This window comes from Meriones unguiculatus, chromosome 14 (assembly GCF_030254825.1).
Source record: "Meriones unguiculatus strain TT.TT164.6M chromosome 14, Bangor_MerUng_6.1, whole genome shotgun sequence".
NCBI lineage: Eukaryota > Metazoa > Chordata > Mammalia > Rodentia > Muridae > Meriones > Meriones unguiculatus.
In genome coordinates, this window is record NC_083361.1 from 5,333,329 (window position 1) to 5,459,686 (window position 126,358).

A 126,358-nucleotide genomic window follows, 5' to 3' on the forward strand; every position below is an offset into this window, starting at 1 on the left:
GGTTCACTGTTTTATCTCCTCGCGTGAATACGGACTGTTGTTTTCCCGGGTCGACGGAGGGCAGCCCGGCTGTGTGTGTATGCCTCTGCTTGAACCTGCCCGTCTGTTTTCGTCTGTGTGGGCATGGGTGGGGTGAACCGGGGTGTGTTATTAGAAGAGCCTAAAGTGGGCTGTACACCTGTAATGCCAGGGGCGCTGAGGCGGGAAGATCAAGAGTTCCAGGCTAAACCCTGCTGAGAGAAGGCTTAGTGGTTAAAAACACTGGCTGCTCTTCCAGAAGACCTGGGTTCGGTTCCCAGCACCCACGCAGTCTGTAACTCCAGTTTCAGGGGATCCACCGTCCTCTTCTGGCCTCAGGAACCGGGCACATATGTGGTGCACAGACATACATGCAGGCAAAACACCCACACACGTAAAATAATAAAGCTTAAAACAGAACAAGAAGAGACTACAGTAGTAAGCAGGTAGGAGGGGCTGAGAAAGGACATAGGGTTTTATTCCTGCTGCTGGCTGCCCCTGGGCCAGGGGAGAGGAAGGCCAATATACAGCACAACCTCTGGACCCCTTCACTGATGGAAAACACCAGGAGACACCTCCAAGCACATTTGCCTCTTTGCATTTTTAAGTTAAACATAAATATTCTTAGCCCAAGAATCCCCCTTATCTCCTTTATTCTCATCCCATCCTCACTCCTTGGATTCAGTTCTTTCTGTGTCTTTAATGAAGGAATCAAGATAGAGGCCATTTTGGGTTTCCAGAGAATGGACAGCCATATTGGCTATACTAGTATTGGCCAAAGTTCCCCTCCTTTGGCAAGCTGGGACGGAGTGGGGGTGGGGGAATGATTTCTCTCATCTTGATTTGCTTTACCCTATCATTATTTTTGATGCACATGGTCATTTTCAAATATCTTCTCTACTGGCCCTCCATCCATGTCCCTAATTCCCATCACCTCCTGACGTTGTCCCCTTGCAAAGTGTTTGGTGACCATCTTGAATGTCTTTCTCACGGGAGAATAAGCAGGGGCAGTGGCCACATTGCTCCCACTTGGAGACTCCCCTTTGGCTGAGCTATGCATCAATGGTCCCGACGACTGAAATGCTCTTCCCCTCCTTTGGTGTTCGGTTTTGGAGGCGTAGGTCATCAACGTGTTCTGCTTCCTTAGAAATCTGGGAAACACCCTCTATGGCAGGTTGAAGGTCCTGAGACCCTTCAGTTGGAGAGACGTCTTCACACATGAGTCTGGAGGCGCTGGTGGCCGGGAGGAGACAAGGTAGCATAGGGGAAGGGCGGAGTCCCAGAGCTCAAATCTGGGGGTCCGAAGGATGTGGGTTTCACGTAGCTGGTGAACGCACGCGGGTGGGGTGTGGTGAGGTAACCTGCCCGTGCTCGGTACAGTCTGCAGGGGGGTACTAAGTCCAGGTGTGGCTTGAAGTCATAGTAAGTAGGAGTCCCTGGAAGTCCAGCCGGAGTGGGCGGGGGCAGGAAGAGCCCTCCTCCCGGAGCTTCCCCAAGGCTAAGGCTCACACTGACCCCTCGAACCTTGTAGTAGCCGTTGGTTGGATCCTAAGGAATCAATGAGACTTTGGTGAGGAATGTGAGGGTACAGGAAGGCAAGGGTCATGGGGGCAGAGACACGCTGAGCTACGGCAGGACCTAGAGAGAGGCACAAAGGCAGAAGGAGCAGAAGCAGAGACTCCCAGACAGAGAGAGCTAGGTATATAGACCAGCAGAGATGGAGTCTGTGAGTATGTATGTGCTGGCTTCCTAAGCAAGCAAGGTCTGGCTGAAGGCGAGAGGAAGGGAGTCTGGGGAGGGGGTGAAGGTAGAGGAGGAAGGGTGGGTTTCAGGACAGGAGGAATGCACGATCAAGTATAGACAAGGCTTTAACTGGGGCTAGGAACGTCAGTAGAGCATGCTCAAGGCCCACGATTTGATTCCCAGCACTACATAAAGTCAGTGTTTGGCACATGCCTTTAATCCCAGAACTCCGGAGGATAATGGGGGTTCAAGGTCATCCTTGGCTACATCCTCAGTTTGAGGCCAGCCTGGGACATGTGAGAAAGAACAGTCTGTCTCAAAGAACAGTCAGGGAGGGGGCTTTAGAATTCAAGCTTGGGCCAGAATCAGTGTGTCTACCCTAAGATAGAACTCCAGGGGCTCAGGGGTTAAGAGTACTGTCTGCTCTTCCAAATGGGCCCAGGTTCAATTCCCAGCACCCACATGGCGGCTCACAACTGTCTGTAATGCCAATTCCAAGGGATCTGACACCTTCACACTAACACACATAGGATAAAATTAAATGAGTTATTATTTTTTATTTATTATCTATACAACGTTCTATCTGCATGTACACCTGCATGACAGAAGAGGGCACCAGATCTCACTGTAGATGGTTGTGAGCCACCATGTGGTTGCTGGGAATTGAACTCAGGACCTTTGGAAGAGCAGCCAGTGCTCTTAACCTCTGAGCCATCTCTCCAGCTAAATGAATTATTCTTAAAAAGATAGAATTCCAAAGCAGGGATGTCTCTGGGGAATGTGAGGCTAGGGTGGGGCCTAGTGGGAGGAAGACACCTAGCTGGAAGAGAGCAGCCAAATAAAGCTGAGGAGCTGGCCCAGGAGTTGAAAGTGGAGTTAAAGGAAGGTCTTTTTTATTTTTTTTTTGGGTGGGTGGGTTCAAGACAGGGTTTCTTCATTAGGGTTAGGGTAAGGGTTGGGATTAGGGTTAGGACAGCCTTGGCTGTCCTGGAGCTCACTCTGTTGACATATGTGGCCGTCAGAGAACAGAGAGGGAGTTGGTTCTCTCCTTCTATCTCGTCAGTCTCTGGGACTGAACTCAAGGGTCAAAAGGTTTGGCAAGTTCCTTTACCTGATGATCCTCCCTTGTTTGCACTTTTCCTTCCTTCCTTTCTCTCTTGGTTTGATTTTGTGAGACAGGGTTTTTCTGAGTAACAACCCCTGGCTATCCTGGAACCCACTCTGTAGACCAGCCTGGCTTTGAGCTCACGGAGCTCCTCCTGCCTCTGCCTCCCACGTGCTGGGATTAAAGGCGTGTGCCACCACACACAAAGGTAGGCCTTAAGGTGAGAGAATCAAAAGGAGACAGAAGCAAGGAAGGAGCCAAATGTGGTGTCCAGGTCTGAAGTTCTACAGGAGAAAGAAATGTGCTGAGTCAAAGCCAGTGAGAGACCCTGTCACCATAAAGATTTTTGTTGTTGTTGTTTTTAATTTAAGTGGGGAGAGCTACAGGCTCAGCGGCTGAGAGGGAGCTCCTTCCCCAATACTCACCTTTGCCTCCAGAGCCTCTTTTTCATCAAGAACCGAGTCACTGTGGTCTGTGTGCACAATGGGACCCTGAAGCAGGAGAAAGAATGACATGACAGGAAGAGATCAGAAGACTGTCCTGGGCTGGAGAGATGACTCAGAGGTTAAGAGCACTGAGTGCTCTTCCAGAGGTCCTGAGTTCAATTCCCGGCAACCACGTTGTGGCTCATAAACCATCTATAATGAAATATGGTGCCCTCTTCTGGTGTGCAGGTGTACATGCAGGCGGAGTTATGTATACATAAATAAATCTTAAAAAATAAATAAATAAGAAATAAAACTTAAAAAAAAAAAAGATTGTCCTATCTCACATAGGATCCTGACAGCTTTCACAGCCATCCTTTGGAGCCCAGGCTGAAGGAGAGGGCTGAGGCTAGACTTAGAGCAATAAATAAGGCTGTGAGGACATATTGAGCAGAAAGGATAACTGGGGGAGGGGGGCGTATCTGCAGTCTGAGGGTACTGCGGGTCCAGAGTCATTATGTTCAAGAGCGGGGCAAACTGGGTGTAACGGCACGCGCCCCTAATCTCAGCACTCAGGAGGCAGAGGTAGGAGGATCACTGCTTTGAAGGCCAGCTTGGTCTACATACACAGTTCCAGGGCAGTCAGGGCTACACAGAGAAACCCTGTCTTGGAAAACAAAACAGCAAAAAGGCTAGGGCCATACTTGAGGTTGAGGGCGGGTTGGACTGGTTATTCTGTGGGTCTGGAAGCACAGCGGAATGTGGGGACCCAGTATCTTACCCGTTCCTCACTGCTGCCTGTCTCTTCCTCGGGGCCATGTGAACTGGAGCCTTCGCTGCTTCCTGGGATGCGGACCAAGTTCTTTTGCTTAGAGAAAGAGCCTGGGATGTTGAGAGGCAGAGGTAGGGGGCAGGTGAGGTCACAGTTGGTTTAGGCCAATACTGGGGAACAGAGCTGACTGGGCAAAGTGAGCTAGGAAGGCTGGGGAACTCCAGCCTGAGGGAGATGGAACAGAGGTGGGGTGACTCGAGGGAACTGAGGTAGGGCTCGGGAAGGAACTGGAACCTGTGCAGCCTTAGAGAACCAGGAAAGGAGCCAGGTCCCTAGGCTGGCAGTCCATGGGTTGGGCTGGGTGTGGCGGAGGACGGAGAGGAGGGGTGCTGAAGATGAGGCATTCAAGGCACGGATACTTGCCATGGCGGCAGCAGCAGAGGACCGCTCCGGTGATGAGCATGAGGAGGGAGGTGGCTGCAGAAGCCGCTCCGGCCACGATCCGAACGGTGGGCAGTAAGTCTGTAAGGAGCGGGTAAGGTGTCTTGAGGGGACTGATCTGAAGATGGGGTAGCAGGGAAACACGGGCTCAGGGCTCGCGTTTGGGGTCCCTGGGTTCAAAGGACTGCCAGGTTTGAGATCTCTCCAGATTTGTAGCATGCTCTGATTGGTGTCTGAGGACCCCTGGATTTGGGGATTCACGGTTTGAGAGTGTGTGAATTTAACATCCCTTGGCAGGCCTCTCCTGCAAACACAGCACTTGGGGTAATGAGGGAGGACTGCCAGGAGTTCAAGAGCATCCTAGTCTATCTGAGACCCTGTCTCAGAAAAACGAAAACAAAACTCCAAAATAAACAAACAGACTGGGCTGGCAAGATGGCCCAGTGGGTAAAGGCACTTACTACCAAGCCTAATGGCCTGGGCTTGATCCTGGGACCCACATAACGGAAAGAAAGAACTGACTCCCACATAGTGGCAGGAACATGCCCATACACAAACAAACAAACAAACAAATAAATGGTAACAGGCACCCCCTTTAGGAATGCTTAGAACGCGAGAGTCCTTTATTTCACGATTTCCCGTGTTCGTAGCTGCCTAGTATTTTCCACTTAGGGTTCTGTATTACATTTTAAATGTTACTGTATGTGCGTGTGTGCGTGTGCGTGTGTGTGTGCATGCTATGGTGTATGTCCGTATGTGGGGGAGCGCACTATAGTGAAAGCATGAACGGAGGTCAGAGAACAATCTTGGGTATGGGTTCTTCCCTACCACGGGGTTCCGGGGGCTGAACTGTGTCATCCGGCTGGGTGCTAAGTGCCTTTACTACTGCTGAGCCATCTCGCTGACCTAGTTTTGAGATTCGCTAGGTTTGGGCACTCTCTGCATTTTCAGCCTTATCGTTTGGCAGCTTCCATCTTGGGGACCACGGTGTTGGTGGGGTTTGGAATCCCCAGGGTCCGGGGTCCGGGGTCTTCGGGTCAATAACTCACCTCTACGGACCAGGTGGATCTGGGCTCGTCCCTCACCTAGCCGGTTCCGGGCGCTGCAGTTGAAGCCCCTGGTGAAGTCGGACTCCTGGGTTCCAGAAATGTGTAGCACGGAAATAAGGCCCGGGCCCTGTCCCCCCTCCACTTCCGGGGCTGGGAAGGCCTCTACCAGGAACCTGCCTAGTGAGCCTGCCTCCAGGAAGCCTTCATCCCAAGACCAGACCTAAGGGGGTGGGGGGAAGAGGGGAGATTAACTTAGCAGCCTAAGGGAGAGCAGAGGGGCTGGTGATGACGTCAGTCCGGTGTGGGACAGCACGGACTGTGTAGCTGGTGTGTCATGGCGGCATGTCCTTACCACGGAGTCCGGGGCAGGGGAGGCGAACACCACACACTGGAGGCGGGCAGGGCCCCTCAGGAAGGCTGGAGCAGGGTGCGGGGCCGTCACCACGGGGGGAGCTGCAATGGAAACTGTGCAGCGTTAGGCGGAGGCTTCAACCTCTCCCAGACCAGTTCTGAATAAAGTGAGGTCAGGGCCGGTGGTCACCGTGGTCTCTACCCTCCCCTCCGCCACCCCCACCCCCAACCCCAGCTACATCACTCCACCAGCTGGAACAGGAGGTCCAGCTCGGCTTCTCTCACCGTTCACCGTCAGCCGGGCCTGCGCGGTGCCGCCTCCCAGACCCGAGCGCCTCGGCTCGGCCCTGCACACGTAGTCGCCCGCATCCTCCAGCGCCACGGACGGAAGGCGCAGCGTGGGCCCGGAGCTCAGCACCTGGCACAGGGAAGGGGCATCAGAGGCTCCTCCGGGAGGGAGTCCGGCCCACTTCCGGCCGCCGTCACGGATGGGGCTTCACCTGAGAGCCCCCGAGGCGCGTCCAGGTTACCCGTGGGAGCGGGTTCCCGCGCCACGCGCAGCTGAAGGACGCGTCCTTCCCCACGTCCACCGACACCGGTTTAGGTTTTGCCTGCAGCACAGGTCCGTCTGGGGGAGGGTGGAGTGGGGTGGAGTGAGCCCCGGAGCCAGGACGAGCTTCTCCGAAACCCTAGACGGCTCAGGTTGGACGTGTCCCCGCCCCCGCCCCGCCCCCGCTCAGATCTCCGCCAGACCCAGACGGCAGGATGCAGACCCGCCCCAGCCCCGCCTCCCGGCAGGCCACGCCCACCAAGCCACACCCCCGCGCGCGGCCACGCCCCTGCTCACACAGCACTTCCAGCGCGGTGCTGCGGTTGGCGCTCCCCACCGCGTTGCTGACCTCGCAGGACACCGGCTCCGTCAGGAACGTGGCGTCGGCCACGACCTCCAGCCTCGGCCCGCGTGCCCCGAGCACCGCGGAGCCCCCCTTCGCCCACCTGCGGGGACAGGGACGGCACTCCCGTCGTCCCAGCTCTCCTCCAGCCCCCGTCCCCGCTGCAGACCAGGGGCCTGGCTCTTCACCTGTAGCCGGTGACCGGAGGCTGCGCCGTGGCGCGACACAGGAAGGTCACCATCTCTCCCTCCTGCACGGTCTGGGGCTCAGCAGACAGGGTCACCTCTGGGGGATCTGTGAGGACAAGGTGGGACTTATCTCCCCTCTGAGGCTGGGTTTTCAGGTCCCAGGCCCCACGGTTCCCCTCTTCCGCTTGGGGCGGACCCCTGAGGTCAGGCCCACCCTGGCCTCTCCAAACCCAGGCCCCACGGTTCCCCTCTTCCGCTTGGGGCGGACCCCGGAGGTCAGGCCCACCCCGGCCTCTCCAGGCCCGACTGCACTCACACTGCAGGCTCAGTGTGACAGCCGTGTCCCTCCCTGTGGGCAGGGCCTGGCTGCGGGCTCTGCAGATCAAGGTGGCTCCATCGTCGTGACTGGAAGGGGTCAGGAATAAGGTGTTCTCCACTATCCCGGTGGTCTTGTCCTTCAGCGTGGTCTAGAAGTGATACACAACAATTCGTTCTTTTTTTATTTTGATTTTTTGGTCAGAGGCTAGCCTTGAACTCATGAACCCACCTGCCTTAGCCTCCCAACTGCTGGGGTTATAGGTGTGCGTCACCCTACCCCACATACCTATGTAGTGCTTACTGTGTGCTGGGCACTTTTAGACACTCACGCGTTTTATTTAATTCTCTGTATTATCCTGTGACGTAATGCTACTGTTTTTCCCATCGTGCAGATAAGGAAACTGAGGGACCGAGAGGTCAAAGGTCATATGCAAAAGCAAGAAATTAGCAAAGGATTGGGCCGGGAAGTCTGGCTCTTGACCTGAATGGATGCCACCCCCCCCAGATGAGCCTGCTGGGGGAGTGTAGACCGACCTGGCGGAAGGTGGTCCCATCCAGCCGGATCCCATCTCGGAACCACAGCAGCTCAGGGGCGGGTCGGCCATCCCCCCGACTCCGGCAGGTCAGATTCCCCGGAACTCCAGCGACCAGAGACACAGAGGGCCCGCCCAGGACCAGGGGGGGTTCTGGGGGAACTGCAGTGGGAGATCTGGGGGTCATGATTGAATCCTGGAAGCAGAGCCTCTGGGCCTCTCAGCTCCACCCCACCCCTCCCCGGGGTCCCTAGAGTCTGCTGCTCCCAGCCGGTCCTGACTGCCCCACTCCGGCCCCCAGCACAAACTGGGGGGGCGGTCCTCACCCATCACGTGCAGTTGGGCTGGTCGGGATCGGAGACCTGCTTGGGAAGCCTGGCACTCATAGGAAGCTTGGTCCTCCATCTCCACGGGCTTGATGTGGAGATCGTGCTGGCCACTGGCAGCGTTCCCCGATATCCAGTATCGGGACCACCCTGGAGGTAGCAGAGATCATGCATGACTCTGTGCGCCTGGCTTCAGGTCTTCCAGGCACCCCACGCCAGGGAGCGTGGGGGAGGGGAGGAGGGGGCTGAAGAGCCGCACACTCCTCGCTGAAACGCCATTAAAAGCGTGTACTGGGGCAGGGTTTGGTGGTGGCACACGCCTTTAATCCCAGCATACAGGAGCACGAGGCAGGCAGATCTCTGAGTGTGAGGCCAGCCTGGTCTACACAGGGAGTTGAGGCTGGCCAGGGGTACACAGTGAGAGCCAAACCAAAACAACGACAGAGGGGGAAGAAAGTGTGTGCTGGGTCCAGAGAGGCTCTAAGCCTCCTGCCAGTTTATAGTCGCCACAGATTTGGAAGTGAGAAAAAATCAAAAGGGAGCACAAGGAAACAATTCTCGTTAAAGTTAGGTTGGGCTAGGTGGTGCAGGCCTGTGATCCCAGCACTCAGGAGGCAGAGGCAGGAGGATCTCTGTGAGTGCAAGGCCAGCCTGTGGGCTAAGTGTCTCGAAAAACAACACCAAAAGAGTACCGGTCACCTACCAGAGAGGAAACTAAAAGGGGGCGGGGCTTCTGGGGAGCTCACATTAACCTTCGCATTAATTACACGACTCTATAATTATTGGCAAAGTGTCCATGCGTTTATGTCATGATAATCCCCAAACACAAGGAATCACCTCTCTTCAGAAACAGTTATTTTAGCCCGGTGACGGTGGCCCACGCCTTTAATCCTAGCAGAAAGATCTCTGTGAGTTCGAGGCCAGCCTGGTCTACAGAGAGATTTCCAGGCTAGCCAGAGCTACAGAGAAAAACCCTATCTCGAAAAACAAAACTCCACCACCACCACCAAAACCCCACTTATTTTAAAACTCCAGATTCCCAAATACTCTCGGGAGCCCCTCAGTCTCCAAAACTGAAACCGCCGTATGCAGCGCCACCCCCCTCACCCCCCCCCCCGCAGCCCCGGGACCCCGGAGCGGGGCCCAGCTCACCTGGAAGGTCTCTTTCGCCCCCTAGGGCCAGCCCATCCTTGGTCCACTGCACCAGCCCCCTGTATGCGCCCAGAGTGCAGGGCAGCCTGGCTTCCTCCCCCAGCAGCACCACCATGTCCTCGGGCTGTTGCAGGAAATGGGGCGATGGGCCTAGGTGAAGAGGGACAGTACAGCTGACCCAGGGGGCCCAGACTCCAGAACCCTCCTTCCTCAGAAGCCCCGGCTTCCAGAGTTCTCTCTCTCTCCCCGCCCTCCGGGGGTACCTGCACGTCCCCTGAAGCAGCAGAGGAAAACGAGGAGGGCGGCGGCCAGCATCCCGAGCGTGTGCACCCCAAGACCCCGCAGACTTAGGGTTACACTGGTCCCCCTCCAACTTCTTCCTCGATAGCACGCCTCTCACCACGCGGACCTGGAACCGCTCTCTGCGCTCCACTCTTCCCTCCAGGCTGGGAGAGTCTCCGTCTGGCCTAGAGTCCCCGAAACGTGGCTCCTCCGCAGCCTCCGTGCCGCTCCCGGGTGGCAACCCCGGGTCTGCGAGGGACCCGCGGGGAGGGCGGGATCCTATTGGCGCCGCCCCCTGGAGACCCGCCCTCTTCCCATTGAGAAACTGCCGCGGCTCGCCCGCGGACGGCGAGGGGCGCCCCTCCTTATCGGGGGTCTGGGAGCCGGCACATCTGAGTCCAGGGAGGGGGCTTGCTCGAGTTGGCCACCTGCGCCCTGCTGAGGCTGAAGGGGGGGCGGGGACGAGGAGGAGACAGGAGAGTGGAAGAAACTTGCTCATCCCGGGCCCAGGAGGGACTTAGCTGAGTGGAAACCGAGCTATAAATGGGAACCCCTGGGGGCTCGCCGGCTTCCGAGCCCTGGGGAGGCGGGGCCCGGGCTCGCTCCCGGGAGCCTGCGGGTCGGGGAGAGGACACCCAGGTGCTGGAGGACCGCTCGGGAGCCCTGAGAAAAGAGAGGTTCAGCTGCCCGTTTCCCAAAATACCTCCCTGCCGCCTTGTCATCGCTTGCAAGCCATAACATACCCTAAGATCCAGGAATCCACCCCCACCCCCAAAGTTTCTGCTTTCCCAGGACCCCGCAGTACCCACCCGTCCCCTCTCCCCACCCAGCGGCCCCGGGCCCATCCGAGTGGTTGCCGGGCGACGGCTGGGAGACGGCAGTGCCCTGGCTCCGGCAGGCCGGGAGGCTGGGAAGCGCACAGCTTGTCCTGACAGCTCCCGTGCAGCCCAGCTGGGGCGTTCCCACGCTGCGCAGCTGGCAGAGCAGGTGGGAGGGACCCTGAGCCTACAGACGGGGCTTGGGGGGCTGGGACCCCCGGCCTGACAGTCCCGGGCCTATCGTGACCAAGCGGCACCCAAGGCTCGGCCTGGTCCTTCTAAACGTCAGAGGGTTAGACGTGCAGGGAGGGGCTGGTTCAGACCTCTGCTGGCTTAGAAGCCCTGCAGCCTTCAGAATGGTGCAGCTGGGCCAAGTTCGGAATATCTGGTCTTTAAGTCTTAAAGCTACCGGATTTGACAGGCAATCTCATTCTCACTCACCCCCACTGGCTAGGGAGGATTGGAAAACCAACAGATTGGACATCTGTGCTGAGTCTTCCAGAAGTGTTGAGGGATTGCGGGCTGGCCGGCTGGAAAAGATTCCTGGGGGCCCCCACACCTAGACCTGAACTCCCGGCTTCTGTGCTGTGAAACAGGACAGGCTTGAGCCCAGGGCTCCTGGGTCCTGGGGAGGAAGTCGGGTGAAGAGGCTGTTTTTCCAGACACCTGACACAGCTTCCCTTTCCTGGCCCTCTGGGGCTCCCGGCATGGAAAAACGGAGAGCTTGGGGCCCCCGGAGCATTCAGAGAAGGAACACAGTAAGGCTGAGTTAATTAAAGGTTCCAGCTCTGCACTTTGACCCCCGGGGATACCATCTGGTGAAGGCCCCCTGACACAGCCTTCCCGGTTAGGTCTGTACGCTCGCAATCCGTTTCCCCAGAGGTGGTGATGGGGTCAGAGAAGGGAATGTGGGGGGGGGGAGTGCAGGGGGCGCATCCTTGTAGACAGCTGTGGGGGAGGGGCTCAGGCCAGATGCCCAGATTGCCTCTGGGAGCAACGGCAGCGGTGGGGTGGAGGCTTCTAGGGGGTATGGGGCTAAATCGAACAGTTGCAATTCCTGAAGGAGATGAGCAGACAGCAGGGGCCTGTCCCCCGGCGAATGCATCTGTGCACCCAGGCTGGGGCAGGCCAGCCAGCATATGCTTCTAAGGTCCAAGGATCAGAATCAGGCCTCGGAGCCAGGGGAACCGAGCGAGGAAGGCACAGGGGCAGGCCGACTGAGAGCGAGCATATAACGAGTTCCTGTTGCTGAGTGACAGCGGAGGAGGACAGCGACAGTGACAGAAATGAGAAGGGGAGGGGGAGGAGGAGGTGGGAGACGGAATCGAAGATGAGGGGAAGAATGAAAAGATAAATCATCCTGGCTAGAGACGCAGAGAGAGAGAGGAGAGATGGCGGAGTTCAGGAAAACAGGAGGCCTCTCACCCGGCCTCGGGCTTCGGGTGTTGTGGTTTCCAGAGGCCCGTGCCCTCTGTTTACCTGTGTCTGAGCTCACCAGGTTTGCACACACTGAGGCCTGTGGACACGGTCCTTCCTGACTGTCCCGGTGCTCTCTGCGCACGCAGCCAGACACTCCAGATGCGTTCACAGGTGGAAATCCACTCTCGCCCCCCGGAACGAGAACACTCTCACACCCACATGCACACAAGTGGCGTCCCTCTCTCCCACACTCCCCTGGTTTAAAACCACACCTTTGCACCTTCGCCTGCAGAGGTGCCTGATGCCACCGAGGGAGGGATGGGACTTGCCACTGTCTGGGCTACAAAGAGCATGGGTGACACCGTGTGTGTGTGTGTGTGTGTGTGTGTGTGTGTGTGTATGCATGTGTGTGTGTGTGTGTGTGTGAGCATGAATGTGTGTGCATGTGTGTGTGAGCATGAATGTGTGTGTGTGCGTGTGTGCGTGTGTGTGTGTCTGTGTGTGTGGTGCCCTCCCATCCACACAGGTCCTGCTCTGGGCTCCATCCGAGCTGGGAGATGGCCCCAGTCAGAAATGCTCTCCCAGGACCTCGGGGTCACCCGGGCTGGGGAGGCACCAGAGAATGTCCCTGGCATGTGCTGACAGGGGATTTCATTGCTCGGCTGGGCAGACTCGAGAAGGACTTGAGGGAAACAGCAGTGTGAGCACACACTGGGCCCAAGAACTGGGTCCATGCTTTGGCTGATGGCTTCCCAGGTTCATGAACCTGCTGGGCCCCGAGCAGCTGGTCCTCTTTGAGTGCCGAGTGGGTGAAAGGGGGTGGTAGATAAGACAGAGGAACAGAGAGAAGAAAGAGAGAAAAAGTGTGCGTTTTTGAGCACTTGGGATTGGAACTCAGAAAGAACCTTTAACAGGGGGTGGGGAAGACAGAAAAAAAAAAAAAAAGACTCCCAGACAGAACGACTGGGACAGTCAGAGACAATGCTAGCAGTCTAGGAAGAGAAGAAAGGAAGGATGGATAAGTCAGAAAAAGAGAGCTCAAAAGAAAAGCAGGAGACACACAGAGACGCAGGGAAGACAGCAGCAAACCAAGGGCTGGTGATGGACGCTAAGGCAGCCACCGCCCGCCGTCCTGGGATCACCCCAACTCCCGGAACTTCCTGCTTGATTCCCCTGCTGCTCCTGGGGACGCTGACGGCAGGTGAGTGGAACGCCGGCCCCGAAGTGCCACACGGCCCTCACATGCCACCTTTGTCTCCTACTGTCCATCTCCTTGTGTCCCCAGGCCTGGCCCCATCACCAGTCCCTACCTCCGCTCCCCGAGGCTTCTGGGATCTGTCTGAAAACCTGACGGCCGTGGAAGGGACAACAGTTAGGCTGAGGTGTGGGGTCAGGGCCCCCGGCAGTGTGGTGCAGTGGGCTAAGGACGGGCTGCTGCTGGGCCCCAACCCTAGGATCCCAGGTTTCCCAAGGTACAGCATGGAAGGAGATCCTGCCAAAGGTGAGCGAGCAGGGCCTGGGCCCCGGGCCACCAGCGGAGGCCGAGGTACTGACCTTGGGGGCGCCATCTCCAGGTGAATTCCACCTGCTCATCGAAGCCTGCGACCTCAGTGACGACGCGGAGTATGAATGTCAAGTCAGCCGCTCGGCCGTGGGGCCTGCCTTCGTGTCTCCCAAAGTAATCCTCTCCATCCTGGGTACGGCCGAGCGTCTCCCCTCCGGGACCAGTCTGCGCCCCAGCCCTCTTCCTCAGACCCGGGAGCCCGAGCTCCCGAGCCCCCAGCCCTTCGCTTCCAAGACCAGCAGTGGTTTACTGGCTCTGGCCTTTCTCGCCAGTTCCCCCCAGGGTGGTTCGGTTGACCCCGGAGGCAGGAAGCACGGTTACCTGGGTAGCTGGTCAGGAGTACGCGGTCACCTGTGTGTCTGGGGACGCCAAACCAGCACCTGACATCGCCTTCTTCCAGAGTGAGTGTGGGGGGACCGGTAGGGACGGCCCAGAACTGCTGGCCGAGTGTCTTCCCTGGGTACCACTCGGGGCAACGAGGCCAACGTGGGATGTGCTGGGTGAGAAAGGGCCTGTGGGGAGACAGCCGGGAGACTGCAGGGCGGCTGGTCTGGGGTAGGGAGAGGGCGTCAGCACGCAGGTGAGCTGCGGGTGCCAGCGGCAGTGCGGGAGGTCAAAGCCGCAGCTGCGGGAGAGAGGAGGAAGGAGAGGCCCACGCCGCCGCCCCCCCCGACAACCCTAGAACTTCACAGGACCCCGAAAGTGGGAGGACAGGACTGGAACCCCAGCTTCCTGTCCCCCAGAGCCAGTGAGGAGGGGGTGCCGTGCTCACCCAGGGCGTCCGGGGCGCGCTCCTGGGTCTGCCTCAGAGAAAATGCAGCTTTCTTCTGCCCCAAGGTGGACGAGCTGTATCCGACGTGTCCTCTACGGAGAACGAGGGGTCCGAGGAGAAGCTCTTCACCACAGAGGCCGAAGCCAGGTGCGCAAGCTGGGGGCCCTCCCTGTGCCCTGACCTCCAGGGGCCCCCGAAAGTGTTTCAGAACCTGATAACACAAGTGTGGGTTCTGAGTTGTAGGAATGCCTGGACCCAGCCCTTTCCCCCAACTCTCAGAACTCCCCGGCGGCACCCCCAGTTTGTAGGTATGAAGGGAAAAGATTTAGGCCAGATGAGGACCTTAGGCACCCCGGTTCTCACTGTTGAACCTTCAAATCTCTCCCCTGGGATTCCAAATCTTAGGATCATTCAGCATGGGGCTTGGGATACCACCTCTTCATCCTGGCCCCCCAAGTTTCAGATGACGACTCTGACTCCAGAAACCTCTGTTCCCCCATACCAGGGTGACCCCGCAGAGCTCGGATAACGGGCAGTTACTGGTCTGTGAGGGGTCCAGCCCGGCTTTGGACACTCCCATCAAGGCTTCATTCACCATGAATGTTCTGTGTAAGTGGGGGGGGGGGGTTGTGGGAGTGGAGGATTTGGGAGCACTGGGAGATTCAAGAATGGCAGAAAGTTCAGGCATCCGTCACCAGCCCTGGTGTTGTGTGCCTTTAACCCCACATCTGGGAGGCGGGGGCAGAACAGTAAGGCCAGCCGGGGCTGCTGAGGCCTGGGCTACGGAGCTCCGCACCGGAATCCAGTGTAGGGTGTGCATGGGCCCAGATCTCAAACCCAGCCCTGGAAACAAAAAGCAAACATTCCAGGGAAATTTGAGATTTGAGGAGGAGGAGGAGGAGGCTAATGTGTGTGCATTCATGCCTGAGTGCATGCGCACACACCAACTGGAGAAGTCAGAGGACATCTTTCAGGAGTTAGGTTTTTCCTTCTGTCACGTAGGACTTGAAGGCAGGTTGTTGGGCCTGTGGGCAAGTACCCTCACCTCCCGAGCCACCTCCCATCCCCACACAAGGAGATTTAAAGCAGGTCATGGGGCCCGGAAAGAACAGGAGGGATTCCCAGGTTCCCTGAGTGCGCTGTGTTCTCCAGTCCCCCCGGGCCCTCCTGTCATCGATTGGCCGGGCCTGGAGGAGGGGCACGTCCGGGCAGGGGAGAGCGTGGAGGTGCCCTGTACGGCCCGAGGCGGAAACCCACCCGCCACGCTGCAGTGGCTGAAGGTGAGGGTCGAGGCTGACGTGGGCAGCGGGGACCAGGAGCCAGCGTGGCGGTAACAAGGCTTGCTTTCGTGTCCAGGACGGCAAGCCAGTGTCCACAGCTTGGGGCACAGAGCACGCGCAGGCGGTGGCGCGCAGCGTGCTGGTGATGGCCGTGCGGCCTGAGGACCACGGAGCTCGGCTCAGCTGCCAGTCCTACAACAGCGTGTCAGGGACCCAGGAACGGAGCATCACGCTGCAGGTCACCTGTGCGTCCCGCTCCTTCCCTCTCCGTCCACACCCAGGCAGCCCTCCGAGCCTTCACGCCAGGCCTGATGGCACAGACCTCACCGTCGGCCCCCTACCCCCACCTGCCCGGGTTAAAGACCCCCAGCTGGACTCCCAGCTCTCCTGATTCGTCTGTCCTTCAGTCCCCCCCAGCGCCGTGACCATCCTGGGCTCTGTGTCACAGTCTGAGAACAAGAACGCGACCCTCTGCTGCCTCACCAAGTCCAGCCGCCCACGGGTCCTGCTGCGGTGGTGGCTGGGGGGACGGCAGCTGTTGCCCACGGATGAGACAGTCATGGATGTGAGGATGTGGGTGGGGATGGCTTGACGGCCCCGGAGGCCCTGGGCCCCGAGGAGCGCGGACCGAGGCCCCAGTTCCTGGGTGTGAAGGGGGGAAACGCGCGTGTCCCTGCTGGGGTCCGCCGGGCTCAGGCCATGGGGTCTGAAGCCCGCTCCCCCCCAGGGCCTGCATGGCGGCTACATCTCCATGTCCAATCTGACACTCTTGATGAGGAGGGAGGACAACGGCCTGTCCCTCACCTGCGAGGCCTTCAGCGAGGCCTTCAGCAAGGAGACCTTCAAGAGGTCGCTCACCCTGAATGTGAAATGTGAGTCCTCCTCGAGCCCAGAGAGGACTCACAGGCCTCGCCCTGAGGCCCCAGCCCAGACGAAAACGTCCCTCTTTCCCCGGCTCTCACCAGACCCTGCCCAGAAGCTGTGGATTGAGGGACCCCCAGAGGGCCAGGACCTCCGGGCTGGGACTCGGGTGAGGCTGGTGTGCCTGGCCATTGGAGGCAACCCAGACCCCTCTCTCACCTGGTTTAAGGTAACAGCCCCTTCCTTTCTCCCTCCTTTCCTTCCTCCTGTCTTTTTTTTTCTATTTATCTGCTCGTGTGTGCGTGTGCGCGTGCGTGTGTACACGAAAGTGAGCGACAGCAAGCACACACACTTTACTGAATGAGCCACCTTCTCAGCCCCTATTTTCTCTCCTAAAACAAAATATTACGCAATCCAGGCTGGCCTTGAATTTTTTTTTTTTCCAGACAGGGTCTCACTATGTAAACCAGGCTGGCCTCAAGCTCACAGAGATCTGGCTGCCTCTGCCTGGATTAAACCCTGACCAGCCCTTTGATCCTCTTGTCCCCTCCACACCCCTGAACGTGGAGAAACCTGTATTTCTTTGCAAACTTTTAGAGATTCTGAAAAGATACAAATGCCATGAGAAATAATGAAACCCTAGGAGAGTTCAGGAAAGTCTGGAAAAATAATTCCAGGATTAAAAAAAAGGAACTTTAGATCAAGATAGGAAATTCTAGAGATAAAGCATTCACATTAAAATTAATGTTAAGGGAAAAAAAAGAAGCTAAGGAGGGAAGGAAAAGAGACAGATGGAGAGAGACAAAAAGAGAGAGAGAGAGAGGCATAGCTGAGGGATAATATCGGAATTAGGGAAAAGGTCAGAGAAACGTAGGGAAAGTGGACAGGTTTTGAAACTTTTAGGTTTTATTTTTTTAATTTTAATGTGTATTTTATTCTGTCTGTAAACCACATTCATGCCTGGTGCCTTGAGGAGGTCAGAAGAGGGCACCAGATCCCCTAGAGTTACAGACGGTTGTGAGCCGCCATGTGGGGCTTGGGAAGCGAACCCGGGTCCTCTGGTGGAGCAGCCAGCCCTCTTGACCGCTGAGCCATCTCTCCAGCTGAAGAGCAGACATTTTAAGAAACACAGCTGGCGGGGAGAGGTGGCTCGCTTGTCATCCCACCCCTTGGGAGGTGAAGGCAGGGGGACCAGGCCTCCAAAGCCATCCCCGGCTACAGAAAGGACTCGCTTTGAGGTCAACTCTGGTTACATGAGATCCTGCGGAGGCCAAGAAGAGAGCAAGAATCCCATCGGGGTCTGGGAATTTCAAGGGAGTTTCCTGGCACACAGCGTTCTGTAAACATCCCAGCTCTGGGTTGTGGGTGTGTGGTGCGCGCAGCTGGCAGAGAGGGTTGGTGAGGTCAGCGTGTGTGTGCGTGTGTGTGTGTGTGTGTGTGTCCGTCCGCGCGAGCATACGGGGTCCCAACACTCCCAAGGCAGGCAGGAGAGGCTGGAGCCGGGGTCCCCCATCCCGGCCCCTGCCCCGCTCCTGCGGGCACCGCCGCTGAGCGCGCCCGTCTGTGCGCGCAGGACTCGCGCACGGTGAGCGAGCCCCGGCCGCCGCAGCAGCCCCGGCGAGTGCAGCTGGGCAGCGTGGAGAAGTCGGGCAGCACCTTCTCCCGCGAGCTGGTGCTCATCGCAGGCCCCTCGGACAACCGGGCCAAGTTCTCGTGCAGGGCGGGTCAGCTGAGCGCGTCCACGCAGCTGGTGGTGCAGTGTGAGCGCGCGGGCCCGCGGCTGGGGGCGGGGGCGGGGCGGAGAGGGAGGGGCCTGGACCCCGAACCCGGCCGCCCAGGCTCCCGACCCGTGACCCTCTGCCCCGCCCAGTCCCCCCCACCAACCTGACCATCCTGGCCAACTCGTCGGCGCTGCGCCCGGGCGACGCCTTGAACTTGACCTGCGTGAGCGTCAGCAGCAACCCCCCGGTCAACTTGTCTTGGGACAAGGAGGGAGAGAGGTGGGTGTCCAGGAGGCCCACCGCGTCCACGTGCCCTCCGCCTCCCAGGCTGCCCCCTCCGTGCCCTCAGCTCCCCGGCAAGGGTTCGGTTCCCAGCCCCGGCCCTCCCTTCCCAGGCTGGAGGACGTGGCCGCGGGCCCCCTGAGCGCGCCCTTCAAAGGCTCCGCCGCGGCCACGAGTGTTTTCCTTCGGGTGTCGTCCCGGGACCACGGCCAGCGGGTCACCTGCCGGGCCCACAGCACGGCGCTCCGCGAGACAGTGAGCTCCTTCTACCGCCTGCACGTGCTGTGTAAGCGCCCTCTCCCCCCTACCCCTGCAGACCCCCGGGCCTCGCCTTGACCTCTCTCCAGAGTTCATCACCTTCCCAGCTTTCACCCTGACCCCGCGGCAGCTCCAGCCCACCTTCAGCTTGGCTTCTCCGTTTTTAAATTTTGTTTGTTTGTGTGGTTTGTTTTTTTTCGAGACAGGGTTTCTCTGTGTAGGTAGCTCTGGCTGTCCTGGACTCGCTCTGTAGACCAGGCTGGCCTCGAACTCACAGAGCTCCGCCTAACTCTGCCTCCCCGAATGCTGGGGTTAAAGGTGTGCGCCACCTTGCTCCGCTTCGACTTTTAAATTTTAGAAGTTTTGAATGTCTTTCTACGTCCTGGCTGGCCTGGAACTCTCTCTGTGGAGTCGGAAGGCCAGGGACTTGCACCAATCCTCCTGCCTCAGGCTCTGCGTATCGCTAACTCGGTTTTTTTGGACAGTGCTTGACGGTGGACCTCGGGCCCGCCCAGAACTTCAGACAGACTGGCCTGTCTCTGTCTCCCGTGTGCCACGGCCCGCTTGGGTTTTTTCCTTTTTTAATTACCTTGGATTGTTGTGTGTGTGTGCTCCCTCAGGCCTGTGTGTGTGTGCTCCCTCAGGTGAGCGGGGGAGGTCGGCAGCTTAAGGGCCCCAGGTTTCAGCTTCCACGCAGAGCTCAGCTCTGACAGTCTCCCTGCCCCCCACCGGAGCCCAGCCTCGGCCCTAAGCCGAGCCCTTGAACTCGGGCCTTCCCCCTCTGGGAGCCCAGCCTCACCGACGCGCTTGACTTAAGACCCCCCGGAGTTCCTGGGGGAGCAGGTGCTGGCGGTGACGGCGGTGGAGCAGGGCCAGGCGCTGCTGCCCGTGTCGGTGTCGGCCAACCCCGCGCCGGAGGCCTTCAACTGGACCTTCCGAGGCTACCGCCTCAGCCCAGGTGGGGTGCGGGGGCCTGGGGGGCGCGGGGCGGTGGGCTGAGCCGGCCTTCGGGGGGATGCGGGGGGCTGGGGGGCGTGCGCATGCAGGGGGGTGCTGAGCCGGCCTTCGGGGGGATGCGGGGGGCCGGGGGGGGCGCGCGCATGCGGAGGAGATGCGGGGGCCGGGGGGCGTGTGCATGCAGGGGGGGCTGATCCGGCCTTCGGGGGGATGCGGGGGCCGCGGGGGCGTGTGCATGCAGGGCGGGCTGAGCCGGCCTTCGGGGCCCCTCACCCCGCCGTCCGCAGGGGGCGGGCCCCGGCATCGCATCCTGCCCGGGGGGGCCCTGCAGCTGTGGAACGTGACCCGGGCGGACGACGGCGTCTACCAGCTGCACTGCCAGAACTCCGAGGGCACCGCCGAGGCGCTGCTGAAGCTCCACGTGCACTGTGAGGCCCCCCCCCCGGAAGCCGGGGAGACCCGAGGACACGCCCGCTCGAGGGGTCGCCCACCTGGGGCCTCCTGGTGGAGAAGCCCCAGAACCACCCGCCCCACGGCTCTCCCTCCTGGGAAGCCCTTGCTTGGCCGGCCAGGGAGACCCCGAGTGGGATCTGCACAGAAAGGGACCCCTCGCCTCGGGAGCGCGCACGCGCGCGCGCACACACACACACACACACACACACACCAGGCGCCAATCACAGAGGCCCACACCAAGGGTGGAAATCGGCTGAGAATTCCCCCCATAAAGGGCAGGCCGTACCCCCTTCCCGCACCCCTCCCTCTGGAGCCTCCCCTCCCCCGCAGGCCCCGTCAGGGCCTGGGCGCCTTCTCCAAGCCCCCGTCTCCCACTAGATGCCCCCACCATCCGTGCGCTCCGGGACCCTACCGAGGTGAATGTGGGGGGTTCCGTGGACATCGTTTGCACCGTGGACGCCAACCCCATCCTCCCGGAGATGTTCAGCTGGGAGAGGCTGGTGAGCGCCAGGAGTGAGTGGATCACGTGTGCGCGTGCGGGCAAGGCCGCGCGACTCTAAGCTCAGGGCGCTTGCAGGAACCGATTTTATGGAATGGCAGGTGAATGGATGAGTGTGTGTGTGTGTGTGTGTGTGTGTGTGCGCGCGCGCAGAGTATCTGATGTGCGGCCCTGTGAAAAGGTCCTTTGACCCTCCTCACAGTGGTCGTGACCCGCAGGCTGAGAACCACTGGTGACGTAACCCACGCTAGCCTCTAGCGTGCTCTTGGTTTGCTGGTTTGTTTTGTTTTGTTGTTTTTCGAGACAGGCTTTCTCTGCGCAACCCTGGCTTTCCCCGGCTCACTTCGCAGAGCAGGCTGGCTTTGAACTCACCTGCCTCTGCCTCCCACAGGGCTGGGATTACAGGGGTGTGCCGCCCATGGCTGGCTCAGGCATGCTCCTGAGGGGTGCTGGGATGACAGGCCTGTGTTATCATCAGAGCACACGATATTCGAGGCGCAGTCTTGCCGTGTAGCCTAGGTTGGCCGGAACTGGCTCTGCAGCCCAGGCTGGCTCTGAACTCGGGCTCCTCTTGCCTCTTCCTCTCAAGTGTGTGTGTGTGAACAGTTATGCAGTCTGGTCAGCTTGCCTTTTAGTGCTTGAGTCTGGGTCCAGGGCTTTGGGCGTGCTAGGCAAGGGCGGGCTTTACCAGTGCGCTGCAGATGGATAGACAGATGTCTGCAGATGGCTAGACAGTGGGTTGTGGCTGGAGGCGCTAAGGGGGACAGTTTGAGGGAGGCTCTGAGGACAGACTGTGGACAAGCTCCTTGGTCTTGGGGTGCCAGGGGGAAGAGGAGGAGGATCTGAGCCTGGACGACGTGGAGATGGTAGCCAAGGGACCCACGGGCCGGCTGCGGATTCACCAGGCCAAGCTGGCGCAGGCCGGTGCTTACCAGTGCGTGGTGGACAACGGGGTGGCTCCCGCGGCCAGGGGGCTGGTCCGGCTTGTTGTCAGATGTGGGTAACTTCAGGGTGCACCTGTGGCCCACCCGTCTCGCCTGCTTCCTTCCTCCCCACCCTGACCTTCACTCTGTCCTAGTTGCTCCCCAGATGGATCACCCCACGCCCCTCACGAAGGTGGCTGCCGCTGGGGACAGCACCAGCTCAGCCACGCTCCACTGCCGTGCCCGGGGGGTCCCCAATATCGACTTCGTTTGGACCAAAAATGGGGTCCCCCTGGACCTCCAGGACCCCAGGTGAAGCTTCATGGGGCCGGGCGTCACCCCAGCTCTGTTCACGCAGCCCCGGTTCTCCGTTCTGAGCTCCGCCGCGCCCCCTCTCCAGGTACACGGAGCACAGGTACCACCAGGGCGTGGTCCACAGCAGCCTCTTGACCATCACGAACGTGTCCGCAGCCCAGGACTACGCCCTCTTCACATGCACGGCCAGCAATGCCCTCGGTTCGGACCACACCAACATCCAGCTCGTCAGCATCAGTACGACGGGAGCTCTGGGAGGATGGGGGGGTTGGCGAGAACCGGGAAGTGTTTCTGGTGTCTGAGAGGTGTTCGAGAATGGGAAGGGAGTTTTGTTTTGGCTGGACAAGGTCTTGTTCTATAACCCAGGTTGACCTCAAACTTGCTGTGTAGCCCAGGCTAACCTCAGACTTTCTGTGTAGCCAAACCTGCCTCACAATGGTGATTCTTCTGCCTTCATCTCCTAAGGGCTGGGTGACGGTGGAGTCTTGCCAGTTTGGTTATTGGGGGGTTGCAGGATGTCAGATCCAGGGCTTTGTGTTCGTTGGGTAAATTCCCATCACTGAGCTTAGCTTGGGGATACAGCCCTGTCCCTTCTAACGACTGTGTGGAGATGTGAGATTCGGGGATACAGCCCTGTCCCTTCTAACGACTGTGAGGAGATGTGAGATTTGTACCTCAGAGGCTGCACTTCAGCCTCACACTGGTTGACAAGACCGAGTCTCATGTCGCTCCTGCCAGGAGTGAGGTCGTTTCCATCAGAAGCACGTGGCTGGAGAGTGTGGTTGGGAAGGTTATTCAGGATGTAATTGCCAAAGACGTAGGTTAAGTAAAAAGGTGAGGTGGCACACACGCGTGCGTGTGCGTGCGCGCGCGCGCGTGTGTGTGTGTGTGTGTGTGTGTGTGTGTGTTGCAGATTCATTTACTCACAAAACTCATCTGTGGCTTCTAAATCAGCACTTTGTTACATTTGTTCTTAGGGCTGGCCTGGAGCTCACTATGTAGCCAAGGCTATACTCACATTCACAGAGACCCGCTGTCTCTGCTTTGCCTGTGCTTGGCTTAATGTGTGCCACCACGGCCCACACTCACGGTCATGTGGTCATGAAAACCGTGTACCGGGAAGATGGAATGTGAGTTGATTAGTGGGCGTGGCTGATTGATGGGATCCCAATGGCCTTCTGCATGAACAAGCACCCATGGGAGCAAGACATCCACACATAAAGTAAAAAGTAAATGTTTAAAAGAGAGAACGTTATGATACGCCTTAAGGAAGAATTATCTTTGTTGAGGAAACTTTGCTGAAGGGCAGGTCTGAGCAAAGGCCGTCTCGCTCGCTCTGTACCTGATTCTGACCTTGAACTCCTGGTCCTCCTGCCTCCTCCGGAGGCACTGGGATTGCAGGCGTGTGCCGCCATGCTGGTAAACGACGTGGCTTGTTTAAAAACCAATACAAACAATAAAAATGTATGGGAAGAACCAGTCTAGGGGTGCATACCTGTAACCTCAGCAGCTAAGGCCAGAGGCCCGAGACACTCCAGGCTCACCTGAGGCCTACCTGGAGACCCTTGTCTGTAGGTAGACAGACAGGCAGGTAAACGTTTTAAGAATCAGTTGGGCCACAGCGAGAGAGTTCAGAGCTTAACGCTGTTCGTTGTCAAGGCCGGGGACCCCAGCTCCCTCCCCGGAACCGTCATGCTGAATAGAAAGAACCCCCTCAACTTGTACTCCAACCAACCGCCCCAAAACACATGCACACCCAAAAATAAGTAAGTGAAATAGAATAACAACAACAAAATTGTTTGTAGCTGGGTGTCATGGCGTGCATCTTTGATCCCATCACCAGGGAGACAGAGGCAGGCGGAGCTCAGTGAGTTCCCGGCCAGCCAGGCTACAGAGAGAGCGAGAGACCCTGCCTCAAACGAACAAAAAAATGTTAGAAGAAAATTGAGCATTGCCCTCAACCTGTGGATCACCGAAAGCAGCACTTGGGCTTTTCAGATTCGGTGTTCAAAGCGAACTTAAAAAAAGTTTTTTTTTTCATTGTTTCATTTATTTGTTCATTTTCATGTCGTGTGTATGAGTGAATGTGTGCTGGGCATACGTGCATGTGTGCCAGGCACCCGCAGAGTCACAGGTGGTCGTGGGCTGCATGTAGGTACTAGGAATTGAACCCCGGTCCTCTGGAAGAGCAGCAGGTGCTCTTAGCCACCGAGGTAAGCTTACTGCGCATGGCAACTAGGGATAAAAAGGACGGACCCCGTCGTTCCCTGGAGACCCCGGAGGGAAACTGCTAAACTCCTTTTGTATGCCCTGACGACTCCCTCCCTCCTCTCCCCAGGCCGGCCTGACCCCCCACTGGGGCTGAAGGTCGTGAGCGTGACCCCTCACTCGGTGGGGCTGGAGTGGAAGCCGGGCTTCGACGGGGGGCTGCCTCAGAGGTTCCAGATCAGGTGGGGCCTCCGCCGAGGCAGGCCGGGTGGGGGCCAGGCGGGGCAGACCACGTGGAGGGACGCTTGGCCCCACGGACTGGTCTCCCCACGCAGGTACGAGGCCCTGGAGACGCCGGGGTTCTTCTACGTGGACGTCCTCCCAGCCCAGGCCACCGCCTTCACTCTGGCCGGGCTTCAGCCGTCTACGCGCTACAGGATCTGGCTGCTGGCCAGCAATGCCCTGGGGGACAGCGGCTTGACTGCGAAGGGGATCCACGTTTCCGTCACTACCCGAGGTGGGAAGAGGCAGGGTTTGGTTGTTGCTGTCGTTTCTGGGGTTGGTTGTTTTCTTCTTGATGTTTTGGGGGGGTCTGTTTGTCTGCTTGCTTTGGACAGCTTTTGGGATGGTATAGCAAAGTAGATGCTGTCATTTCTGCCACTTACAGATGAATGAAGTCAGGCCCAGAGAAGTTAAGCAACTTAACCAAAGTCGCCCAGCCAGGAGGAGCTGGAGACAAGCCTTGAACTCAGGCAGATACACGCTAGGGACTAGCTCTTACTCACAGATCTGTGATGACCAGGAAATGAGAAAATAGGGGTATTTCTGTTTTGGCTTTTGAGAAAGTGGCTGACTGTGGACCTCTGGCCAGCTCAGAGCTCACTGTGTAGACCAGGCTGGCCCAGAACTCAGAGACCCACCCTCAGTTGCCTCCTGGCTGGTGGGATTAAAGGTGTGTACCCCCACAGGCAGCCATAATTCTGAGTGAAAATAAAAACTTGAAAAAGAAATGAGACTCTAGCTGCGTCAGTGTGTAGGAGGCAGTTAAGAACATAAATAGTTTATATTAGATTGAATGATAAAAACAGAAAGGGAGAACAGTGAGATGGCTCCGTGGGTGAAGGGGCTTGCGGCCAAATCTGACGGCGGAAGTTCAGTCCCCAGGACCCATATCATGGAAGGAGAGACCTGACTCCAGGAACTTGTGTCCTCTCGCCTCCGCGGCTCCCACCCACACAGAATCAATGAGTGGGTGAGTGTGACAAGGCCACAGCTGCACCTTGCAGGGCATTCCATTTCCGTCCTGCAAAACTGCCAGGAGAATAATCGGCCAAACTCTAATCACAGGCTTTCTGGCTATGTAGTCAGTTCCAGGCTCCCCAGGGTACATAGGGAGACACTGTCTCAAAAACAAAAAGCCAAACAAACAAAAGCACCTCCCAAAAAACCCGATTAAGAGGAGAAAGAGGAAGAGGGGGCTGGAGAGATAGTTAAGAAGTTGAGAGCACTGGCTGCTCCTTCATAGAACTAGGGTTCGGTTCCCAGCACCCACATGGTGCTCACAACAGTCCGTAACTCTGGTTGCAAGGGATCCAGGGCCTGGGGAGCACAAGACTTGTGTGTGGTGTATAGACATACATGGAAACAAAACAGAGAGAGAGGGAGAGAGCACAACTTCATAGTGCCAGAAATGAAGAGGTACCATGACCTCTGGCTTCACAGACACAAAGAGGACTCTAAGGGAATATTAAAGATGATCTAGGACACCACACACTAACTATGAAGATGCAGACAAATTATTTGAAGATGATCCATGACATTAGGGATATAGCTCATATGGCTCAGGGGTAGAGCCCCTGCCTAGAATCTCCCAGTGAGGGGCTGGGGTGTGGCTCAGTGGTAGAGCCCCTGCCTAGAATCTCCCAGTGAGGGGCTGGGGTGTGGCTCAGTGGTAGAGCCCCTGCCTAGAATCCCCCAGTGAGGGTCAGGGGTGTGGCTCAGGGGTAGAGCCCCTGCCTAGGATTCCCCAGTGAGGGGCTGGGAGCATGGCTGCACAGTGGAGCTCTTGTCTCAAAGCAAGAGGCCCATGGCCCCAGCACCACAAGAAACTGACCAGTGAGCACACTGAGATCCAACTGGCCCAGGAGTTAGCCAATTGTGGCTTGATTTATAGAAGCCTGAAGTTTACCTACCGAGTTTTGTAGCCTTAAGCAAAATATTTCCGTTTTCAATAAGGGGGTGGTTTGTTTTGTTGTTGTTGTTGTTCTGTTCTGCCTTTTTGTTTTTGATTATTGAGGCAGGATCTCAGTCTGCAACCCAGGTGGCCTGGAAATGCACTTGTGAGTGCTGGGATTTCTGGTGTGCTCCACCATCCCAGCTAGAATAGGCCTGGGTTTCTGAAAGAGGGCTCCTCTCAGATCGTTGTGAGGATTAAGGAAGGAGGCGTGTCTGGTGTTCTCTTCCGACAGTGCAAAATTATGGCCTAAATGTAAAGGAAATGTCCCGTGCTGTTTCCGCTTCCATAGCCTAGGGGCGCCTCCTGTTCTGCCTTCCTCTGGTGGCAGATTCCTTCTGCATGAAATCTCAGGGTCCTTTCCCATCCTTGCAGCCTCCATTCCGTCCTCCCCACCCCCTGCTGTCGCCCAAGGTAGGCTCCACCTCCCTTGCTCTAATTTTCTAATTTGTATCTCTGGTATGGAACTCCAACAGAGAAAAATATCTTTAAACTGTTCTTTTAAATTTATTTTTTTCTTTTTAAAGACATTTCTGCTTTTTATTTTTAAAATATTATTTTTCTTTTCTTTTTATGTTTGTTTTTGTTTTTCAAGGTTTTTCTGTGTAATCTTGGCTGTCCTGGAACTCACTCTGTAGACAAAGCCAGCCTCTTCCTCCCTGAGTGCTGGGATTGAAAATGTGTACAACCATGCCCAGCTCACTGTCCCATTTCTTAATTAAAATAGAATAACATCATTTGCTCCTCTCTTCCAACCAAATAGTCTCTTTCCTTTATTCATTATTGCTTCTTACATAATCTCTATATAAATACATCTGAATTCTTTTAAGTGTTTTTATATTTATGTGTTTATTGTGCATCCATCACATACACAGCAAACGTGCCTCAGCGTGACCATGGAGGTCAAAGGACAGCTTGCAGGAGCCAGTTCTGTCCCTCCACCACCAACCCCAAGGATTGAACTCAGGTCATCAGGCTTAGGGAAAGGGCCTTCACCCCCTGGGCCATCTCCCCCACTCCGGCATCTTTTTCATTAACTCAACAAATTGGTAGTTTGCGTTAAAGGAACATAAACACTATAAAACACTAATTAATAATCCACTGTTATTTTTGGCACAGAACTGCTGTAATACATTGTCGTCTTTAAAATGTCGCTAAGCGAGCTGGGGCCTGGACTCCGGGGTTAAGAGCGCTTGTCGCTCTCGCGGAAGGTGTAGGTTTGGTTCCAGCACCCACACAGTGACCCACAGCCATCGGGGAGTCACCAGCACGCATCCTGGGAGTCATCCCGGCACGCACGGCGCACACATGCACGTGGGCACGACACGGATACACGGAAAAAACAAATCTTAAAAAAGATAAAGAGATAAAACGTCCCCAAGAAGCCACGTGCGGTCCCCATGATCTTTAAACCAGCTAAGGCGCTTGAGTCCTTAGGGCTTATCCGGTTCCTGGGATTAACGTTAATCTCCTTCTCCCGCAGGCCTGGACCAGGCTCCTGAAGACACAGACCACCAGCTGCCCACAGAGCGGCCTCCTGGCAAGTGCTCCTTCCCCGGGCCCTCCCCGAGGTCACAGCCAACCCTGCCTGTGCCCTTCCACTCTTCCTCTTTCCTAAACTGCTCTCTCTCTCTCTCTCTCTCTCATTGTTGCAGCTCTGGGGCTCAAACCCAGGGCTCTGCTTGTGGGTGCCACGTAAGCACTCTGCCCCTGAGGGTCACTCCCAGCCCCACTTCTTTTCGCTGTGTTTTTTCAGACAGGGTCTTGCTATGAATTTGTAGTAATCTTACCTCACAGCCTGCCGAGTGCTGGATTCCCACGTGTGAGCCGCCATGCCTGGGGTAGTCGCTTTGTTCAATGCTGTGTGTTCACATGCACCTCTCTGTGTGTGTGTGTGTGTGTGTGTGCGAGAGAGAGCATGTCCACGCATGTACATGTGTGTGTGTGAGTGTGTGTGTACTCTTGCAGAGGCCCAAGGATGACATTACATGTCCTCTGTCACTCTCTGCTTGGTCCCCTGAGACATGGTCTGTCAGTGAATCTAGAGATCTCTGCTTTTTTTTTTTTAAGGTTTAATAATGATTATTCACTTGTTTGAATATGTGTGTGTGAATGGCAGGTGTGGGGGTCCCCACAAAGGGCAGAAAAGGCCCTTGGATCCGCTGGAACTGGGGTCACAGGCAGCTGTGAGGCTTGCGATGTGGGTGCTAGGAACCAAACTCGGGTCCGCTGGGCTCTCCCTCCAGTCTCTTTCCGCTTGATTTTTGGCGAGGCTGAGCTGCTAGCAGACCCCAGAGAGCCTCCTGCCTCCGTCCTCACACACACACACACACCATAGCCAGTTTTTCACGTGGCTGCTGAAGCTCCAGATCAGGCCTTCCTGCTTGCACAGGAATATGGCTCTTACTCCTGAGCCATATTCCCAGCCCGACTTAACTCTTAAAAGAATTGCTAGCTAGGGCATGCCCATCCTGCCTGCACTCCGGAGGCTGAGGCAGGAGGATCACAAGTTTGCCACAGGCATTATTTCCCGTGATTCTGTGCGTCGGCGGGGACAGTTCTAGGCTGCTTTCCGCCATCTCTATGGTCCGCTGACCACTGGACCGGGTCTGGTCTCAGATGGCTTCCTCCGCACCTGTGAGTCGGTCACCTGGCTCACGGTGGGACAATGGAGGTGCCTATCCGGGTAGGGTGCTGGCACGGAGGCAGCCACGGGGTCCAGGGACAGCAGGAAAGCGGAGCTCCCCTCCCCCACTGTAAACAGACAGCGTGCCCCAGCATGGAGCCGTGGGGAGGGTGATTCTCAGTCATAGCCCGGCCTCGGGGAGACGGAAGGCTTCCCGCCTGCCCTTGGGTGGGAAGGAGGAGCAAACATGAGGACCCGGGTTCAGATCTCCAGGGACCTCATAAGAGCCTGGGGCCTGGGAGAGGGACAGGGAGACCTCAAACGCTAGCTGGCTGGCCTGTCCAGTGGAAGCAGTGGCCCAGGCCACTGGCATGCAGGTGTGCAGGCAGTCAGAGCGCTCACATACGTAAAGTCAGTAAGTAAATCTCTTAAGAAAAGTACATCTTTAGGGTGAGAGAGACTGCTCAGCAGTTAGGAGCTGGAGAGATGGCTCTGTGCTTGAGAGCCCTGGGGGCCTGGATCCGATTCCCAGCACCCTTACGGTGCATTTACACAAGGCAGAGGGCAATAGAGGAAGACAGGCCTGGGTGCACCTCTGGGCTTGGAGGAGAGCTGTGCTGGGCCAGCGCGCAGCTTTCCTCATCCCTGAACCCGATGGAAGCAGGAAGGAGGTGTCGGTGTCCCGTGGCGGGAGGACGGGAAACCCAGGGGAGGGTGGCCCTGCTCAGGCCAGCTTTCTCTTTCCCCAGCCCGGGGTGGGGGATGGCGCCGCCCACCCTGCAGGCGGGCCTTCCCCTCAGCCCACCCATCCTGCCGGGCTCCCGGGTGGTTCGGGCGCAGGCCGGTTGGCACTGGCGGCCAGCAGGGTTCCCCGCCCCCGGGCCTTGGGGTTCACCCGGGCACCCCCCGCCCCTCGGGCCTTGGGGTTCACCCGGGCACCTCCGCCCCCTGCCCGCCCCCGGGCCTTGGGGTTCACCCGGGCACCCCCCGCCCCTCGGGCCTTGGGGTTCACCCGGGCACCCCCGCCCCCTGCCCGCCCCCGGGCCTTGGGGTTCACCCGGGCACCCCCGCCCCCAGGACCCCCGCGGGCGCCCCTGCTGCCCGTGCTTTTCGCCGTCGGCGCCCTGCTGCTGCTCTGCGCGGCCTCCTGCGCCGGGGCGCTCCTCCGGCGGAGAAGACTGAGGCGGCTCGCCGAGGGTGAGGGCGTCTTCCCGAGAGCGGGGACCCCAGGCCGCCGCGGGGACAGCCTGCCGGGCCCGGGGAGGTCGCCTGACGGCCCTTCTGTCCCTCCCAGAGGCCTCGGAGAAGGAGGAGGAGGAGGCGGGGTAAGCGAGCCGCAGGGGCTCGGGCGGGGCGGGCGGCCGCGCCCGGCGCTCACCGCCCCCATCCCCGAAGGTCGCAGGACCCGCGGGCCTGGAACGACTACGAGGAGAGTCGGCGCAGCGGGGAGCGGGACACGAGCTCCACGGTGAGCCCGGCCAGCCCCGGCCGCGGGCAGTCGCCGAGGCCCCCGGGACCCCCCCAGGCATGGCGAATGAGCGTGTCTATCTGTGGGTGTGTCTGTGGGTGTCCGCGACAGGTGAGCACAGCAGACGGGGAGCCGCGGTACCGCTCCAGGAGGGACTTCAGCCCCCGGCTGTCGCCAACGCCGGAAGAGCTGTCCTATGGCCGCGGTGAGTCTCGCCCAGCCAGGACTCCCACCTCCGGCAGCCCCGACGTCTGGGCCTCAGATAGCCTTTGCGCCCAAGCTGCGCCAGGCACTTTTTTTATTCCTGTCACCGAAATACCCCAGAGGACAGCTTGAGGGCCCGGATTCCCATCGCCTCCCTTCAGGGGGTTCTGCCCCTGCCTGCCTGGCCCCGTGTGTGACAGAGAGGGGCTGCTCCCTGCATGGTGGACAGGAGGGGGAGAGGGAGCCAGGCAGGAACGGGACCAGAGGCAAGACGCCCCTCCCAGGACATACCCTGTGACCTATGCTATCCGCTAAGCACCCCCTCTACCCCCCACCCCCCCCTACCGAGCGCTCCAGAACCTCCCAGAGTATTCCCCACTAGCAGTGGATGGAAACCCACCCTAGACCCCTTTGGGGAGAGGCTGGCCCATCCCACCCCCAATGTCCACCAACGCCAGGCTTCCTAGATGGCGCAGAGGAGGACGCGGCCTTCCCCGGACACCTGTATGATGAGGTGGAGAGAGCCTACGGCCCGCCTGGGGTCTGGGGACCCGTCTACGATGAGGTGCAAACGGTGAGGAGGGTCTTAGCGCCGGGTTTGGAACCTCCTGCTGTGTGCCTCGGTCAGGATAAGCCCCGGTGACGGACACCCAGTCTCGGTGCAGCGGCAGGAAGGACCACCGAGGCACAGAGGCCAGCGAGGAGGAGGGAGGAGGGGAGTTCAAAGCCAGCCTGGACTGCACAGTGAGACTCTGTCTCCGGCGGGCCAACAAAGGGAGCCGTGCGGGTGGAGTCCTTCTAAACTAGAACCCGGGTCTTCCCCTGGTACCCCTGTGTCCTGTGCCAGCCCGCCCACTGCCAGGGCCAGCAGGCACAAGTCAGGAGGGAATGGGTTTCCTCGGCTAATTAGCCCCACCACCACACCGGTTAGGCCGACAGGGAGAAGGAGGTTCCAAAAGCTGGCGTGTTTCTTGTCACACGTGTGTCATGATAAGCACGCTTGCCGACCTCCCTGTGAATGCCAGGACGATTCTGTGGGACTTCCCTTCTTCCGCTTTAGTGTGTGCCTTCACCGGCGGAGCCATCTTGCTGGTCCCAGAGAGAATGTTTTTGGCCCACTCTGCCGAAAAGTTACGTGCTAAAATTGCCGCGGGGCACAACCGGGCCGAAGAAGGTTTCTCCCTAAACATCTCCCCGCAGACCCAGACCTCCACCCTGTCAGAAAGAGCGAGTCTCTTCCCAGTGGTCCCCAGCGCACAGTGCAGGGATACGCTGGCCCCACCTTCAGCCGCAATCATGGCGTAGAACCGACCACGGAGACGGGGTAGAATATACCATTCGGTTTGGGGGTTTCTGAGACTGGACTCAGAGTTGCTATGTCGGTGAGGATGTCTGAACCCCTGATAGTCCCGTCTCCACCTCCCAGTGGTGGTTGGTGTCCATCCACGGGGTCAGAGATTACAGGCCGGCACTATCCAATAGACAGGAGCGGGGCAGAGAACTCAGAACGAAGCGAGGACGGTGGCCGGGCAGGTGACTGACAGGCAGGCCCTTTGACCTCTCACCCGCCCACTTCATCATGCCAAGGGAGATAACACACGTGCGCAACGTTCAAACTGAGTACGGTGGCCCCCGCTTGTCTTCCACGCATGCAGGAGGAGAGTTCAAGGGCAGCCTGGGCTACACGGCCAGGCTCCGTCTCAAAAGTGAAAAATAGAAAATCCGACCCGCCCTGGGCCTGACCAGCCTCTCTGGTGACCATGTTAGCCGGAAACGCCAGGCCCTGATTCCACCGTCCCACCCCGTGACCAGCCGCCGGAGCGCTGTCCGTGGTGCTGGACCGCGAGCTCCCTGGAAAACGCTGGCCGAATCTGCGAGGTGTCTCTGCGCAGGGTCCCGAGAGCGAGCACTTTGGGCATTTCGGGACATATGGCCTTCCCCTAAACTATTCCTCGCTGGCAGTGGGCAGAAGCAGTCACAGCGCATGAGCTCGCGAGGCTACGTCCCAGAGAGACTTCATATTTGGTGTTGCAAGTCGAAGTCTAGGCGATTTTTAATGCAGCACGAATACTATCCCTCTCCGGTTTTTCCCTAACATTTTAAAATCACCAACCCTTCTGTGGCTCTCGGTAACGCTGAAGCAGATGAGCGACTGTATTTGCTTCATGGGCCCATGCCGGGCCACGGTTTGCGGAAGGAAACATCCATTTTCTCCCGGTCCAACCACAGAGCAACCTCCGAAAGGGGCCACTGTGGACGATCTTGGCCCTCTCATCCATTTGAAATTAATTAATTGTGTGCTTCCGTGCCCGGGCCACAGAGTCTGTGCTGGGGTGAGGCTTCAGGGGACAGACAGCCCGGAAAGATTAGTTCTCTCCTCCCGCCGCGTGAGTCCTGGGGTTGGAGGCAGGTTGGCAGGCTTGGTGGCAAGGGTCATGACTTCCCGAACCATCCCACAGTCACCCCTAAGTCTCAGTATGCAGCCCAGGCTGCTGGACCGGCAATCCCCCTGCCTCAGCTTCAGAGTGCTGGGATCACAGTTGTGTATCGCCACACCAGACCGTCTCCATTTTGATAGGGAAATGTGTTGGGAGCCATGGACAGACAGAGTTGAGGCTGGCACCTTACAGATGCCACAGCTGACGCCATGAGGTGGCTTTATTGTTTGTTTGTAGAGACAGGTCTTTCTCACTAATGGTAATCCTCCTGCCTCAGATTTAAAAATACTGAGATTACAGGTTTAGGCCACCACATCTGGCCCTCTGCTATTATTATTATACTATGTTGTTGTTATTATGGTTTTTTGAGATAGGGTTTCTCTGTGTAGCCTTGGCTGTCCTTGGCTCACTCTGTAGACCAGGCTGGCCCTGAACTCACAGAGATCCGCCTGCCTCCGCCTCCCTGAGCGCTAGGATTACAGGCGTGTGCCACTGCGCCCAGCTTATTACTTTATTATTGTTGTTATTAGGTATAGTTATTTTGCCTGTGTGTTATCTATCTATATATTTATCTTTTGTCTCACTATGTTGAGGCCAGGTAAGCTTTTAACTCAAATTCCAAAATCCTCCTGCCTCGGACTGCCGGGTGCTAAGATTATCATCATAGGCCACCACACCCAGCTTCAACTCTTAATTACAGAGCAGTCCTCACTGGCGTAGAAGAGGGAGTAATTATAGGGTGCCGTCATCACGAACTCCTGTCTGCTCATTCCCCAACCTCAGCCCTCACCCCTCCTCGACTTCTCTCAAACTGCACTTTCAGACAACAGACAGAGTTTTGTGGGTTTTTTGTTTGTTTTTTTTTTTTTTTTTTTTTTTGAGGTGAGGTTTGTTCTTGTTAGGCAGCCCTGGCTAGCCTAGAAGTCGCTGTGTACCCCGGGCTTTCCTCAAACTCAAGGCAAGAGCCCCAGAGCACTTGAATTACTGTGAGCCACAGGGACTGTTTGTGTGTGATGGCTCTTTGGTTCTGTTTTGCTTTCAACAACCCGGGGAATTACACGTAAGGCCTTGTGCATGGCAGGCCGGTGTGCTGACTCACCAGGCCCGAGGCTTTTTTGCTCTTTGGGACGCTCCTAAGTGGTGTGTGTGCGTGTGCGTGTGCGTGTGCATGTGTGTGAATGTGCTTGCGTGTGCATCCGAGCTGGAGCGACGCCCCTCGGGACACCTCTGTGGCTCTGACTCCACTCCCTGCCTGTAGGAGCCCTATGACCTTCGCTGGCCAGAGGTCGAGTACGAAGCTCCGTGGGCACTGTATGACGAGGTGGCAGCGGACCTGGGCGCGGCGGAACAGCGCTCTCTGCCCTTTGAGCTGAGGGGGCATCTGGTGTGAGACTCGCCGGGACACGCCCTTCCTACGGTCGTGGTGCATGTTGCTCCACTGACCCTCGCCTCCCCTTCCTGCTGAGCCGCTTCAGCGAGCAGCGAGTGACACCAGCACACGGGCTTTTTCGGGAGAAGACGTGAGGGGATGTGTGCGAGTGACAAGAAGACTCTGCGACGAGCGAGACTCCTTTTATAGGAATGAAACTTCTACAGAAAAAAAAAATTAAAAAAAAAAAAAAGCCGTTTGGAAAAGACACCTGAACAATGAAAATCCATTTTAGGGCTCGCTGTGCTTTCCAAAAGTGAAATTTTTAGAAGTAGGGAGACCTATTAAAATCCTGCCCGTGCTCAGTGGGAGCGTGCGTGCATGCTTTGGCAGGTGTGAGGTTCTGGGCTGCAGGTTGCACACACACACACACACACATATGTATGGAGCTGGCATGGCGTCCCACCCCTGTCATTTCAGCTGTGCAGCAGGCTGAGCCAGAAGAGGCACAAGTTCAAAGCCAGCCTGGGCCACTAAAAACACAGGGGCCGGAGAGACGGCTCAGGGGTTAAGAGCTCTGACTGCAGCTACTGCTCTTGCAGAGGACCTGAGTTCGGTTCCCAGCACCTCCATCAGGTGACTCCCAGTCACCTGTACCTTCAGCTCTAGGGAATCTGATGTTTTCTTCTGACCTCCACGAGCGCCTGCACTCACGTGTACACACCCACCACATACATACACACACACACACACACACACACACACACACAGAAATAAATCCAACCTGCATGGCAGCCCACACCTTTAATCTTAGCACTTGAGAAGCAGAGGCAGAGGTTATAAGGTTGAGGCTAACTATTTAGTGAGTTCCAAGCTACATAGAGAAACCCTGACTCAAAACAAAAATTATTTTAAAACCTTCAAAATTAAAAGAGGGGAGACTGTGGAGGTAACTCAATGGCGGGGCACCTGCGTAGAACCCCTCAGTGAGGGGCTGGGGTGTAGCTCAGTGATAGAGCCCCTACCTAGAATCCCCCAGTGAGGGGCTGGGGTGTGGCTCAGTGGTGGAGCCCCTGCCTAGAATCCCCCAGTGAGGGGCTGGGGTGTGGCTCAGTGATAGAGCCCCTACCTAGAATCCCCCAGTGAGGGGCTGGGGTGTGGCTCAGTGGTGGAGCCCCTGCCTAGAATCCCCCAGTGAGGGGCTGGGGTGTGGCTCAAGGGTACAGCTCTTACGAATAAGGCCCTGAATACAATCTCCAACATAGTAAAACAAAAACCTCAGTTCATTTTGAGTTCAGTTAAGTCTGAAATACATACTAATAAGCAAAACTAGAGCCCGCTGTCATGTCTTGGCTGTTTTTGTTTTATTCTCCACAGTCTGTGAAATGTGTAAACCGACGCTCGAACAGGAGCAGGTTCTGGCGTAAGAATGTAGATGTGACGGAATGAACACCTGTGAGTTCATTGGTGGGCAGAGCTTAGGGGGCACATACTGAGGGGACAGGGCAGCTTCAGTTTCCTTTCAAAACAAAAAGGTGCACATTCGTAGAGACGGAAAAGGAGGAGATCAAACTCACGTGGGCAGTGGAGGAACCGTGAGTAATGCAGGAGAAAAAGTGTTGATGCATTGACGAGCAGAGCGTGCTGTGCGTCGGCCTCGGGGGCCGTGGCATTCTAGATTCCCACTTTGGAATAAAAACTTTACTGCGATGTGTGTGCATGTGTGTGTGTCCCGTGCTTGACAGGGCATGCCACCATTCACATGTGTGGTGACAGGTGATTTTTTGTGAGACAGGGTCTCACTGTGTAGATCTTGCCGACCTTGGACTCACGACCCTGCTTCTGCCTCCCCAATGCTGGAGTTACAGGCGTGTGCTGCTAGGCCTGGCATGCTTTCCTTTATTAAAAATGTACATCGATTGGTTAATTTGTTTGCTTGTTTTGTGTAAGTTGTGGTGAGAGGAGAACTCCTTTTTAAAAAGATTTGTTTTTAGTTTTAAATTGTGTGTGGTGTCTGTGTGTCTACCGTGTGTGTGCAGGGCCTGTGGAGGCCAGAAGAGGGCGTCGGGTGCCCTGAAGCTGGAGTCACGGACAGTTGTGAGCCACCGTGGGAAATGGGAGCTGAATTCAGATCCTCCGCAAAAGCAGCCAGTGTTCTTAGCCTCTGAGCCATCTCCCCAGCCCTCAGAGGGCGGCGGGTGAGAGTCGGTTATTTCCCTCGGCCTATGGAGCTTGGCAGGAAGTCCCTAACCCCTAGCCCGTTTTGCTGTCCCAGGGTTCATGTCCTCTCTCTCCAAAACCTACTACGAACCAACAGTAATCCAAAACATTTTGGTGCTGGCACGACAAAAATATACAATATTCCTCTATTTTATTCCAAAATACTGCATGGACTAGAATAGAAATCCAAGACAGAAGCCCTCATACATGCGGCCAGACATTTAAAAACATTTACTTTTAGTTTACACATGTGACTGTTTGGCCCGCACACGTGTACGTGTGCTTTTGTGTGCTTTTTGACAAAGGAGCAAAGGCTGCTTGATGTGGGGTGACACTCTTCAGCGCCTGACCCGGGGAAACGGGATCCCACATGGGGAAGAAGGGTGAGGGACGGTCCTCTTCATGGATGTTACAGTATGTTCACCTTGGCCGTCTTGTGGGACTCCCTAACGGCGGAGCAGTGGCTGTCCCTGACTCTCCTGCCTGTTTGGGCACCCGTTTCCTCACAGTGACTTGCCTGGTCCGGCCTCCGTACAGAGGGCGGCGTCTCCCTCAGCCTCGGGCACCAGGGCTGGTTCTGTCCACGCGAAGCCTGTTCTGAGGAGAAACGGATGCCGGTGTGTGGGGGGTGGGGTGGGGGGGGAGGAGCATGGGCAGAGGGAAGCAGTGGGGAGGCACTGGGGGAGAAGAGTGAGGGGAAACTGGTCAGGACGGTTCTCCCGTCGCAGTCTCGCTGGTACTGAGTTGCAGGCACGTGACTCCGCGTGTCTGGGCATCTTTTGTTTGTTTCCTGACAGGCTCTCATTATGTAGCCCCGGCTGCCCTGGGACTCACTCCGTAGACCAACCGGGCTGACCTCGAACTCACGGAGATCCACCTGCCTCTGCCCCCCGAGTGCTGGGTTCCAGGCGTGCGCCACTACGCCGGGCTACGATAGCGTTTTAGGGGAGGGGTATCCAACGAGCTAAATAGCACAAATGGGTTTGGCCGGGATGGGCTCGTGGGCCTCTTGGTGAGCAAGCGATGTGCGTGCATTTCCCTGAGTCTCCACTAGGGGGAGGTGCTAGACCTGCTCTGGCCTGTCCGTGGGCGTCTGGAAAGGTCCCCCTGGCTGGGATCCGGTCAGCACCCGGTGGGAGGGCTCTGGCAACCTGACCTCCCCACAAAGCTTTGTTCAGGAGCGTGGTCCCAGCCCCTGGGAGACAGGGCAAGGAAATCGTGAGTTCCAGACCGACCTGGACTAGATAGAAAGTTACAGGCCGGCTCTCCAGCGACTCTGATTTACGTGTGTGTGTTTATGTATGTGTGTGTTTATGTATGTGTGTGATGATCCTCCTGCTCCCTCCTCCTCCGTGAGGGATTACAGGTGTGAGCCACCTCACCCGGCTCTTGAGAACACTCAAGGTCCTCCAGACCTTGCTTTCATGACTGCAGGCTGTCGCTCTAGACAGTTGTGAGCCGCCGTGTGGTTGCTGGGGATTGAACCCAGGACCTCTCGAAGAGCAGCCGGTGCTCTGAACCTCTGAGCCGTCTCTCCAGCCCGAGCATCTCTTGGGCAGGGTGTGTCCCATGCCTGCAACCACTTGGGAGGCTGTGCCGAGACAGGAGAATTGCTGTGACTTCAAAGCCAGCCTGGGGGTGAGAGTCCAGTGTGTTTGTTTGTTTGTTTGTTTCACTCTTCCGAGTTAGTTTCACTCCTAACTCAGCAGTTGGGAGCCCTGGCAGCTTTCCCAGAGGACCCTTGCTTCATTCCCAGCGTTCATGCTGAATGGCACAGACCTGCCCGGCACCCCAGCTGTCGGTGGACCTGCGGCCTCTCAGTGGGCGCCTGCACTTGTATGCCCAGACGGACGTGCATGCGTGAAGTTAAAATAGTAAAAAAAAATCTTAAAAATACTGTAGGGGCTGGAGAGATGGCTCAGTGGTTAAGAGCAGTGGCTGCTCTTCCACTGGACCAGGGTTCAATTCTCAGCACCCACGTGGCAGCTCACAACTGTCTGTAACTCCAGTTCCAGGGGATCGGACGCCTTCACGCAGACATGCGGGCAGAGCAGACACCGATGCACATAAAATGAAAAATAAAGATAAACAAATCATTTAAAATGGATTTTAAAGACTGCTCCGAGGGCGGGCATGTCATTGGAAAGGGTTTTGCAGGGCAAACCTAACGACCTGGCAGGTAAAAAATAAATAAATAGAAACAGCCGAGGGCTGGAGAGACGGCTTGACTGGCTGCCCTCGCAGAGCTTTGAAATTAGGTTCCCAGCGCCCACGCGGCAGCTCGCGACCTTAGGCGGCGTCTGGTGCCCTCTCCTGGCCATTGCGGGGACTGCATGAGTTTGGACCTGCGGGCGACACACGGGTTTATTACAAAATAAGGGGTAAATCCTAAAGAAAAACAAAGACGTGGTGGCGAACCAAGAGCTCGCTCTTTCCGTGGCCGCAGAAGAGCCCACTGCCCGTGTCCCCGTGCGGACACCTCGTTGAGGTCATGCAGTCCCGTTTGGTGGACATTTGGGTGGTTTTCATCTGGGGCTGGGCCATGACGTCACCCCCCCATGTCCACGTTCAAGTTCTGCTCGATACCTGTTCCCCGCGGGCGACAGGGCTGTGAGCTGCGTGCGGTGGCCCTGCCCTGCCCCTGCCTGCAGATGTAGCGATGGCCACGGGAGAGGCGAGGCTGCTGGCCGGGGCTCGCGGCCCCGCCGCTTTCCCAGCCCCGCAAGCTGGGCTCCTGAGGTCTGCTGCACCGTCGGGCTGGAGGTTACTGGGGGCTGTCACTGGGGGGGGGGTTATTCTGCCCTCTGTCCCCAACCATTAATTATTAACCGCCCCACCCCCACCCCCCACCCCAAGCGCCTGCCATCCTAAACATCTGCCCGGTTAATCAGTCACCGCCCCCACCCCCACCCACCCCCCAAAGCTGGGCAAGGGGCATTTGCTGCGCGCGCTGTCCGCCTGGTCCCTTCCCCCGGGTGCGGCGGCGACCGGAGGCTGACCATGGTCTGGACCCGTGTGCGGCTCTGCGGCCCCTCCGGCCCCTCGGCCGGCGGCTGGCGGCCCCTGCGCTTCGACGGCGGGGCCTTCCGCCTCAAGGGGACGGCGGAGCTGGCGCGCGCCTGGCTGGTGCTCCGCCTGTGCGCCTGGCCCCCCGCGGTGGCCCACGGGCTGGCGGTGAGCAGCAGGGCGCGGGGCCTGCCCGGGGTGGCCCCAACCCGGCTCTGAGCCCTCCCCCGCTGCCCCCCAGCTCCAGGCCTGGTCTCGGAGGGTCCTGGGCTCCCGGCTCTCGGGCGCGCTCCTCCGAGCCTCCGTCTACGGGCAGTTCGTGGCCGGGGAGACGGCCGAGGAGGTGGAGGGCTGCGTCCGGCAGCTGCGGGCCCTGGGGCTCCAGCCCCTGCTGGCGGTGCCCACCGAGGAGGAGCCAGAGTCCGCTGCCAAGAGCAGGTGAGCAGAGGGAGGGAGCGAGCGAGCCGGGGTCCCGGGGAGGAGGGGCGATGGCAGGGAGGAGGCTCCCGGGCCGGGGAGGCTGACCTCGCTGGCCGCGCAGCGAAGCCTGGTACGAGGGCAACCTCCGCGCCATGCTGCGCTGCGTGGACCTGTCTCGAGCCCTCGCGGACGCCCCCGGCCCCGCCAGGAACAGCCTCATGCAGCTAAAGGTGACGGCGCTGGCCAGCACCCAGCTTTGTGTAAGTGACAGGCGGGACGGGGGTGGGGACCCAGAGGTGGCCGCGCCCCCACACCCTCCGCCCCAGGGTACCCTCACGGTGCCAGCCGCCGCCCCATTTCAGAAGGATCTATCGGCTTGGATCCAGAGGCCAGGAGGTTCCTCGGAGCTGAGCCCCGAGGGGCTGGCGGAAGCCATGGACTCGGGCCGGGTAAGGACGAGGGTGGCCTGGATAAATGTGGGTCTCCTGAGGGCCTAGGGGCGGGCGAGGGGGCGAGGAGCTTCCCGGAGCAGGCATCCAGGCAGCAGCACGGTCTCCACAGAGGACAGGACTTGAGTCTCACCTCAGTCGCTGAGCACCGCCCTGAATGCCTGTAATCCCAGCTCTTGGGAAGCTGAGGCAGGAGGATGACGCCACTGAGGTCAGCCTGGGCCGTTCAGTGAGGCTTACCTCAAAAAACACACAGGCCGGAGAGAGGGCTCGTGGGTAGTGGGGAGAGGGGCTGCAGACCCCCTTACTTCTCCCGGCTGTTTGGGAGCGGAGCTGTTTCTCTCCCTCTGTCTCGGAGCCACCACAGCATTGTCTCTGGCCTCGCCAAACTGTCACTGGCCACACCCCAGGCCACACCTTTTCCTGGGCTCTCACATTTATACCCCCAGAGCCCTGGACCACGCCCCGTCTGGGCCACAGCAGCTGTGAAAGGCCGCGCCCGCCCAGGATGAGATAAATATCAGCTGTGATGAGCCCAGCTGAAATCCCACACTTGGGGTTAAAAGGGAAACGCGCTTACATAAGTGGGCTTTCAAGGAAGCCAAAGCTTCCCTCGCGTTCCCGCCCCCGCGTCCCCAACCCTGCTACACCGGCATGTGCTGCTGCGAAAATAAGTTTTGGTTTTGGTGTTTGTTTGTTTGTTTGCTAGTCAGCAGCTACACTAGTCTAAGCCTCCTGCATGGGATTTTCCTTCCCCTCTGTGTGCCTGTGTTTTGAAACAGGCTCTTCCGGCGTAGCCTAGGCTGGCCTAGAACTTGCAATCTGCCTTCTCGGCCTTCCCAGTGCTGGCGTGACAAATGCTGGCCACCAGGCCTAGCCCTTTATTCGTTTATTCTTCATGCGCTCATTCTTCTGTCCGTTCATTCATTCCTTAGTATTGTTCTAAAGCCCTGTTTCTGCGTGCGTGTGCGTGTGTGTGTGTGTGTGTGTGTGTGGCCTCAGGCCCGCCACACGAGGTGGCATCTCCGGGTGGCAGCAGCGGGCGGGAGCTGTCTGCGCGTCCTCCCGTCGCTGCGCTGAAATCCTCTGACAAACGCGACATGAGGGAGCACGGCTGACGCGCTGTGAGGACGCCCATCGCCGGGGGAGGGGACGTCAGGGCCGCAGGGACGGGACGCCGCGATCCGGGACCCGCACCCAGAAGCACGCGCCACCTGCCGCGGTGGCCACACGGGGTCGGCAGAGCCCCGGAAGCTGCCGGCTCCCCCGGGCGCGGGTCCCCCGTCGAGCGGCCGCTCTGCCGGACCCTTCCCCGACGCCTCAGGCGCAGACCCCGTGGGGTGGGTGGCGAGGCCAGCAGCGCCGCCTGGAGGCTGCCTCGGGCTGGGGCTGGCCCGGTAGAGCGTCCTAATCGGTTAAACTAGTTTTGCCTCCTGAATAAAAAGCGAATGTTTAGTGAAAACTGCCAGCCGAGCCAGGCTGACGGTAAACACCCAGAGACGTGGGGGGGGGGGAGGGAGCTAAAGGCCGTCCTTGGCCACACAGTGAATTCTAGGTGAGCCTGGGGCGCGTGCCCCAGGTAGACGGAGGCAGAGATAGCCCTTGAGCCTGAGGACACACACACAGTAGGACCACACAGCTCCCTTTCCGTACGTGGAGCCTTCCTGTCGCTCCAGGACTCCCCATCAGCCTGGGGGGTGAGTTTTGGTTGGGTTTGATCTTGTCTTTTCCTTTTAGGGCTGGATCTCAGATAGCCCAGGCTGGCCTCTCGCTCACTTCGTAGCCCAGGGTAGCCTTTCGTTCCCAGCCTTCCCGCCTCCCCTTCCTAAATGATAACGCTACAGGTATACACTACCACGCCTGGCTTGTGTGGTGGTTTTACTTATTTTTGGAGACCCCCTCTGCGGCCCCGGCTTTCTCCTTCCCTTTTTTCTTCCCTCCTTTTTTTATTCTACTACATCTTTATTGATGTAGCATGTGCGTGCGTGCGAGTGTGCGTGCCTGTGTGCGCTGCCCGGTATACGTCCACAGCTTGGAGTGGAGGTCAGAGAACAATTTTGAGGACTCAGCGTCTCCGGCCCCCTCGTGGGTCCTGGGACTTGAACTCGGGTCTTCAGCCTTAGCAGCAGCTGCGTTCAGCCGCGGATCCATCTCGCTGGCCCCTTTCTTTCTCTATAGACAGACTAGCCCAGGCTGCCTCCACCTCCCAAACTGTGAGATTACAGGCATGCTTTCCCAGGAATCCTGATTTCCCACACACTGGTCACACACACACACACAGACACGAGCACACACACACACCCTTTCCTGGCGGGAGAGCGGAGGAGCCAGCAGTGCTGAGCACACTCCCTGATACCCCCTAGGGCGTCCAGCTCCCCTGCCTCAGCGCCGAACAGAACCGGCACCTGCAGGCCTCCCTCCGCCGCTTGCACCGCGTGGCGCAGGTAAGGCGTGCGTGGCCCGGCTCCCCGCCCCGCTGGACCCCGCCCCGCTGGACGCCGCTGTCCCCGACCTCGGTCCCCTCCCCCGCAGCATGCCCGGGCGCAGCACGTGAGGCTCCTGGTGGACGCGGAGTACACGTTCATCAACCCCGCGCTGTCCCTGCTGGCGGCCGCCCTGGCCGCGCGCTGGAACCGCCCCGGGGAGGGCGGGCCCTGGGTGTGGAACACCTACCAGGCCTACCTGAAGGTGAGCCCTGCGCTCTACGGGGCCGTGGGTGGGGCCCGGCACCCCATCCTCCTGAGGCTGCCTATGCGCCCCCCCCCGCAGGACACCCACAAACGGCTGGAGTGGGACGCTGAGGCCGCACACAAGGCTGGCCTGGCCTTTGGGGTGAAGTTGGTGCGCGGAGCCTATCTGGACAAGGAGCGGGCTGTGGCCCAGCTCCAAGGGACGGAGGACTACACTCAGCCTGACTACGAGGCCACTAGCAGAAGGTAGGGAGAGGCCAAGAGGCCGTGGGAGAAACCGCTGGGGGATTCTAGGCAGGGGCTCTGCCCCTGAGCCACACCCCAGCCCCCTCACTGGGGAATTCTAGGCAGGGGCTCTGCCACTGAGCCACACCCCAGCCCCTCACTGGGGGATTCTAGGCAGGGGCTCTGCCCCTGAGCCACACCCCAGCCCCTCACTGGGGGATTCTAGGCAGGGGCTCTACCACTGAGCCACACCCCAGCCCCCTCACTGGGGGATTCTAGGCAGGGGCTCTGCCACTGAGCCGCACCCCAGCCTTGTATTTAAAAGACTCTTGCTAATCTCCCAGAGAGACCTTGAACTCACTCTATAGCACAGCGAGGCTTTGAACTTGCAATCCTCCTGCCTCGTCGTCCAGAGTAGCTGGAATGACATGCTCATCACCTTCCATGGAGTGCTGAGGCAAACATTTTGTGTGTGTCCCCATGTCCACCGCCCCTGCAAGGCTCAGGACACTTTTGTTTCCCATCGGAACATCGACCTCCTCCTCCGTCCTTCCCGGCCCCCTCCACAGCCACCCTCAGCTTAGCTGCTTTCCTCTGCAGTCATCACCCCTGAGGCTACGTCCCTGCTGTGGACACTTGGGCTGTCACTAATCATGTTCTGTGCACGTATTCCTTACTCTTCTCACCGCTGTGACAAGAGCTCTGACAGAAGCCAGTTAAGGAGGAAGCGGTTTGTCTGTCTCATGGTTTGAGGTGTGACAGCGTGGGCATGAGGTGAATCTCACGCATGGCCACGCTGAGTCCTCAGTCAGGAAGCAGAGGGACCTGGGTGTTGTCGGCGCATCCTGCCTCCCCCATCGAGGCTTTGTTGGTTGATAGGTTTTCCTTCTCCGTGTAGCCCTGGCTGTCCTGGAACTCACCCTGTAGACCAGGCTGGCCTTGAACTCACAGAGATCCACCTGCCTCTGCCTCCTGAGTGCTACGTTTGAGGCCAGCCTGGTCTACAAAGCGAGTTCAGTTCAGCCAAGGCTACACACAGAAAGCCTGTCTCAAGAAAATAAGACAAAATCCATCCATGCTGCAGAGACTAACCCTGGGTAAATGTCATCTCGGGCATGGACGAGGCAGCCGTCGGGTCAGAGACCATTCAGTCCTGGCCTTTAGAAGCACGTTTGTCATCCTTGTCCGTGAGAGGCTGAGGCAGGAGGACCATGAATTCAAGGGCCTGGGCTACCCAGTGAGACTGAGTGTCTGAAAACAGAAGAGAGAGACGGCTCTGAGGAGCTGGTGCCATAGCTGAAGCAAGGACAGGCATCCCGTCCGGGGGCTTGGTCCTCATCCCCTCCATGAGCTGAGCGGAGCCCTCCTTCAGTTACAGCCGCTGTCTGGAGCTGATGCTGCGCCGGGTGTCCCGCCACGGCCCCCTGTGCCACCTCATGGTGGCTTCCCACAATGAGGAGTCCATTGGCCAGGCGACTAAGCGGTATGAAGTTAAGGGCGGGAGACCGGGGCCCTGAGAGGCCCTGCCCCTTTCCTGTGCCTGCAGGACGGTGATGGGAAGGGGGTGGAGAATGAGGGACAGGAAGAGGAGGCCCGAGGGGAGGTCGTGACAAATATTTAACCCCACCCTGCATGATGACACACACCTGCTACACAGTCCCCGGAAGGCTGAGGCAGGAGAATCAAAAAGTTGATGCCAACTTGGGTTACCTAGTAAGAATCTTCTATGCCTTTGTGTGACAGGGCATTCTCCCTTATTTACCGAGACACAGGGGAGACTGGGAGATTCCAGGGAGTGGCTGACGCTCAACAGAACTGATGGAGTTATTGACTGATTGATTTGATCTGATTTTCATGTGTGTGTGTGTGTGTGTGTGTGTGTGTGTGTGTGTGCACCCATGAATGCAAGTGCCAGGGGAAGCCAGAAGAGGGTGTCAGATCTGGAACCAGACTTATAGACAGTTGTGAACTGCCGGGTGGGTGCTGGGAGTCGAACCCACGTCCTCTGGAAGAGCAGTCGGTGCTTTTAACCACTGAGCCGTGTCTCCAGCCCTGCAGTGGTTGTTTACCGCTGGGTCTGAGGATAGAGTAATTTCTCAGAATCATCTGTGGAAAACTTGTTCTAGGACGAATCTCCATGGAAACCACGATCTTCAGATGCTCAAGTTCCCCCTGTCAGATGCTGCGATATTTTAATGTTTGCATGTGGCCCCTGGACCTCTTCCTGTGGGCTTGGTGTCATGAAGCTTATGTATACCGCCTAGAGTGATCCGTGTAAACGCTGCATAACTAGTTACACTGTCAGGGGGAGACCGTGCAGGTTTTGAGCACAGACTGGCCCACCCTGGCGTTTGCTCCCAGGTGGAAGCTGTGGGTGAGGGACTGTGGCTCCAGCTGCCCACCCGTACTTGAACTCTTGGGTGGGGAATGGCTGACTTGCTCTCCAGATCCAGCCGCTGTCTGGACTGATGATGTGCCTCCTTCCGCAGCATGTGGGAGCTGGGCATCCCTCCGGAGGGGCCTGTCTGTTTTGGACAACTTCTGGGCATGTGTGACCACGTCTCCCTGGCCCTAGGTAGGGGAATGGCCCGTCCCTCCGTTTCCACCCCCCCCCAGCCTCCCATCCCCTCCCAGCCGGATCCCTCCCGCTGTCCCCAGCCACCATCCAGCTCCACTCCCTCAGGAAAGCCGCTCATCCTCCAGTTCCCTCCTGACAGATCAGTGGTCCAGTGCCCGCGGCCCCTGCAGGGCCGTGCCTTGTGTCTTCTTTCCTGGTCTGTGCCAGCTCTTGTTTAAGGCGCCATGCGGCCCGTCCTGACTGCTGTCCCTGGGGCGGTACAGCAGACTCCTTGCCTTCGGGGGGCACTAAGGGTGACAAAAGCTTTATGGCTGGGAAGATGCCCAGCGGGTAAAGTGCCTAGCGTGTAAATCTCCAGAACCCGGGCGAAAGCCAGACAGCGCTGAGGATGTCTGTCATCCTAGACCGCCTGTGGGGTGGGAGGCAGAGGCTCCAGAAGCCTGCAGGCCACCTCGTCCAGTTTCAGGCAGTCAAGGAGGCCCCTCTCACAACACAACCTAGCAGCGATGACTTCCAGCTTGTTCTTGACCTAACACGTTCTCTAGGGGTGTGGAGGGGTGTGGGGGCGGGCGTCCCATGGACTCTCCCCAGAAGGTGTGCTTTTTCTGAGTTCTAGTTTAATGTGGGCCGGGGCCCCAATAACTCCCGGCCCAGTCAGGCTCCCAGCTCCACAGAACCTCATAACATGCTAGGATATCCAACAGCAATTCCTCCTTCCCGGACAGGCTGGCTTCCCGTGTCTGCGCTTTCACTTTCTTAAGTCCTGAACTAGTAGACCCTTGCTCTCAACTGAGGTGTTTGTAGCCAGGCGTGGTGGGGCACACCCTTAATCCCGGCACTTGGGGGGCAGAGGCAGGTGGATCTCTGTGAGTTTGAGGCCAGCCTGGTCTCCAAAGCGAGTCCAGGATGGCCAAGGCTATACAGAGAAACCCTATTTCAAGAAAAGATAGGTAGATCGATAGATATCAGTCGCATAACAACCAGTCAGAAAGGAGGAAGGGAGGGTGAACAGAGGGAGAAGAGGAAAAGCATTTGTTTTAATTGCTTGCTGTAGAGTGTTTTTTTAGTAATGAATTATATCTCAGACACCCACTCTGCCATCCTCTGCGCAGAGGAGTTAACTGTTGTTGCCAATTCCCAGGAACAGCTCTCTCCCTGAGCCCACGCACGCCCAATGCTCTCCCCAACAGGGCAGGCTGGATATATGGTCTATAAGTCTATTCCCTATGGCTGCCTGGAGGAGGTGATCCCCTACCTGATCCGGAGAGCTCAGGAGAACCGGAGTGTGCTTCAGGGTGCCCGCAGAGAACAGGCTCTGCTCAGCCAGGAGCTGTGGCGGAGGCTGCTGGGAAGGAAGGCCTGAGGGTCCCTCTGCCGGCGCCACCGGGGGCCGTGTGCTCAATAAAGGTCCGAGACCCTGGCCCTGTCTGCGCTTCTCTGAAGCTGCCTCCCTGTGGAAGGGCTGCTCCTGCCTCCACCACCAGAGCTTGGGTAGCATGCCCGAAAGTCAGGAGCTGGTTAGTCCTAGGTGGTGACACACTCCTCTCATCCCAGCACACTGGAGGCTGGGGCAGGGGGACCATGAGTTCCAAGCCAGCCTGGGCTACACACTGAGGAGGAGGAGAGAGAGAGAGAGAGAGAGAATGAATGAATGAATGAATGGGTCTTTCGAAGGTCCTCTATCCTTCAAGGAGCTTGGTCAGGGATCTATTCAAGAATTCTTCCCATCTCAGAGGATCGAAATAAATCACACAGCTGAAGAGCAGAACCTGATGACTTAAGACAAAAGGCTTGGCCAAGGCCACATGCCCAGGATGGGTGGATAAACATTGCTCCTTCAGTTAATAAACATTGATGGGCAGGCTGGCAGGATGCCTCTGTCGGTAAAATGTCCGGTGCACAAACATGAGGAGCTGAGTTTACTCTCCAGCACCCATATAAACTCCAAGCATGGTGGCATAGGCCGAGACAGGCAGATCCTGGTCAGCCAACCCAGCCCAATTGGTGAGCCACAGGTCCCCAGTGAGAGGGGCTGTCTCAGAAAGATGTGGCACTCGGAAGCACAGGCAGGAGTATTACAGGTTCAAGGCTAGCCTGGACTACAAAGTAAGACTCTATCTCAACAAAACAAAACGAAATAAAACCAAGAGCTGAGAACATAGATCATTGGCAGAACATCAGCCTAGAGTCCCCCAGTGAGGGGCTGGGGTGTGGCTCAGTGATAGAGCAGGGGATGGAGGATGGGTATGGCTCAATGGTAGAGTTTGTGCTTAACATATACAAGAACTTGAATTCCATCTCCAGCACTGAAAGTAATCATCAACGTTACAAAGATGGAAAGGAGCCAGATGGTGGTGTACAGCTTTAATCCCAGCACTTGGGAGGCAGAGGCAGGTGGATCCCCGAGTTCAAGGCCAGCCTGGTCTACAGAGTGAGTTCCAGCACAGCCAGGGCTACACAGAGAAACCCTGTCTTGAGTACCAAGCCACACCACATTAAAAAAACGCACAGAAAAAAAAGGTTCAGATGAAGGAGCGAGGAGACAAGGACAGGGGTGCATAGGGACCGATGGTGCAGCCTCCAGACTTTGTCTGTGCTCCAGAGACAACAAGGAATCATGGGAGCGACCGGCAGAGGAGGGTGGGGCCAAGGAGGGCAACGGAACCAGGCAGTGATCTCCTGTGTCAAACGATAGGAGTGACCCCAAGCCGCAGCAGTGAACAGGTTAGGTCACGCTGCTAAGTACAGACACAGTTCGAGACAGCCTTCTACAAGCAATGGAGCCAGCCCTGACTAGAGGAGGCCAAACCGCCCTCCTGAACGCCAAGGGCATCAGGCTTTCATTGACTTCTCTGGGCAGGGGGAGGAGGAAACGTCTCGTAACTGTCCGTCAGCCACGGTTTTTGTCTCCAAAGAGTAAGGATCCCAGCAGTTGGAAGGTGGAGACAGAAGGAGTGAGAGCCCGGAGTCACAGTGATTGTGAAGGGAGTTATGGTTTTGGGAGACCTTCTCCCCTCCCCCACCCTCCCTCTTTATCTTACACACACACACACACACACACACAGGTGATCTGGTAGATTAAAGCATGGGCAGCTCTGCCCAGGAGCCTCTGAATTACAGCCGGGAGCTGCTTGCATGGACAGGACAGGGCAGGAAGGTTTTCAGGAAGACGCAGAGACCGGATGACAGAAACAGGCGCCCACCCCGATGGGCCCACCTCATCCTGTGTGACAGTGTTGAATGCCCAGCTGTCAAAGAACAGACCTGCATGCAGCGCTGAGTAGGTAGCAGCCTTCAAAGGTTGACGGTGGGAGGGTCAGGGTCAGGCGGGACATAAGGGCAGGGGTGTCAAGCCCCCCCCCACCTCCATCATCTCTCGGTTATCTCCAGCCCCCATGAGAGAGTCCGTGTTTGCTGAGTGTGCCTAAAATCCCAGCACTGGGAACTGAGACTAGAGGTTGCAAATTCAAGGCCAGCCCACACTACATAGTAAGAAATTATCTCAAGCAAGGGGCGGGGCGGCCTTTGGGGTGGGCAAGAGCAGCCTACAAACATTTTGGGGAGTGTTGTTTGGTTTGTTTACTGAGACGGGGTTATTCTTTGTAGACTAAGCTGGACTTGAGCTCCTGGCAATCTTACTTGCCTCCAATTCCTGAGTTCTGGGAAGAAATGAGCCGGCAACACTTGGCTCACGTTTCTGCAAAGTGACCTAGGCAATTGTTGCCATGAGCCCAGGTCAAGGGCGTTACACCCGACGGAGTTGTAGGCTGTGTTGGTCTAGGGGGCTCCTACTTTGTAAATATCCTTGCGTTCTGCCGCAGCTGTTGAGAGGAACAGGGCGGGAGGCAGGCAGTAACGAGCGCATCATGGTTAAGGCGGCGTCAGGATAAGAATTCATCTGCCCTCAGGCTCGTTGCTGGGGTCCCTACCTGTTTCAGAGACTAGAGAAGCTAGGAAAGGGTGGAGACTGGGTGGAGAGGAGCGGGGCGTAGGGAATGGGCCAGGAGGAAGGGCTGGGGAGGTAGCAGGGGCCCAGGAGAAAGCAGAGTGTGCGGATCCTGAGGCGAGGGCCGGGGCGGGGCCATGATGGTCCAGGACACGTCTAAAGGGCGGCGTCCTAAAGGGCCCTCAGCTATGCGGTGCAGGGAATTGACTGCAAACAGCCGAGAGATGGCTGAGCGCGGGAAGACGAGAGGAGCCGAGAGGGTGCGTCTGGGAGTCGGGGAGATGGCTGAGCTGTTAGCGCTGGCTGCTTTTCCAGAGGGCCCCGCGCCTTAGCACCTCACGGTGGGTCACGAGCCCCTTTAACTCCAGTTCCAGGGGCTCCTGTCCCCTCTTGGGGCACCGTGGGCATTAGAAGCCCGTGCGGTGGATGTACGTACATACACACGGCAAAATTCATACACATAAAATAAGAGACTCGAGCCACCCCAAGTCCTGGAGCGGGCAGGCAGGAGCGAGAGCTAGCTGGAACCTCTTGGATCAACGTCTCTGTTCTCTCCTGCGACGGGATGGGGGTGAGGGAGCGTTACTTTTTAGGGTGGGCTACTGCGCAAGTGCAGGAAGCCGCAGGCCTACTTGCCCCTAGGATTCCAGCGAGGCCTGCCATAGCTGTACCACGGTCACGTGACAGTCACGCTTGCGCCCAACGGTAGGTACCGAGCCGTCAGGGCCAGACTCCAGTTCCGGAACTATTTGGAGCTTTCAGGACCCCACACCCACTTCATCCCCACTTCCAGCCCCAGCCCAGCTCCCCTTTCACTCAGACCCCATCTCCATTCTGGGAACCCAAGACCTCCCCAGCCCACAGGCCGCGCTAGCCCCTTCGTACCCCCAGAACCCTACCCAGCTTTGGATTCTGCCCGCAGCTCTCGAGTTTCCCTGGAATGCCCACCCCTGTCCTAAAATTCCCGCTGTCGCCGCTGTCGCCTCTGACCCCTCTCTTGGGCTCCCGGCCCAGCCCACCAGACATCTTCTTCCCCGTCAGACCTTCCCGGGTGGCCTCAACCGGACTGCTCCCCACTCTGAGCTGGCCCTGTTGCCCTTCACCTGCGCCCTGCCCTCGGGAGGCTGCAAGCCCGCCGCACATGCGTTCGCGGGCCGCACGCTTCCCGGTGGAGCTGGGCTTCGTGAGGGATCCAGATGCCCAGGTGGGCCGTCTGCATCGCCTCGCTATGGCTGGAGGCCCGTGCTGGGGCCTGGCCAGGCTCCTGCGTGGAGGTGAGCCTCCGCTGCCGGGATGGTGTGGGGCAAGAGCCAGCAGCGGAGGGACGGCTTCAGTTGGCCGGCCCGTAACTGGGTGCCAGGGTGCTGTATGGTTCCACTCCTGCTGGGCGCCAACGTCTGTGGTCAGAGACAGGATATGAAGGGGAGTCTGGCCTCTGCTGGGAACAAAACGTATGCGGTAGGAAGTGTCTTCACAGGGTGTCTCACGCTGGAAGCCGTTCTGCAGAAAGCAGGGGGAGGAACCTCTTGGGCTGGGCTGGGCGAAGGTCCTAGGGTCTAAGAGAACTGGGTCTGTAGGTGAGTAGCTGACTACAGGGAGCTGAGGCTGAAGGGTACTGGACCCAGACAATGAAGAGCCTGAGACGGCGGGCGAGCCTAGCTGGGTTTGGTTGTGTTCAATGAGAAATCAGTGGGTCCGGAAGTCGGACGTGCACACTGCGATGAGCAGGCGACAGTTTCACAAGCTGACTCTGTGTCTGGACACTGTCTAAATTTGCTTACCAGCCGAGAAGGCTTGCTGAGGTTTAATGTCTTTGTCAGCTGAACAGAGAAAGCATCCAGCATGAAGCACGTGTCATCCCGTTCCTCAGGAAGCTGAGGCTGGAGGGTGAAGAGTTTGGGAGAAGCCTGTGTTAATGAGACCCTGTCTCAAAAAATGTTTTTTGTTTTTTCCCCTTATTTTTAAAAATTAAGTCTGTCTGGGCCTGGTGGCACATGCCTTTAATCCAGCACTCAGGAGGCAGAGGCAGGCTGATCTCCATGAGTTCAAGTCCGGCCTAAAGGGTACACAGAGAAACCCTGTCTTGAAAAACAAAACAAAACAAATAAGCAAAAAAAAAAAAAAGAATTAAATGTTTTTGCACTAAGCATCATGCTTGCTGTTGAAGTTTATAATCATAATTAGTAATTCCTATCTAAATTTTCTGAGGTTTTTTCTCCCTAGTTATACACAGGTATTACATTACATCGACATATATATATATATATATATATATATATATATATGTTAAAATGTGATTTTTCCCACTGGTGCTAGGGATAGAACCCAGTGCCTTATTTGTGCCAGGCAAGCATTCTACCACTGAGCCACACCCCAGCCCCTCACTGGGGGATTCTAGGCAGGGGCTCTACCACTGAGCCACACCCCAGCCCCTCACTGGGGGATTCTAGGCAGGAGCTCTAACACTGAGCTGTACAGGACAGAGCTTTTGTCCTTTAATCCACTAAAGTCCATTACATTGATAGGTTTTCTTACATTGAATCACACCCGCTTTCTGGGGATAGGTCGGGTTTCCTTAGGTTTTTGCCTGTGTCATCATATGTGGAATTCACTTACAGTTTTCTGGTTCTGGAAACTGTCGTCTAGTTTTGGAATTAAGGTCAGGCTGGCCTCATAAAACCAGCCTTGCCCTCTTAGCGTACTGTTTGTTTTGGAACAGCTTGTTTGGGATGATGTAATCCTGGCAAAGATCTGTGTTTTGGGAAGATGCCTTTAGGGTACAGGTTGAGAGTGCAAAACCAGTTAAGCTGTCATTGCAGAATTTGTCGGGGTCTGTGAGTAAGACGTAAGGCAGAGAATGGTGCTGAGAGGTTCTGGAGAACCACAATTCCCCCCCGGGCTGACACCTCTGCTCTGGGGAGGATGAATATTTTCACGGCAGACGGGTTCTAGCTCCATGGAGCTTCTAGTGTGTTGAGGTACTAGTTCTTCGAGGACACAGAAATGGATTCTGGGATCAGGGCATAGGTGTCCCGCCGTGGAGGCCATGGCTAGGACAGAACCAGGGGCAATGGCAGGATGACGAAGAAGGAGGTGGAGCAGGCACCAAGCCAAAGAGAGACAGGGGAGGCCAGAGCTGACCAGCATTTGCCTAGGGGCGGGGATGTCACTCGGCTGCGAGAGCGTTTGTTTATAATGTGCAGTGTCCGTACCTACACCAGTCATGGGGGCGTAGACCTGAGGCCAGCCTCGGGTGCATATTGAGCTCCACGCGAGCTGCGGGTTGCCTAGTGGCTGGAAAGACAAGCTGGGGACCCGGAGCGGACACAGTCTTAAGCTTTCTGTCCCTCAGTTGTCCAGATAGACGGTGAGAACTCCGCCGGGCAGACGGCGCTCTTCCTGTCCGCGCTCCTGGGCCACGCTTCTGCCGTGCGCCTCCTGCTGACCTTTGGCGCCAACCCCAACCAGTGAGTGGACAGCCCCCAGCACCCCAGCCCTCCCAGGGCGCAGGTACCCCTGTCCCCTGAGTTAAAGCTCATCTCTGTTGTCACTGTGGCGCCTCCCAGGGCTCCCAGGCACTTCTTCCTCCACGCGTCCCGCTTTTCAGGTCGCCTCCCGTCCGCCCCGCCCCCGCCCCGCTCCCTTCGGTGCCTGCCTCCTCCCTGGTCGACCATCCGGCCCTCGCCCCTCCTCCTGTCCTAGCCGCTGCCTCGACGGCAGCACACCCGTGCACGCGGCTGCCTCCTCCGGCCGAGGGTTGGTGCTGTGGCTCCTGCTGCAGGCAGGAGGCGACCTGCGTCTGCGGGACCAGCAGGGTCGCACCCCTCGAGACTGGGCTGAGCGGGGTGATAGCACGCAGAGCTGGGAGGTGAGCGGGGGCGCCCCAGGAGCGCGCGGCAGAGGCGTGGGGGGTGGAGAGGGGAGCAGTGCCCCGAGCGCGGGGGATGGGGTGGGCGGGCGGAGGCGTGGGGGTGGGGTTGGGGAGGGGAGCGGCGCCCGGAGCTCGGCGGAGGCCTGGGGCCAGCCTGTGACCCCGTCTGACCCCGTGCCCCACCCAGGTGCTGGAGCTGTTGCAGTGGTGCCGTTCCCACATGTCAGCATTGGTGCAGAGCGGGGAGTTGGCGCCCACTGTGTCCCTGAGTCAGCTGCAGGCTGGCTCTGGGCACAGCCTGTGTGGCCCGCTACCCTCGCTGAGGCTGGTGCAGGCAGACAGGTAACAGCCCACGCCCTCGCGCCTCCAGGGCCAGCACACCCAGTGACCTCATACTTACCCTCAGCCTGCCCTCTGTCCCAGGGCGCTGAGGCAAGGGCAGCTCAGGAGATCCCCCAAAACCCCCGCGTTGGGGTTCGGCCAGGTAAGAGGGAGAGGACGGGAGGGCAGGAATGACCCCACCCCCACGCATCCTGTCGGTGTTGAAGCCCTGCTGTCTTCCCTCCCTCAGCTGAGCTGCCTCCAGCCCCCGGCACTGGTAATGGGCATCCCGCTGGCAGACCCCAAGGAGCTAGCGCCAACCCAGGGTGAGCCTGACCGTACCTACGAGAGCAGTTCTCATACCCTCATGGCCAAGTGAGAGCCTGTTCTGTGCCCCCAGAGAGCCCCTGCCTCCCACTTCCCTCACCAGGAAACCCTGCCCGTGCACTCACCTGCTGCCTGTTCCCCAGCCTCCTGTGGAAGGGCCACCCCGTTACCGTCCGGCAGCTGAAGACCTCCGAAGCCCACCCTGATGTGCTGTTGGCTGACCTTCAGCACTGCAGGTTAGCAGTCCCAGCTGACCTCCGACGCCAGCAGGCCCTAATCCAGGGGCTGTGGCCCTAGCCAGAGCTGTAATGAGGCTTCGGCTCTGTGCTAGCACCCAGCCCAAAGCCTTCCAGCGACGGCGACCCCCCTTCTCCCTGTCGAGCAGTACCCAGATCTGTGTGGGAGAGGCCGAAGGGGTGGCAGGGACCTTAGGCCGGTACGGGCCAGGCTGGCTCCGCCACAGCTGGGCTGTGATGGGGTCTCAGTGTCAGCTGCTGAGGCAGTCCTCCCCTGGCCCGTGGCGGGTGGCAGCCCGGCTCAGCCCTCGCCCTGTGCAGTTGGGACAGGCTGTGAAGGGTCTGCTCTGTCCCCTCCCAGCACCCTGCACCACCCCGGGCTGCTGCTGCTGATGGCACTGAGCCCCTCGGAGGACCTGTCCAGACTGAGCCTGCTCTTTGAGCCCGTGCGCCTGGGCTCCCTGTATCTCCTGCTGCACTCTCCAGGAGCCGATGAGGAAGGGCCCCGAGCCCTGCCAGGCCTGCCGCCCTGCACGCTGCTGCTACAGGTGTTGGAGGCCCTGTTGTTTCTGCAGTCCCGCTGCTGGGCCCATGGTGGCCTCAGTTCCCATGCTGTGCAGCTCGTGCGGCCAGGCCTGGCCAAGGTGAGCCACCTGGAGCACGGGCGGCCGCTGCACCGGCCCAGGCCGCAGCCCAGGTGAGCGTCTGTCCCCATGTCTGCCCTGTGTCCCTCCCCGCAGGCACTACCTCACTAGACCTTTTGGCCTCCTCAGGCTGCAACAGGACTCCCCCAAGAGAGACCCAAGCCCAGGGCTCCCCCCGCCCCCCGAGCTGTACCCATGGCTACCGCTGGAGCTGATCCATGGCGACGTGCCAGCCACGACCTCAGACCTCTACAGCTTCTGCATCCTGGCCCAGGAGGTCTTCACTGGTCAGTGACCCTCCCTGTGCTTACGCCTAGCCCCAGAAACACCCCACTAGTGTGGCTCTCCTCATGGCGCTTCTTCACAGGAGAGCTGCCCTGGGCTGGGGGAGAGGGGCCTGAGGTGAAGGCTAAGCTGGAGGCAGGTGAGAGCCCAGGCCTGGACCCCTCGCTGCCAGCCCCCTACCAGGCCTTGGTTCAAGCTGGGCTGGGCCTAGAGCCCGCCGACCGCTGGGGAAGCCTGCAGAGCACTCGGTACCTGTTGCGAAAGGCCGTGGCCCAGGTACAGGAAGGGCAGAGTGGCGTGGGTACTTCTGGAAGCCTGGGCAGGGCCCAGCGCACTACGTCCCGCCTTCTTGCCACAGGACTCAGCACCCAAGGCCAGCTCTCCAGTCCAGTGGACAACGCTGTCTCCTGTAACCCTGGGCAACCTGCCAGGTTAGAGGGCAAGGGTGATGGCGGGCCACTGTGATGGTGTGCGTCACATTCCAACCATCTGTCTGTACCCCCAGAGCACCTGTACTGTGAGGGGGCTCCCAGGGCCAAGGCCAGGTCCAGGCTCGTGCTCCCTTCCCCAGGCCCTTCCCAGGTAGGAAACAGGACGGTCTGGGGGACCAAGGGAGGTGTGGGGACCCAGACAGCCACGTCAGTTCCTTGCCATTGTTTTCTGCAGGCTCTGGAGACTCCTGGGACCACAGGTCACAGTAGGGCCCAGTGGAGTGCAGCCTGGGACTCGAGCAGTAGCTTGACCCTCAGCAGCGGCAGCAGCCCCAGCTCCAGTCTTCATGTAGGCCCCAGGCCCAGCGCACACTGCTGCCCGGAGCCCACCTCAACAGTATGGATCCCCCTGGCCCACTGCTAACCTGTGACCCTTCCAGGAGTCTCCCAGCTCCCTCTCCCCTGAGCTGTGCTTCCCTGAGCGGCCCTGCTCCCCCCAAGGCCCTGCCCTGCACACCAGCCTTCTGGAGTCAGCTTCCCTGCTGGGGACCAGAGCCGGAGGGTCTAAGCTCTGCCAGGTAGCTGGCACACAGGGCTGCTGTTCTGGACCCCAGCCCTGGGAGTCCACCCCTGCATGCTGACCAACAAAGAGGCCTCAGGGCCCAGGGAGCTGCTGCCAGGGAAGGCCATGAGTAGAGTACCCAAGAGTCCCAGGCTCTGCGCCTCTGGGGCAGCTGGTGGCAGCGCCAACCTTTTCTCCTGCAGAAGCCTGACAGTGAGGACAGAGAGCCGAGGGAAGGGAGCCTCTTCTCCGGCCTACAGGAGTGAGCTAACAGGCTGTGCATAGTGGGAGGCCCGGGCCCCTCGTCCCTGAGCTAAGCTCAGGCCTGTCTCTGCCCTCCTGCTGCCCAGGATGGATCTGCTGGAGGAGATCATGGCAGAGCTGCAGAATAAATGCCACCTGGAAGACACGTGCAGGCTGAGCCCTGCTCTTAGCCCAGACGCCTCGGGTGCCCACAGCTCTCCCTGCAGACTTTACCCTGGGAGCCCCCCGGACTGACCCCAACCCTCAGTATTTGCCTCAAAGCAGAGAAAGTGGTAAAGTCCCCGTTTGTCTCTTCATCATTCACTGGCCAGATTTCTGCCATCTTTATTCACTGACGTTGCAGGTGGTTTAGTGGGGGCGTGGAGAGAGGTGGGCCGGAGCTCTCTCCCCAGCCCTGTGCACAGAGCAGGACAGGCTGGAGGCTCCTGGAGGGAGGACACGGCATCTGCCTCGTCCCCAGCTCCAATTTGTGCAAGGGCCCAGGAGGGAGATGGGGTTGGTCACACGCTATGATCCAGGGTAGGGACACAATGATTTTGGGGTAAGGGACCCACATCAGAGCAAGTTACAAAGTTAGAAACTTGGGGTGGGGTGGCGAGCTCAGGAAAATACAAAACAAGGGATTGCCTTGGCCCAGCATCCAGTGTGGTGGAAGGGTTCTTTCCTGGTCCTAGCTCAGCAGTAACTTCGGGTCTGTCCTTCTGAATGCAGGGACCAGCTGGGGGTGGGGTAAGGAGGAGGGGGACCAGCCCCCTCCCCTCTGTGTCCTCCATTTCTGTACAAGGATCCTCGGAGCTCGGCCCCCCGCCCATAGGCTGGTGGAGCCGCCCTGTAGAGCAGGAGGGGCTCAGGAGAGCCCCAGGGTCCAGGCACCCGATGGGGGGTACGGGGACCCCAAGGAGCCCGCTGCTTCTGTGGGAGGCGGGGAACAGGGGGTCCGGGATCTGACCGGCTTCGGGGGTGGGCGGGAGGAGAGGAGGAGGAAGAGGAGGCAGGTGAAGGGCCCCTGGGCCCCAGGGCTAGGTTGACGTAGAGGGGCTCAGGCCGGGTAGGGCGCCGGGGAAGGTGCTGAGAAACTGAGTGGCTGAGGTGGTCGGGCGGAAAGCAGGAGGAGGGCGCTGGGTAGCTGAGCAGGAAGTCGGGGGACCTGTGCAGTGGTGGCGACTGGCCGAGCATGCCATATGAGGCATTGAGCCTGTCGGGAGGCATGGAGCGAAAGGGACTCCAGGGCCGGCTGGGACCGGAGTAGGAGGTCCCCTCCCCGGTCCCGATCTCATAGTACAGATTCTCCCCCCTGTCCAGTGCTGAGGGGGTACCCAGCGAGTTCCTCCAGACGGGGGCTGGAGAGCTGGGGGGGAAGGACGGGGCCCCCAGGGAGTACAAGCCTTGTTTGGGGACCCCGAGGAAGGGGGGCAGACACTCTCGGGGGGTTGAGAAGAAGCTGGGGTTGGAGCCCTGTGAGGGGGCAGAACACGGGGACTGGGCTGCCATCTCCGAAGCATCCCTGTAAGGCCCGCTTGCCCTGAGCTGGGCACTGACCTGGGAAGGGCCTCTGGGGCCCCTCCTTGAGGTCCCCAGGGGCCGCTGGCTTCTCACCAGGCTCCCATCGCTTTGTTGCCTTGGGAGGTAAGCTGGAGGGCCTGAAGCCCAGGCGCCTGGGTGGGCTAAGGAGGGAGGGTGTGGCCCACTCCCTGAAGTCCCCACAGGCTCTCCACCCACCTCCAGGGACAATGAGCGTCGGAAGGGCGAGTGGGGAGCAGGCGGGGTGCCCCCCTGCTCTTGTTGGCTCTGTTGCTCTGCCACCTGCTGAGCCCGCTCAGCCAAGGCCAGGGCCATGAGGCGGGCTGGGTTCTTGGGGGGTGGGGGTGGAGCCCCACCAGGGCGCAGCAGAGACAGGGGTGGCGGCAGTAACGGTGAGTCCATGCCAGGACCTACAACACAGAGAGGACCCGGAAGGGATTCGGCTGGGTCCTGGGGCAGCTTGGGGAGGGGGTGTGAGCGGGGTCTACTGAGCAAGACTCACTGTGCTGGCCGGGAGCTCCCCGAGGACCCGTTGCTGCCAGCTTGCTGCTGATCTCCTGCTGGCAGGTGTCACTTAGCTGGGCCTCAGCTCCACGCAGCAGCAAGGGGATGAGATGGGGGCGCAGGCCTGGGTTAGGGCTCAGAGCCGGTGTTGGGGTGACTGAGGCAGGTGTCCCTCCAGCGCCCAGCAGCTCCAGGACAGCTGGCGGCACTGACACAGCCAGGGGCTCTGAGATGTCCAGGGCCGTGGGTGAAGCGGGGTTGGCGGGTCCATGGGGTAACAGGGGCTGCGGGGTTGCCCGAGGTGGGAAGGCCGAGGCAGAGGCTGGAGGGGCAGGGCTGGCAGGAGGGGCAGGGTCCCCGGGGGTGGGGCTGCTGCAGCGGAAGGTAAGGGGATCAAAGTCGAGTCCTCGGAGCCCTTCCAGGCAGCGGGGTGGACTGAAGTCCAGCTCATCGCCATCGTCTAGCCAGGCTGAGGTGCGGTGTGAGGGGGACCCAGACAGTGGCCCCAGGCCAGCTGCTGAGGACTCTGAGGAGGAGGACGAGGAGGACGAGGAGGACGAGGAGGAGGACAGGCTCTCGCAGGAGCCGGCCGGTGCTGGGCCCACGGGGAAGGCATCGCTGCTGGAGTGGGGCCGTCTCAGCCGGTGCAGCCTCTGGAGGCCTGTTGGGATGGGGGGGTCAGTGTCACACACAGCTTGGCAGGAACAGTGAAACGAAGCAGAGCTCCCTGGAGGCTGCCCAGCCCGGCTGAGAAAGAGCCGTTCTGACCACAGGGGGAGGGCAAGGTTCTGAACTGGTCCAGACCAGAGCAGGCGTGGGGTCTGGTGACTGCATGACCTATGAGGCATGAGAGGGCATCACTCGGGGTGCGTGGCGTCTAGACGGAACAACCGCCTTAGGAGACCACTGACTGTTCTGATCCTGCCAGGCTGTGGGCGGATCCTCCAGAACAGCTGTGAGTGTGCTGAGATTGCTGACAAGAACCACCAGATCCACCGGGGTGGAGGAATGCTGAGCGTGCGCACACAAGTGCACGCACACACGAGACAGAGAGAGAGGGTGGTCTATAGTTATGCGGTGACTGGACATGGAACAATCCTCTCACTTCTCATATTGCCCACAAATGCTTCAAAGCGATGGACCTGAGCAACAGGGAACTCGCACAGGCCTTTGTGCCCTCACAGTGAGGAACGATGGCTGTGCAGAGGATGCCTCTGGTCAGGGGCAGCGCAGGGAGGGCAAGGCACTCCAGGAACGTGTGGGGGCTCTTTTAATTGCCTCCAGGGAGTGTGTACTATTATATTATTTAAATATTTTCAAAAGGAGTGACTAAACATGACCCTGTTTGCACCAGTGAATGCTGTGTGTACTACCAGTAGAAATTTGTATCTAATTGCACCTAAAATTTTCCTAGCTTACACCTAAAGCCTTGGTTTTAAAAGCTTAAATCCCACCAGGGAGTGGTGGCGGCACACGCCTTTAATCTCAGCATTCTGGAGGCAGAGGCAATTGGATCTCTGAGTCTGAGGTCAGCCTGGTCTACACAGGGCCTTCCAGGACAGCCAGGGCTACATAGATTTTAAGTCCCTTGTTGGATCTGGTGACACACATATAACCTCAGTTCCCAGGCCCAAGGCAGAGTTGTGGGGTCAGCCTGGGCTATACTGCAAGTTCCAGGCCGGCCAGAGCAACACAGCAAGACCTCGTCTCAAAGCAATAACAACCCCCCCAAACCCCAAGGCCCTCTCCCCAATCTGAAGCGCAGCATTTAGAGGTGAAGCCGGAGCCTCAGTCCCCCCTGGCTCAGCGTGGGCACACATGGGGTCCACTCTGCGCTCACCAGCCCCGCTGGCCTGTGACGACAGAGACTCTTCGCTTTTGGCAGATCGCAGTGTGACAGTGTCAGGTCTGCTGCCTGTGGGGAGGTGAAGAGAAGTCACCCGCCTCTCCAGCACCATAGCCACCCCCACCCTCTCCACCCCCCAGCAAGGCCTAGTCTCTGACCTGAAGGCTGTGGGGGGGCTCGGCTGCCCCCCAGCCAGGGCAGCGGCTTCTTCCGGGGTATGCTTGGGCCCCGCCCCAGGGCGAAGAACGTCTTCCAGCTGCTCCCCCCTGGTTTGCGCGGTTTCTCCCCCCTCTCTCTTTTCCTTCTGGAGTTTGGGTGAGAGAGAATCGGCAGTCTGAGGAACCAGGGCCTCCAGGCTAATCGTCCCCTCAGCAGCCCCTCATTCCTACCTTTCCACGGGTGAGGCTGGGGTCTTGGGAGTTGTGGGCTCCATAGGTGTTCCGAGGCGGCCCTGGGTTCGGGCCTGGGCTTCTTCCAGCGTCAGCAGGCGAGTGGATGGGCTGCTTCCCGCAAGGGACTTGGGTCTGGGAAGGAGGCAGCCGCCTGGAGAGGTCAGAAAGGGAACAAAACTGTAAGCGTTGAGCCATTGGAGAAGACAGGCAAAGCCAAGCGCCACAGCCCAAGCCCCGGCCCCGCAGCGTGCCCACCCGGGCTGGCAAGGCAGGGACCGGTGTAGGTCAGGCGGGAATGGGGGGCAGCAGGCAGTAAGAAGGAGGGGTGAGGCAGAACGAGCTGATGAGGAGGCAGCTCCCAGCAGCCAGCAAGGGCAGTGGCTCTGGTCAGTTACCTCGGGCCAGAGGACCCTCCGACGAGCAGACTCCTGACTGGGCTGGGGTCCGGGGCAGGGCAGGGAGTCTGGGCAGGGCCAGGGTGGGGTCAAGTCTGGGGACCTCCCACCTCCTCCCAGGTGCACCCAAGGCCCCACGCGCCCCCAGGAGCTATAAGGGGTGAAGGAAGAACCGCGTCCTGGCCAAGAAGTGGGGATCCCGGGCGTAGGAGCTGAAATGAGAAGGAGGGGGCGCGGGCAGGGATGGGCCGGGGTGGGGTCCTCAAGGAGCTGGGGGGGAGGTCTAGTCAGTGGGGTAGGGCCAGGAGCCCTCCTGCCCTCCCACTGCAGCCCCGACACTGAGGGCGGTAGCAGGACGTGAGGGCCCGGGCTGGGCATACCTGCAGGGTCCAGGCCCGCAGAGGTGAAGGTGTCACTGAACAGGACCTCCACGTGGGTGAGCAGGAACTCCACCACCACCGACTGCACCCGGACCTCTCGGAAGGCGGCCGCCCCACCAAGCCCCACTGACTCCAGCTCCGTGGACCTGGAGGTGGGGGGTGAGGCGTATACCTTGAGCCTGGCTGGCAGTGGAGGGCGCCAGGGGAAGAGGCCGCTCTCTATCCCACCTATCTCTGACCTTAAAGTGATAACTGGTATAAGAGGCTCTCCGCCTTCCCCCCTTTCCACCTCCAAGCCACTCAAGCGGCTCTGAGCGACCACCGAGGCTGTCATGGACCCCTCCTTCCCTCACATCCACAGCGACTCTCAAGTGTACCTGGGCCTCTGAAAACCTACCCAAATCCTCACACACCCCCGTTTGTGCCCCCATCCTGCTTGGTATAATTTGGTAAAGTATCCCCTAAATGCCCATGGAGTAAAGATTTGGTCCCCAAGTTGGGGGCTTAGGAGGTGGGGCCTGGTGGGAGAGGTCTTTATGTCGCCGGATGCTTGCTCATGGGGTCCGCCGCACCCCCAGCCCTTCCTGAGCTGTGCAGTTTTATTCTGCCATAACCCCCCACCATGTTACCTTGTCACAAGCTCAGAGCAATGGATCAGCTGACTGTGGACAGAAATCTCTGAAACTGTGCTCCAAACAAATCCTTCCTCTGTGCGAGCTAACTGCTATGGCATTGTGCTGTGGTTACAGAAAGCTAGCTGGCATACTAGCCCAGTCTCCATTCCTCCCATGTGGATGTCATAGTAGCCCCTTCATGCTGTGCTGTCCCCAACAGTCTGTTCTCAGAGAACCGGGCCCCTGAATCAGTCAGACTGTCCAGCCTAGAGACCTGCATCCGCTAACCCACAGTAAGTCTCCGCTGACTTATCAGGCTGCTCTCCTGTAGTCTGTGGCTGCGTCTCTGGGCCCTTGCTCGTTCGCTGAGCTGCAGCCCAGCAGGCCGCCCTGGGGTCCCTGCAATCACCAGGCCTGTTTGCCTCAGGCTTGCACTCTGCTCCTTCTGCAGGTCTGATTCTCCCCAGAGGCTCACGTGGGACCCACGCAGGTCTTTTCTGAACGGATCCACCCCATCGAGGGAAGCTCACCGTAGCAGGTTGGGTGCCCAGACGATGGCCAGGTTGCGGGCATGCATGCTGGTGTTGGCGCTGTGTCTTGCCATGCGGGCCAGGTGCCTCAGCAGGTACTCCAGGGTCCTGGGGGCAGAGCAGTGGCACACGACTGCTTGCCTTCCGCTCTCTGCCCCCCCCCCGTCGCCCTTCTTGACCCTGCCCTTTACCTGTAGTGTGGTGGAGGCAGCTGCTGGATGACGTCATGCACGCGCACCAAGCGTTCCTCCTCTCCGGGCACGGACATGGCCTCCTGCCACGGTGGACAGGCATGCTAGTGCTGGGCACATACAGCTGCGCCCCGGCTGCCCAGCCAGGAAGTTAGTTCCCTTACTCACACTGAACTTCCCGTAGAGCTGGTAGGTGAGCAAGGGGTTGGGCAGTTCCCGGAAGTAGAGCTTGCAGAGCGAGGACACACTATGGATGTCTTGGAGGAAGGCGGGACCAGAGAGCTCCGGGATCCTCTCACTATCAAACTCGTGCCTGAGAATTACAGGTCGGGGAGGGGGGTTGCTAACCTGGCCATAGGCCATGCTCTCCACCCCTACCCCTACCCACAGTCCCACAGATGGATACAACCATCCTCCCTAAGCCCGCGCAGGGGTCCAGAGGGAGAACCTCACTGAATCTCCAATGACCCTGCAGGGCAAAGACAAGGGAGCCACACTGAGGCTCAGGGGCAAGATGCCTCACCTGCAGTTACCTGAGGGTGACTCCAGAGTCTACCTACGCCCCTGCCATAACCCCTGCCATGCCATTCTCTGGGCTTTAGGCAGCCACCGTGGAAGTGAAGTGCTCACTGCTTCTCGGGGTGTCTGTTGCTCCCAGGTAAAAGCTCTCCCCCTCTACAATTCCACTCAACTCACCTGCCCTCACCTTTCCTGCTCTTGCCCTGCAGTCTCTGTTGTCCCCTATCTTGTCCCATTTCTTCCCACCTTTATGTCTCCTTGGTTCAGAACCTTCTGGTGGTTCCCTTAAGTAAAGTCCACATCCTAAGCCATCAAAATGGCCCTGTCAGGGAGCTGGGTGTGGCTCACTGATAGAGCACCAGTGAAGGAAGGGCGTGGGGCATGGTCAGCAGTTGCGCCCGATGAGCTGGCACGGCACGTATCTCCTGCACTAAGGTGCAAGGAGCCCCGCCCGCCCGCGCTGCCTGCTCAGCCTCAGTGCTGACTGTCCGCCGCTTTGCCTTTGCATGGTTGCTACCTCTACAAGGACACTTTTGATAGGACACCCCTCTCTCTCCTCCTTCCCGCGAGGTCTCCTCCTTCCCTGGATACTCAAGAATACAAATTCGCCATCCTGCTTTTCCTTTTTGGTGGTGATGGTGGTTTGTTTTGTTTGTTTGTTTTTTGAGAACGTCTCTTACACAGCTTAGTCTGGCCCAGAACTCCCTATGTAGTCAAATATGGCCTTGAATCCCTGATCCTCCTGCCTCTACCTCCCAAGTGCTTGGATTACTAGTATGGCAACTATTCCTTGCTCTCTCTGTCCATTTCTATCCTCATTAGCCCAAATCTAATTTTGTGCGCTTCACCCGGTAGCTTCAGCCATCTTCTCGTTTGTCCCTAGGGCCTGAGGTGTGTCATTCGCTGTGGACCCCCAGCCCCAGTTAGTCTTGGCATGTGGTGGGGTCCCTGGAACTGACCCTCTGAGGACGCCACGCTTACTCTGGCCCTCCAGCCTTAGCTGGCTGTGGCCTCCTCGAGGGAGCCTCCAGGCACCACTGCATCGTGCCTTCCTAACTGTCCACAGATGTGAGCCCAGCATGTAGCACAGGCTGGGACAGAATGTGCTAATAAATTCAGGCTGAGGGCACGCACCGAAGCCTCTGGATGTTGGAGGACACGCCGGAGAGCCGGTAGATTCCATCCACGACACCGTGGGCCTCGATGAACTCAGAGCAGCAGCGCAGCACCTGGGGCACTGGGAGGAGGGAGCAGGGTCAGGGCCAGAGCTGCGCCTGCCTGAGGCAGCATGGGCGTGGAGGTCCCAGGCCTCACCATCCTGGCCTGAGTTGCTGAGGTGCTCTCCAAGGTCACAACCAAATACCCTCTGCCGCAGGATTCCCCGTTGGCGCAGCCGCTGGCGGGAGGGGCGAGAGCGCATGAAGGTGCGGAGGAGGCCCGCCAGCTTCCCCCTCGGCCGGGGCACCGCTGCGGGGGCAAAGGCAGACCACTCAGACACAGGGGTGCCAGGGCCCGGGGGCGGGGCAGAGACCTGATCCCTTGTTTCCGTTACCTGAGGTCAGAGAAGGAATGCCCTGGGGAGCTGGGATGCCGCACAGGGGACTGTCAGCATCTGTGGGTGCACAATGGCAGAAGGAGCAGGTGGTAGGCAGAGGGTGAGAGGGGCGCCCAGCCTCCCCGAGACTTACCCGCCTTCAGGCCGGGCCCCGGCCTCTCCGTGAAGAGTTCCACACACTCGCTGGGGAAGAAACCAACCTGAGGAAGGATCCCAGTTAGTAGCTGGGCAGAGTGCCATAGTGGGCATAGGGCCCTACCTCGCGGGCTCAGCAAACCCGGCTCACCTGGAAGCCCCGCTTGCCCCGCCACCAGCTCCGATCCTCTGTGGGCGGCATGTCGATCACTGAGACGATGTCTCCCACCTGGGAGTGGGAGGAGGGGCTTCAGCGGAGGCAGGAGAAGCGGGGAGCGCGGGGAGGGTCCACGCCTGCCAAGCCTCACCTCAAAGGACAGCTCATCTGGCGCCTGGGCAGTGTACCGCTTGACCACGTGGGCAGCAGCCACGGCAGGGACGTTGAGGGAGGCTTCCTCGCTGAGGAGCAGGCGCCGGCCGTGGTTGTCCAGCTGAGACGGAGGTAAAGGGGGGGTCAGAAGGGACTAGCAAAGTCAGACCAGTCTCCTGTCCGGAGAGGCCACCGCCTGTCCCTAAGAGCCTCTGTCACTCCAAACTAGTGTCCAAACACTAGATTCTTATTTCCTCTTGAAAAGGCTGGAGAGTTGGCTTAGTAGTTAAGAGCACCTGCTAGAAGATTCTGTCCCAGCACCCACATGCAGCTCCCACTATCTGAAAGTCTAGTTTCAGGGGATCTGATGCTCTCATCCAGCCGCTGCAGGCATGTATGTGGATGCACAGAAAAAACACACATACACACAAAATAAAAAGGTGTGACGCCAACGAAGTAACAGCGACAGCAAGAAAAAAAGATGTCTCTTCCTTCTCCTCCTCCTCTTCCCCACCCCTGGCTTGTCCCAAGATTCTCCTGTCCCCCATCCCCAAAGACACCTACACTTTGATCCTTCTTAGCAGAAGATACACATGAATTTTACCCAAATTCATTGAGTTTAAGCCACTGTCAGCCAGATGCACTGTCAATTACAAGCAGCACGTTTCTAACCAGTATACCTGTAAACCTCTATAGTCACACAGCTATACACGCACGCACACACACGCACACACACACCCACGTACCTTTCCCTTGCAGGCATGCACCCACACAGACACCAAAATACCAATGCCCCCTCCCCTCTGCCTTCCTTCTTTTCTGTGCCCACACACTCCTAGGCTGCTTCTTGTGCCTCAGACACCTCTCATTAGATCCCAGCTCCCGGTTCCCCACATCACACCCACCTCCATCCACGTGAGCACAGGCCCACAGTTGAGGTTACTATCCACCAGTCCTGACAGGGTCTCCAGGTACTGCAGCAACAGTGGTACCAGCATCTGGAAGCAAATTGCCAAGGAGAGCTCCTGTGAATAGATAAAGACAGAGCCTCCCCCACTCTCCCAGAGTGCCAAGCTCATCTCTCAGCAAGGCTGAGGTTCAACCTGGATGCCTGGGCATGGCTCAGCTCCTAAGCTCTGCAATGTTAATCATGCTGAGCTGAGCTCTGGAGTGAAACTCATGCTGACCTGTGACCCCCCTTGGACTTTCCCATGATCCCCAACTAAAGGGACCCTCTAACATCCTGTTATATTTTTAAGGCTGTCTGACATTCTGGCTTGGAACTCTGACTGCAGCCTTCCACATGCTGAGATTACAGGCTTATCCCTGCACGCTGCCCCGACTAGAGAGATGGCTCCTGCCTATTTTCCTGCCTTGCTGATGATATACCTTGAGGCAAGCAGGTTACCTGGGCAGCCCTGGCGCCCTCTGGGGGTGGAGGGAGCTCCGGGAGGCAGGAAAATCTCCGGTCAAATATACACCGGTGGAGGTGGGCATCCAGGGAGCGGAAATCATCGTAGCTTCGCAGAACTGGCCAGGAGCGGCCCTGTGGGGGCAGGCAGGACAGAGGGAACAGAGCCCATTATTCAGAGCTGAGGGCTACAGTAGCTAGTAGATGAGAGGCGGGGGCAGCCTCACCTGACAGGTCACCTGTACCCCAAACACCAGCTCATTTTCTCCAGAGAGGCTGGGGCCTTCGCGCTCTGGAGACAGCAGGAGCTGCAAGGGAAGCACAAACCAAAGGGAGGCCTTTAGTTTTGTCCCAGACCTAACTTTTCTTGGCTGGGACTATCTGTGTTCCCCTCTTGGACCTCCAGAAGGACAGAGCCTGGCGGTGTCACTGTCTGGGTACAGACAGCATCTGTCCTGTCACAGAGCAGATGCTTAACACACCTTCTGTGGAAGAATAAACAGTAGAATAAATGATGAATGAGAGACCAGCCCTCCCAGTCTGCTCGGGCCTCGGATGGATTCCTGCTAGTGTCTGCTCAAATGTGCAGGTAGCCAGAGCTCAGGGATGAGCTTCAGGGCACAGTGGCTGCTAGCCATTCACCCCCACACACACACCTAGACAAACGTTTCCATACCTGAATGTGGCCAAAGTCAACATTCTCATAGTGGAAATGGGCACAGTCAGCCAGCCGGGGGAAGGGGCCTCGAGGAGCTGAGAGCCTGCAAGACAGGCAAAGGGTCGCCCACAGCTCTCTCCTGGAGCTTCCTCCCCGCTAAGCTAAGCTAAGCTAAGCCCCTGGCATCCTCTCACCTCTTCCCAGACTTTCCCTTTGCACCAGGCCCTCCAGGAGGGGGGACGGGCTGCACTGAGCCCTCTCCTGGGCCATCCAGACTGTCAGTGCTGCGGGCCTGTGGAGCAGAGACAAGAATCAGAGGCCCCCAGAGATGGAGCAGGAACAACGAGAGCATTGTTATCTGCCAGCTTGGGCCTGGAGCCTGGAGGCTCTACACACTGTCCTGCTGCGTGGGGTAAAAGGGTAGGTCAACAGGACGGGAGTGCTGGGCTGTGGACCAGCCTGCTTCTTCCTGTGTGGTCTGGGATAAGGGACTGGAGGTGCGGGGACCAAGGGTGAGGAGGCAACAGGGACGGGAGCATGCTGGCCCTGTCTGTGCATGTTTAAGATCCTACTATAGCAGGTGCAGTGCAGTCACCTGCCGCTAACTAGACCTCCCAGGCCACACCTCAGTCTCCTGTTCCCGATCTCTCCCCTCCTGCCAGAACGGTTTTCACAAAGAACGAAAGTGCTTCTCCATAGATCCTGCTTCAGTGACTCCCATGCAGCCCAGAAGAGGTCAGAATTCCCAGGTCCGAGTGCCAAGCTTCCTTGAGGTGGGTTCCATTTGCCCCTCCAGACCTGTCTCTCCCCTGATGCCCCATTCACAGAGCTCAGAACTTTTCAGAAGACAAGTGTCACCTGGTTTTCCCTTCTGAGCCTTTGCCTCAAGCATGGTCCCCCCCACCCTGTCACTAGGTTCTTTCCTCCTCATCTCCAGTGCTCGCCTCGTGTGTGCTCCTCCAGGAGGCCTCCTCTGTCCGCTCAGGCTGTTGCAGACATTTGTCTCCATCCCCTGGGCTTCCTCCTTCCCAGGCTACACAGCCTTCTGCCTCACTCTGAGATGCCTCTTGGTGAGCAACTCGCCTCTCCCATTGGACTCCAACCTCCCCTGAAGTAGGGTCCCAGGCTGAGACCCCCCCAGCATGCCCAGCAGACTTGGGCAGAGTGGAAGATTGCTCTCTGGGTCCATGTCATGCAGTGCCAGTCCTTTTGCGTAGCATAGACTGGACAGCTCTGATAGATAAATTAACCAGCTGCCAGATGGGGATTCAGGGATTTGCTGGGCTGGGCTTTCCCCTCCTCCGTGTCCCTGCAACCCCGAGTTCATCCCTGGGTCTCACCCTCAGAGTCTGTCCCCTGCCAGCCCATGAAGCTCCCCAAGGCAGGATGGGGTCTGACTGTTTCTGTGCCTGGAGCATGGGGCCTGCACAGAGGAGGCCTCAGTGAATGTGGGAATGAATGGATGAATGAGCGGGAGCAGTAGGGTGGGAGAGGAAGGCGTGGAGGAGGGGAGATGAAGACAAGGAGACGGGGAAGCCCCAAGGCTCGGGCTTCGGAATGGAGGCGCGAGGCTGGCCTCTGGGGTAGAGTGAGGATGGGGGAAGGCGGGAGAGGCTGAGATAAAGGTTCTGATCGATGTGGGTGGGAGGATTGAGAGCGGGTGGCGTGGGCTGAAAATGAAGGAGAAGAAAAGGGTCAGGCAAGGGATGGAGTGGGATGGGGGTGGGGCTCGGGGATGAGAAAGGGGCTGTTGGGAGCAGGAGGTGGTGGTCGGGAGGGTGATGGGCGGGGGGCGCTGAGATGCTGAGGAGGGCGCTGAGATGGGAGCTGGTTTCCAGGGAGCCTCGGCAGACGCCGGCCGGCAGGGGTGGGGTGCCCTCGTGGGGCGCGGGTCCTCCCCTGAACCAGCCCCCTTCTCTCAAGTCCGGGTCCTCCGCCACTGTCACCCCTTTTTCAGGGCCCGGAGGTGGCGGGGGGGAGGGGAGAGGGGGAAGGATGCATGCTGAGGGGGCGGGGTCGAGGCCCCGGCTGCCACCCAGGACACCTCCGGACCGAGGTGGAGACCGGAGGGGACCGCGACGGAGGGTGAGGGGCGGCGCGCGGGCCGCGGGCTCGGGCGGGGCCGGGGGCGGGGCGCGCAGGGCGGGGCCGCGCGGACAGACTGGCACGCGGACAGACAGACTGATGGCCCCGAGGGCCCCTCACCACCATGGTCGCGGTAGCCTCCTCAGACCCCGGCGGCTCTCGAGCCCTCGTCCGTAGTCCTCGCCGCCACCGCCGCCGCCATGGTGACACAAAGGGGAGGGCGTGAGGCGCGCGCGGGCGGCCGCAGGCCCCGCCCCTAACGGCTACCGGGGGGCTCTGGCGCGCTCCCTGAGAGGGGCGGGCCGGCGGGCAGGCGGAGGCGCTCCTCATTGGCTCCGATTTGGCCTGAGCGGCACGCCCCGCCCACGAGGCGTCTGCCTATTGGCTGGGAGTGCGGCTCCGCCTCCGGGCCCTGCCCCTCCGGCCCCGCCCCCCGAAGTTTGACAGCGCCACGCCCACGCGCTCGGCATTGGCCGTCAGCGCCCTCCGGAGACGCAGCCCGGTAGTCTTTATGCTCCGCCGCCGCCGCCGCCGCCGCCTCTCCCCCGGAGCCGACGGCCTTTTTCCCTAGTCCGCGCTCCGCGGTCATTCCTCGGACGTGCTCCGCGGCCTTCGCCTACGGCCATGCCTCAAGCGGCCTTGTCGAAGCGCGGTCCCTGCAGTCCCCAAGGCTGTCAGTCCTGGTCCCGGCCCCACCCACAGGCTTTTTTTTGATCTAGCACACCCTGCTTGGGTTCCCACCCTAGGCTCTGGGCGACTCGGCCTCACCCCATCCACTGGACATTTTCCCTTGTTTCCCCATATTCGCTTATTTCAGGCCTTCGACTTTTTTTTTTTTTTTTTTTCCTGGCCGAAGCTTCCATAAGGAATGCTAGAACATTTTCTCGGAAAGCGAGGTACAGTCTTTTCTTTTTTTCAAACGAGCGATAGAGCAGTGCCCAGAAAGCATTGCAGTCACACCCTTTCCGGAAGGATGCTTTCACTGATCTGGACCCTGAACAGGACCCTGGTCTCGGGAGCACGCCCCTGGTCCTGGCGTTTAAAGGCTGTGATCATTTAATTCAGGGAGACACCAATAATCAAAACAAGAAAAAAAGATACAGTCTTCCCACGCTAAAAGGCTAATATGAACTGGGTACAGTGGTTCCGGCTTGTAATCTCAGCACTGGGAAAGTGGGTGCGGGGAGGACCGTGAATTTGAGGCCATCGGAATAGGAAGACTGTCTCAGAATATCAAAGAGGGAAGGGAGGAAGGAGATGGTAGAGAAGAAAGAGAAAGAAACCTACTTATAATCTTAGAGCTGAGCAGGACTATTAACCGGGAATGTGAGGCCACCTTGAGCTGGGTAATGTCTCAGAATTAGGGGCCGGAGAGATGGCTCAGCAGTTAGGAGCACTGACTGCTCTTCCAGAGGACTCCGGTTTCCATCCCCAACTGCCAGCACCCACATGACTGTTCACTAACTCCAGTTCCAAGTGATCTGACGCTCTTCTGACTTCTGTGGACATCAGGCACACACATGGAACACCAACATATGTGCAGGCAAAACACCTGTGTGCATTAATAAGTAAAAAATTTAAAACCACCGAATCAACAAGCTGATGGAAGAAAATGAATAAACTAAATACAAATCTCCAGTGCGCCGGAGAAAAGCTAGTTTGGGGTTGTGAAATACGGGAAAGGAATGATGGACTTAGGGGCAGGGAATCAATTCCTTTTTTTATTTTTTTATGTGCATTGGTGTTTTGCCTGCATGTATGCCTAGGGGAGGGTGTCAAGTACCCTGGGACTGGAGTTACAGTTATGAGCTGCCTTGTGGATGCTGGGAATCGAACAAGGGTCTTCTGGAAGAGAGGCCGGTGCTCTTAACCACCGAGCCAGTTCTCCAGCCCCGTTACTTTCTGTTTTGCTTTTTTCAAGACGGGGTTTCTCTGGGTAGCCTTGGCTGTTCTGAAACTCACTAAGTAGATCAGGCTGGCCTCAAACTCACAGAGATACACCTGCCTCTGTCCCCGAAGTGCTGGGACTAAAGGTGTGCGCCACCAACCCCTGGCTCTGTTAGTTACATATATTTACTTTTCCAGTGCTAAGGGATGGGATCCAGGGCCTTTCGCATGATAGGAATGTGCTCTACTACTGAGCCATCCCACAGCCCGTTAGTTTTTTGACTGATTGAATTTGTTAGCCTCAGTCCTATTACAGTGATTTCCCACCCCACGCTCCTCTGCCTTATATATGCCCTCTTCCATTAGCCCCTGTGGCAGCATTCTCTGACACTCCACTCATGCCTGACTCTTGTCAGTTTACAGAACTGACAGCTATAGCCAACAGGGAGAAATGGAAATGGCACTTTGTGATTTCCAAGGCTATGTGGTAAATGGCAGCACCGGTTCCTTTCTGTCCCCTAGAACTTACAACTGAGAGGCCTCATCTGGAAAAACCGCTGGACTGAAAGCTTTCAGGCCTAACATTTGACAGCCCTGACTGAGCTCGTTTTTTTCCATTTTCTCAGCCCTGATGCTGGACTGCAAGTAAGTTTCAGAGGATTCTACAAAGCTGCCAATTAATCCTTCAATCTCCCCAGACATCACTGAGTGGAAGCTGACTGTGCCCTGTATGCTGACTTAGAGAATCCACGGCGTAATGAGTGTTTGATGCTACTCAACTTTGGGGGCAGCTAGTTACCCAGCCGTCCTGTCAAGCGGGTAATCCCCACCTGTCTCAACTGAAGTCTCACACAGCCTCCTAGTCCCCATTCTCACCTTGATCAGGATGTTATAAACAGCTTTCATTGTGCCTTGTGTCTAAACAGCGACTTTAAAAGGCTGAAAACACAATTTACCTTGTTTCTGACATAGACAACTCCCTCATAGAAACCCACCCCATTGCTCTTCATAAACACACATATGGAAACCAACCCTGAATCCTTAAACCCAGCACTCAGGAAGCAGAGGCTCTTCCTGCTCTGTGAATTCAAGGCCAGCCTGGTCTACAAAGCTATACCAGGGCAGCCAAGGCTACACAGAGAATCCCTGACTCCAAGAGGAAAAAAAAAACAAAAACCTTGAAAAATCTTTCAACATACATTTTTGTTTTGAGGGAGTTTCACTGTGTGCCCTTGGCTGGCCTGCATTTCTAGATGTAGATCAGGTTGTTTTTGAAACCACCCGCCTCTGCTGGGATTATGGGCGTGTGTGACCGTGCCCAGCTAGCAAACATCTCCTTAACTAGAATTCAGTGAGTTTTTCTTCTGAGTAAGCCACCGCTGCCGTGAGAGAATGCCCTCCGTGGCTCGGATGTTCGAACACTTGGCCTCTAGTTGTTGGAACTACTTGGGAACAACTGGGTGCGATCTTGGAGGAGGAGGTGTGGCTGGGGGCAGGCTTTGAGGTTTCAAAGGACTCCCATTTCCAGCGTCTGTCTCTACCTTGTGGTGGTGTGACCTCTCAGCACTGCCCCAGTGCCAGGCCTGCCTCTGTGCTCCCCGCCAGGACAGTCAGGGACTCCAACTCTCTGAAACTGTAAGCCCAAAATAAATATCTTCTCTTGTAAGTTGCCTTGATCATGGTGTCCGATGGCAGCAATAGAAAGGTAAACAACCACATACAACAGAACTCACCACCTCACTGAGCTCAGCAGGTGCACCCCCGTGTGCCACCCCCGGCATACCGACCAACATTTTGTTTTCGACACAGGGTCTCACTATGACCCCAAAGTCAAGATCCTCCTGCCTCAGACTCGTGGGATCACAGATGCTTGCCACCATGTCCACCAATCAGATTTCAGAGCATAAAGCATCTCTGAGAAAGCAGGAAAAAAAAAAAAGAAAGAAAATGAAAGGCCAGCACTTTTCTAACTGAGGCTGCATGTCTTCAGTTGTATTCAATGTGTTGAAGGAGTCAGTTTCAAAGAGAAGAGACAGGCTGTCTCCCTGGGTGGCCAGTGTGTTGGAGAGTGAACAGATGTGCTTATAGTAATGACAAACTCTCAGAGGTACGGGGAGGAGGTAGCCTGGACTGGGGAGAGGGGAGGGGAAAGGAGTCGGGTCTGCCAGGTGGCCATGTGTGAGAAGGGAGGGCAGTCAGAAGGCTTTGGGCCTGAGCAGGGAGAACGTGGCTGAAGAAAGTGAAGAGGGGGGAATGAACTTGGGGAAGCTCCAGTAACCTGTGGGGAATCAAGACATCTCTTAGACCTGTGGATGGAAATGGCAGCCGGAAGGAGAGATGCTGGCGCAAAGGGCGCAAAGGGAGATGCACCGTTGTCCAACACGGCTGCCTAGGAGCCCGTGACAGCGCCTTTGTCTCCGTCTGAGACATAAAAAGGCACTTCTGAGTTACATGAGCCAGGTTCCATGTTACCTAGACCCATGGGCTTACTTAAACCACACACACAAGCTCGGAAAAGAAATTGTTTCTGTCGTTAGGGAAGGGTTACACTTCCATATCAGGACAATCAGCCTTTTTACAACAATCCTTTTCTAAAGATTAACAGTAAATGTTAATTGGAGACGTGGGGGTGGGGGTGTGTGCAAGCGCGAGCGTGACCCAGAACTCATGTTTGGAGCTCAGGGAATCAGATACTGGTCCTTGCCTCCTTCCCTGTCTGAGACCCAGTCTCCACAGGCCAGCTACCTTTATGAGGGTTCTGGGATCTGAACTCGGGTCTTCACACTTGCAAGTGCTTCGCCCACTGAGCCATCTCCCCAGCGAAGGAAGAACAGAACTTTTACAGTTCAAAGTCGTCTGGCCTCAAGGGAGGCTCCTTCCCTCCTCAACCGCATTCTCGGGGACCTGGAAGGTGACGTGGCTGGGGAAGAGGAAGATGCTGGGTCCTCAGTGTGATCCAAGAGGAGGGATAACTGGGTCTCCACTTTCCTAGAGAAAGGCCGGAGAGGTGGAGGCTGGAGTATGTGCTCCCATTAAGAAGCTGGGGCAGAGGCAGGTGGATCTCTGTGAGCTCCAGGCCAGCCTGATCTACAAAGCAAGTCCAGGACAGCCAAGGCTACACAGAGAAACCCTGTCTCAGGGAAAAACAAAAGAAAACTCTGGGGCTATGGATGGGGTTAAGGAAAGGGGCTTGGAAGAGACAGGCACCCATCAGGGGTGTCATAGGACTCAGGGGCCCAGTATGGTAGATCCTGGTGATGGAGAGCTGTCACCTTTTCTGCTTCCGGAGCTCTGCCCTCTGAGCTCTTAGAACCCGCAACACAGGGTCTTCCTGAAACTCGCTGCCGTCGGAGTCTGGGGAGTAAAAGGCTGAGCTCCAGAAGGCGGACAGAGTCTGGGACCACCACCACGACACTCGAGTGACCCGGAATCCCCCTTACCTTCCGCAGCCTGCAGAAGTCCGGCGGCCTGGGAGAGCAAGTCCTCAGAGGGGGCGTGGCCTGAGGCTGGTGTGGCCAAGGTCCCCGCGTCACCGGCTCCCATTTCGGGCACAGAGGTCTTGAAATCGGGTGACTGGACCTCCGACAGTGTGGGTGCCTTTGGGGTTGTAGCCGGCTGTGGATCCCCAGCTGAAAGGGTGGCTTGACTTCTCCAAAGCACCGAACTGTCCGGGGAGGACGCGGCCAGGGCTGTGTGGGACTCCGTCTTGCACTCACGCTGAGACTCGGATGGAGGGGGCGGAACTCGGGCTTGGGGGAGTGTGGCCCGGACTTTGCGAGATCCTGCCTCAGGTGGAGGCGGGCTCTCACGGCGAGGGGGCGTGTCCTCCAAGCTGTCGGGGAACAGTCTAGCTGTCACTACCTGGCCCAGGGCGCCCCTGAGCTGGGAACTCTGAGCCTCCAAAGCTGCAGTGTCCGGCCCAGTGGTCTCCCGGCGCGACGAAGCGCTGGCCCTCCGTGGCTTGGGGCGCGGCTTGTTGGGCTGGGCAGGGCTATTCGGCTCAGGGGTGGTTGGCCCCTTAGGGGTGTCAGGTAGTGGCAGGGTGGAAGCTGGGGCAGCGGGGGTGGAAGCCCAGGGAGGTGGTGTGGGGGCTGGAGGCTCTGGAGCGGAGACCTGCGGAGCAGGTGTGGCGGCTGGGACAGTTGGAATGGAGGTCGGTGGTGCTGGGAAGGGGGCCAGGGGAGCGAGGGGGGAGGCTAGTATTGGGGTAGGAACCATCCCGAGCGGTACCCAGGGATTGGCTTGTGGGGCCCAGAGAAACCCTGGGGGGCTGGGGGCCCAGATGTGTGGAGAGGGTGCAGAAAGAGGGGAAGGCCTCTCCACACAGGCCGCTGGGGCAGGAGGCTGGGCCATGCTGCTCCATAGTGAAACACTGTTAGGCTGGGTCCCCTGGGAACCTGGATTCATGACAGGGACAGGAAGAGTCTGTAGACAGAAAGAGGTATCTGAGACAGGAAGGAAGAGGGGAAAGGTCCTCTGTCACCTTCCGCTGTCCCTTATCACTGTCAGGCTCTCTCCTCCAACTTACCTGAGTGCTGATGGCTGGGGTCCTGGGCAACACCCAGGTCCCATCACCCTCGCCTCCTCGAGCCTGCTCCAGCTTCTGAGCCTGCTCCAGCTTCTGAGCCCGCTCCAGCTTCCGCCGCTGCCGCCATTGGTACAGAATGTCTTCCTCAGGCTTTAGGGTTGCCTGGGAGGAGGCTGGGTGGGGAGCAGGGATGCTGGCCTGGGATGGTGCTGGGGCTGCTGCGGAGGAAGTGGAAAGGGCTGAGGAGAGAGCTCGGGGTGATGCCTGCTGGCCTGTGCCAGAGGGCGGAAACCACCCGACTCCTTTCCCAAGTGGGACGCAGCGTTGGGGCTTTCCTCTCCTGTGGTTTTGCTTTGTAGCCTGGGCTGGATTTAAACCGGCAATCCTCCTGACCCAGCCTGCGCTTACAAACAAGTATACCCAGTTTATGATTCTACTTGTATTTTCCTTCCGTGAGTCTTTTGGTCACTTCTCTCCCCTCTGCTGGTCCGGCTCTGGTCCAGGTGCTGAGAGCAGCCACTGGACGCCATTAACACCCAGAAGACAATGCACCCGCCATGCTCTGAAGTCTTCTGACAGCCAGGCCTCACCAGGCCGCCATGGCCTAAGGGACTGCCCCTTGCCAACGTCTCCCACCTGTGCCACACTGCTCTGTCTCTGGCCCTTGCCTTGTCTCTCTGTGTATCTCTGGAACTCACTATGTACCAGGGTGACCTCCAACTCACAGGCCCACTGTCTACCTTCCAAGTGCTCAGATGAAAGGTGTGTCCTTGCCATAATCACAGCACAGGGAGGCAGAGGCAGGCAGATTTCTGAGTTGGAGGCCAGCCTGGGTGACACAGAGAAACCCTGTCTCAACCCCACAAAAAAGGCACACTGTCTGGGGCCTGTTTCCCTCTGGCCTCTAGTCTTACATGGCCTATGCTGGCCTCAAACACTGTACGCAGCTGAGACTGACTCTGGTCTTCCTGCTGGGGCTGCAGCACTCCCCACCAGTTTATACGCAGTATAGACGCGGGTAGAGACCTGGGTTTACATGCAGTACAGACGTGGCTTTGACTGGAACACACTGAGGTTTAGCAGAGCCTCGTGACACTTCCATATACTTAGCTACAAAAAAGCTCCGTCTGATTCACTGTGATACAAACTGTGATGTGCACAGCGAGACCCTCCTGAAACCCCGCTGCTGGGGAGGCCGAGGCAGGGCTACTGAGAATTCACGGCCAGCATGAACTACACATTAGTTTCAGCACAGCAAGACCCTGGTCCAAAGAAACAAAACTAAAACCAATAAAGTATGACCACTTCCTCTAATCTGTGCTAAGCTTTTGGTTTTGTTTACATTCATAATGGCAGGGAGTATGGTGGGCCTGTCACATCCCTGATGGCTACTTTCGACAGACATATAGGAAGGGGCTCCCAGGTACTCAAGGACTCATTTCATCCTCACAATCCCTGTGAACGAGGGATCCAGTTATCGTTCCTGGTTCTCAGTTAGAGAAACATGGAAGTCACACAGCTAGTAAGTAGACAAGATGGGATTTGAACCTGGCTACCATCATGCCTTACCTCCCGGCACAGGTTCTTTGGGACTAGAACCCTTGATGGAGTCCGGATTGAAGGTCACAGAGCAGGGAGAGAGGCCATCAGAGCTGACGGGAAAGAAGCTGCTAGCATCGCTGGGACTGAGGGAGGAGGAGGAGAGGGAGGCCTTGCTGTGGGGAGAATAGACCAGTGAGGCGAGCAGTGAGGGTCGCGGGGGGCAGGGGGCAGGGGAGGGGGAGGACGCACGAGGGCTATCACCTGCGCTTGAGCAGCTTGGTCGCTCTGCTTTGTAGGCTCAGTGTCTCCAGGTCCAGCAAAGACGAGTTCCATGAGTTCAGGCTCTGCAGTGAAGGGACCAGAAGCTAGTCTGTGCCACAGGCTGGGAAGCCAGGGGCTCTCTACACAAGGCCTGGGGACCCATATTCCACCTGCGGCAGGGAAGGCTATAGTCTGCTTCTCCACCTGGGGAAGACAGGCTCTCTTTCCTGCTTTGGCTTTTGAGATAGGACCTTACTTTGGAACCCAGGCTGGCCTTGAACTCCCCATTCTGCTACCTCAGCCACCCCAGGATTGATGACTTTGTGGGTAAAGCGCGCTCTGTACAGGTCTATGACCTGAGTTTCATCCCTAGAATCTACACAGGAATGAAAGAAGAGAAGCAAACCTGAAAGTTGTCCTCTGACCCATACACACACAGACGGGGGGGGGGGGGACAGACAGACACACAGGCACACAGACAGACACACAGGCACACACCAGATTTAAATTTTAAAAGGAAAAGGTTGAACCTGTCTTCTTGACCAGACCAGGTTAATCCAAACATTCTATCAAACAGTTCAGTGACTGACTTGAGAGTGACTGAGACAGAGATTGGGGCTGCAGAGATGGCTCAGCCATGAGCATAACCGGCTCTTGCAAAGGATCTATAATCAACTCCAGGCATCCACATGGCGGCTGACAAATGTCTGTAACTCAGCTGCAGGGATCTCACACCCTTTTCTAACCTCCACAAGCACCAGGCACACAAGCGTTGCACGGACAAACATGCAGGCAGAACGTTACACACATAAAACAACTTAATTAAAACAAAAAAGGAGAGAGAGAGAGAGGGGAAGGAAGTCGGTCCAATCTCCAGTCCTACTTTCCACTGCAATAGCTGAGTAACACGGCATCAAAAGCCGCTGGCAGCCATTTTGGTTATTATAAGGAGAAAGCGTGCGAAGACTGAGCCCAGTAAACAGAAAGAGAGCCGCGAGCTGGGCTCCTCCCAACACCGTGCAAACATACGGATCTGGCTCAGGTTCTGAATGCTCAGAGTACACTTCACACCACTATTTTGAAGGTTATGGATTCTTTAGGAGGAGGTGGGGCCGGGCAGGCCACTAGGCTCTTGAAGAACACCTAGCCCTGGTCCCAGCCTGCACTCGCTGCTTCCTGGTCTGACAGCACAACGACCCCTCCCACCGCACACTCCTGTCACGCTGCGCGGACACCCTGACACTGTCAGGTGTTTCGGTCATGGCAACATGGACGTAATGAAGACACAGGCACATCTACTTTCTTAGAGTTCAACATTGTGCTTAACCAGCAAATCCTCTTGTTAAATCTTATTCTGGTATTATTTTCTTGAGGTACGATAACATAAAACCCAGAGCAGCCTCAAACTCTGGTGACTTTAAACTTCTGATCTGGGCTGGAGAGATGTCTCAGAGGCTAAGAGCACAGGCTGCTCTTCCAGAGGTCCTGAGTTCAATCCCCAGCAACCACATGATGACTCACAAGCATCTATAATGAGATCTGGTGCCCTCTTCTGGGGGTGTTACATGCAGGCAGAACACTGTATGATGAATAAATAAATCTTAAAAATGCACAAACACACACACACACACACACACACACACACACACAACTTCTGATCCTCCTGCCTTCACCTCCTGAGTTGACAGCTGTGTGTCACCACGCCTGCTTTCTGTGGCACTGGAGATCAAGTTCAGGGCTTCCTCAAGGGAGCCACATCTTTTTTGTTTATGATTGTTTAAGACGATCATTGTCTCTAATTCTGTCCCAGGGCTGGTACTGTCAGTTTGCACACGAGACAAGACAATAATGTCACCTGCTTTGCTTTCTCAAGAGGAGCTGAAGCCAGAGATGAAGTGGACATCCCAGTGGGAGGCGGACCTGTCACTGCAGCTCTTCCTTTAGGTCCACCGGGTCCTGCTGGGAAACCTTGGCTGAATCACAGGGGCGGGAAGAGCGGCAGGCCCTGGGCGGGAAACACTGCAGGTACCTGCCGCAAGGTAACTGCTGAAGTCCGACGACTTGGGCTGTAGCCACCAAAAGTCGGCTGGGGTTGGGCCTGCGGGCTGGCGCTCCTCTCGGCTCGTGGGCTGAGCTTGGCGGAACCTGTTTATGTACCTGTGAGTGTCAGGGGATGAGAGGCAGATGGAGTGAGGGGGTCACTGAGGATCATGCATTACGGGGAATCCAGGCGCCACGGCCCTCTATCACACACATGAAGTCGCCTGGTCCTAAAAGAGTGCTGTGTAAACAGCTCTGTTTCTGATGGTTATTATGGGATGCCTTCTTCCCCTTTTCCCCTCAAGAAGCTCTGGTACTCACTTGGCCACCACTGAGTCCCCGCTATCAATTAAGGTGGGTGGTGGAGAGGTACTTTGTCCCCCGGTGGTACTGAGCGGGGACTGGGTCCCTGAGCTGGATGGCCAGGACTCCTCAGACAGCTCAGGGGAACCGGCTGCCGTGGCCTTGGGAGCTTGTGGCCTTTGAGACCTGGATGAACCCGGGATTTAAATTGGGAGAAAACACAAGAAGAAACGGTCAGGCCAGAAAGGTGATCCCGTCGGGAAGGAACACACATCTCAGCAGCTGGAAACAGGAACCATGCCCCAGTTACCTAAGTGGGGCTGCGGTCCAGGTCAGGGGCCAGAGGGGAAAGCCACCAGCAGCAGGGTGTGGTTTGTTACTCTCTCGCCCCTGTTCTCTCGTGCCTGCCTTCCCTCCAGGGGCCACTTACTGCTATCAGTCTGAGGCAAGGAACTTCCCCTGGAGTGCCCTCACCTTGTCGCTCCAGTTCTAGATTCTCGATGGCCAACTGGGTTGTCCATCCTGGGGAACATTTCCAAAGGGGTTGTCTTGGGGAGTGAAGACTGGCAAGCTATGAAAGAAGCAGAGCACAGTAAGAGGAGGACAGAAGCCGACAATTCCCGTGGATTAAGGGAAGAAATGGTCTACAATTCCCATGAATCATCACTTCACAGGCAAGCTAATGCTAGTAGAGGCGTGATTCCCACAAGCTTTTAAGAGAGACTTAGAGGAAGCAAGGAACCGGCAACTGGTAGTTCTCAACTCTGGATCCAGCCTAGGAGGAGCGTCTATTATTATTTTTGAGACAGGGTTTCACTCTCTAGCCATGGTTAGCCTTGCACTTGAGGTAATCCTCCTGCCTCAACCTCCTGAGTGCTGGGATTACGGAAGCTTTAAAAGAGGACTTTTTAAATTACAGACTCAATGTCACAGGTATAATGTTCACCTGTAATCCTAGCACTCAAGAGGCTGAGGCAGGAGGATCAAAGGTTCCAGACCAGAGGCTGGAGAGATGGCTCAGTGAGCACAAACATGAAGACCTGAGTTCAAATCCACAAAAGCCATGTAAAGCCAGATGTGGTCACAGGGGTCTACAATCCGAGCACTTGTACACTGAGGTGGAGGTGGACACAGGAGAGCCCCCCAAAAGCTCGAAGGCCAGCTAGCCTCTAACACTCCAAGGAGAGCATCAAAGCCATCCCTGCCTCAGCGCGGTGGGAGATGAGGGCGCCTGAGGTTGTCTGACTTCTACATGGCGCGCCCACGCTCACACACAGAAACACGTGCACTCACACACAAAGGCTATAAGAGAGATCGTGTCTCAGAACAAGGACATGTCCGAGCTTCACGGTTCTCACTCCAGGCTAACAGAACCAGAATGTAAGGAAACGGGTGAAACGCTGCATCTTCTCCACACTATCCAGGCAATTAAAAAAAAAGATTTACTGAGAACTGAACCCGGGGCCTCTGGAAAACCAGCCACTGCTCCCAACGGCTGGGCCCTTTCCCCAGCTCCATGCAGGCAAAGTCCCAGTCTGTTGTACTGTTCTTCATTTTTTTTTAACTGACACTTGTTACTTGTACACGTTTATGCGGTACAGTATGGTATTTCAATGTATGTATACAATGTGTAATGATCAAATCAGGGTACTTAATTTCCATCTCTAAACATTTTTTCATGAAGCCCATTTCATGGAGCTCTAACTAAGACCACGACTGAAAAACAAGTAATTTAGCCTGGCATGGTGGCGCATGCCTTTAATCCCAGACTCAGGAGGCAAAAGCAGGAGTTCAAGGACAGCCTTGTCCACAGAGCGAGTTTCAAGGCTGTCAAGGCTACACAGTAAACCTGAAAAACAACAACAACAAAAGGAATTAAAAACAAAACACACAAATAAAAAAGGGAGAACGAAAACAAAAGAGAAATAGACAAAAATAAAAACAGTAACAAAACAGCCACGACCAAACCATACAAGGTACGTTTCCGGTTAAACCTGTTAAGGGGAGGGGGAGGCGCGGCCCCCAGCGAAGATCGAGTAGCTGGACTACAATCCCCATGATTCACCGCTCTGCTCCTAGGTGAGAAACTCCAGAAACAACACCCATGGGTGTCTGGGACAGTCTGGAAATTAACGACTCAACTTCCAAGTTTCTTTTAGGCTCCCTTAGGCCCACCCAGAGGGAGCAAAAGACCTGAGATCCCAGAGACGCTGCAGCGCCCAAGCTGCGTAGTATCTTGGGAATTGTAGTTCCTGCGCGGTTGGGCCGGGGACCCCAGGCTCCGGTCGACATGTGCCGCCTTCCCTAGGCTCCCTGTGGTCTCCGAGAGAGGGACCAACCTCACCTGCACTCCTTCCGCAGCGGGGGTGCCCGCTGGGCTCCTTCGGGGGGCCAGCCGCGCCCCGACCCTCCTCCCTCGGCAACGCTGCCAGCCCCGCCCCCTTCCGGGCGTGCGACCAATGATAGACTAGAAAAGTGACTGGAAAGCGGCCGGGGGGCGTTCCCGCGCGGCTGGCGGCCGCGCTGCTGAGAGCGCGGGTTTGATTGGGGGCGGGGGGCGCGCAGCGGTGATTGGCAAGACCGTGCACCAATAGGAAGGACCGGAGGCGGGGCTGAGGCTTGGAAGCGCGCTGCGAGTCCCGGCTTTTTCCCAGTCCTCTCTAACCGCCAGAATAGCTGCTGAGGACCCGCTCCAAGCCCGACCACGGTTACGGGGCTGCTCGGGGGCGTCCGCGTCCACTTCCACTGCCATTCCTCTAGCAGTTGAGCCGGCAAACCCATCCTGATGGTCCCCTTAACCACTTTCCTCTTGCTGCTGAGCAGCTGATAGCACTCCTTGCCAGGCCCGGGCTCCTGGCCCAGGTAGTGGGATCAAAACGAGCTATTTCGGGCCCCGGCGCGCAGTCCCCGCGGGCCAACGTGGAGTGTTCCGGCTCACGCCCCCTGGCCACCGAGCACCCGAGGCTGAGTCAGAGGCACAGAATTAGGCCCGACCTACCCTGGGGCAGGGTCTGGTCAGTGTCCTCCTGACAGCCTGGCGTGGGGGCGGCGTTCTCCAGGAATCTTCTACCGAGGCTGGTGCGTCATCCCCAGAGCTGCCAGCCGGGCCGAGATGGATTAAGAGGACTGGACCCTTTTTGGTGGACTTCTCGGGGCCCAGGGTCCCAACTGCCACAGCGATTGGCCACGCCTCTAAGGGTCTGCCTCCCAGACCCTTAGTGTCCCTGCTGGAAAAGGAGAAGGGCTTAATGACAGTTCCCCGGTGTCCTTTCCCAGGCATCCAACGGGCGTTCAGTAACTGGCCAAGTCATTATTGAAGTTTCTAAATAAGGCTTACTAATGGCCGAGCCTGGCCTCAATCCCAGTGTCCCCGAGAGGCCCTCGGGGGCGGCACGGGGCGCAGTATAAATCGGAGCCTGCGTGCGCTTGGGCACTGCGGGACCCAGGGTAGCCGCGGAGGAGCAGGATGGAGATCCCGGTGCCCGTGCATCCTTCCTGGCTGCGCCGCGCCTCAGCGCCTTTACCGGGTTTTTCCACTCCGGGACGTCTCTTTGACCAGCGTTTCGGCGAGGGACTGCTCGAGGCCGAGTTGGCGTCCCTGTGCCCCGCTGCGATCGCCCCCTACTATCTGCGTGCCCCCAGTGTGGCGCTGCCCACAGCCCAGGTGCCAGGCCAGGGGAGAGGGACAACCCAACCACAACAAGACTGGGGGTCTGGGTCACCCTGGGGCGGAGGCGGGGATGCCTGTTGATTTTGAGCTGAAGGGACGATGTGCCCCCTCAGTGGGCCACTGGGAGTGCCCTGAGTGTGTGGCTCGAGGTCGGTTACTGTCCCTTGTGGGTGGGGCGTGGGGTCACCCCCGCCCGGAGCCTGATGGCTGGAGGAGACCGTTGACGGGGGAATCTGGGGGAAAGGACAGTGAGTCCTGACGGGCTGGAATGCTGCTCTAGCTGTGGGCGGCGCTGCCAAGTCTCCTAGGCGGGTCCCGTGGCTTGATGAAGGGGGTCTTGGGCGCTCTAGAGCGGGGGAAGGGTACCTGTAAAGGTAGAGGGGAGGTCCCGTGCGTGACCTGTGAACTCTGGAGACGGGGGAGAGGCACCTTGTTTGTTAGCAGGGCGGAGACCTGGCGGCTGCGGGGCAGAGGGCTCGGGGTGGTTCAGGGTTCACCCGTGGATGTGGGCCCAGTGTCTACAAGCGGAGGGAGGGGACCAGTTACTGTGTGTGTGAGGAGGTCGAGGTTCTGGAGTTTCCGTAAGCTCCGTGGGGTAGTGGGTGCTTGGTCCCAGCAGCGAAGCCCCTCCTGACGGAAGCCCCGCGCCCTGCGTGCGCAGGTGCCCACAGACCCCGGGCATTTCTCCGTGCTGCTGGACGTCAAGCACTTCTCGCCGGAGGAAATCTCCGTCAAGGTGGTCGGCGACCACGTGGAGGTCCACGCTCGGCACGAGGAACGCCCGGTGGGTGTGCAGGCCGGTGGGGCGGCGGGGGCGGGCGGCGGCGGGGCGGGGGGATGCTCAAGCCCCTCTCCCCTCCCCGCCCCAGGATGAACATGGATTCATTGCTCGCGAGTTCCACCGCCGCTACCGCCTGCCTCCCGCTGTGGACCCTGCTGCGGTGACCTCCGCGCTGTCTCCCGAGGGTGTCCTGTCCATCCAGGCCGCACCAGCCTCGGCCCAGGCCCCGCTTCCGTCACCGACTGCTGCCAAGTAGGGGTCCGGGAGGTACAGGCCGCACCTGGGAGGCCTCTTCAGGCTACCTTTTAAAAGCCGATCTGACTCCGTCGCCCAGCCAGATGTCCCGATCGCTGTCAAGACAGTCCTCCCAACCACGTCTAGATGTCCTCCCCTGGGAGGGACCTCTCCACCCAAAACCCTACTGCGCCTTAGAAACCCAGACACCCACTTAGCCCCGCCCACAGCCCTCGGGCCCCGCCACGAGACCTCTGTAGTGAGAACACAACCCCACTGTCACCCTCAGCCTGCACTCAGGCTGTACTTCTAACTTTAGAACACCCCAGTGTGTCACCAGACAGTGTGGTAAGCGCTCCCTGATTCCAGGCCTGTCACCCAATTCACCGCAGTGACCATTGGGCTAGCCAGTCTGGGGGCCAGCAGTGATTCCACATCAGAACACTACCGCCTGGTCCACCAGACCAGATCCTGTTCTATAACCTGACACTCCTCTGCCCCGGGCACCTAAATTCTTGAATCCTGTTCTGACCTCCAATCCTTGGGATACCTATTCCTGACCAACCATGACCCCCAAACTCAAATTGTACAGACACCCCAACTTCCCCGGATGTGCTAGGCGATGCCCCAGAGCCCCTGAGCTCCTTTATCCCGGCTCCCCATTGGCAGCCAGCTCTCCCTACAGCCACCTCCACATCTCAGTCACATCTTCATTCCCAACACTGTCCCTGTCACCACAGGCCTTCCTACCGCCAGTCCCCAATAAATGCGCTAGAGATTTGTCGGTTGCCTTCTGTGTGGGCCGGGAAGGACGGGCTGGCCAGTGTGGTGGGGGCAGGTTTATTGGGGAGGGGACTGGGACCATCACTGCCGATCATACATCTCCCGCAGGATCTTCATGCTCTCTGAGTAGCGGAGCTGGTTCCGATGAGACGCCTCTTTCCACCTCTGGCGAATGCGTTTCCAGCGTTGCATGTTCCGATAGATGAGCGTGGAGGGCGAAGGCTCGGGCTCAGAGGGCTCATCTTCGGGGGTGCCCTGGGTCTCAGGCTGCAGTGGGGACGGAATTCGTGATCTGCAGCCCTCTCCGAGGGGTCCAGGGGCTGTGGGCGGAGGCAGCTTGTACACATCGCGACTCTTGCTGTTGACGACCTCTGAACCCTGGGGAGACAAAGCCCCAGATGAGGCCCGGGAGTTAGAGCAGAGGGTTGAAAGTACATGCCATCCCCCACCTCTCCCAGTGACAGACGCGAGGGGTCTACCTGGACACCTGTACTTCGAGGAGTCACAGCAGAGGGACACACCTAGACAGCTAGAGGATGTCTTCCTGTTCTAGGGGCTGTGTCTTCTCATCAGCCTGAGAACCCTGTTCTACCCTTGCCAAGTCCAGGGAATTCCATCTACATCTGTCAGCCCAAGGGGGAAGGGGGCGAGATGCCTGCCTCAGGGAATTGTCCAGGGGTGCTATGTCTATTCTTATCTTGACAGTCCCGGAGAACTCAAGTCATATGTCTGTCCCAGGGATCCCTGCTGTCTACCCTTTCAGGCCAGCTGAGTTCCAAACCCCCATTACCCTCCACCCAGCCCACAGGAAGGCCCCATCTGGCAGCCAGCCACATCTGTTCGCACTAAAGATGCCTGTTCAGCCCTTTGTTGGAACCCCTGTTCCCGAGGAAGCCAGACCCACCCAGCCTAGGGACCTCTATCCATCCTCCTCACTTACGAGCACACAGCTGTGTCCTACCTGACCCTACCTATATTCATCAAGGGGACCTGGAGGTCACCGCTAACGGGGAGTTTCTGAGCCTATCCACCTGCTGCTCTCTGACCCGACACTCATCCCACCTCTTCATCCTCAGGCAGAGGGGGCAGCGGCGAGCTGGGTGACCGCTCCCGCCCTCGCACTGCGGGGCTGTTGCGCATCCAGGCACGGCAGATGGGATACAGTGGTGTGTTCTCGCTGAACTGGGCCAAGTCCACACTCCGGTCGAACAGCTTGATCACATATGTGTCTGGGTGGGGAGGTGGGAGATAAGTGAGCCCCTGTGTGCCACGCCCACCCGCCCTCTCGGTCCCCGGCCTACTCACTGGATCTCTGAGGCCCCCCCTCAGCCAGCCCATCGTCCATCTCCCGCCTCTTCTTCCTCCGCTGGTGGGGGAAGCGGGCAGATGGCCTGTGTGGGGAAGGTGAGTGTCAGCCCGGAGTTAAGGACTGGGAGCCTGTTAGTGGGCTGGGGCCCCAGGCACCTCACCTTTTGCCAGTGGCAGCAATGGCGCAGTCCCTGCAGGGAGAGACAAGGTGTCAGCAGGCTGAGCCTTTACTAATCATCAGTAACAGAGCACTGCCTACCATGGGCCCTGAGGTTCAGTCCTTAGCACTGAAAACAAGCAGAAACGGACACCCGGGAGGTTACGGTACCTCGAGCCTCTTATCCCAACACTCCTACGGTGTTAGCCCTTAGGCCACAGGTATCTTTGCCCAGATAGCACGGTTAGGACTTAGGGGAACGGAGGTCCCCGCCCCAGGCTCTCGGGTCTAAATCTCATCAACACCGCTTACTTGTTGTGTGTATCGGAGGGGGTTTTCCCAGCTTCCTCATCCAGGCGTTCCCTGGGAGCAAAAAAAGCGCAATTGGCTTAAGGTACCGAGGGCCCGGAGTGTCTCGATACTTAGTCTTCCCAAGGAACACTTTTCTCCCCAGGTTAGCTTCTAGCCTCCCAGCCAGGTCCCCCAACAATCAGAGGCCATCCAAACACAATTCCCACCCTCGTGGTTCCCCAGGCTGGACCCTCCCCACCTGTCCATGTGACTCTTCTCCAGCAGACACTGAAGAACAGCATCCAGCTGGTTCCGGGCTTTGGCCATCTCCATCTCTGAGGGAGAAGGTAGGAATCAGCTCCGTGTGCACATCCCACACCCACAGGCGCCTGGACCCGCCAGGGATGTTCCCTTCCCGTCCCGGTCTCAGTTCACTTGGCTTCCCGAGTGTCTGTCGCCATGTTCCTTCTCCACCTGGCCCTTTCCTCCCACTCAGCTCCTAGCCTCGGTCTCCTTTTCTGATCACGTTCCACAAAATGGACAAGAGGGCCTTCCAAAAAGAAAGCCAAGGCTAGCTGGGAAGAGTGGCACATTTCTGTTATCTCAGTACGCTGGAGCCTGAGGCAGGAGGATCAAGAGGTCAGGGCCAACGTCAGCTATATGAGATCCTGTCTCAAACAATAAGCAAGCAAAACAAAGAAAAAAACAAAAACGGTCAACCAGCATAGTTTTGATCTTCCCCAGCACAGAACACTCCAGGAGTCCACAATCCTGGCCCCCAAAATGGGGTCTGTACTCAGCCTGGTCTTTCCAAGCCTACCCTTGTTCTACCCGCATAGCTGTGAGGCTCCCTTCACTTTTCACTTTTTATTTTAATATAGCCCTAGGCTGGCCTCGGCTAAACAGACCAAACTGGTCTTAAATTCAGGGGCCTGTCTTTGTCTTGCGTGTACAGGGATTAAAGAAATTGCCAGCACCAAAAGCCCCTTCCACTAGCCACTAAAGTTTTGTTATTGAATGGTTTTTGGTTTGTTTGTTTGTTGTTTTTAATGCACCTTTACCAACTCACTCCTTGTTCAAAAGCCTCTCCAGACTACCCATTTCCCTCAAAGGAAAAGTCAAAAGCCCCTTCCTGGACCCACAGATGGGAGGACCCGCCCTCCTCCCATCGCCTCTTTGCTCACTGGCCAGCCACGCTCCCTTGTCTGCTGCTCCTTTTGTCTCCCCACATTGCCATTTCCTTGTATATTTTCCCCATCGTGATGCTTCCCAGAAAGGCCCCGAAATCCCAGGATCCGGTTACTGTCCTGTCTTATCATCTGTGACTACAGGGCCTACCTACCCTTCCTGGGTCTGGAGATGGAATCCCGGAGGCAAATGCATGCTAGGCAAACAATCTACCACTGGATTCACTGCAGCTTCAGCCCCTATCTTGTTTTATGTGACATTTACCCCACTTAGCACCTCGCACCATCATCTACTACTGATCACCCTTTTCAGGGCTCTGGACTCCCTCCAAATTGCCCTTTACCTGAGCCTCAGTTTTCTCATCTATCACCCTACACCATAAGGTTATTGGAATACAGCGATTACTGAGGATTGATTCCCTGTACTTCAGGGTCACACAACTGCTGACTCACGACCACTGTCAGAAATGGGGAAACAGGTAGAAAGAGAAAAGGACCCTTCTTAGAGTGAGGGGTTCCGGACCCCGACGTTTCACCACATCGTGGCCAGAACCACCACCCTTCAATCTCAAGGCCACTTGGAACACAGCCCGGATGGATTGAAGGTGGCCACGCTCCGTGTGACTGTCAGATGGGCTGCAGAGAGATGTAGCATAGCCCGCTCTTTCAAGATGAAGCCCTGTCCTTCGGAGTCCTGGATCCCCAGTCCTCACCTGATTTCTCCACTTTTACCTTTACCGGGAACATGATTTGGGTCCAGGTCTGATTTCCTGGATCAGAAAAACTTAGAGGAGGCGGAGTTCACAAGCCAAGGCGGGAAGGAAAAGGTCAAAGGTAAGTCTGGGCACCACTGGTCCTCCGGCCTGAGCACTGTCCAGTCGCGACAGCCTTGGCCGCCACTTCCCCTCTTTCCCTTCTGTGGGCGGGCCCCTTTGGCAGTCGCTCTTCCCCACTAGATAATGAAAACGTCAGTTTCCCTGGCTGGCCAATTGACAGCCTCTACTCTTGGCTCCAGCCTTAAGTTCCACCTTCCTGGTTCCGGAAACAAACCAACGACAAGCCAGGCACCTGAAGGGGGCGGGGCGGTAATACAAACTTCCGAGGCTCAAGATGGTAGCCCGCCTGCGCTGCGCAGGGCACTACGGGAAACAAGGGCTCCAGCGCTGCAAGGCTTCCTGGGATTTGTAGTGTTATGTTTTAATATCACCAACATACCCATTTCCAGCGTCACTGAGGTTTCCTAGGAAGAAGGCCGACCTGGAGAAGGACTAGCTCCTTTCTCACAGAGGGCTCGCATGGTGTCGACTGCCTGCTGCTGTCTTTTTGAGTAAAAGCTCCCTTATTTAAGTTTTAAGAGGGCTGGGTATTCATTCAGACATTGAGGGCACTGCAATGAACAAGACAACAATCTTTGCCCCGATGTGGCTTATTTCATAGAGAACAGAAGGCAGTCAACACGCAAGCCAGAAATTCTAAATGAAATGTAATAGGAACAAAAAAAAAAAATGTCTTAAAATACTCACAGGGAACATCAAGGTGAGGACTGAGATTTTTGTTCTGTTGGGGGGGGGGGGGGGAGTCAGGGTTTCTTTGTGTAAACTTGGATGTTCTGGACTAGGTTTGTAGACCAGACTGTCCTCGAACTCAGAGATCCATCAGCCTCTGCCTCCCTGAATGTTGGGATAATAGGCACATGCCCAGTCGGGACACTGAGATTTTATTATATCATTATTTGTGTATTTATTGCCTCACTCTGGCTCGGCCTAGCCTGAAACTATGTATGTGACCCGAGCTGGCTCTGACCTCTCTGAAGTCCTCCTGCCTCAGCTTCCCAAGTATGTGATCAACAGCACCACTACCACAACCTGCTGCTGGGTGTTATTTATTGAGGGGGCACAGCTGTAGAGGTTAGACTACCACTAACAGGACTCGGGGATCAACCCGGATCAGGATTGGCAGCAAGTGCCCCCACCCAGTGAGTCATCGCCCCAGACCCTCTGCTGAGACTGTATTTTATTGTTTTGAAACACGCCCTGGCTGGCCTGGGACTCACAGAAATTTACCTGCCTCTGCTTCCCAAGTGCTGGGGTTACTGAAGGGAGCTACCAGAATCATGACTCTTTAAACAGGACGATCAAGACGAAGGAGAGATGGCTCAGTGGTTAAGGAGACCCACACGGTGACTCACACCCATCTGGAACTGCAGTTCCAGGGGGACAAACGCCCTCTTCTAGTCTCCACGGGCACCTGCATTAAAATATGCGCGCATGCCCGAGCGCTCACACACACACACACACCACAGAAATAAACAAACCAAGGATAAAAACAGGAAAGTCAAGGGCGTTCCTAAGAACGCTCTTGGATATTTCTCTTGCAGAAAACACCTCCTTCACAGTGAGAATGTCTCGGCTCAAATGAAGTCTTCCGCGGCAGAGACTACTAAGACCTAGAACAAGAAAGCGAGTATCTCCAACCTAGCACCTTTCTAAGGTTAGTGAAGTGCACGGCCAGGAAACCACACACCTCCAGTTAAGAAAAGCATATTTTTAAAGTCGCTGGGAGCATCATCCCTCTCTTTTCCATCTGGAAGACAGGGTCCCTACGCAGGAAGGTTCTTACTTCAAAGAAATACAAGTCAATGAAATAAAACTTCATACAAGGCGTGAGGCGCTAAGCCTAACACACAAGATATTCCGTAAGTGCATTTGATTGCTGGTGATCGTTTTATGCTTCTACCTCCAAAAGATCCCAAGAACTCAATATTTAAAGTTAGGGTCCTTTATTGGGGCAGATGGGAAATGGGAAACAGTCTTCGGGATCTGAGAAAAAGCTTAGAGTGGAGAAGCACATCTTGGGAGAAAGAACAGATCACCAGCTTGTGCAGCTAGGGAGTGCCCAGAGGGATCGTGAAGGACAGGTAGTCCCCAAGAGCACCCCAGCGGGGCCGGTAGATCTGGAAGATGGTGATCCAGGTGGTGAGAACAATCACCCAGAAGAGGAAGCCCACTGCTGAGCGCCACACATCTATAATGAAGAACGAGAACGGGAGAGTTGGCCTCCCCCAGGCCACCCCCTTTATCTTCGTCACAGATCTCCCAGAGTCCTGGAGCCTCCATCAGTCCCTCCCAACCACCCGCTGGCCTTTTTTTTTTTTTTTTTTGGCTGGCTCCCTAGAACTCACAGCCTTTGATTTGGCTTTGCTCTGTGTAGGCTGGGGCGAGGAAGGCCTCTCTGAAGAACCAGAAAATGTTGACCAACCAAAGAAAAGGCAGGAACGCAAATCCACCTTGGGAAAAAAAAAAATACCCAAACTTAGTCAAATGGCAATGGGGACCTTTCCTAATCCCCACCTTGGAAGGCTCATTTGGACGGTCCTCTCCCTAGTTCAACTGGAGATCTCCGGGGCCTGAGGGGTCCTGGCTCTCATCTACGGATCCAGGAATCCGATTCCTCGGCTATCTCCTTTTCGGGACCTAGGCGTTCATTCTTCCTTCGCCGATCACTGCAAGTCAGACCGAGGCCTCTCTCCTCGCGGATCAGGGTCTACGTTATCCCCAGGCTCACGGACGCAGCCCCAGGCGTGCTCTCGCCTCGGGCGCTCCAGCCCAGCGGCCCTCCACCGGCCTGACACCCCAGGGGGATCGGCCTTACCGAGGTAGTACTTCCGGCACAGGTTCAGCTTCTCCTCATTGGACACGCGCTCCAGATTCATAGCTGCGCTGGAGCGTGGTGGTCCTCGGGGTCGACGGCGGCAAGAAGTTCACGAGCAACCACGCCCCTGCTGCGACAAATCAGATCAAGGCGGGTTGGCACCAGGAAGGAGCAGGCGGCTGGAGCCAGGAAGTTCCTTGTCTAGTTAGGCTACACCAGACAGCTCCGACTCACCGACGGACTCGCTCGCTGCTGCCTGGAACTCCTCTGCGGGGGGATACGCCTCAGGTTTCTGTGGGGTTCGTCGCCTCGTTTCCCCCCCCCCGCCCCAACTCAGGCTTCGTTGTGCGCAAGCGCCGTCGAGACACTTGCACAGGATGGTCGGGACTGGGCGAACCGGCCTCCAACACGCGTGCGCAGTCGGGCTGCAGACAGTGACGAACTACACTTCCCAACGCTCCCGAGCAACGGAAGTGATGCAGGGAGCAGGCGCGTTGGAGTGTTCGGGTAAAAATGGCTGAATATTTAGCTTCGATATTCGGGACTGAGAAGGACAAGTGAGACTGGTGAAGGGAGTGGCCTGCCGGGGAGCCGGGGCACTTGGGTGCTTAGGGGCTGGGCGGACAGGGCGGTGTTCGTGGGATGCCCGGGCTGCGCGGCCCTCGGTTTACCTCTGTCTTTGCACCTCTTCCAGGGTTAACTGCTCTTTTTACTTTAAGATTGGGGCCTGCCGGCACGGGGACCGGTGCTCCCGACTTCACAACAAACCGACTTTCAGCCAGGTGAGACCCAGATTCACGCCTCCCCGAGCTGCCCGTCAACCCGGGGTCCCGCCTCTTCCGGATTCCGAAGGCCAATCCTACCCCTCTTTGCTTCCCGACCTGGCCCTCTGGGTAGACCCCACTTCCCAGGGACTGGGCCACGCCTCCCTCGGCCACAGGCCACGCCCCCGGGCTGCCCAGGTTGCTTCTCAGGAGCCAGTGTCCGATCCACCGCGCCCGTTCACGCCTCAGCCCCCAGCCTCACCCCTACGGTGCCTGCCGCTCCGCCTTCTGAGCGCAGGCCTCTCTTGAATTTTGTTCAGACCATAGTCCTGCTCAACTTGTACCGGAATCCACAGAACACAGCCCAAACCGCAGACGGATCCCACTGTGAGTAAGAAACCCGATAGTTCGGGGGCTGGGCAGACAGCCCCCGGCGGTTTACGCCCTCCTTTTCACCCTGCATGCCTCCTCCAGGTCACGTGAGCGACGTGGAGGTGCAGGAACACTACGATAACTTCTTTGAGGTGAGGGTTGCTAGGGTGGCTGGGTTTTTCCGTGCGCCGGGCCTTAGCTGAGCCTTTCCGCATCCCCCTCAGGAGGTGTTCACGGAGCTGCAGGAAAAGTATGGCGAGATTGAAGAGATGAACGTGTGCGACAACCTTGGGGACCACCTCGTGGGCAACGTCTATGTTAAGGTGCCTGTTGCCCCCTGCCTAGCGCCTGGTGGCCACCGCCGAAACCTCCCAGCCTGAGGATTATCGCTAGGGCCAGCCTCAGAGCTGATCGGCCCCCCGAAGACCTTGAATTCCACAGCCCACGGTCACCCACTTTCCCCTCAGTTCCGGCGGGAGGAGGATGCAGAGCGGGCCGTGAATGAACTCAATAACCGCTGGTTCAACGGGCAGGCCGTGCACGCCGAGCTGTCTCCCGTCACGGACTTCCGAGAGTCATGCTGCCGGCAGTATGAGATGGGGTAAGGGAGGCTTCAAAGTGGGTTAGGCGTGGGGAGTTCCAGGTGCTTTGGTGGGGGGGTGTCAGTGATGATGGCCTGTCTGTCTGTCTGTCTTTAGGGAATGTACCCGAGGTGGCTTCTGCAACTTTATGCACTTACGGCCCATATCCCGGAACTTGCGACGGCAGCTCTACGGACGAGGACCCCGGCATAGGTATCTCAGGCCCAGCCTGCGTGTTTTCCTAAGATGAACCTGGTTCTGACTTGTGGCCATACCACCCTAAGGCTCTTGTGCCCAAAATACAGTTTTGAGCCCTGCCTGGACAAGTGTTTTGGCCTCAGTTCCCAAAACAGTTTGAATCCCAAACCCAAGACCAGCCAGAGTACCAGTCCTAAAATGACATTAACAATGATCGCATCCCTGAGACAAGCCTGGGAAAATCTCCACATCACTCCTGACTCTTCCTCCCATCTCTGTCCACTCCTCTTCCCACTTCCCAGGTCACCCCCGAGGTCCCATACAGGCCACCGTCCCCGAGAAAGGAACAGACGTCGTTCCCCAGACCACCGGCACGGTCGCTTCTGAGGCTGGTGCCCTGTTCTTCACCCAGGGACACGGATGGCCCCGTCCAGCATCCCTTCCCAGGCCCCCTTCGCTTTCCTGCTCCATCACCCCCCAGGCTTCAGAGCTTCAGAATGTGATCGGTTTGGCACGGGAACCTCCTCCTCCTCTGCCCGTCCCTCCTCCAATAAAGCTTATGAAGTTTGTGTGACGGAGGTCTGTGGTTTCCCTCCACCCCCACATCTGAGAAAAGGCTCTGCAGAGGAACGTGGAGCCAGCTGAGAAGGAGGCTTGGCGTCTGGGTCTGCACTGGTGAGTGGGGACTGCTTTTGTATCCGGAACCTCAAGGTCCATTCTAGGCTCCTTTAGGGATAGGTGCCTGTTTGTGGTAGGCTGGAGGATTCCTAACAGATGGGATTAGAAAAAGAGGGGACGAGAGGTGGCTTGGTACTGGTGAGTCTGCTACAGGTTAGGCCTGCTCACTGAAGCCCACACCTCACCACCGAGGTGAAAGGTCTAACGTCTAGCCCTTGCAAACCCTTCATCAGAACTTACTACCTTCCAGGTACTGTAGTGTAGTTTGTTGATTCTAATTGTTTTTGAAGCAGGGCTTCTCTGTGTAGCCCTGGCTGGCCTGGAACTCTCTATGTAGACCATGCTAGCCTCAAACTCACAGAGATCCTCCTGCCTCCCCAAGGTGTGCACACTACACCTGTTGTGACCTTTAAAGTAAACTCTCCCCGCCTCCCAACACACACACTGACTTCACCGGGCCAGACAGGTTCTGTTACCCTGTCTCAGAGACCAGTATGAGGACACGATAATCTGCCGAGCCACATCACATCAAGTTCTCTTCGCACCTTGTGGGCTTGGAGCTGGGGACAGGGTACACCAGCTCCCAAAAAGGTCCAGGAATTAATTCTGTGCCCACATCTGCCCCTTCCTTCTGCCTTGAATTCCTGGAGTGTGCTGCGGAAGTGGCGGGGGTCGAGTCGAGTGGCCACAGCCCTCGGGGTGCAGGCTCTGCCGAGCTGGGGCCCAGCTGGCCTTTCTGGACAGTGGTGGCGGCAGAGCTGCTTCTGAGGCTGCTTCACTGGAAGGCCCTCCCTTCTGCGGCCGCCTCGAGCACTGGCAAGAGGGGCTGCAGCAGCTGCCTGCAACGCTTCGGGCCTCCTGTGTGTCCTGGTGAGGGCCCCAATTGAGATGGTGGTAGCGAGGGAGCCATCTGCTGCTCTGGGCCAGCTGGGTCATGCAGATGCACTGCAGGTGCTGTCCACACTTGGCCGTGTCAGGGTTTGCTGGGGTTTAATAAAAGTTCCCCGTGGAGCCAGTGTCCACTCTCTTCCTTTAAAGGGGTTTTCCTGACATACAGTCCTGAGTGGGCCCCAAGCCAACAGACATCCTTCTTTTCTGTAAAGGATCCAGTATGAACAGGACCATCTTACCTGGCTGCCCGTGAGGTTACTCACTCAGCTGTGCAAGAAGGTAGGCACCAGCACACTTTGAGGCTGGATCTCATGTAGCCCATGCTGGCCTTGAACCCTGTATGAAGCTGCAGAGGACTTTCAGTTCCTGGAACCTGGAACCTAGATCCCCCTGCCTTTACTTTTCAAGTACACCTCACCTTTTCATCTCATACATGATACGCCAGCACTCTCATCCAGCAAGTCACATCCTAACTCTACTCCCTCATCTGGACTGTGGCTTCCTGGGTTACAATGGTTATGCAAAGTGGGAGCTTCCATCTGCCTTCAGCACCACACAAATGAAATGCACAGGGCTGACGAGATGGCTCAGTGGGTAAAACTGCTTCCCACACAAGCCTTCAGCCTTGAACTGGATCTCTGGAACTGACTCCTGAAATTGGCCTCTGACCTCTATGGGCACAAGATGAGGCAGCACAGGCACACTCACAACCACAGTAACAAAATCATGGAAGACCACCTCTCCAAACATTGACAGACTTTATTGTGGGGGGATTCCCACCTGGGACCCCACCCTCTTAAATAAAAAAGTGCATAGAAAAGAAGGGATTTAGAAACCTTTGTACAATATCTACATCCTGGGTCCCCAGGGCAGGAGGAAGGAGGCAATGGCTGGGTGGACTGGAGGGTTGGAGGCAGAACTCCTGGCCCCCTACATGCCCACATCCACCATGGACAGGAGGGCAGGAGAGAGACGCTGAGAGTAGGGAGCCACAGGCCAGGCTGAGATGGCAGCGGGCGCATGAGGAATCTGGGGCAGCCCTGGCCTCAGTTGAGGAAGCGACGGCAGCGCTTGGCGCCACAGTTGCAGGGCAGCTTGTTGCTGGCGTCCTCGATGGGGAACTTGTAGTCATAGGTGAGCTCCTCACCTCGCAGGATGCGGCGCAAGGCAAAGATGACGATGTGCTTCTGGCCTTCCACGTGGATGACTCGAGAGAAGCAGTTGGGCTCACATGAGTGGTTGATGAAGCGGGCAGCATTGCCGTGCATGGTGGCATCCACCACGTCAAAGTCATCCATGCGGAACATGTAGCACCCGATACCCTACAGGGATGGGACGAAGGGATTAGCTCTGTCCTGGTCAGCACACAGCCCCGCAGCTCATCTGCCGGCACTTACCTTTCCATCATAGAACTTCTCTCGCTTATCAGTCAGTACAGAGCGAATGACAATGCCAGAGTACTCAATAACCATCTCACCAGCATCGATGTTGCGTTTACAAAACAGGCCTCGTCCATGGATAGCTGATCTGCAGGGCAGAATGGGCCACGGAAACTCAGGGGGCAGGGGGACAGACACCAGGCAGCTCCCCATCATGGCACTATCCATCCACCCAAGGGGCATCTCCCCCAACCCCACTGACCTATAGACACCCACAGCCTCTTTGGATGTCTTTTTGAGATGGCGAAAGCGCATGGCCATAGGAAGCTCAAGGCTGGTGGCACGTCTGGCAGAAGACAGCAACACCACATTAAGTTGGTAACCAGGAATAGTCAGGACCCTTTCAGGCCAGACCCAGTACCCCAACTTGCTCTGCATACCTGGTGGATCGAAGCTGCACCTCATCCTCTTCTTCATCACAGGTGGCCCCCTCCGGGAGCACCCGGTGCTGGGAAGCCAGGAAGTTGAACATATCAAAGGTACACTTCCTGCAAATGGGTGGAAGATGAGAAGGTCACAACCATTCCTTCAAAGAATGCTGCCTACCATCCTTTGGTCTAGGCTAGTATCCCTGAGGACTTTACGGGCAAGGACGGCAAAATGGGAGGTGGGCAGAACCCACTCTTCTCACACAATTCTACAGATCACTCCTCCAGTAGCCTAGCATCTCAGCTTCAATCTTTCGAGATTTAATCCCCAACTCATGGCTCCCCAGCCACTGACCGGAGATAAACCTCAGCACGGGCAGCCCCGTGGGGATTCAGAGGTGGCTCCTCCTGGCCCTCTCCCTGCTGGTGGTAGCGGAACTTGTAGTGCTGGCAGCGCTGGGCCCCAGGCAACTGCTCTGCCAGGAAGATGACAGCGTCGTGGTGGATGCCCAGGAGCCGCGCTCCACTCATGCCTGAGAACAGAAGGGAGGACAGCACAACAGTGGCGTGGAGGGCCTACCTTGCCCTCGCTCCCAGCATTCCTGGGGCTAGCTCTTACCGCTAAAGGAGAGATGCCTGAGCCGTGCATGCCCTCGAGCCTCTTGCACTTTCTCAATCAGGGTTCTCCACGCCCCTGGAATGAGAGGCAGAAAAGTCAAGACAGGGTATGGACACCGCCCTCCCCCACCCCAGCTACCACTACCCTCAACTCACCCTCCAAGCTCTCTGCCTCCACACTGAAGCCATCATCACTGCTGATCTCAAAGCGCAGGTGTGGACCAGCTCGTTTCGGAACCTGGTTTTCTTTGTCCTCCGGGGACGGAGGCTCTTCGTCAGAGCTTGAGGCCTCACCTGCTTCCATTGGGGAAGGTAAGAGTAGGTGAGCATCACCTTCCTAGTTTTGAAAGCCACCACCGACAGGCTAGTAGCGCACACATTAAATCACAGCATTCAGGAGGTCGAGGCAGGTGGATCTCTGAGTTGGAGGCCAGTCTGGTCTACATAGGGAGTCGCAAGGCTATATATATACAGAGAGTCGCAAGGCTATATATATACAGAGAGGCAGACCCCGATTCCCAGCTAACATCAGTCTCTCTCACTCCTTGGCACAAACACATACAGGGTCCGATGGCCCTCCTCCTACTTCAATCACCTAGTAAGTCCTATGACATTGATTTGGTTGTTCTAAGGGGCCTGGAAAACCTTTTTCTGAGCGGTGCACACAAGCATGAAGGCCTGGGCCCCTCAAGCTCACTGAAAGCCAGCCCACCAGACACACCCATCTACCTGTAATTATTCTGTCCCTGAAACAGACTCTACAAATACTGGAGAATTACTTACATACAGTTAAATAAATAAATAACGGGGGGGGGGGGGGACACTAGGAATTGAACCCAGGGCCTTGAATGTGCTAGGTAAACACTCCATCACCGGTTTACACCCCCAGCTCAAAACACAGTGAATTCTTACAGATGTTATAACGTGTAAGCCTGGACACATACATTCAAGTACACTCGTAATAGAAACCAGTGGTTCTCAACCTGTGGGCTGTGACCCCTTTGGGGTAGCATATCACATATTCACATTATGATTCATAGCAGCAGCAAAATTAGTCATGAAGAAGCAACAAAATAATTTTATAGTTGGAGGTCACCACAACATGAAAAACTGTATTAAAAGGTCACAGCATTAGGAAGGTTGAAAGCCACTGTTATAAACTATTTTAGGGACTTTTTGGACTGTCTGCATTTATTCTGTTTTGAGACAGGGTCTCACTACATTGAACAGGTTAGCCTTGACCTCCTGGACTCAAAAGACCTCCCTGACTCGAGTAGCTGGGATCACGATGTACACCATCTTCAGGAGTCACAGACTGTAAAGACAAAGCAGCAGGACTGGTGTAGCAGGTGTTAATGTGACACAGTAAAGGGTAAGTGTGATCCTGAGTCTGGGGTTTGAACACAGTAAAGGGAAGATTGCCATCAACTGTCATAATGAGGATATTCCCCCTGCAACTTGATAGTGGAGATGACAAAACAGCAGAAAGCAGGTACAGGGACTAGGCCTGGGCTATAGTAGCTATCGGAACCTAGACAGGAGTAAGAGCCTTCAAGTCCCAGAAAGCACGTTGGGAAAGCCACACAAACACAAGGCTAGGGCCGTGGGATACACAAATTGAAGGTTGAAATGAGACATGACCAGAGGAGAGAGGAAAATGTAGAGTCCTGGAAGCCAGAGAAGGAAGTCCTTCAAGGCGGGAGGTTAGAGAGAAATGCTGCTGGCCGACAGCACCCACAGTGTACACCAAAGCCTACCACTGTATCTAGGGCAAGGGGTGGGACACAAAAGCAGGAGTGGAACACGACACAGGAGCAAGACCCACATGGCCAGTCCATCACCTCTGCTTTCTCCGGCGAGCCTGTCCCAACACCCTCCCAGCCCTCCTCAGACAGCCAGCCCCGCTACAAAGCGGAGATCATCTCCAGGACCCAGGCCTTCCATTAGCGACTCCTCCCCGCTTCATCTGCTGCTCCGTGACTAACAGGGACAGGTGCAGAGCCCTCCCATCATTCTTCCTCACACGGCCTATCTAACCCAAGCTGCGGAAAGGCCACGTCTGGTCCCCAAGAACAGAGTGCGCCTGCCATTGTCACCACCACACCCTGACGTCAGGCCAAAGCCTCTCAGCTCTCATTTGGTGCTCACAGCCAGCCTCTGTGTATGAGACCCACACCTGGGTAGGCTGGCTCCCTCCAGCCCCAGCTTCCTGCCAGATCACTCAGCTGCTGCACAGAGCGACCCCGAGGCCACCAGAGGCCTCATTTCCCGTGTCACAGAGTAGCACCCACGTGTGAGTCAACCTGCAGGGACATGCCAGACCTTCCCCCATCGCAGGAGCTCAAAACTGACCACTGCTCCCTTGCCCTTTCCCTCAGACACTCCCCTCCCCTCCCCTCCGCTTTGAGGTTGCAGCCCTCATAGCCTCAAGCTCTTTGACCTGCTGCCCTACCTCCTCCGGATCCTTAGCTCAACTTCTTGGCCAGCTGCCTGGGTGCTGCTCTGGCTTCTCACCAACCACGATCTTCAACATCCTACCCGCCCCAAGCCACCTCCTCATTCACTCTGCCAGACCAGGCCTGGTCTGCTAGCTCAGTGTGGCAGGTAACTGCTGACCAGTCCATTCCTGGCCTCTGGAACATTGGTCTTTTCTCATCTTCCTACTATTCCTGCCCCTCACTTGGATTCTAGGGCTCCACCCTCCCTGCGTGATCCCTAATTTCTTGGCTTTATTAGGCACTAGTTCTCTGATCACTACTGCTGAATCTGAATCAAATCTGGCTCAGCATGCAGTTACAAACATACATCACTAAACCGCATTTCTTCTTTTTCTTTCTTTTCTTTGGGGGTGAGTGGGGAACATAGAGACAGGGTTTCTCTGTGTAACAAGCCCTGGATGCCCTGGACTCACTTTGTAGACCGGACTGGTCTTGAACTCACAGAGATCTGCCTGCCTCTGCTGCCAGAGTGCTGGGATTAGAGAGGTATGTGCCACCACACCCGGCTCTTTCTTACATTACTAAACGTGATTTCTCCCCCCCCCTTTTTGGGGACGGGGATGGTTTTCAACACAAGGTTTCTCTGTGTAGTTCTGGCTGTCCTGGAACTTGCTCTCTAGGCTGGCCTTGAACTCAAAGACCCGCTGCCTCTGCTTCCCAAGTGCTGGGATTAAAGGCACACCACCAACACCCAGCTACTAGCTCTGATCTCTAACACTTGTGCTTCCTTCACAAGGCCAGGAGCTCCGAAACAGTGTGTAACTCTAACACCTCGCCTTGGGCTTGTGCCCACTGAGTGTGTGTTGCTTTTGTTTTCTGGCGTTGGAGAATGAACCCAATCAGCCCCTGCTGTACACCAAGCTTTTTAAGTGAACCAATCCAGGTTCTGTCAGTCACTACCAGGCCAAGCACAAGGAGGAAGTGAGAGGAAAAGCTGGTCTCTACCTGAATAGTGATGCCACTGGGACTCAAAGAGTAGGTCTGAGGAACCATCAAGGGCCCGGGAAGGACCTTCAGGAAGTGGCAGCAAAGGGCACCGGTCCTGAGGGGGCCTGTGAAGAAAAACCTGTTAGGAGGCAATAATTATTGGGAGGGAGATATTTGGAGCCTCCAGGAGGGGACCTGGTCACTCACCCAGGGCTTTCTTCCTCAAAGTGTTCCCCGGAACTGTTCAGATCCAGAACTCCACGTACTGTGGGCGTTTTCATCCGCACACGGCTGAACCTGGAACAAAGCACAGGCGGCCCATATGTCTTCCTTCCGTCCACCTCCTCTGCCTGCTACCCAACCCTAGACTCACACTTACCCACTGCCACTGACCCCCGGCACATGGTGGGTATTCTCCAAGGACTCTCCATTCTCATCCAGCCGGGGAGCCTTGTTCGGGGGAGGAGCTGGAGGGGATCGGCCAGAGAAGGTAGACACCCTCTTGACACGGATGGCCTGGCGTGGCGGGCTGGGGGGTCCACTGCTGAACACCAGTGTTAGTGGGGGTGGAGGTGGGGGTGGGGCAGGCCGGACCACTCCTACCCCTACTACTGGTAAGACACTGAGCAGGGGTCCTGGGGGCAGAGTCCAGGAGGTGGGGGCTGTTGGAGGAATGATAGGGGGCAGAGGCGGCTGCTTTACTGGGGGTGTGACAGGGTCACCCTCCCCAGCCATCTTCACAAATACTTGCCCCAGCTTGTTGACAAGGATGATCTTGGATGTGGCAGGTTTAGGGGGTTCTGGAGCAGGACCCAGACTCAATACCCGGACCCCTGGAGCCCCAGGGAGCCAGGCAAATGTCCGGGTGGGGTCAGCTGGGCTAGCAGGCAGGGCTTGTGGGGGCTGGCTGCCATTAGCCAAGGGAGGTGCTGAGGGCAGAGATTCCTCTCTGGGACCAACAGCCCCCTCCCCAGGACCCCCTAGGTTCTTCAACACAAAATCCACAATTTCTGAAGGCAGGTCTTCAGGAGGTCGGGCTCTGTCCCCTGCTGCTCCAAGGACCCCACTTCGGGCCACTCCTGGTCCCGAAGGAGGAGTCCCCTGTCCCCGGGGTTGCTGGACAGCCTCAGCCTCACTGTCTGTGCCATCGTCCACTCCATCCAGTTGTTCAATTCGGGGTGCTCCAGTGAGGGAGCTGTGGGCCAGGGCAGGGCCAGACACCACCGTCACAGGGAAGTGAACATAGTGAGTGGCAGGGCTGGCCTCCTCCTCTGAGCTGTCCCCTGGGCCTCCCTGACTGCTCCCCACTGCCCCAGCAGCCACAATCTCTTCCTGAAAGGGCTCAGTCCCCAGCAAGCTGGCTGCAAAGTCCAGGTCAGCAGCACTCAGTCCTGACACCACCTCCATGTCTTCAAAGTCTGGGCCCAAGTCTTCAGGGGGTGGCAGGGGAGATGGGGCCAGGTCAGGGGGAGCCAGCTCCCCTGAGGTAGGTGTGAGGGCTGTGACTGAGGTAGACAGGGGCACCCTGAGCTGAGGGGAAGTTCTGAGAGGAGAGGAGGTCCGGCGGGATGGTGGTGGCCTCGTGGCCAGAGGGCTAGGACGCCGAGATCGCCTGGGGGGGGCCGGAAAGTCCGAGTCTCCCACTGTAGGGATGTGGTGGGTCAGGGAAGATGGACTTCCTGTGGGCGAAAACAGCTCAGTATCAGCCAGCACTCCAGACTTCCCAGCTCTACCCATTCTTTTGTTGCTGCTGTTATTAAGTATTGAGAAAGGGTTTCTCTGTGTAGTCCTGCCTATCCTGGAACTCACTCTGTAGAGCAGGCTGGCCTCAAACTCACAAAGAGAGCTGCCTGCCTGTCTCTTGAACGCTACGATTAAGGGCGTGGGCAAGCTACACCACCCATCTGTTCTACCCATTCTTGGCATTGTGTGCTTACCTGGGGAGGGCAGAGGACCAAATGAGACGCCCCCTAAGGGCCTCCGAGATGGTGAGTAGTTGGGCACTTTGATTCGAGCCCCTGAGAAGGAGCGGGGGGTGGGAGGAGGGCCGTTGCTTGAATCTGTCCTTAGTTGGGGATCCAGATTCTGAACAGGTGAATGGTGTACAGGATCTCCGGGAATCAGGGAATCTGTATCTGGTGGGTCATCATGATTGGGGGGGTCTGAAAAGGCAAGAACAGGCGAGGTGAGGGGGCTCTGTACCAAAACCTTCCTCAAGTCTGGAGAGATGGCTCAGTAGGTAAGAGCGCTTGCTACTCTTCCACCAGACCAGAGCTCATTTCCCAGCAACCATGTCACGTGGCTCATGACCACTGCAGCTCTAGGGGACATGACACGTCTGGCCTCTGTAGGATCATGTACACAAAGCTAGGGAAATAAGCACATAGAGGCCAAATCCTATTTTACCACTGTTATTGTAGAGATAAGCCATTCCCCTTGTACATAATGTCGTGGAGTCTGTGTCCTTAGCAAGATCAATCAATGTTAAGAGTACACAGCCCTCAGGAAGCCAGCTGTGAACATTCCTATTCCCTATGGCTGTCCACCAGCTCCCATGAAATGCCAAGCACAGCCCCTGCGGTATGCGTCAAAGCTAGTCACTATTGCTTCTGTCATTACAAGAAATAAGAGTAAGTGCACCCTAAAGTTTCTCAAGGCAAGGAGGGTATGGAGATGGGCCTAACCGCTTTGTGAGGCTCCCATTTGAGAAGGGGATGAGGCAGTACCCAAGTGCTACCTGAGGAAGGGGTGGGGCTATGCACAATTGTCTGGTTCTCTTCGGCTGCTTCCAGGTGAACCGGCTCCTCTCGTGGCCCCCAAGGGCGATACTCTAGAATTCGACACCGATACCAGCAGCGCCTCCGAGCATCCACTGTGCTCCAGTACAGGCGGGAGCACCTGGAGCAGGCAGACATATGGGACAAGAAGGTCAGGGAAACCTGGAAACAACATTCAGCCCTGGAGTCCTCCCCTCACCAGCTCTGGAGTGCTCACTGGTAGCCAATGGGGAAGAGCCGACCCTCACAGTCTGAGAGATCAGATAGCGTGCCCAGGGAGTTGATTCTGATGGAGCCTATAGTACAAAAGAAAGGTCAGGTAGGGCAGGGCCAGGTGAGGTCAGAAGTAGTATGTAAGAGAGCAAGTTGCTTACCAATGAGTACATTGATGACATCCGGTTCAAGTCCAGTCAAGAACTTTCGCTTGAAGTTGATGCCCTCAAAGTCCACATAGACTCGCCGAAGCACATCAAAACCGTCAGGGGTCACAATCTCCTGGGAGGAGGCAAGTCAATGGGGTTGCTGGATTGGCAGAGGGCAGGGGAGTGTGAGGGAAAAGCTCTGTAGGCAAGAACTCAGCAGTCAAAGGCTTGGCCTATAGGACTACAGGGAAGCCTGAGACAATCAGGAAGTGGACAGCAGATCCCCAGCAGCCTGGCCCACCTTGCCATCTAGGAGGTCTGTGTGTTTCTGGCAGAAAACTTTCTTGTCATCCTGGAAGATGCAGTAGCTGGCCCGGGCACACATGAAGTGGAAGTTGCTGAGACAGGAGGACAGGCAGCAGCCAACTGTGGCTCCAGGCTTCAGGCAGAGCTCACAGCGCTGTGGGAGGAAGGGACCACTGAGGTGAAAACTATGTGGCTCAGCATCACTGAGAATACTGCAAAGGCCCTGGGTGGCCTAGCATCTTATACAGCCCAGGTAGGAAGAAAAACCTCTTCCCTAGCTGAGCTCAGGGCCAGCAGCACACTCAAGCTACCTCAGAAACATGAAGCAAGGTCTGGAGAAAGCTAACAGCTCTTACTGATTGGTACTTGCCACCTTCTTCACATTAGTTATCTCAACAGGTCCTGCCAGGAGTAGGGTCTTCTCCAAGACTCCACCAAGGAGCACACAGTGAGGAAGTTTTTTTGTTTTGTTTTGTTTTTGGGGGGGAGGGTTGTGTGTACTTGAACTCAGGGATCAGCCTCCCTCTGCCTCCTTGAGTGCTACACAATTACAGGTGTGTGCCTAGCTCGCTCTTTCTTTTTTAAGACAGGGTTTCTCTATATAGCCATGGCTGGCCTGGAACTCACTCTGTAGACCAGCCTGGGCTCAAACTCACAGGGATCAGTCTCCCTCTATCTCCCAGAGTGCTGGGGTTAAAGGTATGTGCCACTTCACCTGGTCGAGAAAGGGTTCTGCAGCTGACCTGAGTCAAGGAGACTGCCTAATGAGAGAAAGATAGCACTGTGTCCTACAAAGGTAAACAGCAGCCAGGTGTCTGACTGCCACCTCTTAGGCTACAGGCCTAGATCTAGCTGGAGAACAAGTGCTGCCAATAATTCGTGCCGGAATCCTGAGACAACTAAAGGGGCAAGGGAGCCAGACATTAGGCACATACCTACAATTCCAGCACTTGGGAAGCAGAAGCAGGAAGATTACATTTGAAACCAGGCTGGGCTAAATATGAGTACCAAAAGCTCATGAGACCTGCCTCATAAAAAAAGCTGAGACTGTAATATCGCTCAGTGGTAGAACACTTGCCTAGCATATGTAAGGCCCTGGCTTCAATGCCCAGCACCACAAGAAGAGTGGCAGGGACCAGCAGTGGAATGGAAGCACACATCCCAGAGATCACCATGTAATAAAGAGTTTTCCACACTGGAGAAAAGTACCAACCTGGGACCCCAAGAGATGCCCACCCTTCTGGGCCCATGCCCTTACCATCTGCCTTCCTCGTGCAACAGCAGCATGGACATTCTTGAGAGAACCATCATTCTCCTCAAACACTTCAGCTGACCAAATGGCACAATTGACATGTGTCCACTCATTCTGCCCAATGTACAGGAGCCGCCCTGCCTCCTGTGGACAGAAGAGGAGTGGCTTGAGGAGGGAGTTCCAAGGACCAGGCTGCACACCAAGAGCTTTGCAGGGTAACCTTTACCTTGGAGTCAGCATCTCCATACTTGAGACAAAGTGCACACTGACGAGGGTCATCCAGGTGTGAGAAAGCAGCTGGGTCCTTGCTCTGGAAAGCTGCAAAGGATATGGGAAGGTAAATCTAAAAGCCAGGATCTAGAGCATAGTCCACCTATCAGGTTTCAGTCCCTGCTTCCTAGTACCTGCTGAAGGATCCCCTGGAGGTTGCCCAGATTCTGGGGTCTCTGATTCCTGCTGTCTCCATTGAGCATAGACATGGTCCAAGGATGGGGGCAACACGGCGTTGGGGAGAACGCCACTGTGGAGACAGGAGGTTAGCATCTGGTGCGCTCAACAAAGCAGCTCGACTAGAGCCCACCCGTAACATAAGCCTTGGCATGCCGACTCCTTTCTTCCTTTCTCGTGTACATTTTTTCTTTCTCAAATAGGCCCCGCTCCTCTGTGCCAGTGAGATGCTCTGTTCTCCATGCTCCTGGAATACTCCACCTCTCAGTTTAGTTATCACCCCTTCCAGGACTTTCTCTGATTCCCAGTCTCTTATTTATCTAGGCTCCCATGTCACCACTCTGTCCACCTGTCTGACATCAGTGCCTGCCTAACATCCCAAACATGAGTTTTCAAATGCCTTCAAAAAGTAGAAACAAAGACAGAGCTAACTATACACACACACACACACACACACACGCATCCTTGCTAGTCTAGAAGTAACAGAGAAAGCTCACCCCGGTCCCTACCCCACAACCCTCTTCTCCAGCCTTGACCTGAACCTTGCTCCTGATCCCAGCCTGATCCCTGGAATCCCAAGTGCCTCTGCTTTTGGCCTCACTCCCTGGTCCCCCTCCAGCTTCTCAGCCCTGCTCACTTCGGCAGCCGGGTACTCCGTCGCCAGTACTTAGGGTCATGGGCATCGAACCAGCAGAACGCAGACTCTAGCAGCTGGGAAAGGGGTTAAACAGAATGAGAAGAACTGCCTGCCCTCGAGAACAGATGGGGATGGGGTCTACAGGGTCCATTCTTTGCTCCCTGCCACCACTCAGATCACCCCCCAGGCATCACCCCAGTAGTCACCTTCAGTAGGAGCCCTTTCATCTGGCTTCCAGCCCGGTGCTCTGGGGTCTCCCCTTCTTCTGAATGCCTCATCAAGATGGCCACTATATCTTCCATGAAGCTGTGCTGTAAGGGAGTTTCCTAGTGTCTGAGCCCTTACTCCAAACCTCAACCCCAGCCCAGCTCTGCTTAGGGCAGCCACCTGCTCCTCCCCATGTCCCACTCACCACAGACTTATAGTGGCCTTCCTCAAACCGCTGTCCCACAGCTTGCAAATTGCAGGGTCCTGGATGGAGCTGCTTCCCATCCTGCCCACACTGCAAATGGAGGATGTTAGAAGGGCTTGGACTGGGCCCACCCCACCCCACCCCCGCCCCCGGGTCCTCCAGACCTGGGTGCACAGCAGCAACGGGCCTGCCACCTTCGAGCTCAACAGGCCCTGAAGCACCTGGCGAAGGCCTCCCTGCAGGGCCCCACTCAGGGCCTCTCGCCAGCGGGGCTGTGTTGCCCCAGCACACGGCCCACACGTGTACAGCACCGAGTCTGGCAGCCCAGAAAGGATCTCATAGTCTTCATCTGTAATGACAACGACAAAAGAGGCGATGGACTAGGAACATGTAAGGGCCCCCAGGCGTCCCCCAGGGCCAAGGAGTTAGTCCACCTGTCATCCTACAGGCCTGTGGTGGGGGACAGGTTCCCAAGGGCTGAACCTGTATCTTCTCACCTGAGAGCCCCTCACACTTGGCATGGACCCAGTGGTCACACTGTGCGCACTGCATCATCTTGCTCTCGTAGTCATTGTCTTCATAGCAGCGCGTGCAGATTGGGCAGTAGTTCCCTGGGGAAGAGTTAGACGCAGAAGTCAGGGCAGGCAGAACTGACGTCTGAGCCCTGTACAGAGTGTGTGTCTCTGGCAGCTACACAAGCTGCCTCTACTACACCCCTCAGTCCGAAAGCTGTCTGTGGACGAAGCCTGTCCTCTCTGCAGGCCCAGCGCCTTTCAAAGAAAACGGGCGGGGGGGCTTTGCTAAGTGCAGAGGGTGAACAATGAGGACAGCACTGGTCTCCAAGCTCCCCAGCGGAGACATGGGGTTCTTCAGAGGGGTCTTCCAGGATGAGTAGGCTGTCAAGCCCAGCACTCGTACTACTCCCAAGAGCGGCTCTACTCTGTGCTCATTATCTGTATACTAGAGGACTTTGGTTGAACAGTACTGAGTCAAAGGAAAATCTCTGCAGCCGAAAAGTAGAAACCTACTAGAATCTCTTCATTTTGGCGCTGGAGACCACGAGTAAGACCCTAATCTAGAGCCTGACCCATTCCAACCCAGCCCCCAAGCCCTGTCTCCTGCCAGGTCCCACCTTTCTCATAGAGCTCGGTGCACCTGGGGCAGAGGCTGTAATCTCCAGACCACTCGACGTCCCAGTTCTTCCCTGGAGTTGCCCCACAGCTCTTACAGCGCACACAGGCTGAACAGATCTGGGGGAGCAGGGTGATGTTAGAAGAAAGCCACAAATCAGACCGAAGCAGACCGACAGATGAGATGGTGAGGACAGGTGGAAACAAACAGATGAAGAAGGAGCAGTACAAGAACTGATGGCAAGAAGCATGAAAGGAGGAAGAAAGGGGCAGGAGTGGACCTCAGGGTAGGGGGTGGGAGGGTGTTCCTGTGAGGCTGGGAATACTGACTCCAGGAGCCCCTAAAAACCAATTCTTCATCTACGGCTTGCCTATGTGTACACCCTACAGAAGAAATGTTGCCTGTCACATTCTCAAGAGTCATGTCCAGCCCTGACATTTTATGAGAGCTTTGGCCCAGGTTAAGACCAAGGGTGGCACAAGTGGAATGCCGGAGCAAGGGATGTGGGCTCATCTCTCACCCAGTGGCGCCGTCTACGTGTGGCCCGGGTTGGGTAGCTAGGTCCTAGGCAGGCTGGGTGATAAGCATGGCGGCAACGTTCACATTCCAGGAGGTGCTGGAGGACAGTGGGGAAGGCAGCGTCAAATATAATGCATAGAGATAGCCTCCCCCCCACCCCCCAGGCCTTTACCTGCCCACCGTAGCTACCAGTGGCCCACCTTGGACCCTCGGCCTTTGCGCCCACAGACATGGCAGAACTTGCAACGCCGGCAGCACCAGGTGTCACGATGCTGAGGCAAGGGCCGTTCAGCCTCCTCCAGACAGAAGGGGTGAAAAGGATCACAGCAGACTTGGCAAAAGACCAACTAGGAGTAAGGAAATGGACAGCAAGCATGAGGCTTGACAGCCAGGGGGTGGTCCCCGGTTGAGAGGTCAAGGTCAGGAAGGGGGAGAGGAGATTTGGAGAGCAGGACTGTCTTGTCTAAAAAAAAAAAAAGGCAAAGCACTAACCTCATGGAGGCCTTTGCTAGCACACAGCAGGCACACCATTGGTGGGCCCCCTGGCACGGAAGTAAGTACACTGAGGCCACCCATAAGCCACACGTTCTCCAGGTCGCAATCCTCCTGGGGTAAGAAAGGATACAGGATTGAAAGCAGCCGGAAATACAAATCAGATCCATGCTGAAAGCTCTGGTTACTCTTGACACAATCAAGTTTCTTCCATCATAGGCTCTACAAACTGGCCCTCAACCCTGTACCTTAAAATCCACTCGGACCCGGTGTACACCATCAGGAGACTTCTGCTTTCCAGTCCAGCCATTGGGAAAAGAGGCAAAGGGACCAGGGGCTAAAGCATCCTAAGGAGGAACATGGAGTGGTCAAAGACGCCAACCCTACCCTTCGGCAGACTCCTCTCCTCACTGGCCTCCCCCAACCTGCCAGACCCTGCCTTTTTTGCCCAGATCCCACTTGGCTTTCCAGAAAGGCAAGGACTGCCTCATCCCTCAGGACCTGTCCTCTGGTGAGGACACACCACGACACTCAGGTGTGCCCATCACCCTGACTTGCCAGGTAGCTCCTGGAGAGCAGGAGCCATGCCTCACACAGGGCTTGGGGTTCTCGGAGCGGGCCGTGCTGACCTTGTCCAGGCGCCTTCGGGCCTTGAGCTGCAACACGGGCTGCAGGGTGGGTTTGCGGGGCCGGCTCTGCTCCTCAGGTTCTAGCACTGGCAGCTCTAGGCAGGACACAGGACAGCTGACCCTTCCCATGCTGGGTCCTCTACCCCTCTGCAACATTCCCAAGGCTTCCTCCAACCAGGGCTCACAAGGAAGCCCTCCAGGGAGTGTCTGACACCACTTGTGTTATGTTCCCCTAGAAATACTTCCTCCTTTGTTCCCAGCTGCCCTCTTGGACAGACTGAGGAGTCCAGTCCCTTCTAAGCAAACAAACAAAAAGACACAGAGGGCCCTGGATTCCAAGAATGGCCAAAGGAAAAGAGGCATAAAATAACTTAACTGAGAACATACCATGTTCTCTGGGGGTTCGACGTCTTGGAGCAGGGGGACCCCCGGGCTCTGAGTCATCTGAGTCCTCGAAGACATCATAGGAGGGCCGCTGTTTGACGCAGCGTCGCGCTGACTTGCGCTGCAGTAGGAGGGAGTCCTGCTCCTCGGGCCCGGGAGTGGCCCCCACCTCCTCCCGGAGCCCCCCAGCTCCCGCCCCCCGGCGTGGGCCTGGAGGACCAGGGGAGGCCTCAGGAGATTCATCGGAATCCCAGGGCAACAGCGTCTTCACTATCGTCCGGCCTGTGGGAACAGGGGACTTGGTAGGATTTGAACTCAGCCAGGGACATGGGTACCAGGACAAAAAAAAAAAAAAGTGCAACACAAAAAAAGAATGCAGGAGAGGTAAAAGCTTAGGTAGAAAAGGACATATGTTAGATGCAAAGGCAAGACGGAAAGCAAAGAAAACATGGCCTTGGTCATACCACTATCTACTTTAGGTTTTGCGAAGAAATGCTCCTCAAACTTTATTACCTTTTTTTGCCAGTCGCTCCATCTTCCGAGCCTCTATCTTGTCACACTTCCGGTATCTGGGGAGGGGAGCAGCACGTCACCAGGGTAGGGGACTGGTGTTCTGGGGGAAGAGAGGAAGCTCTCCACAAGGATGCCAATCCCGCTGCTGGCTGGGCAGAAGAGGAGCTGGGACGAGAGGTTCAGTAACCGACAACCCCGGGGGGACCAGAGTCTACACAGCAGCTACTCACACACAGCACTGCTTCTTAGTGTTGGGGCCCCCGAACTTAGGCTTATCCAGGCAGTTGACACAAGAGCCACAGTCCTGCACACGCAAGCAACCCCGACAGTGCCCACAACGAGCCATCCTCATCTTCTTGCCGTGGTGGGATGGCAGTGACCTCCGTGGTGTGTGGGCCAGGGCCCCTGCAGACCCTGTAGGCTCCAAGTCTCCCCCAGGCCCTGCAGATTCCACCTTTTCCCGCTGGGATCGGGACGGGACACTCTCAGTCTCTGATGCTGATGACGTATCTATTGCAGCAGATGGAGTGGAGACAGAACACAGGACCACTAGGTACCCTCCCTCAAGTCCCTACTGTCCCTCACTTTTCCACACTGACAGGCTCCAGGGGCCCTGGAACTAACCAGGTTTTATGAAAGACCTAGCAGGACTACAATCCACTTCTCCCCATCCAATCCCTCTACTTGGCTCCCTGGTGCTCTTGCTCACGCTCGTCGTCAAGCCTCCCACAAGTTCCCTACCCTCGGTGGCGAGGTCCTGCCGATCGCGGAGCGGGAGAGCACTAAGGCGGGGTACGTCTTCAGGCACCATGGCCCGAGCCTGACCCAAGGCCACAGCAGCATGACGGCAGACATGTTTGATTCGGGGGCCTTGGACAGGTGACTCAGGGCCCTGGGAGAGGAAAAACCAGGAAGAGGTGTGGGAAATGGCTCCCTATGGTCCTGCAGCCAGCCTTCTTCAGAAGCCCCTCCTCTCACTGCATACCGAGGCTCCATCTCTCTTAGCTTCCACAGACTCATCTTCAGACCTGACACAGCCTCTGTCTGGGGTCTGTTTGACAGTGCCCACAGCTTCTTCGATTTGCACTGCAGAACTTGGCTGGTAGGGGAAATAACAGGGTCACAGGCTGCAAAATGAGGACCAGGGGGAACAGGAATAGGAGAGGGAGGGATGGGACCAAGGAAGAAACGGATGGAAGGGGAAAGTGGTCTGCAGTGTTTCTGCCAAACACTGTTTCAGGAGTGAGCGTGGGGGCCTGCCCAAAGCACCATACTCACCGCCATGGACGCTGCCACTTTCTGCTGTTGCTGTTGATCGATCTTGAATAGCTGCACCTTAGCTCTCTTAAGGAGGCTAAACATTTTTTCCTCCACCCCAGACAGTGGCAGGGGACCCAGACTTGCAACACGGGCCTTTTCCAGTGGTGGCGTGTGTTGTGGTGATGGAAGTGGCTGCAGCTGCACCTGTGGCTGTCCTTGTGGTTGCTGTGGTGGTGGCGGTGCCTGGGGCAGGAGCTGGGTCTGCAAGGCCTGCGGGGGCTGCTGCACCTGAGCCTGAAACTGCTGCCCATTGCTCAGAGCTGGAGCTCCATGGGGGGGTGCCTCAACCTTAACAGGAGTGGTGACCACAGGGACAAACCGAGGCAAGCTGAGGTGGTTGGTCCGCCCTACTGCCCTAGGCTCGGACTCAGCTGGAGAGTCGTCAGCAGGAGGCAGCTCTGGCTCAGGGGCTTCAGGAGCCCCAAGAGGAGGAGGGGTAAGCACCGATTCATAAATCTTCAGGTGGGCTTCACTTGGAGTAAACTGAGGGGCCCGAAGGAGCAGGGGCCTCCGGGAGGGAGTGGCAGGGGCAGGTGGTGGAGGAGCAGGTGGAGGTGGTGGCAGCTCCCGGGTTAGTGAGGTCCAGCGAAATGTGGGCTCCCTTAGGATAGACCGTCTCTTCTCTGGGAGTGGGGCTGGGGTAGATGGGGGAGTTGGGACACGAGGTGGGGAGGGGACTGGTACTGGCTCCTGGGGAGCAAGTGGGGAGGTTGCAACAGGAGGTCGAACAATAGAAACCTCCACCTTGGAAGGTTTAGGAGGGTCTTCGTCCATAAATCGCCGGGGTGTCTTGATAACACGGGAGGAGCGGGCGCTCACCACAGGCATAATAAATTGCCGTATATTCTTCAAGAAGGTGGTACTTTTGGGGGCCACAGTAGGACTGTCTTCCAGAGGGCCTCCTGTGGTGGTGCTGGGGCTTGGAGTGGGAGAAAAGGTGCCCTCTGGTCCTGACCGAGCAGCTTCCCGCTCTGCCCGCTGGGTAGGAGTGAGGGGAGGCCTGCCCCTCTTCCTAGAGCATGCAGCTGGGACCACAAGAGGAGGAGACTCTTCCTGCTTCTCTGGGGCTGGGTGTGGGGGAGGGGAAGGTAGGGGAGGAGGAGAAACTGGGGGTGGTAGGGGGGATGCTGGAGGTGGAGGAGATGTTGAAGGGGGTGGGAGAGGAGGAGGTGGTGAAGGGACTGGAGGAGTCAAGGGCGGTGATGGCGGCTTTGCCTCTTCCTTCTTGGCTGGCATCATTTCTTCCTCAGCCACAGCTCTCTCAGTCTCCTCTTTCTCTTGTTTGTTGTTGTCCTCATTGGCATCTTGTTCTTCTTTCTCTTCTCCCTCCTCCAATTTCTGCTCCTGCTTCTTCCAACATGGGGCCCCTTCCTGTTCATCTCCATCTCTTCTTTGGGGGGCATCTTGCCAGCTTTCCCCCTGTTGACCATGACCCTGTCCTGATTCTAGTCCCTGGGACAACTGTCCCATCTTCACTTTTTTGGCCTTTGAAACAAACTTGATCATAAGGGGAAGTCCGCCTCGGCCTCTGCCCCTGCCTCCACGGCCTCCTCTCCCAGGCTGCCCCCCACGTTTGGGGTTTCCGGGTCCTGGACCAGGTCCCTCCTTGCATTTCCAGCTGCCAGTTCTGTTCTTTACTGGAACCACAGGAGGTGGAGGCTCAGGTTTAGGGATTGTCACAGCCGCTTCTGCTACCACTACTGCTTGCTGCTTCTTCCGGCAGGGGCCTGCCGGCCGTCCTGGGGGCCTTCCCCGAGACCGACGGGGAGTAGAGGGCTCACATGCCCGGCTCCGGGGGGTTGGGGGTGCCTGGGCCCTCCGGAGAAGTTCAGTCAGTGCCTGCACCATCCGTTCTGTGCCCTCCTCACCCCGTTTCCGAGTAGGGGCCTTTGGGGGGACAGGAGCCACATCTGCTAGGCGAGGAGGAGGAAGGGGGGTCGTCTTATGCTTTCGGCCCCGACCCCTGGGGGCTCGACCTAAAAGGAGAACAGTTGTGGGAAGAGGGGTCAAGCTGGCCCTGTAGACTTCAGGAAAGCACCCCAGAAGGGCAGGCTACTAAGTCTTCCTTGTCTGTTTCTCCCAAAGCCCAGGCTAGCTTGGATCTCTGAACACAAGGCACACTCAGGAACTGGTGGAGACTAGCTGAACAGCAAAGAGCTGACACAAAAGGCGAGAACCTTCCCATAACACTAGAGAGGTAGAGTTTCCCCATCACTCACCTCGCTGGGATCGGAGCGCAGAGCGCAGGGAACTGGGGGCCACATCTTCATCTGAATGAAAACCCTGAAACTCCTGATTTAGGGGACCAGGGGTGAAGGGGAGAAACAGCAGTCAGTGGCAAAGCCCTGGTTCCACCTGGGTTTCAAGTGTTGAGGATATAACACTTAGCTTTCCACCTAAACCTGCTCCTCATTTCCCAAAGAACTTAAAAGACTGAGGCAAGGTCAGAAGAAACTAAGGAACTAGACGACGCTCTTTAACCAGACCATACTAGCACAGCCCAGAAGAAAACACTGGAGGGTCCTCCACCAGCTAAGCAATGGGCATTACAACGACGGCTAATTCCAACTTAATACAAAGCAGGTCCTCCACTCACACCCTTCCAGGATTTTCATAAATGGGAATGGGCAGTGTGTTGGGGGGAATGAGGGGTGGAGCAGGTGGTTTATCATATTACAATCCATTCTGAGCCCTCGGAGGACTACTAGCTCTCCTAGGCAATATAATCCACACCCTCCTGCCTTTTTTCGGAAAGGCTGAGAGGGATGAACCTTGACTGCACTCACTCCAGACTCAAGACTCAGCATTCATTCTATCCCTCTTCAATCCGTGCCCCAAGAAGCCTCCACCACTCTCCACCTCAGAACCAAGGAGCAATTGGGGCACTGGTGAAACCAGGGATGTGTCGCGGATCCTAAGGCCCAAGAAGGCAGCCTGCAGGTAGAGCCCAAAGAGGCTCTAGCCGTGGTCAATCAAGGCCACGCCACTGCTGTCAACCAGCACTGGTCAGGCATGCAATCCCTGTGGCCTCTTCACCCACTCCTCTCCTGCTCTGCTACCGCGAAAGATCAGCTCAGGACACCGGCAGGGCTCGCCTGGAGCCGTCTACTGCAGTCAGGGTTTCTCCGACCACTTTCTAAGGCCTTAGCCACCCGAAAGCTCCACACAGCCATGCTTCCTTCATGCTTCTTTCCAGAAGCCTCAAGAATCCCACTTGTCCGCAAGACCCTTCGGAGCTACCCGGAGCCCTGCAAGCCCCTGGCCTCCGCCCCACCCGGCGCTGGAGACGCCTCCGACCGCCTCACCTCCTCCTCGGATTCCCCGTCACTGCTCTCTTCCTCCGGCATGCTGCCTCGGTTCGGGCCCCAGCCCCGGCCCCGGCCTCGGCCCCGGCCTCGCTGGACGCGCGCACCAGCCCACAGGCGGCGGAGCCGGCGCAGGCCCCGGCGGAGACCCAGCAAACGGAGCAGGGCCGTGTCCTCCCCGGGCTCGGCTCCTCCCGGCCCCGCCGCGCCGCGCCGCAGGGCTACCCGCACTCTTTCGGCTCCGCTGCCTCGGCCGCCGCGGCCCCCGCCCCCGCCGGAGCCCCGCGGCCGGCCAGGGAAGCGGCCCCGAGCGGAGCCAGGCCCGGGGCAACTGCCGCCGCCCGCCGCCGCCGCCATCTTGGCACCGTGAGAGGGGCCGGGGAGGCGGGGGGAGGGGCGGCCCGTGCGCAAGGCCGGGGGGAGGGGAGGAGAGGAGGGGCGAAGCGGGGCGGCTGCGGCTCACGACAACAACCAGCGCCGCGACGGGGTGGCAGGAGCCGGGGGCTGGGCTGGCCACGCGCGGGGCACCACGGGAGCAGGAGTCCGGGGCCGGCCGGCCCTCAGCCTCAGACCGCACCTGGAGAGCAGACCGTGAGTCGCGGCCTGAGAGCGGGAGGCGCAAGGTCTTCTGGGAAATGTAGTCCCGTCGCCTCGCTCCTTCCGCCGACAGCTAGGGCGGGAGAGCTGGGACTACAGGATCCCCGGCAGCGACCCGGAGCCGGGAGAGCCAGTTCGTGGTCTCGAGGAGGTGTGGTCCTTGTTCAGGCTCCTCCCATTGTTCTGGTCGGAGCTAGCGACCTGCACGGACTACCGTTCCTAGGGGACCGCTGGCTTCGGACCCTGGGAACCCCACCGACAACACCAGCAAATGAAGTTAGCCACCGCGCCAGCCGTGGGCTGAGGGAAGGGCAGTGGCGCTGGGTTCGCCTCACTCCCAGGGGCAACCCGGCGGGCGCTTGCCGGGCGCGGGGGGACGATGCTGGAGAGGCTGGTCCCCGACCACCCCTCGGAGGAGAGCAGGCGGGTGGTCGAAACCGGGACCTGAATCTGCGCTCCTCTCTCACCCTGTAGTACGCGCGCGGTGCGTTGCTAAGAAGGGACCAGTGTTGGGGGGTGGCTCACATGCCACCCTTCTCCTCTTACAGGGGCCGGAGCGCCCTTGCGGCGCGCTGCGCTCGGGAATTACACGGAGCCACCGGAAATGAAATATCTGACCCTCTGTTTAGTATGTGGTGGACGGCCAGCAGGGGCCGCTACAGGACAGTGGCAAAGGTGGGAGCCCCCCAGCGCGGACGAAAAGTCGGACTCATCCTCACTGGCGAGCATAGGAAACTCTTTATTATAGTGATGTAATCGATAGTCCTCAGTTAATCTTCACCAACTGAAACGTCCTTAACTCGGGCTCGCCAGCCGGCCGAGACTTCTGCAACCCTCGCTCATCCGGAAAGAGTTGGTGGCTCCTGTCCGGCAGCGCTTCTGCAGTCAAATTTGCTAGGCGGCTGAGTCCTCCCATCTTACATTCTTTAGTTGGATTCTTGCTAAGCCAGAGAAGCTGCCACCAGCACCGGGTCAGGTGGCAGAGGGGGAGGAAGAGCTCCCGGGAGAGATCGAGGCCCTCGTCGGCCGTGAGGAAGAGTAGAGGAAGGTGGAGCGTATGGTCCATCCAGGCGGCAGCTGGCTCGGGGAGTGGCCCCGCATGTGCGCCTGCATGGAAGCCAGGCTAGGGCAGCCAACCTTGCATAGAGGGCAGCGATAGGGAGCAGCCCCATGTGTCCTCAGATGCTTGGTCATGGCAGAGAAATCCCGGGAGCGCTGTGGACAGAGGCTACAGGAGAAGGGCTTCTCTCCTACAGTTGGAGAAGAAAGCCAGAGAAGGAAGAAATGGGTGAAGGCTGGCCAAGCTAGGGGTGTGTGGAGCAATGGGGCGAGGGAGGAACTGGCAGATCAGCGATGGAAACGGAAGACAAATTCACACCGGGCAGGATGCCCATACCTGTGTGGACTCGGTAATGCGTCTCCATCTGATGCTTGAGTGAAAACCTCTTTCCACAGACAGAGCAAGAATAGGGCCGAGAGCGCGCAGGAGAGGGGGAAGGAGGGTGCTGGTGCAATGGGGAGCGTTCTTGACCCACAACAGTCGCCACTGTGCCTGTGTGGACAGAGAAGTCAAGACGGACCAGAATCCCTGAGGATGAATCAATATTGTCCGGGGAAGCCATTAAGAGCTTGTTGTTGTTGGGGGCAGGGACAGCAGTTCTCTCCTCATACTTACCTGTGTACCCTTGCCCGGACTCTTCTATCTCCCAAGGGCTGAGTTTTTGAAGGCCCCGGGGAAAGGATCCTGGAAGCAGAGTGAAGTAGGGGCCCTGCTAAGGCTGGACTCCCGGAGCCCAGCCACTTGGCAGAAGCCCTGTGTGGAGTAATGAGGGGCTTACCTGGAGTGGAGCTGGAGTGGGCCAGCTGATTCTGACTCCAGAGACCTTTGGAACCGTTCAAGGTCAGTGGGATCCTGGGTGGAGAAGAATACAGCCTTGGCAAAGCCCAAGAACCTAACCAACTCTGGCCTCTCTCATGATGGGAATGTTTTGTCTGTAACTCAGGAAATGTACAGTGGCGAGAGGAGACATGTGCCCTTCCACCCATCACTGCTGCCTCTCCTGAGCCGCTCCCTCCCAGCTTCGACAGCTTCCACTCAGCCCTCCACTCACCTCTGCTCGTGAGGCCAGCCCTGCCAGGCTGCAGTGATGGGGGTGCTATGGGAGAAGGGACTGCCGTATCTGGGTGGCCACAGCAGGATGCTCCACAGGGCAGGTTGGCCCTCCCCCAACCAAGGGGCCTCAGCCCACCAGGGCCTGGCAATGAGGCTAGATAGGAGGGAGCCTGGTGGGGAGAGGGGACCAGGGCACCCACGAAGCCACTCCTCAGAGCCCTTGCTGCTCGCTCTACCTCTTGCGACCTCGCTCACGGGGGCTGGGCTGAGTGCCTCCCCCGGCGTCTCAGGGCTCTCTCTGGGTGCTCTGCGCTTGTGTGACATCTCCTGTTGTCTCCCATTACTTCTAAAATCCTCCTCTGGTTTCTGGTTCTCTCCAGGACCCCCCAGTCCTCTCTCGGAGCTCCTCACGAGCTCTTCTGCTTGCTGGTGCCTCTTCAGTCCTGGGTCCAGCTCATCTTCATGCTTCTCCTTTCGTGCTCTCTTACAGGCTTCTTCCAGGGCCTGCACCCCCAAGGCTCTGGCTGCCTCTTCAAGGTTCCCCAGCTCCCCAGGCTGCAGCTCTACATTCTCTCCATACACAAAGGTCAGAAGCTGAGCAAAGGTGGAAGGGCTGATGCCTTCAACCAGAGCCCACCGGCCCCCACAACCCAGCCTTGGGCTTGCACCTGCCAGCACTAGGCTGTGAGCAGGGAACTCCAGGCCGCCTACGGTGATCAGGGCATCACACAGCGCTGGCCGAAGCCTAGCGGCTAACTGCACCAACCTATCGGAGCCATAGGGGCTGATTAGCCTTGTCGAGGTGTGGGGCATTGCTCCTGGCTAATCTACCAGTTTCAGAGGCTCTGAGAGAAAAGCCCCAATGGGGGGATCCATGGCAGGATGGGGAAGGAAAAACCGCATAATCTCAGGCCTGTGGAGGGGAAGGGAGAAGGAATGAGTCTCTGGTCCTAGACTGGAACTGTCGACCTGAATGAAGCAAATAAACTAAGGCAAAGGCAAGCTGTGGGGAAGTGGCAGCAGGACACTGCACCCTGGATCAGGTTCGGGGCCTAAAGAGCAAGAGCCAGGCAGCCAGCAGAGTCTCAGGAAGCGGGTTCAGGACTGGCACAGCTGGCACAGCTGGCACACCTTCCAGACGGAAGGTGTCTGCCGGCCCAGGCTCTTTCGCAGGGAAAGCCCTCTGAGCATTCTGGCTTTTCCTCACTTCACACAGAGCTTGGCGTTTACGAATAGAGTAAGATGTAACTTCATGAGAATTCAAAAAGCTTGTGGGTCCTCCCCCAATGTGAGCCCAGAAAACCAGAGAAGGCAGAAAACAGGTCACATGGCAGAGCAGAGCAGACTCTAGGGCATCGTGCCTCTCCAAGGCTCAAGTTCTAGAACAAACACACCCTCAGAGGAGGAATTAGAAAAGACCAGAGATTTCCAGGCAGTGAGTTGAGAGTGCCACACAGGAATTTTAGAGAAGGCTTTGATGCCTGTGGAAGTGAAGGAAGGAAGGAAACTGGAGAAGGAGAAGCTATTTCCTCTCCAAACGAGGATAAAGAATGGTTTGATTTCTGCTTCTCATAAGCCAAAATATGAAAACCAGAAAGAGTCCAACAAAAGAGTCCATAGTTTAATTACACATCAAACCCATCATCACGCAGACCTCCCAGAGTACTGGAGGCCAAGACAGAAAGAGAAATAGCCTGAGTTTCTTAGCACCTAGCAGGCCCAGCACTCTGAGCAGCCTCTCCATGATAAGCAGCCCTGGCTGAGGAAGCGCGGCTTCTTGGACACCTTGGGGTGAGGGGTGCAGGTGGGCAGGGAGTGGGAAGGAGAGCTGGAAGGGAGGAAGTCCTGAGCTGGGGGAGACACAGTGAACTCACCTCTGTAGCCGCCTGCTAGTACCGCATGCTCTCTACTGCTCTTAGGGCTCCTGCCTGGCCCCCACCCCAGCTAGCCCCACCCCTGGCCTCAGCCATCCCAAGTATCACACAGTACCCTTAAAGGGGTGTGGCTTTACTCTGCCTCTGCTTAAGAGCATCCAGAGAGACACCCAACTACCTTGAACAGCCCGAACTGCCTCCTCACTGGAACTCTGATCACTCCTTCTAGTCAGACGTGAATGTGTGCTGACAGGGACTTGGAAATGGAGTCACCTCAGCCATCCAAAACCAGTGGTCTCTCCTTGGGAGGCGGGGGTGAAACTGATGCCATGCATGAGGAAGTGGTCTGTGAGTACAGCACAGCATTCAGCTGCCATTAGTTCTGCGTCCTGGAGGTGACAGAAGCGTGGAGTAGCTGGAGGCCATTTATGAGGCCTTAGAAGTATAAGGACAGAAACAGCATCTGAAGCAGGGGGAGACGAAAGACCAAGCCTCCCCCTCTGATGAGGACAGCAAGCCTCACTTAGAGACTGACCCTTGTCCTCTGGACCACAGCAAGGCCTGGGTGTGTGTGACTCAGATCCTCCCGGCAGACTCTGAGGGGCAACCCCAGGAAGCCTGTGGTGGTCTTCGAAGAGAAAAATCTCCTTTTCCTGGGCTGATGACAAATGACATTTCTCTGAAATCAAAACCAGGGTTTTCTTTCACTTTCTGCTCAAGGGGTCAAGGTCCCTGGAGAGCTCCCGCTATTTTCACACTTTCAGCCTCTCTCTCTCTCTCTCTCTCTCTCCCTCCCTCCCTCCTTTTCTCCCTCCCTTTCTCACCATTCTATCAATCCAATCCTTAAGCTTATCTTTGCATTCACTTACAGATATTTGAGAAATATGTGGCATGTGTCTAATATATCATGTAGATACAATAAATAACAAGAAGAAAAGCAAGTCAGACACTGATACGCTGCCGTGGTGACAATCAACCTGAGTCCCCAGAGGTTTCTCCCTAGACACAGAGGCTGATAGTGAGATCTGCTTTTCTCCAGGGCCAGCCTTCCTTTACTGTCTCCCCTCTGACCTAGGATGCCTTCTTTGCCATCCTAGCTTGGGGGCAGGCAGGCGTTGAACCTCTGAGATCAGACAGGGTGTGTCCGGTGGATGAGGCTGGTGAAGGGGCGATAGGGCGGAGATGGGGGAAGATGAGTCAGAGTGAAAGGGAAAATGCAAATGGCACCTTGTGTTCATCTACTCCTCTCGAACGTTAGATATTTTCCATTCTGAGCTTTCTAATCCCTAACACCACACACTTAGGATCACACAAGATACTCCTATGTAAGAAACACAAAATGCCAGTCCTTCTGATAGGCGTGCAAACAGACACAAACCTTCCTCCAACACAAAAACACATACTCTCTAAAAATGAGAAGCTGGGCAAGGCCACAGCTGTAGAGGAAAAGTACTGGGGTCTGACACAGCCTCATCACCCGGGGGAGGAAGCCCCTCCCTTCTGCAGTGATTCAGCTACCCCACTAATATGCTTTACCAAGAAGTGGGGGCTGTTCAAAATGCATCTCTGTCAGCAAAGATGGCCTATGGGGAGTGACAGAGGGCTCTCAGGACACTAATAGTGAGAGAAGAGCAAGGGGACTCCCTGTTCAGGAACACAAGGCCCCTCAGAATAGGAAACCCCATCTTTATATTTATTTACTTGGTTTTTTGAGACGGGCTTTCTCTGTGTAGCCCTGGCTGTCCTGGACTTCCCCTGTAGATCAGGCTGGCCTCAAACTCACAGAGATCCACCTGACTCTCCTCCCAAGTGCTGGGATCCCAGGCGTGCACCACCAGGACCAGCAGGGAACCCCACCTTGCCTCCCACTTGGTGTCTATCAAGGCTATCCTCCTGAACAGCCCTCAGAGGTATTCTCGGGGCCCTTTGCACCGGAGCCCTTATGCTGGGGACGCTGGGGGCCCTTCTCTGGCCTCTTCCTCCAGCCGCAGAAGTGTAATCCAAGGCACTTAGCATTAAGCAATGACACCAGGAACAGATCAAAGAGCGAGCACTTGGACTTGCACGAGTAGGGACACTATTCACTTTTAGCTCACAGACCCTATTGTTGCCTTTCTCTCCCAGAAATTCAGCCAACCACACACACACCACTCTCCCACTCTCCTTCTCTCTGGGCTAAGGGAAGAAGCCCTGCCGTGCTGTGGCCTTGCAGACCCTCCTGCTTTGCAACTGCAAGATAAGGTCATGGTTCCATCTAGCACCTGGTTCCATGTAATGCCAGGAATCAAGTGGACCATGCTAGATTAAATCACATGGTATGGAACTTCCTGCTACCTCATGAAAACCTATCCACGTCCGAAAAGCTAGGACCAGATGGCTTTTCTTCAGGACCCCCATACGCTGCCCACTGAGGCTCGCTCCTAATGAAGTACCTCTCCAGGATTTTGAAGGAAGGCGCTTTCTCTTTTCAGAGCCTCTGCATGCTATCCCTGGGTACAAGGCTTTGTCTCTCATAATGCTCTCCCACTTCAAGTCCTAGCCATGTCCCCAGGGTAGTTAGGTTCGCTCTCCCGACAAAGCTCCTCCGAAAGGGTAGTTTCAGGTTCGATCCTTTCCCAGACTAACTAACCTGCTGCAGCTGGCCTCTGATTTCTAGCCTGACTTGCTGTTCTGGAGTATCTCCCACCTCCAGGAAAAACGGCACCTGATGGCGATCCTAGCTCAGGAAGCCAAGCTAGGAGGTCCATAAATTTGAAGTCAACCTCTGACTGAAACAACAAAAACTGTCCCCATTTTCTGCTTCCCTGGGAACATCATCTGCAGTCACCTTCCTGGCGTAGAGTCAAGGAAGTCACAGGTTTAGAGGACACACCCTGTGTCCACACAGAGGCTAATCCGCATAGATTTTGACATATGATTCGAGTAGGAAAAGGAGGCATTATTGCCTCACTATTTTTGTTCTTTGAGATAAGGTCTATGGCCCAGCCTGGCCTGGAACTCACTCTATAACCCAGCTGGTCTCAAACTCATGAAAATCTTCCTGCCTTAGCATCACAAATGCTAGGGGTTGTAGGAGTGAGCCATCACACCATGCTTTCTCTTTTCTCTTTAATACCCATATTACTGAATCAAATTTGAGGTCTGACATTTTTTATTCCTACTAATAGAACTGGCCAATGAGACAACAAAGGGAAAATGTGTGAGATGCTCAGTTCACACAGCCCAGATGCAAAAATCAAAGTTTTTGATTGTAAGGCAAAACCCAGCTTAATATAACAGTGGTGTCACCGCAGTAATACAAATACTGAGTCTGCCTCAATATTACATTAAACTTAGACTGTCACAATGGGACAGGGGTGGTTGTTTTATGGAAAATGTACTCTTTTTGCCCCCCTCCGCCTTCTGTCTGGAGACAGGATCTCACCGTGAAGCCCAGGCTGGCCTGTCAATCCTCCCACCTTGGCCTCCCAAGCGCTTAGATCACAGGTGCGAATCATCACTCCCTATCCATCCCTTTGCCCCACCTGTTTACAGTACTGAGTCCCCTCCGCAAGCCAAGCTGAACGGAATTCAGTTTAGAAAAGTTGTGCTGGAACAGAAATCGTCCCGGGGCACAGTTTCCCCAAACCAAGGTCCCCAAACTCCCCACACTGTCCGCACGTGCTAGGAGCAAAATTACGCAAATCTGAGAGGAGCTTTTGAGCGGCTCACGGGGGTCAAGCACATCCCAGGCATTGCAAGGCGGGGGGGGGGGGGGGACGCCTGCGGTGAGCTTGTTCCCTTGTTCCCTTAAACCAGTGCGTGGGAAAGAGAAGAGTCACGGCACGCGCCTTAACCCAGGAAGAGAATACAGTCACCACTAAGCAAGCAGGGCTGGCCCGGAGAGACCCTGGGAGGGCACACCTTTTACAGATGAAGTGATGACAATAGAACCCGGGGGCTAGTCGAAAACACAGGCCCCACTGCGTCATCACGGCCCCTTCCGCAGCCTTGCCTTGCCTCTAAGCTCTCTCCAAATCCTCAGCCTCCTTATGCTTCCAGATGAGTGCTGAGTATCAATACTCAGACCCAAACAGAGGGCCCCACTCTGGCCGCCTGGGGCTGAAGAGTCGCAGAGCATCAAGTGAGCGAAGACACAGACACGTCTCTCGACTATACTCTGGGAATCCAGAGCCCCAAGTTTACCGGACCAGATGATGCTGAGCCCACACCCCGGGTCCGGATGGGCCTCAATATCTACTCCTGAGCGTGGACTATCCGTGAACAGACTGACACGCTTGAGGTTCTGCGTTGACTGGCGATGGATGCGCAGCTCAGTATAGGAGACCCACAGCAAGAGCAGGAAAAAATGGGTAATTTGCGGTCTTGCCCAGAATCCGTACACAGCACGAGAGCGTCCTTTATTCCGGTGGTTCTTAGCCTCCTGGGATCTCGTCATCCAGACACACTGCAGCCCTTCCGGTGGAACATTTCAGACACGCATACCGTTTTACGTAAGGGTGAATAACAACACAGACCCCACCCATCACCCCGCAGCCCTTGCCTGTGCAGGCTAATATCCCCATCCATCATCTCTGCTGTCCATTTAGCCCTCTGCGATACACACACTGCACACATTTCCTTACGATTTTTTCAAGAGCAAACATCCCGCAGAAGCCCAGTCGGGGAACCGTCTTCCGTAGCTACATCCTGGCTGTCCCCGCAAATACCCTGAAAACCTTAACACCACTTAAACGGCCGAGCGAACTTAACGTCCCAACACGCTGCCCCCACGAGTCAAAGCAAAGCAAAAACGATCGGGGAGCCGGGAGTGGGAACGCATGCTTCTGATTTCGTCACTGCAGAAGCCGAGGCAGGAAGGCCACGAGATGGGGGGCCAGACTAGAAGTTCATACATAGCAAGCCCCTGTCTCGAAAAGCCAAAACACAGGGGATGTCACAAAGCTTCCCGCAGGCCAGCACAACTGGTGTGTACCTGCTCTACCCATATAGCTCAAGAGCGTGGGAAGGTCTGGGCACCGCCGGACTTCGAAAAGATCCAATCAGGGAAGTATCGGTTCCTATTGGGCGACAGGCTTGGCTGGGAGGTAGAGGCTTTCTGCCCAGATTCTCTAGAGACTCTGGTTGCATTGTCCACCCTGGATCTTGAGCGCGCCTCACCCGGAAGCCGGGAAGACCAGCATCTCCGCAGCCTGGGGGAACGGCCATTCACCATTTCTTTCCCAGCTGGCTTTCAACCTCATGAACACCCACTCCGGTCCAAGTGGGTCCAAAGACCTCCCATCCCCCGAAAACTCCTCTCCACGTGCGCACCAGTGAACCACAGCCTCTCCCTCCAGTTGCCAGGGCCAGGCCGACCTGAAGGCTCCCAGTTTCCCACTTCAGCATAGGCTGGCGTCAGGGACCACGACCAAAGTCAGAGGGCATGCTGCCCGGCCTTCTGCCCAGCCTGGGCGCAAGAGTGACCAAGAGACACCTGACCTACAGCCATTAACCCGCACTTCTGAGCCCTCCAGGACACGCCCACCGAAGCTAGGCCCACTAGC

The 126,358-nt window shown here is 57.1% G+C and overlaps 11 protein-coding genes and 2 long non-coding RNA genes across 36 annotated transcripts; 5 read left to right on the forward strand and 8 right to left on the reverse strand.

The window, feature by feature from the left end:
* Positions 1–473: 473 nt before the first annotated feature.
* On the reverse strand, positions 474–9,884 carry Kirrel2 (kirre like nephrin family adhesion molecule 2). Its single transcript, XM_021642448.2, has 15 exons — positions 9,578–9,884; positions 9,315–9,464; positions 8,163–8,312; positions 7,838–7,998; positions 7,302–7,452; positions 6,986–7,091; positions 6,752–6,900; positions 6,405–6,532; positions 6,190–6,322; positions 5,906–6,006; positions 5,554–5,773; positions 4,487–4,585; positions 4,073–4,173; positions 3,292–3,357; positions 474–1,566 (listed from the first exon to the last, which is right to left on the reverse strand). The coding sequence occupies exons 1-15, from the start codon at positions 9,627–9,629 to the stop codon at positions 1,231–1,233; spliced, it is 2,103 nt and encodes a 700-aa protein (XP_021498123.1). The 5' UTR covers positions 9,630–9,884; the 3' UTR covers positions 474–1,230.
* Positions 9,885–10,842: 958 nt separating this feature from the next.
* Positions 10,843–36,265, forward strand: Nphs1 (NPHS1 adhesion molecule, nephrin). Of its 2 annotated transcripts, none has more exons than XM_060366654.1 (29): positions 10,843–11,182; positions 13,119–13,334; positions 13,408–13,530; positions 13,670–13,798; positions 14,235–14,316; positions 14,675–14,778; positions 15,322–15,449; positions 15,526–15,694; positions 15,857–16,014; positions 16,177–16,321; positions 16,415–16,539; positions 17,884–18,070; positions 18,181–18,310; positions 18,427–18,599; positions 19,389–19,529; positions 19,816–19,956; positions 20,360–20,481; positions 21,305–21,476; positions 21,559–21,715; positions 21,804–21,955; positions 24,057–24,168; positions 24,262–24,443; positions 27,643–27,699; positions 29,863–29,982; positions 30,080–30,110; positions 30,181–30,253; positions 30,365–30,458; positions 30,916–31,031; positions 34,154–36,265. In XM_060366654.1, the coding sequence occupies exons 1-29, from the start codon at positions 11,122–11,124 to the stop codon at positions 34,283–34,285; spliced, it is 3,732 nt and encodes a 1,243-aa protein (XP_060222637.1). In that variant the 5' UTR covers positions 10,843–11,121; the 3' UTR covers positions 34,286–36,265. The 2 variants fall into 2 exon arrangements, with proteins under 2 accessions (XP_060222637.1, XP_021496846.2); XM_021641171.2 differs by lacking the exon at positions 10,843–11,182 and adding an exon at positions 12,464–13,034.
* Positions 36,266–36,618: 353 nt separating this feature from the next.
* LOC132647121 (uncharacterized) lies at positions 36,619–41,008 on the reverse strand. 2 transcript variants are annotated; one of them, XR_009585408.1, is made up of 2 exons: positions 40,242–41,008; positions 36,619–37,076 (listed from the first exon to the last, which is right to left on the reverse strand). It is a non-coding gene; the product is annotated as an uncharacterized LOC132647121 (long non-coding RNA). The 2 variants fall into 2 exon arrangements; XR_009585407.1 differs by having other exon boundaries at positions 36,619–37,081.
* On the forward strand, positions 39,410–57,042 carry Prodh2 (proline dehydrogenase 2). Of its 9 annotated transcripts, none has more exons than XM_060366657.1 (16): positions 43,155–43,295; positions 44,647–44,757; positions 53,151–53,265; positions 53,501–53,666; positions 53,857–54,011; positions 54,093–54,153; positions 54,241–54,365; positions 54,461–54,553; positions 54,915–55,250; positions 55,327–55,484; positions 55,565–55,758; positions 55,841–55,913; positions 55,988–56,064; positions 56,149–56,310; positions 56,679–56,737; positions 56,826–57,042. In XM_060366657.1, the coding sequence occupies exons 2-16, from the start codon at positions 44,727–44,729 to the stop codon at positions 56,971–56,973; spliced, it is 1,953 nt and encodes a 650-aa protein (XP_060222640.1). In that variant the 5' UTR covers positions 43,155–43,295; positions 44,647–44,726; the 3' UTR covers positions 56,974–57,042. The 9 variants fall into 9 exon arrangements, with proteins under 9 accessions (XP_060222641.1, XP_021496867.1, XP_021496859.1 ...); XM_060366655.1 differs by lacking the exons at positions 43,155–43,295; positions 44,647–44,757 and adding exons at positions 47,215–50,503; positions 50,813–51,072; XM_060366656.1 differs by lacking the exons at positions 43,155–43,295; positions 44,647–44,757 and adding exons at positions 47,215–50,503; positions 50,840–51,072.
* A 5-nt stretch (positions 57,043–57,047) lies between these two features.
* Arhgap33 (Rho GTPase activating protein 33) lies at positions 57,048–70,054 on the reverse strand. 3 transcript variants are annotated; one of them, XM_021641203.2, is made up of 22 exons: positions 69,906–70,038; positions 69,041–69,123; positions 67,895–67,992; positions 67,719–67,803; positions 67,270–67,350; positions 67,040–67,177; positions 66,537–66,629; positions 65,630–65,752; positions 65,473–65,550; positions 65,320–65,386; positions 65,184–65,243; positions 64,946–65,098; positions 64,766–64,868; positions 63,281–63,425; positions 63,113–63,195; positions 62,922–63,029; positions 61,778–61,923; positions 61,000–61,153; positions 60,769–60,914; positions 60,605–60,679; positions 58,763–59,425; positions 57,048–58,670 (listed from the first exon to the last, which is right to left on the reverse strand). In XM_021641203.2, the coding sequence occupies exons 2-22, from the start codon at positions 69,116–69,118 to the stop codon at positions 57,415–57,417; spliced, it is 3,933 nt and encodes a 1,310-aa protein (XP_021496878.1). In that variant the 5' UTR covers positions 69,119–69,123; positions 69,906–70,038; the 3' UTR covers positions 57,048–57,414. The 3 variants fall into 3 exon arrangements, with proteins under 3 accessions (XP_021496878.1, XP_021496898.1, XP_060222636.1); XM_021641223.2 differs by lacking the exon at positions 69,041–69,123 and having other exon boundaries at positions 69,906–70,054; XM_060366653.1 differs by lacking the exons at positions 67,895–67,992; positions 69,041–69,123 and having other exon boundaries at positions 69,906–70,003.
* Positions 70,055–70,265: 211 nt separating this feature from the next.
* LOC132647122 (uncharacterized) lies at positions 70,266–73,338 on the forward strand. Its single transcript, XR_009585409.1, has 2 exons — positions 70,266–70,681; positions 72,299–73,338. It is a non-coding gene; the product is annotated as an uncharacterized LOC132647122 (long non-coding RNA).
* An 843-nt stretch (positions 73,339–74,181) lies between these two features.
* Proser3 (proline and serine rich 3) lies at positions 74,182–83,478 on the reverse strand. Of its 8 annotated transcripts, none has more exons than XM_060366669.1 (11): positions 83,345–83,478; positions 80,821–80,917; positions 80,365–80,532; positions 80,033–80,160; positions 79,859–79,962; positions 78,004–78,086; positions 77,770–77,915; positions 76,201–76,418; positions 75,113–76,097; positions 74,945–75,026; positions 74,182–74,660 (listed from the first exon to the last, which is right to left on the reverse strand). In XM_060366669.1, exons 2-11 carry the CDS (start codon positions 80,877–80,879, stop codon positions 74,519–74,521), a joined length of 2,115 nt encoding a protein of 704 aa, XP_060222652.1. In that variant the 5' UTR covers positions 80,880–80,917; positions 83,345–83,478; the 3' UTR covers positions 74,182–74,518. The 8 variants fall into 8 exon arrangements, with proteins under 8 accessions (XP_060222652.1, XP_060222650.1, XP_060222653.1 ...); XM_060366667.1 differs by lacking the exon at positions 83,345–83,478 and adding an exon at positions 82,691–82,812; XM_060366670.1 differs by lacking the exon at positions 83,345–83,478 and adding an exon at positions 82,540–82,672.
* Positions 83,479–83,812: 334 nt separating this feature from the next.
* On the forward strand, positions 83,813–85,812 carry Hspb6 (heat shock protein family B (small) member 6). The gene is made up of 3 exons (XM_021641278.2): positions 83,813–84,010; positions 84,678–84,800; positions 84,886–85,812. The coding sequence occupies exons 1-3, from the start codon at positions 83,813–83,815 to the stop codon at positions 85,051–85,053; spliced, it is 489 nt and encodes a 162-aa protein (XP_021496953.1). The 3' UTR covers positions 85,054–85,812.
* Positions 85,813–85,855: 43 nt separating this feature from the next.
* Lin37 (lin-37 DREAM MuvB core complex component) lies at positions 85,856–92,400 on the reverse strand. Of its 2 annotated transcripts, none has more exons than XM_060366672.1 (7): positions 92,108–92,400; positions 87,830–87,905; positions 87,592–87,642; positions 87,284–87,313; positions 87,120–87,205; positions 86,877–87,043; positions 85,856–86,192 (listed from the first exon to the last, which is right to left on the reverse strand). In XM_060366672.1, the coding sequence occupies exons 2-7, from the start codon at positions 87,901–87,903 to the stop codon at positions 85,896–85,898; spliced, it is 705 nt and encodes a 234-aa protein (XP_060222655.1). In that variant the 5' UTR covers positions 87,904–87,905; positions 92,108–92,400; the 3' UTR covers positions 85,856–85,895. The 2 variants fall into 2 exon arrangements, with proteins under 2 accessions (XP_060222655.1, XP_021496934.1); XM_021641259.2 differs by lacking the exon at positions 92,108–92,400 and adding an exon at positions 89,471–89,686.
* Positions 91,520–92,801, reverse strand: Psenen (presenilin enhancer, gamma-secretase subunit). Of its 2 annotated transcripts, none has more exons than XM_021641298.2 (4): positions 92,643–92,801; positions 92,409–92,535; positions 91,939–92,043; positions 91,520–91,781 (listed from the first exon to the last, which is right to left on the reverse strand). In XM_021641298.2, the coding sequence occupies exons 2-4, from the start codon at positions 92,467–92,469 to the stop codon at positions 91,642–91,644; spliced, it is 306 nt and encodes a 101-aa protein (XP_021496973.1). In that variant the 5' UTR covers positions 92,470–92,535; positions 92,643–92,801; the 3' UTR covers positions 91,520–91,641. The 2 variants fall into 2 exon arrangements, with proteins under 2 accessions (XP_021496973.1, XP_021496964.1); XM_021641289.2 differs by having other exon boundaries at positions 92,409–92,538; positions 92,643–92,795.
* A 54-nt stretch (positions 92,802–92,855) lies between these two features.
* U2af1l4 (U2 small nuclear RNA auxiliary factor 1 like 4) lies at positions 92,856–94,897 on the forward strand. Its single transcript, XM_021641269.2, has 8 exons — positions 92,856–92,965; positions 93,103–93,190; positions 93,493–93,559; positions 93,647–93,696; positions 93,769–93,867; positions 94,012–94,145; positions 94,243–94,338; positions 94,626–94,897. The coding sequence occupies exons 1-8, from the start codon at positions 92,922–92,924 to the stop codon at positions 94,708–94,710; spliced, it is 663 nt and encodes a 220-aa protein (XP_021496944.1). The 5' UTR covers positions 92,856–92,921; the 3' UTR covers positions 94,711–94,897.
* Positions 94,898–96,633: 1,736 nt separating this feature from the next.
* On the reverse strand, positions 96,634–116,613 carry Kmt2b (lysine methyltransferase 2B). Of its 2 annotated transcripts, none has more exons than XM_021641317.2 (37): positions 116,229–116,613; positions 115,143–115,215; positions 112,882–114,899; positions 112,589–112,702; positions 112,345–112,495; positions 111,834–112,113; positions 111,604–111,659; positions 111,094–111,372; positions 110,707–110,801; positions 110,326–110,424; positions 110,078–110,191; positions 109,786–109,932; positions 109,587–109,682; positions 109,068–109,185; positions 108,433–108,546; positions 108,100–108,284; positions 107,936–108,025; positions 107,730–107,834; positions 107,524–107,597; positions 106,844–106,959; positions 106,666–106,757; positions 106,446–106,583; positions 105,183–105,341; positions 104,894–105,014; positions 104,737–104,815; positions 104,480–104,640; positions 103,680–103,904; positions 102,122–103,421; positions 101,950–102,039; positions 101,761–101,867; positions 98,474–98,611; positions 98,319–98,393; positions 98,055–98,232; positions 97,712–97,819; positions 97,534–97,617; positions 97,290–97,419; positions 96,634–97,214 (listed from the first exon to the last, which is right to left on the reverse strand). In XM_021641317.2, exons 1-37 carry the CDS (start codon positions 116,583–116,585, stop codon positions 96,939–96,941), a joined length of 8,142 nt encoding a protein of 2,713 aa, XP_021496992.1. In that variant the 5' UTR covers positions 116,586–116,613; the 3' UTR covers positions 96,634–96,938. The 2 variants fall into 2 exon arrangements, with proteins under 2 accessions (XP_021496992.1, XP_021496986.1); XM_021641311.2 differs by having other exon boundaries at positions 98,474–98,614.
* Positions 116,614–117,540: 927 nt separating this feature from the next.
* Zbtb32 (zinc finger and BTB domain containing 32) lies at positions 117,541–119,751 on the reverse strand. 2 transcript variants are annotated; one of them, XM_021641330.2, is made up of 5 exons: positions 118,937–119,751; positions 118,664–118,737; positions 118,501–118,569; positions 118,222–118,377; positions 117,541–118,075 (listed from the first exon to the last, which is right to left on the reverse strand). In XM_021641330.2, exons 1-5 carry the CDS (start codon positions 119,749–119,751, stop codon positions 117,798–117,800), a joined length of 1,392 nt encoding a protein of 463 aa, XP_021497005.1. In that variant the 3' UTR covers positions 117,541–117,797. The 2 variants fall into 2 exon arrangements, with proteins under 2 accessions (XP_021497005.1, XP_060222654.1); XM_060366671.1 differs by having other exon boundaries at positions 118,222–118,569.
* Between the last annotated feature and the right edge of the window lie 6,607 nt (positions 119,752–126,358).

Coding starts and splice junctions, on each gene's coding strand:
- Kirrel2 (XM_021642448.2), bottom strand. CDS start 9,629: ATGCTGGCCGCCGCCCTCCTCGTTTTCCTCTGCTGCTTCAGGGGACGT. Junction 8,313..9,314: donor GGGCGAAAGAGACCTTCCAG/GTGAGCTGGGCC, acceptor TGCTACCTCCAG/GGTGGTCCCGATACTGGATA. Junction 5,774..5,905: donor CCCCTGCCCCGGACTCCGTG/GTAAGGACATGC, acceptor CCACCCCCTTAG/GTCTGGTCTTGGGATGAAGG.
- Kmt2b (XM_021641311.2), bottom strand. CDS start 116,585: ATGGCGGCGGCGGCGGGCGGCGGCAGTTGCCCCGGGCCTGGCTCCGCT. Junction 112,496..112,588: donor CTAAGAGAGATGGAGCCTCG/GTATGCAGTGAG, acceptor TTCCTCTCCCAG/GGCCCTGAGTCACCTGTCCA. Junction 97,618..97,711: donor GTGCAGCTTCGATCCACCAG/GTATGCAGAGCA, acceptor GTCTTCTGCCAG/ACGTGCCACCAGCCTTGAGC.
- Psenen (XM_021641298.2), bottom strand. CDS start 92,469: ATGAATCTGGAGCGCGTGTCCAATGAGGAGAAGCTGAACCTGTGCCGG. Junction 92,044..92,408: donor GTGCCGGAAGTACTACCTCG/GTAAGGCCGATC, acceptor TTTTTTCCCAAG/GTGGATTTGCGTTCCTGCCT. Junction 91,782..91,938: donor GCAAAGCCAAATCAAAGGCT/GTGAGTTCTAGG, acceptor TCTTCATTATAG/ATGTGTGGCGCTCAGCAGTG.
- Nphs1 (XM_021641171.2), top strand. CDS start 12,848: ATGGATAAGTCAGAAAAAGAGAGCTCAAAAGAAAAGCAGGAGACACAC. Junction 14,317..14,674: donor ACCACAGAGGCCGAAGCCAG/GTGCGCAAGCTG, acceptor CCCCCATACCAG/GGTGACCCCGCAGAGCTCGG. Junction 18,071..18,180: donor CACGCAGCTGGTGGTGCAGT/GTGAGCGCGCGG, acceptor TGCCCCGCCCAG/TCCCCCCCACCAACCTGACC.
- Hspb6 (XM_021641278.2), top strand. CDS start 83,813: ATGGAGATCCCGGTGCCCGTGCATCCTTCCTGGCTGCGCCGCGCCTCA. Junction 84,011..84,677: donor TGGCGCTGCCCACAGCCCAG/GTGCCAGGCCAG, acceptor CTGCGTGCGCAG/GTGCCCACAGACCCCGGGCA. Junction 84,801..84,885: donor CTCGGCACGAGGAACGCCCG/GTGGGTGTGCAG, acceptor TCCCCGCCCCAG/GATGAACATGGATTCATTGC.
- Lin37 (XM_021641259.2), bottom strand. CDS start 89,504: ATGTTCCCGGTAAAGGTAAAAGTGGAGAAATCAG. Junction 87,643..87,829: donor GAGAAGAGTCACATGGACAG/GTGGGGAGGGTC, acceptor TTTTGCTCCCAG/GGAACGCCTGGATGAGGAAG. Junction 86,193..86,876: donor CTCTGCCTGAGGATGAAGAG/GTGGGATGAGTG, acceptor TTGTCTCCCCAG/GGTTCAGAGGTCGTCAACAG.
- Prodh2 (XM_060366655.1), top strand. CDS start 50,364: ATGGGGGTGAGGGAGCGTTACTTTTTAGGGTGGGCTACTGCGCAAGTG. Junction 53,266..53,500: donor TTTGGCGCCAACCCCAACCA/GTGAGTGGACAG, acceptor CTCCTGTCCTAG/CCGCTGCCTCGACGGCAGCA. Junction 54,012..54,092: donor AGGCTGGTGCAGGCAGACAG/GTAACAGCCCAC, acceptor CCTCTGTCCCAG/GGCGCTGAGGCAAGGGCAGC.
- Arhgap33 (XM_021641203.2), bottom strand. CDS start 69,118: ATGCTCCAGGCACAGAAACAGTCAGACCCCATCCTGCCTTGGGGAGCT. Junction 65,387..65,472: donor GGGGCAAGCGGGGCTTCCAG/GTGAGCCGGGTT, acceptor ATCCTTCCTCAG/GTTGGTTTCTTCCCCAGCGA. Junction 63,426..64,765: donor TCCAACATCCAGAGGCTTCG/GTGCGTGCCCTC, acceptor TGTAATTCTCAG/GCACGAGTTTGATAGTGAGA.
- Proser3 (XM_060366662.1), bottom strand. CDS start 82,404: ATGGGGATTGTAGTCCAGCTACTCGATCTTCGCTGGGGGCCGCGCCTC. Junction 78,087..79,858: donor CTCTTGAGAAAGCAAAGCAG/GTGACATTATTG, acceptor CCTTCACTGCAG/AGCCTGAACTCATGGAACTC. Junction 75,027..75,112: donor ACTTCTGCAGGCTGCGGAAG/GTAAGGGGGATT, acceptor TTTACTCCCCAG/ACTCCGACGGCAGCGAGTTT.
- Zbtb32 (XM_060366671.1), bottom strand. CDS start 119,751: ATGCCCCACACCTCGACAAGGCTAATCAGCCCCTATGGCTCCGATAGG. Junction 118,570..118,663: donor CCACTCCAGCTCCACTCCAG/GTAAGCCCCTCA, acceptor CTCTGCTTCCAG/GATCCTTTCCCCGGGGCCTT. Junction 118,076..118,221: donor GCATTACCGAGTCCACACAG/GTATGGGCATCC, acceptor CTCCAACTGTAG/GAGAGAAGCCCTTCTCCTGT.
- U2af1l4 (XM_021641269.2), top strand. CDS start 92,922: ATGGCTGAATATTTAGCTTCGATATTCGGGACTGAGAAGGACAA. Junction 93,560..93,646: donor AACCGCAGACGGATCCCACT/GTGAGTAAGAAA, acceptor TGCCTCCTCCAG/GTCACGTGAGCGACGTGGAG. Junction 93,868..94,011: donor TGGGCAACGTCTATGTTAAG/GTGCCTGTTGCC, acceptor CTTTCCCCTCAG/TTCCGGCGGGAGGAGGATGC.